The sequence below is a fragment of the Staurois parvus genome, unplaced genomic scaffold, assembly GCF_062004578.1.
Source record: "Staurois parvus isolate SC_StPar_1 unplaced genomic scaffold, SC_StPar_1.0 ptg000012l, whole genome shotgun sequence".
NCBI classification, from domain to species: Eukaryota; Metazoa; Chordata; class Amphibia; order Anura; family Ranidae; genus Staurois; species Staurois parvus.
The window spans coordinates 7797508-7941686 of NW_028317808.1; the positions used below are offsets into that span (position 1 = coordinate 7797508).

At 41.3% G+C, this 144179-nt stretch overlaps 1 pseudogene; it reads left to right on the forward strand.

Annotated features, from left to right (window-relative positions):
• Nucleotides 1-904: 904 nt before the first annotated feature.
• Nucleotides 905-112593, forward strand: LOC149473675 (uncharacterized; annotated as a pseudogene).
• Nucleotides 112594-144179: the final 31586 nt, after the last annotated feature.

Sequence of the window (144179 nt, forward strand, 5' to 3'; positions counted from 1 at the left end):
AGTCAGAAAAAATGAGTAGGGAAAAAAGATTCTGTGGCTTCCACCTGTAAAACCATTCCTGTTTTGGGGGTTGTCTCATTGTTGCCCATCTAGTGCATCTGTTGTTAATTTCATTAACACCAAAGCAGCTGAAACTGATTAACAACCCGTTCTGCTACTTAACTTACCAGATCAATATCTCAGGAGTTTAATTAACTTGATGCTGTATTCTGATTAAAAAGTGTTCCTTTAATTTTTTTGAGCAGTGTATATACAGTATTCAATAAAATCACCAACCTTCAGAGTAGGAAACTGATTTTTAAAGGACCTGTACTATAAATCTCAGGTCTGCTGAGAGCCTTTTTATGGGTTTTTAGCTAAGCCATAACACTGATAGAAGTAACACCCACAACAGTAAAATCAGTCTGTATATGCAGTAGTGCATGCTTGTTATACTCACTGTGGAACCTAAGGGGTTAATCCTCGGCATTGTGTAAAAAAAGCCATTTGAACTTCCTCTTCATATGTCCACGTCTTATCAAGAGATAAGACACAGCCATTCTGCATATGCTCAGTTTAGTGTGTATTGCTAGAGAGGTTTTTTATTTTCTTGGGAGGGTGCATGTGATCAGCACAGGGCCAATCAGCACTGTCCAGACAGAGGTCAGGGGTTCTACATCCTCCTGGAGCAGAAATAAAACTCCTGATCCTGCTTTAACCAGTGCTCTGTTGAACACTGAGAGAAGTCACAAGACTGCTCTAACTGCTGATGAGAAATGGTATTTAGCAGTTTATATTTACTAAAATATTCGCACTTCCATGTTCTGTGTATGGTGGGAGACCATATAGAGTGAATGCGGGGTCCTGGGTTTAGTAACACTTTAAGGGATGCATACTCATCACCATGTGTTCTAATTTGCTAGTAATGTATACTGGCACACAGTCAACAATTCCAGTTGCCAAACTGCAGCTTTTACAAGCCTTAGAGCCAACTGTGGCTGAAAGTCTGGGGAAGCTGCAGAAAATGGCAATATCCTGGGCCAAGGTTAGAAAGTATGTACTACAAAAATGTCCAAAGTAATTAGGGAGTCGGTCCACCTAAAGGTAATATTTTATTAAAGGTGGACCTTGATGGGCTTAGTCTACCAATGGCGTCTTATATGTCTTGGATATAGAAACATTTTCCCTGCTATAATTCCAAACTGTGTTCTTATCTATCTTAGTATTTCAGTTGTAGTCACCCATCTTTTTTGTGTCCCAGGACTCCTATTACATTTTCCATAATATGAAATGGAGATATAGATAGAAAAGAGGGCCTCCTTCTAACATGCTGTATACAGTAGATGTGCAGACCCAGGAGCTCATGTACCCAAACTGTCAGGTTTAATACTTCAGCCTATGCTGAAACTGGAATATAAGTTAAAGAGAACCCGTTTGCTAATTCTATCAGTTAAAATAGGAACACTTTAAAGAGAAAACTACTTTATTTATGCTCCTAAAGCAGTAATATTAGTTTTATTTAACAAAAAAAAGATACACATCCAACATTTGATCTTTTGGCATGGCTAAATTTAACATATGGTTTAAAAATCAAGATCACTGATGGAAAACTCTATGAATCATGTATCATCTCTCAATACGTAGTAACTAGTGAACTTAAGTTAACCAAATACTCACTGTAACTGCTAATCAGACATACTTAGCAGTCAGGAGATATTTTGTCTCATTCCTGTATACAAAGTTATTCATAATATTCTAGCTAAATACTTATACGGCATCTGCTTCTTAACATAAAAAAAAATATTTCCCAAGATTTTATCAATGAGATATTTTTTCATTTTATAAAAGCATATTACATTTAGAATATATTTCATATTGGTAAATTTAAATATACCTTAAATGCAACTTATTTTTTATTATAAAAATAATGCAGAATAAAATCCCAGTTGATATCCACGGGAACATATTACTTTAATGCATCGTTAAGTATACATTCATATTTTTTATATATCCTTAGCTGCGTAGATGATCATATGTGGAGTAATTCATTCTCAAAATTTTAAGAAACCCTGAAGTCTTTGACTAAGCCAGCCCCACCATCCGAGAAGTGACTTGACAGCCTTCCAATTTTCTAAAATTTACTGTAAGCAAAGCAAAACCTCTGGGCTGTGGAGTAGAGTCCCGGGAGGCCCAGCTTGGAGAACCTTATTACTTCTCTTGTGGATCCTATCTTGATTCAGCTCTGTGCCCATCTACAGCAGCACTGGTCTGCATTTCTTTCCTCACAGGACACAGTGGCATCCATTGGCTGCACTATGTGTGTCTATGGAGCAGCTTACTATGATGATAACATCATGCAGTTGCTTCAGATTTGTCGGCTTCACAGCCACAATGCAAATCTCCTGTTCCCCCACATCCCAAAGGTGCTCTATTGGATTGAGATCAGGTGACTGTGGAGGAGATTAGAGTACAGTGAACTCATTGCCATGCTCATGAAAGCAGTTTGAGATTATTTGAGCTTTGTGTCATGATATCCTGCTGGAAGTGGCCATCACAAAATGGGTACACTGTAGTCATAAAGAAATGGACATGGTCAGCAACATAATTTAGATAGGCCATGACGTTTAAAAAATGCTCAATTGGTACTAAGGGGCCCAAAGTGTGCCAAACAAATTTCACTCACACCATTGAACCAACACCACCAACCTGAACCATTGATACAAGGCAGGATGGAACCATGCTTTCATGTTGTTTATGCCAAATTCTATCCCTAGCATCTGAATGTTGCAGCTGAAATCATCAGACCAGGCAATGTTTTTCCGATCTTATATTGTCCAATTTTGGCAAATTGTAGCCTCCGTTTCATGTTCTTAGGTGACAGGACCCGTTGGCACCCGTTGTGGTCTTCTGCTGCTGTAGCCCATCTGCTTCAAGGTTCGCTGTGTTGTGTATTCAGAGATGGTATTCTGCATACCTTGGTTGTAATGAGTGGTTATTTGAGTTACTGTTGCCTTTCTATCATCTCAAATCAGTCTGAGGCTGAAGCTGTCTGTTACTCTATCAGGTTGCAGAGGCTATACAAACACAGTAGCATGTCCTAATTTGATAAGTGTGCAGGTTTGAGTGTGTTGCCCCAAATACATACTGTCAGTGTGTGGAGGCCATACAGCTGTATCCACACGTTTGTCAAAATAGGACCTGCAGCAACCCCACAGCATAATATAGGCTGCCTACACAGCTATAGCCACATTTAGAAAAAAATCCACACTGATTTACACTCTACAGGCCACAGAGCCCATGTGAATGAGCCCCAAGACCTCATTTACACACAGAACTTTATTTATTTATTACAGGTACTTATATAGTGCCGTCAATTTACGCAGCGCTTCACTTATATATTGTACATTCACATCAGTCCCTAACCCTCAAGAAGCGTACAATCTAATGTCCCTAACTCACATTCATACATACACATACTAGGGCCAATTTAGACAGGATCCAATTAACCTACCAGCTTGTCTTTAGAGTGTGGGAGGAAACCGAAGTATCCGGAGGAAACCCACGCAGGCACAGGGAGAACATGCAAACTCCAGGCAGGTGGTGCCGTAGTTGGGATTCGAACAGCCTAGTACTGCCAGGCGGAAGTGCTAACCATTTAGCCACTGTGCTGCCCCAGTACAGTTTTATCTTTTAGATTTAGCATGAATTTTGTAACTTATGTCATGTTTGTGTTCACTAATCATGGTTTTAGTGTGTCTTTAGTGAAAATATTATTTTGATATTTTTGGGGGTAGGGTGGGCATGTCAGGTGGGCTGTATGGGGTCCCATGATTTCTAAGAGCAGTCCTGGTCACAGTTCATATTGTTTAAACCAGTTTTTCAAAATGTATTTAGGAAATGAAAAAGGATGTGAAACTGAGGAAGGGGATTGTATGGCTAGAATACATTCTGGTCAGGTGCATTCATTTATCTACCATGTTTTTCTGCGTGTGTTAATATTGTTGCTTTTACATATTTTAACAACTGTTTAGAGCTACATATTTTGTATGTGCCCATTTTCTCAGAGACATTGGTAAAAGTTCAAATACTGTATGTATAAGCTTCTCTCCTAAGCCTTGCCTTATAAAAGCACTTACACAGACTTTCAGGCATGTTGTTTCCAGATGTAGGCCCCAAGTGACCTGTCAATTGCTTCCTGTTCAGTTCCAAGGTTTGTGAGCAGATGGAATTACACATGATGTGAACTCTGAATGTGCTCTCTCCATACTTAATTACTGTTTTCAAGGTGTCTGCCCAGTTCCTAGCAAAGGTTTCATTGTGTTCCCTCCCCAGAAAGCAAAAGTCTTGTTAAACCACCCAGCGCTTAATGATTAAGTACTGGAATTAACTTTCCTTCACATAAAGGTGTTACTGGCTCTTAGAATATAATGGAGTTTTCCATGGTGTTTGCTCCATATCTTCTGGAATGATGTTTCATTTAAATTTGAAAAGCAAATGTTAATACCGCGGACCAGTAAGTCTTTATCCTTCAAATAATAGCATAGTGTGCTCAGCAACATAGCACATCAGACATTCAGAAAATCCATAGAAGAATGGTGAAAAACAAAATGTATTATTTTATGTAAAAAAGGGCAATGCAAAGTGCTTTAGCAAACTAAATATCAGCGTACATCTATTTCAAAGCCCAAATTTAGGCATTTTTATAAATGGTGTCCCAACTATAGTAAAAAAAAGAAAGCGGTTGTAAAGGCTGAAGGTTTTTTACCTTCATGCATTCTATGTCCTTGTCATCTGTAATGACCTCAGGGTGAATAACTCTACACCAAGTTCACTATTTGAACCACTGATACAAACTGTAAACTGATACATTCTGCTGGAGCTTGAATTTATGAAAAACAGCTGGCTTAATCACCAGATGAAAACAGAAGAAAGAAAACCTAAAAAGGAACTAATACAGCCATCACATCTAAGAATTGGTAAGCTGCAATATAGTCAATGTTTGCTTGGAGTTTAATCTGCTTTAATATGTAGTCCTCTATTTTGTAAAAGAATGTTTACTTTTCAAGCTGCTTATTCCATTGCCCTTACTTCTCATCCTTGCCTAGATGGCAGGATGTACTGGGCATAGGATGTGTTCTCTCAGGCAGCTTCAGCCTCATTTCCTATCCACACATGCGCAATCTTTCACTCACACAGAAGGCTGAGCTGCAAGAGAGAGCAGACTGTACATTCATGGGAAGGGAAGACGCTGAGTGCTCATTCATATGTTGTTGGTTCAGCGCATCCGGCACTTGGTGCATTCTACCATCTAAGCAAAATGGAGAGGGAAGGGCAATGGCATAAGCAGCTTAAAAAGTAGGCTTTCTTTTACTAAACAGAGGGCTGTATTTTAATGTACTAAGGAAGCTGTAATGCATAAGGATTGTTGACAAATGTCATTAACCTCCCTGGCGGTATTCCCGAGTGTAGCTCGGGATAAAGTTTCAGCACCACAAGCGGTAACCCCGAGCTACACTCGGGAATACCTTGCAGCATTACTCCAGGATCCCTCGATCACTTACCTTGTTCTTCGCTCCCGCGATGTCCCTCCTGCAGCGTCCCTGGCCATCTCCTCCGGCCGATGCCAGCATCCGTCTTCCGGGTTCCGTTCCCTGCGATGTCGGGATGTACGGGACGTAACCGGCGGGAAATTTAAAAATTTTAAAAAGTGACTTTCATTCCATACACTAAAATCACATAGTAAAACATTACTGTATAAAACCATTTCACATACATTTTGTCCCGAGTGCTTTGTCCTGTGCCCTGCCTGCATTTTTACTGTTCTTTCTGCCTGGAAACTGAGAAATGTCCATGACATCCAAAAAGCGTCCCTTTAGGTCAAAAGTGGTTTTAAACCAGATAAAGAACAGCAATAGTAAATTAGAACTACTTGCAGAATTGAGTGATAATGATTCGTGGGGAAATTCGTCATCAGACACTGAAAACGATTTTGCGACTAAGATCAGTGATGTGCGAACTTGGCGCTATATTTCAAATTTCAGTGTTTTTGGTTTGATTACATTATTGAATTAAATTTATTATTATATTATTATTTTTTATGATTATTTATTAAATTATAATTTATGATTACATGTTTCAAATTTTAACATACCCGGGATGTTTACTAGACTCTTGTTCGGACAGATTTCAGTGAGTTATTCCTAAGAATTACAGGCCTACAATACAAAAACAACATATTTCCATGCAAAAAAAGTACCGATTTGTGCACAGAAATACTGACATAATCAGACCGCTAGGGAGGTTACAGGTAAACCAAACTTTTAGGTTGCCATGTTTCTGTGAATCTACAAACTCAGCCAACCAAGTTTACCAGGCCCCACTATTTCCCAGTGGGGTGCTACATTATTATGTTCATCCTCCAGGAATGCAAGTGTGATTCCCATAAATGTGCACTTATTTAAGCTCTGCTATGATCAGCAAAGTTATGGTAAAAGCATCATCTGTTTGAAAACCCATGCCTCGTTTAATAGTAACCAAAAGTTAAATTCTAAAAATATTTACTTTGGATTTTTTATTTTTATCATACGTTTAATATATGTGTGTGTAAAAAGGATATTTCTTTTAACCAACAGTTTGCTTGTTAACTGTTTTTTTCATTTACAAGGCTCTCATTTGCCTGTTTTATATCTTAGGCTCCATAAGTGCTAAGAAAAAGTGTTTTTTCCATATTGCTACACCCCTTAGTCTCATGGGCCATGACAAATTGCTATCCATATTATTTTCCTCTTTTGTGTAATGCTTCAATCTGTTAATAAAAGCACAAATGCTGAATTGAAGATAAAACTCATATACTTGTTTTCGTGTTACTAGTGGCCGGTTCTAGGTCAGTGTTTTACATACAAGCTACTAATGAAATAATTATGCAGCATTAGACATTTTTTGTAAGTTGGCGAAGTTTATTGTAATATGCTGTTCTTAGTTGGGGAAAGATCTGCCAAAATACTGTGGAAAAGGATATTTCCACCAATTTTTTAACTCCTCAGATAATGGTAAATGTTGGCAGGACTGAAAGTGTACAGATTAAATAATCATAGGGAAACGAATATACATTGTACTATGGAATATTTCCAGTAGCTGGATAAAGTATGTAGCATGAAATGGAGCTAGTGCTGTGTTTTATGTTTAGTTTTTACATGTAGCGCTACCCCTAGAGGAGCCTCTTAATAGTTTGGGTTCTCTGTTCTTTATCTCGACTCTGTAGACAACCTCGGCCTCTCTGACACAAGATAAAATATGTAATGCTGTTGAGAGCACAAAGATAGATATTCTGCACACAACTTTAGCTCAATATCAGGAAATAGACACCAAACTGCTCAGTGAAAACAGAACGTAGTATATTGTAACATGTTAGAGTGATTGTAACCTTTCACCTTGTAAAGCAACCCATTCAGTTTAAAATAGAAATGAAAGACAACATATTTGTGTACAGATATAAAAAACATTGGGGTAGATTTACTAAAACGGGTGCACTCAGAATCTGAGGCAACTCTGCATGATAGCCAATCAGCTTCTAACTTCAGCTTGTTCAACTAAGCTTTGGCAATAATACCTGGAAGATGATCGGTTTCTATGCAAATTTGCACCAGATTTTGCACTCTCCAGTTTGAGTAAATAACCCTATTATGTACTCTTTTTTCCCCTTTTTTATTACATGATTACATTCCCTCTGTTCTCAGCTGCATAAGATATAGGGGAGGAGAAACAACAGGACACTGAACTTCCCAGCAAATGCCTGTGCTCATGCACAGGTGTCAGGACAAGTCTGATCATTAGAGAAGAGCAGAGTGAGTTCTCAGCACAGCTAGAGAACTGATCACGCTGTGCTCTCCTGCTTAGTGTGGTCAGCTTTTAATAGCAAAGCAGAAGGACTGACAGGAACACCAGGAATTTCACACAAAGGAAGCAATACAAAGAGAACAGGACACTTTTTCATACAAGTACATCATACAGCAGGCACATATCAGGAATGTGTAATGTTGGGTTTACATATTCTTTAAAGTAAATGGCAAAATATGCATAAAAGAGCAAATCAGATCAAAATCAGATATGAGATCAACCACAATTCAGTAGGCAGTAGGATCACAAGCTTGTAGCAGTTTGGTATGTAGCTCAATATAGTTGAATATTGAATATAGTTCAGAAGGCCACGTTGAAATTGGTGCATTGTCTCTGTAGGGTACTTTGATGATTCAATGGCTCATGGAAGACAAGTATGATACCTAGTCTTAGTTGTATAAAGTCATGTTGAAAATGCAAGTTTTTCAGCATTTTTAGCGTTTTTGCGTAATTTTGCAAAAAAAAAAAAAAAACCCAAAAATGCCAGTTTGCTGCATTAACCAGTGTTAGAGCATTTTTACACCTATAAAACTCCTCTAGAAACCCACTAGTTCTGAGGTTTTTGAATGGCAGAGATGAAATTTAAAACTCCCTAATGAGGTACCTCTTATTATGGACAACAGGCAAAGGTCTTGGGAAGCAGCTATCTGAGTGAGCAGTTTTTAAAGAGAAGTTCGAGAATTAAAAAAAACAATCATACTTACCTAGGTGGATGCTGCATCTGTCCCCCACAACCTCTAAGACCAAGAACTGAGTGATCAAAGACCATTGATCACTCAGTTCTTGGTCTTCAGTGAGCTGGGAGCTAGTGACTGTCAGTCTTCTCTGCACTGGAATGTTGGGTTGTAGATGGGGCAGGAGCAGCTGGCTCAGCAGCTGGCTCAGCAGCTGGCTCAGGCTCTCAGCAGTGCACTGAGAGACTGAGAAAGCTGCCGGTCCAGGCATCTAGGTGGTTTCTGACCTTAAAGTCAAGATCTCTCCAGAGCCTGGACCGGCTTAGCAACATCAACCGACAGCAAACTTTAGCCAGCTGTCGGCTGAACACAGGTCACAGGGGTGCAGAACTAAGTGCACTCCTGTGACCCATGGGAGAAGTAGGGCCAAAAGAGATTTGGACTTAGTTCTCTTTTTAGCCCTTGATCTTCAGCTGGATAGCATTGGGGCCCAGTCTGTCTGGTGGTGCACATGAGTATAGTTCCACTAAGGGTCTGCATGCAGCAAATAATGTTGCTAGTTAGCTGGTCAATCTCTATGTGCTCAGTTTCTGCTAACAGCAACAGGTTAATGGCAGCAGTGTCCACTCACTTTTGGATCTACTTGGAGCAGTTCTGGTCCTCACCAGAGCTGCAGGCTTGTGGCAGGTTGATGTACACACAGGAACAGCAATGTGCACACGTTGTATCTTCGAAGCAGAGAGAAAGTTCCTTGGTAGTGGCCTGAAGAAAAAAAATCTCCCCATTATGCCTGGTTTGCATTAGGAACTGTATTCCAATGGTCCATAGACTGCCAAGTAAAGTTTATTTCCTGAACTTCACCTCCCATGATTCAGTGCTGCCAACCATCAAGTCTCTTTAATCAAGCTCCTTTTGCTTTTCAACTCCCTCTGGTGGATGGAGGAGAGGTATTGTTAACCCATTCAGCTGAAGTCCATTGGGAGACACAGAAAGCATTTCAGCACAGTGTCCTAAATCACTTTGGTGTCCTTTTATGACACAGAGAATAGCTGCGATTCAACAGATCTCAGCTATTCTCTGGTCATTCACAGTTTATGACACTCAGGAGATCATGTCAGCTCTTCTCTGGAGATCTGTGTTCTCCCTCCAGATTCTCCAGCCCAGAGCTGGAGAATCGGAGGGACCGAAAACTAAGCAGAGATAATTTACCTCTGCTTAGTAAACTGATCTTTTACTATAATCTCGCGAGATTATAGTAAAATCAGCCGTTTTTCAGAGTTTGTAGACCGTTATCCAGCGTTTGGAGACCGTTCTCCCTTCGTTCGGAGAACTGCTTCATAAACTGCATTCACAGGGAAACTGTGTTCTCCGAGAATGCCGGAGAACTGAGCAGCGATCTATTACCGCTGGTTCATACACGGACACCTTTCTGTCTCTAGCCAAGCACTTGGCTACATTAGTAAGCTCCTCATATTGGCAGAGCTTCACCTCATTCACTAAGCTATGGGGGAATCTCCATTGATAAGTGAACAGCCTTTTTGCCTTAAGTAAATCAACCCTTGAATGTCATCAACACCTAAAAACAGTGAAAAGCATATGTCTCATTGTTCTTGTTGCAAAAATGCCCCTTATTTTATGCATATTATTTTTTATTATTATTAAATATCGCAGGTGGAACACTTGCTGAAATGATAGCATTGTGAATATTTAGTTATATACAAGTCTGTGAAAGGAACTGACTGATTATATGTGTGTTCCTTCTCATTTTAAATGTATATATATGTGTATTTTAAGGAAACCTATTTTGGAAAAACGTTTATGTTGTCATTGTAGATGTCTCCTTCTGAAAGTCTTAATTGCCTACCTGTCATGATGATCCTTTTGTTTCAGTACTATGGTTTTGTGACATTTATATGAGGACTTCAGTTACTCAGTTTTTCTTAATGCTACATTCACACCAACGCTTCACACTTTCAAATGTTTTTTCAAGTGTTTTTTGACTATTTTTTTTTCTTTTTAGCAGAATTGCACGTTTTTGCAGCTTTTTGTCAGACATTTTTTCAGGTATTTGTCAACTAGCCATTTAGAGTGCTACTGAAAAAGTGACAGAGAGCTGCTGTTGCATGACAAAACACTTGAAAAAAACACTTGAAAATGCTCATGTCGCGCTTTCCAGTCATTTCCATTAAAGTCTATGGGGACAAAAATGTTCAATTCTGCCTGCAAAGTAGCTCTTTGAGTGACAGGCATTTCACTACAAGAGTCAGGACACTCAGATGTGAACAAGGGCTATTGAAAATAACATCTTTTTGCTTGTCAAGCATTTTTGAGGTTTGAGCCACAAGCTACAAAATATATGTGTGAATGGGGCCTAAACATCATGCTGGCTCAGTCTCAGAAAGTATTGGAACCATGGGGTTGGTAATAATGCCCAGCCAGACAATTAGCATTTTCAGAAGTAGATTGGCAATGTCACCCATGTATTTGACAGGTTTACTTTGAGTGACCTCTTTCGACTGAGAAAACTGATAGCAGTGTATGGAGTTTTGTTGAACCATTTTAGTTCTACTTACAGTAATAAACCTAAATTAAAATAATGCTGATTTAAATTTGTATATGGAAAAGTGTAGGACAGAGAGACTGCTGCTACTACCTTGACACATAGAACAGTAGGGAGCCACAGCTTCGTTTTTTAGTTCTTGCTGGACTGCCAACTTAAAGTGTTACTAAACCCACAACAGTAAAATCAGTCTGTATATGCAGTAAAGCATGCTTGTTATACTCTCTGTGGAACCTAACGGGTTAATCTTCTGTAAAGACTGTTTGGTCCTGTCTTCTCTAATCCTCCCCTACTTCTGCTGTCCCCAATCCATCTGCTTATAGAATAGAGCCTTGGGGGCAAGCTGCACATGTTCAATTTGGTGTGTATTGCTAAAGAGTTTTTTTTTTCCTTGGGCGAGTGCATGTAATCACCACAGGGCCAATCAGCACTGTCTAGGCAGTGTCATAGGACAATCAGAGGAGAATGAAAACTCATCCTACAAGCTTTAACCAGTGCTCTGCTGGACACTGATAGAAGTCACAAGACTACTCTAACTGCTGATGAGAAAAGCTATTTAGCAGTTTATATTTACTAAAATAACTGCAAATCCATGGTGTGTGTACTATAGGAGACCAGATATAATACTTTAACCACCTTCTGCCCACCATATAGTACAATGACGGGCACAAGGTGGATCTCTCATTCTGATAGAGCATCATATGACGTCCTTCCATTTTCACCACGCATGCGCGGCTCAGGGAGCGCGGCTCAGGGAGCACGCAGCACGGCGATCGCCGGTGCACTGTGTCCCTTGGACACAGCGGATCACGGAAAGAGCCAAAGATGGCGGCTCGGTCATGTGATCAGCTGTGTCCAATCACAGCTGGTCACATGTAAACACGGATATGCTGGTTATCAGCATTTCTCTCCTCTCGAGCTGTCACGCTGACAGCTCGAGAGGAGAGGAGAGCCGGTAATCGGCTTTCCACGGAGGGGACATGTACACTGATCATCAGGGCACTGATGATCAGTGTGCCCTGATGATCATTGTGGCCCCAAAAGTGCCACCTGTCAGTGTCCATCAGTGCCAGCAGTCAGTGCCACCTGCCAGTGCCCATCATTGCCACATCAATGCCACCTATCAGTGCATACTAGAGCACATCAATGCCACATATCAGTGCCCATCTGAGCTGCCTTTCAATGTCACCTATCAGTGCCAGTCAGTGCCATCTATCAATGCCAATCAGTGCCACCTATCAGTGCTGCCAATCAGTGCCACCTATCAGTGCCAGTCAGTGTCGCCTATCAGTGTGCATCAGTGCTGCCTATCAGTGCCAGTCAGTGCTGCCTATCAGTGCCACCTATCAGTGCCATATATCAGTGTCATGTATCAGTGCTGCCTTTCAGTGCCCATCAGTGACACCTGTCAATGCCCATCAGTGCAACCTACCAGTGTCTCCTCATCAGTGCCCATCAGTGCCACCTATCAGTGTCCATCAGTGCAGCCTATCAGTGCCCATCACTGCAACCTCATTAGCGCACATCAGTGAAGGAGAAAAATCACTTATTTACAAAATTGTATAACAAAAACTAAGAAAAAACGTTTTTGTTTTTTAAAATTTTCAGTGGTTTTTGGTTTGTTTAAGAAAAAATAAAAATCCCAGAGGTGATTAAATACCACCAAAATAAAGCTCTATCTGTCTCAAAAAAATGATAAAAATTTCATATGGGTACAGTGTTGCATGACCGCGCAATTGTCATTCAAAGTGTAACAGCGCTGAAAGCTGGAAATTGGCCTAGGCAGGAAGGGGGTATAAGTGCCCTGTAGGCTAGTGGTTAAAGAGCAGTGAATTGTGTCACGGACGCAAGATCGCCACCACCAACATGCGACAATCTCACGATCGCTACCAACAATACGTCACGCCCGCGGCGTCAAACCCCAGACCTTCTCACCAAACTCGTGACCAAAGGACCGGCCGATCTAAAACCACTAGGTGACGTGCGTAACAATGCCACACTCAGCTGTGCACTGCACAACAATTGTCCAGCTAATGGAACGCCATCGACGAACCGGCAGCCTGAATGCGCTTGTTACTGGGTGGGGTTAGTTAAGCAGCTAACCCTTCACTGCCACCACCCCTATTTGTACAGAGAAAGGGGAAACTCTCTTTATCCAATATACACTGTAATTGTTGAAAGGTCGCCTGTCCAATATGGTCACCGCAGGCCGATTGGGCAGAGGATTAAACAAACACAGTAGTGTCTCTTCAAAAGGCAGGAATTCGTGAATTGCAAGTAAGCGCTTAGAAACAGTTTAACACTTTCAGAAAGAAAGATTTATTACTAAAAGAGTCAAACAGGTGCAATAAAATATTTACAAAGAAAATGTAACTAAGATTTATATATATACACATAGAAAACAGCACAGCGAAGAGATAACAGGGAGAAGTTAAAAGGTTAAGTTACTTGCCATGTTCAGCCTTAAGGTAAGCAGATGCAAGTTGCAGAGCGAGGGGTCTTTGATCTCCTGCTGTTACGATGTTAAAATTGGGAGATGTGTTTTGCTTAACTTTTTAGGCTTGCCAGCCTGTCTTTTTAAATTCCCCCTGCAGGGGGGGTGGCTCTGAGTAACTGGCCAATACCCGGTTTTGGGCGGGATTGTCGGATGGGCTCTGCATTAAAACTGACAGCTTCATAATCCATGATATGAAACATAGGTGACAGCCGACCTGAGGAATGTTTATTTAACTTCTGTCACCTGGCTGGTAGGGTTTATGAGTTTCCAACTTCTTTTAAGTCCTGGGAAAAGCTGCCTTATCTTGGTTAGGAGGTGCGAGTTTACACAGGCCTTGGGACAGAGAGTCTGCTGTCTCTATGGGGGGGCTTTGTAGCGCTGGGCCCCCTGCTGCTCCAGCCTGCCAGCAACTTTAACACTTACACATCTGTCCCTGTGCCTCTCAGGAAGGGAGGGGGTAGGGAATAAAGGATTGAGGAATACTTCTAATTAAAAAGGGGAACTCCGCGTCCATCTCTGAGTGCAAGATTGCTACAAATTGTATTTCAGCAAAGAGACAACTAGGCTATATTGGCTATTACTTGGAGCCATGTGCACTGTACATCCCCAGAGAAGCATAAAATAATTGGCCTGATGCTTAGTGCCAACAGGAGCATGGTTAAAAGCATATGTACACTTAAGAACACAAATGAATTATATTGCAGCTTACTAGCCCGTAAATGTGGTGGCTGCATTTGTTTTCATTTTCAGGATAACAACATTTTGTGCATGTGCAGAAGATACCTGTTGATTTTGCCCTTGTCACTTCCTGTGAGCTGAACTGAAAGCAAAAGCAAAATGAATATTATCTTCCTTCAGCAAACCACTCACCCCCCACCCACGTGTAATGAAAATGAAGAGAAGAAGACATACTTGAAGGTCAGCCTGGGTGAAAACCATGGCTCCCTCAATAGTTACAGCACAGTGAGTCAGTGTAGCCATCCTAGGACAGGAAGTGGTTAAAGAAAAAAAAAACACCATGACAGCGAATCACAGCGGTCACATGGCCCTAAAACTCCACCCCGCCTCCCAGCTTCTGAAACCTCTTAAAGGGCCGAGAGGCGCCGGCACAAAGGGGTTAAGTTTGATAGTAGTAGCATGTTTTTATATAAGCGATGCATGCATTGCATTCTATTGTAGAGGGTAATAGAATTCACGGCACCCACTGACATGACATGGCAATAGTGAACCCCAAGCAGGAACAGTAATTTGAAAGAATCAAAATTATAATAGAAACAATTCTGGTGAGTATTACTTGGCCTATTATAATTTTCCAATGCTTTGTTTCAACCTAGGTTTGAACATATGGTTTTGACATGTAAAGGAACAGTGAAAATAATTTCCCATCTTCCTTTCCAGGAAGGAACAAAGGCTTCACAGTATAAAATTCATCTGGATTTTGATTCAGCAGTCTCATAAAGAGCGTTGCCTGTAGCAATAGTTTATTAGGTTTTGTGCACATGATCAAACAGATTAAGCAACCATGGATGGGGTTAATTTAAGATGAATAACATAATATGAGATTTTATGGTGGTCTGGCGTCCATCTGTTCATGGAGGAAAACTTATTTGTTAACAGAATGAAAACCCAACAAAATCATACAAGCCTCTTTACAAGATAGAGTCTGTGGTAGTTACTAGGGTTGAAGGCATGCTGATTTCTTTGTTATAGTTACTTAGTGTAATCTGCTTATAACCACTACTAAAATCATTCAAGAATCAAATTTTATTTTTCGTGTCCAAAGTCAACTAGTGCCCCAAACCAACACACCCAAACAATGAAGCTGCTTTCACATTTGCTGCTAGGGGCAGTAAAAACAGATAGTTGATTCAGATTTTTTACTGCCCTCCAACTGCTCACCTACAAGGGGTCATATTGCTGCTATGATGGGTGTGGCAATTTCAATGCTACATGCCAAATTTGGCTCCTTTAACAGTTGTGGTGATGTGTACCGTTCATCTGAAAAGTGATCTGGGGTGGATGGTTACAAGAAGTTTGCAGGCATTCAGGAGGTCATGTTGCCACAGCCTCCTAATGCTTTTTTTTTTCTTTTGCTCTTTGTTTATTGCTGAGCGCCATTGGCTGTCAAACTTTCCCATATAAATGAATAGGGCCACGCTGCATTCGATTTGCAGTTGTGGATTGTTCCCTAAATGCAAATTTGCCATTCAGCAATATCAAAATAAAAAAGCAAAATAAAAAAGGCATCAGAAGGTGGCAGCATCATCTCTTGGACCTCTGCAAATGTCTTCTCGCTGTCCTCTGAAAAGCGATCCACAGCGTACTGGTTTTTGAGGGGAAGTAGACACCAACGCAAGTCTGCAAGGAATGTTATGATTATAGTCATTTCTACAAATCCACCTAAATAAGAGCCTTTACATGTTTTGAGAACTTTTACACTGTTTCTTAACTTTCACCATTTAGAAAACTGCTATATTACAGCTAAACTAACATTTATTTAAAGCAGAACACATTGAAGAACAAATATTGCTATTTAAACCTCCCTCATTTTTAAACTATATTACTTTAGTGGCTAGAAAACTATTTTTTTAATGACCTGTGATGGCACTAGATAATGTCTAAGTTGCTACCGATGTCTGGAAGGTGAGTCACTTGAGGCACTCACTAAAGACAACAGCAGTAACGTAAGGACATTGACACTCCCTGAACTAGAAGTAACAAAACTGATCACCCTGCTCAATAGAGAGGATCAGGGACCTATCATATCTGGCAAAAGCTGCCCTGAAACTCTCAGAGGCACAAGTTTAGAGTGATACTAAAGCTTCATTAAAAAAATTATAATAATAACAAACATTTTATACTTATGTGCTCTGTGTAATGGTTTTGCACAGAGCAGCCTCAATCCTCTTCTTCTCTCGTTGATGCTCCTGGCTCCTCCCCCTTGACCAGTGCCCCCAATAGTAAGCTGCTTACTATGGAGGCACTGGTGCATGCTCACTCCCGAGCCCAGATCTATGCATCCATAAGACACATAGAGCTGCGGCTTGGCTCTGCCCCTTCTCCTCATTGCCCCACTGGCTGTGATTAACAGCAGTGAGAGCCAATGGCTCCTGCTGCTGTCTATGCCAAAGTTGAGAGGAAAACACAGGAGAGCGAAGGCTCTCGTGCACATCGCTGGATCGAGAGGGGGCTAAGGTAAATATTAGGAGGGCTGTGGGGGGGAGCAGCACACAGAAGGTTTTTTTACCTTCATGTATTCTATGCAGCCTTTACAACCACTTTAAGGAAGCTGTGAGTGAGAAAGTGAGGAGAAATCTCTCTAGTAAGAAAAACAGACCACATTTAGGCTCCATGCACACTGGGTGTTTTGATAATACTAATAACATTAGCTGTGTAAAGTCATGTTAAATACATACATTTTTAGGCTCGAGATAATACGATTTGAGCCCTGAATGTCCTTCATTGGACCCGTTTTGGTCCACATTGTTCCCCTTTTTGGCTCTGTCAACGGACGCCAAGAAGGTGTTTGATAAAGTGGATTGGCACTTCATGGAGGACACCTTGTTGGCACTGGGGTTGGGAGAGAAGATGATGGGTTGCATTATGGCTGTATATGCTGAACCTACGGGTAGAGGTAAGGTCAATGGGAAGTTCTCCGAACTGCTGTGCAGTCCTAACGGTACTAGACAGGGCTGCCCTCTGTCCCCTCTCCTGTTCGCTTTGGTATTAGAACCACTCCTGCGGAAAATTTGGGGCAATGACGATATTAAAGGGGTGTCCATTGGCTGTGGGGTACATAAACTCTCGGCTTGCGTCGATGATATTTTGTTTTACATTACTCACCCCCTCACGACCCTACCAGTGCTGAATTTCACAGGTATGGCTCCCTGTCAAATTTCAGTATTAACTACGGGAAATCTGAGATTCTTCCAGTTACAATCCCACCGGACCTTGCAAATTTATTAAAGACCGATTTCCAATTTGTATGGCAGCCCCACATTTTGACTTACCTGGGTACCCAGATCTCTCCAGACCCTAAATTGTTATATTCAGAAAATTACGGGATGCTATTACAGGGGGTGGAGAGGGATCTGGGCGTCTGACATGATATAGCCAAATTAATACTCTTAAAATGACGATCCTACCTAAAATTTTGTATCTATTTTCGTTGATCCCGATCCATCTCCCACCGATATTCTTTAGTCTTTTACACCGGTTGATCGCGACTTTTATTTGGCAAGGGAGGAGACCTCGATTGGCGTTTTCACTCCTCCGCAGGCGTAAGGAGGATGGAAGTGGAAAAACCCAGATACTCCTGTGCTTAGGTATGGGCTCTATGTCATAAAGACCACACAGCGAAAATCTTGAAATATTCACTCCTTGCCGCCCTCAAAGAACCAGGGAGTCCAAAAGTACTAATAGAGAAAAACAAAACAGAGGGCGCACCGGCCTTGTGCATTACCTTTAAAAGTATGTTTATTGAATATAAAAAAGTATTCTACTCACAATAGTAAAAATAAGGCACATCATGAAGGGACCGCTCTGTCCAATTCACACGGTGTTTCTGTCTTATAATGAGAATGATGGACATCCAAAAGGCTAACGCATTTTGAGGACTAGCCTCTTCCTCAGAGGCTCTGAGGAAGAGGCTAGTCCTCGAAATGCGTCAGCCTTTTGGATGTCCATCATTCTCATTATAATACAGAAACGCAGTGCAAATTAGACAGAGCGGTCCATCGATGATGTGCCTTATATTTACTATTGTGAGTGGAATACTTTTTTATATTCAATAAACATACTTTTAAAGGTAATGCACAAGGCCGGAGTGCCCTCTGTTTTTTTTTTTCACTATTAGTAAGGAGGATGGGGGCTTGGGAGTTCCAGATGTATCCCTTTACTATAAAGCTATGGCCCTAGTTTGTATCTTAAATTGGACACATCATAACGTGGAAAAGTATGTGTCCCTTTGGAAAAGAGTATTGTCACAATCGCGGCGTCAGACCCCAGACCTTCTCACACAAACCCATGACCGAAGGGCTAGCCGATCTAAAACCGCTGTGTTACGTGCGTAACAATGCAACACCCAGCTGCACCCTGCACAACGATTTTCCAGCTAATGGATACAGATCGATGTACAGGTAGCCTAAGCGATTGTTACTGGGTCAGGTTAATTACGCAATTAACCCTTCACACTGCCGCCACCTCCTTTTTGTACAGAGAAAGAGGAAACTCGGTGTTATCAGCTATAACACTATAATGATTGAGATAATCGTCTATATAAAATGGTCCGCAGGCCAGTTATACAGAGGTTTAAACAACCACAGTAGGGTCTCTTTAGAGGCAGGAATTCGTGAGTTGCAATACAGAGCTATAGAAACAGTTCAACACTTTCAGAAAGAAAGATTTATTACTAAAAGGTCAAACAGGAGCAATACAAATATTTACAGAACAAATATGTAACTAAGATATATATATAAATATACAAAGAACCATAGCACAGCAAAGAGATATCAGAGAGAGGTGAAAGGGTTAAGGTACTTGCCAAAGTCCTGGGTTAGCAGATCCAAGTTTCAGAGCAAAAGGGCACGGGTCTCTCCAGGTGGTATTGATGTTAAAATGGGAGACTTCTTCAACTTATTTCCTCTTAGGTCTGACAGCCTGTTTTAAAGTCCCCAGCAGGGGAGTGGCTCTGCAGTCAAGGGCCAATCTCCACTTAGGGCATGGAAATATGGGTGGATGTCTCAACTAGAGCAAAAATCTCCCATAACTCATATTTGCCTATAACTTTTCATCAGCACAAGTGACAGTCCACCCGCGGGTAGATTATTATGCCGACAAGTCTGAGGATTAATTAGATATGAATTATAAAATTATATACTGCACGGTTCACAAGATCTATGTTTCTTCCCTGAGTGTCCGAGACAAGGCGAGTGACCCATCAAATTGTTCGTCTGCTCATTGGCCATCTGGCGAGGTGTACATCTCTCATATTCCAAGATATGAGACATAGGGGAAAAATGGATTTACCAGAAGTTATCTGATTCTGTCCCCTACACAGAGTTAGGTGTTATGAGGTTAGAATCTCTTTAAATGCCTGAGAAAGCTTGCCTTATCTCTTAGGAGGTGTTACAATTGGCAGGTTCAGAGAGACTCCAACTCTCTTGGGGCTTTTACAGCTCCTATGACCCTCCTGTGACATTCCTAACTCACACACATACTGGCTACATGTCGCTGGGCCTCTCAGGAAGGGAGGGGGAAGGAGAATAAGGGAGAAATTAATACTCTTAACAAAATTGAGTCTGCGTCCTCCACTGTGTGTTGCACACATTTGCGAAAAGTATAGCCGGTCGAAATTTGGCTATAGCCCCTACGGTCGCACATGCGCATCGAGAACTATCCAGCTGGATTAGCCCAGTTACGCTTAACACGCTGAGGGTTTGGGATCATGTTAATAGGTTGTGTGGCCTCTCCCCTCCGACTTTGCCCCTCACACCGCTGGGAGGTTTCCCTTGGTTTTTTCCTGGTGAAGATGCATCCTTCTTTAACATATGGGGTGGAGAAGAGGGGATTGTCAGATGTCAGACCCTGGCCCCGTCCTGGCATCTGCTGCCCCTGGATGGCCTATGCAGGTCTTTGGGTCGTTCCCTATGGATTTTTGGCATTACCGTCAGATTCATGATTTCTTTCAGAGGTTGCTATCCAAGGTGCGAGCCCAGGACTCATTGACTTTCTTTGAGACATTATCTGTGGAGTTGGGGGACACTAGACACTTGCTATCCCAGATGTACAGAGGTTTACTGTACACTTTTTCTCAGATGACACCCTATTACATACAGGAATGGGAGGCTGAATTAGGTTTCGATCTGGAACCCCCGCAATTGAGGAAAATTATTCAGATGACTCATGCCTTGTCCATCAGTTCCAAAATGCAAGATTCACGCTATAGGTTTTTATCTAGGTGGTACAAGACGCCTTCCCGGCTAGCTAAGATTTTCCCTGGGACTGATAATAGATGTTGGCGGGGGTGCCCTCAGGAAGGTGCCTTCCTGCATATTTGGTGGCATTGCCCCAAGTTTCAAAAGTTTTGGAGGAATATTTCTCCTTGGATTCAGAGAACAGCCCTTCAGCCTATTGATTTCACCCCTCTGGTTTCATGGTAAATCTATAAACGTAGTGTTACCCCGCATCTTTTGAATGCAGCTAAGAGCCTAATACCAAGCCTTTGGAAGCAGAGTCGGTGCCCTACCGGAGTGGAAGCAAGAGGCTGATAGGATCTATTAGGCAGAACACTAGATCCATAGTGTCAAAAACAATCTTGAGAAATGTCATGACATTTGGGCTGGGTAATTGTACTACTCTATGGAACTCCGGATACGGGCTCCCTATGATTCTGGATCCTCCCCTTGGGTCCCCCGCCTTGACTTCCAGACCCCCCTCCCAGCTGGTTCCACTCTGTTTACCTGGGACCCAGAAATTCTATCACTGGCATACCATGTGGTGGGTTTCTTTTGAGTTCTGTCTCCTGCTTTGTTCCGCTCCTGTATTGCCCCGAGCATTGAGCCCTCAATTCTGTGTTGCTATTCTTATTCTACTGGTGCTATGTAGCCTCGGCTATCTTATCTTCTTTTTGTATCTCTCCCTTCTCTCTCTCCTCCCTGTCTTGTTTTTCTGGGTTCGTGCTTTCTTGCATATGAGTACTGAGTTTTCTGCAAATGCCCTTTGTACTATATAATGTCACTTCTATTGTTTGAGTTTACAGCATGGAATGACACGGGGGCATGTCTGATCTTCTCCTTGAGATTGTCTGGCCTCGTGCAGAGACGTAGCTCCTGTGTGACGGACGGTTTTCTTGGCGATAAGTTTTGTGCTGCTTCACGCTGCTCTGACAGCCGGTGGGGGGGTATGTGGCATGGCATCTGTATTGTACTATATGTTTGATTGATATCTGTATTATATTATTGTATGCAGGGTCTGTTGTGGGCCCTGCTTCCTTAAATTGATACCTTTTCTCTATGTCTCTTTAAGTCTTTGCCTTTACTATTGCTTTACCTTTTTTTATGAAAAAATCTTTAATAAAGACAAATTATACAAAAAAAAACATGAGTTTTTCAGCTTTTTTTAGCGTTTTTGCATTAGCAATTGCAGTAGCGTTTATGTTTTGCGGTGTTTTCCCACGTTTGTGTTTTTTAGTGTTTTTTTGACCAAACTAAAAAACTCCTCTAGAAACCCACTAGTTCTGGGGTTTTTTCCAGCCAAAAAATGTACCTGCCACAAAACACTGATTACAAATAGGACACATTGGGGAAACATGCTGGGGGCTTACTAGCTGTAGAAAAAAACATCAAAAGCCAAAAACAGCAGCTGAAAAAATGTCCCGTGTGCATGAGGACTTAGCACCTGACAGGGCTCTATCCCTTCTTTTGTATTAGATTTTTTAACCACTTCCCGTCTGGCCGTTGTATATAAATGGCCGGGCTGGACAGTGGCAGTGCAGGGCGGGTGGCCATTTATAAATGGCATCCCCACCCCCTGCTTGTGCGCACTCCCTGGGAGCATGCAGCACCGCGATCCGGTGTCCGCTGTGTCCTCCAATCGTCGTACGGGACCTCTGTGCGAGGTCCCGATCAGTGATCACATGCAGAGTAGTAAGCAAGATGTCACTTCTGACATCATTGCTTACTACGTGAGAAATCTGTGAATGATCACAGAGGTCACATGGTACAAGGCTATTCACAACTGCCTTGTACCATGTGACAAGCTGTGACCAATCACAGCTCACACAGTATTCCTCAATGGCTGCAAGAATGCAGCCAGAGAGAAGGAAAATTGATTGCTTTTACAGCCTTTATGGGTATAAAAGCAATCAGTGTAAAAAAAAAAAAATCTTCATCACCCCCCACCATGGTGCAACTACTGCTAGGGTGATAGTATGTAAGAAAAAAAAAACAAAAACATGCATAAATAAAAATATAAAAAAGTAAAATAAAAATGTAAAAAAAAGTTTAAAAAATTATAATTTTTGGTTATAAACTAATTTGAGTTATTTTCTTTTACTAAAAAGATAACTGAATACATTTTGGCCAAGACTTATGATGAAATATTATTTATTTGCAAAATTTTATAAGAAAAACACTTTATTTCAAAATTTGTGGACTTTTTCATTTATATAGCAAAAAAATAAAAATCCTAGTGGTGAATAAATGCCACCAAAATAAAGCTTTCTCTGTCTCAAAAAAATGCTAAAATATTCATATGGGTACAGTGTTGCATGACCGCGCAATTGTCATTCAAAGTGTGATAGCGCTGAAAGCTGAAAATTGGCCTGGACAGGAAGGGGGTAAAAGTGTCTGGACTTGAAGTGGTTAATATCATTGTATTCAATACAACAATATTTTACATGGTAGGTCTTTGACAACAGCTATAAATACATGCTAATATTTGCCCTCATGTACATATACATCAACATACATACTGCACATACATCACATACCAATTAAACGTATGCAACAATAGCCTGTGGAAAAATTACAAATGTATTCAAACAATGCAAATGTTAATAAAGTAAGAAAAAAATACTATTACAGTATTTGCATATAAAAGATACAACACCAAGATGCATTAACATTCTAAGGAGTTTCCAACTGTTAAGTGAAAACGTATTGAAAGTGAAATAAGCCACCTAGTAAAATCTCAGGGTATACTCATTACCAAATTACATATCAATGTAACACAGTGCAGATAGATACTGTAAATGAATGTGCAAAAATATTATATAAATATTCAAAAATAAACTGTTGTAAAATAAATCCACAAAAAGTAAGAAATGCTCATAGAAATAATCAAATAGTGACCATCACATTAATAGTAGCAACATGAGTCCCAGTGACGACCAAATGAAAGGAAGAGTGATCTTCCAAAAAGTAGCAGGTATGGATCACAGAAAGCTTTCCAGTTCAAGATAGTGAACACAACACACCACCCTTATGAGGCAGACAAAGGCTTACCAAAGAGAAATGACCCCAAGTAAAGAGTGGTCAAACAACACTGGATTCAATCCTCCCAGGTCTGTCACATTCAGCATGAAATGGAGCTTAGTTATGTAGCATGAGGCTGTACATTCTGCAATATTTACATTTTTTGGTAATCTCATTCAATGAATCCAAGCTCTGCAAGCTGAGATAACATGCACTGCATTGATGCATTCACACAATTTCACAGTAACCATTAGAAAAAACATGAAATAAAAGAATTTTAGTAGTTCTCCAACTATGTGAGATTAGCCTATTAACCTTAAAACGGTTCTGATATAGTTGTTTTACTAACCATACAGCTTATTATTCTAAAATGGAAACCTTCACTTGGTTTGGAAATATTAAAGATTCTAACTACCAGCAAGAATGAGTCGGATTCATTACATTTAAAGAGCACCTGTCATTTTAGATTCATCATGGCAGTGCCTGTTAGTGGGCATCCACTCACCTGCTGCTGCCACATCCCTCACCTTGTTGTGTCACTGACACATCACCATTCTTCCCTTTAAAGTGAATGGGACTGTCAGTGAGTCAACAGCGGGTCAGAGGAGGAGCCGCTGCGGGACAGAGATGACAGTTGCTTTTTAACCTCCTCGGCGGTATGATTCTTTCCGTTTTTTTGTGCTGAAAGCGGTACCATTTTTTTGCATGGAAATATGTAGTTTTTTATTGTAGGCTGTAATTTTTAGGAATAACTCACTGAAATCTGTCCGAACAAGAGTCTAGTAAACATTCTGGATATGATAAAACTTGAAACCCAAAATCATAAATTATAATTTAATAAATAATCATAAAAAATAATAATATAATAATAATACATTTAATTCAATAATATAATCAAACCAAAAACACTGAAATTTGAAATACAGAGGCAAATTCGCACATCTCTGAGCAAAGTCGCAAAATCGTTTTCAGTGTCCGATGATGAATTTCCCCACAAATCATTATCACTCAATTCTGCAAGTGGTTCTGATTTACTATTGCTGTTCTAAAACCGCTTTTGACGTAAAGGGACGCTTTTTGGACGCCATGGACTTTTCTAAGTTTCCAGACAGAAAGAACAGTCAAAATGCAGGAAGGGCACAGGACAAAGCAGTAGGGACAAAATATATGTGAAATGCATTGAAACAGCAATGACAGCAAAAATGACATTTTTTAAAAATTTCAAATTTCCCGCCGGTTCCAGCGCCCGTACGTCCCGACGTCACAGGGACCGGAACACGGAAGCCGGATGCCGGCATCAGCCGGAGGTGATGGCCGGGGACGCTGCAGGGGACACATCGCAGGAGCGAAGGACAAGGTAAGCGCTGCAGGGACCCCCAGAGCAGCGCCGCATGGTAAGCCGGAGTGTAGCTCGGGGTTACCGCTCTTGGTATTGAAATTTTACCCCAAGCTACACTCGGGAAAACCGCTAAGAAGGTTAAAAATGAATCGTGATTTAAATCACTTTGATTTAAATCAAACCCACCCTGCTCTAATTAGCCCAAATTCATTCCTTCTTCCCCTTTTCCCAAGTGTAAGTTATGTGTCTTTTCTCCCTTTTACTTATTTGTGAATGTAGTATGTGCTGTTTTGTTTTTTAGTTTTGTGTCTTTTGGTGTTCCTTCCAATCCCTTTTAATTTTTTTGCAATCTGGCCATGTCAAACTTGCAAACAGTGCCTGTATCTCCCATAGTCAGTTTAGCTGCCCCCCATCCCACCCCCGTGCTGCAGCTGGAATAAGGCTGTGAAAGTGTCTGAGAACCTTTTAGCCAATCACAGCATGCATTTTGCAGCTGCAGCATGTAGCTGCATGAAAGGCAGAAGATACACCCATCTGGAATGCAGATGAGCATTTGACACTGACTGGACTGTACAGGGTGAATGAAAGTAAGAGTATTACATAACTGCTGCTGTTGTATAAGGGCTTGCATAAGTATTACATAAGGGCTGCTGTTAGAAACCACAGGGCCCCATACAGCCAACCTGACAGGGCCCTTCCAAAAAAGAAACACAGTTTACTAGGCTTTGGTTTATGAATAAGCACAGTGAGCGATCGGTACCGATCACTCATTGTGTTCATTCAGGAAAGGAAGGGTCTGGTAGATGTGACATATATATTGGATCCTTCCCTTGCTCTCCATCCTGAAGGATCCTATTGTGTGCTTGCAGTTGCCGGTGGGAAGGAGAGGAGGGAAGCTGGCAACACTGCAGGGGTGGGGGCACACTGGGGAGCCAGGGCAGCAGGAGGAAATATATAATGCACAGGGAGGGTGATGAGTACAGCCGGGGGGGGGCAATTACTGGAACTGATCCCCTGTATAGCTCTCTCTGCAGCAGCTGAAAGCCAGGGGGAGCAGAAGCTTTCAGCTGCTGCAAAGAGAGCCATTCATCAGTTCCAGTAATTGCCTCCTCCCCACCGCGCCGATCACTCTCTCTGCCCACATTTGATTCACCCAGCTGCCTGGGCCCCCCTGCTGGCCTGGGCCCCATAGAGGAGGACAGGTGGTACCCCCTTATCCACAGCCCTGAACACAGCAGCACATTGCACACACTTTGTTAGCGTTCATTTAAGACTACATTGCAAATTACAAAAAATGTTTTTGCCAGAGTTCAGCTTTCAGCTAAAATAAAATAGATTCTTTCCTGCATTACAGTACTAATTCATTTATAAAATTCAATTTACAAATTTAATACTCCTGTATTTGCTACGATGAACTTATATCAGCTGTGAACATGTACCTTTTCTAAGTTTAATCCCTAGGAACAGCCAGGCATCTGATTGTTAAAATTACTGAAGGGTACCTTCTTTTATTATAGAAATTGTGTTTGGCTCTTTTCCATACTAGAAGCAGTTCATTTTTAAAATGTGCTGAATTTGTAACATTCACCATTGCAATTAATATCTCTTTGTCATATACCCACAAAGTTCCTGTACAAGGCCAGGATATTTTAATGCAGCTGTGTGCATTGACCTCATTTCACCCTATAGAACATTGACGTATTAATGATATATAATGATAGGCACAAACAGGAAAAATCTGCTGGTGACCTCCTTCCTTCCACCAACTGGTGGTATGACACCCGTTTTACTATATAAAGGAAATAAGTTTATCTAACTTAAAAGAACATTTTTCTATCACCATACAAAGGCAAAACTGCAATGACGGGACATCATATAAAACACCACAGAGATCATTCTGGTGCTCTGATGTTTGCTCCAAAGATGATTCTACCAATGAGCTAGGTTCTAATGCTGCAACATGCTTAGTGCCTTCATAATCATTTGCCAAAGGCTTCTGAAACATATGCATTCACGTGTAGCACTACCCCCTTAAGGAATGCTTAGTCATTTTTGGGTTCCCTGACAATCTGAATCTTTTACTGAAAGCCCAACCTTTGCTGACACCACCGTACTCTTATGACCAAAATAAATTTGAGCTGTAAAATGGACTCACACACAAGTTAGTATGAACCAGTATGAATGTTATATTGGCATTAAAGGTAACTCGGTCAACAAGAACAAAATGACAATGATTAATGCAGCAAATATAATCACTCTTGGCAATTGTGAGCAAAAGTAACAACATTCACAGTAAAGCAGCAATAACTGTTAGCAGGCCTGCTTTCGGAAACAATTCACTGCCTCCAATCTGAGGGGGCTGCTGAATCCCCAGTGAGCAGGAACAACTATCAAGAAACAGGTAAGCTCAACGTGGGTCCTCAGAACTAGATAACAAAGATTAGATTTAAAGTAAAGAGAATTCTCATTTGAAATTGAGCAATGTCCCTTTAAGAGCACTACAGTGTCTTCTGCACACTTGTTGGGGCCCAGTTGGTATGAAGTCACCTTGAGGTGTGAAATATATAGTTCCTCAGGATGGTACCACAAAGATAGTGAGGGAAAAATGTAACACTTTCCCTCTTAAAAGTAATGAGTTAGGACATGCTTGAAGTAATAAATAGCAATAATTGAATAAGTGTCTATGGACAAAGAAAACTCCCTCTGAATATCAAAGACAAATTGAACAGTAGTAGGAATCCTGCTTTGTTGAAAAAAGGAAACTTGTCTCAGTTGGCACTGCTGTATCCTGGCCTGCGGTCAGCTTGCATGATAAACTGTAATGCAGATGTATCCCAACAATGGTGACTGGGAGAACTAGGCTGCAAACTGGGGCAACTATATGCTGAGGTGGCAAACCGTCAGTATTCACTTGGTTAGTTGGTGCATGGGTCTCTTTCACCCAATCAAAGTGGTCTGGCAGATCACAGCAATCCATCTTTCTCTGCAGATGGAGTCAGTCCATGGACTCTTCGGTTCAGACTCAGTGTCTGGTCTGGTCTCCTATTATCAGATTGGCCTGCTGGGCAACGTGGAAGACCGAGTGGTAAATAGGCTCTTTCTGCTCTTCTTCTCTCTCCAACCCTGGCTCTGTGGCCTAGTTCAGCACTTCAGCCGTCAGCACACCTCTTTCCCCTTCAGTCTCTCCCCGCACTCTCCTGGCCAATCTCCTGGGCTTTGATATTTATATGCCCCCGCCCCCATATGCTACCTTTCTTGGGAAATGTAGTCCCTGTCCGCCATGTTCACCAGCTGAGTCCTGCTGTTCAGCATACAAGTTCCAAAGGGCTGTTCTGTCCATGTGAGTTACCCTGAATGGCAAGCCACTGCCATATAATGTCCATATTAATGTATTGCAAGTAATACCATTACAATGGGTTACACATGTGATCTTAAAGTGTTACTAAACCCACAACAGTAAAGTCTGTATATGCAGTAAAGAATGCTTGTTATACTCAATGTGGAATCTTAGGGGTTAATCCTCTGCATTGTGTTAAAAGGATGTTGGATCCTGCCTTCTCTGATCCTCCTTCTTCTATTGTCTCCAATCCATCTGCTGATAGAACAGAGCCTTAGGGGCAAGCTGCATATGCTCAGTTTGGTGTTTATTGCTAGAGAGTTTATTTCTTTTTCTTGTGAGAGTGCAGATGATCAGCACTGTCCAGAGAGTGTCAGGGGTCCTGCAGCCTCATAGGCCAATCAAGAGAGAATGAAGACTCCTCCTATAAGCTGTAACTAATGCTCTGATGGACACTGATAGAAGTCACAAGACTGCTCTAACTGCTGATGAGAAAAGGTATTTATCAGTTTATAGTTACTAAAATAATTGCATTTCCATGTTATGTGTGCTGTGGGAGACCAGATATAGTGAATGCAAGGTCCTAGGTTCAGTAACACTTTAACTTGTCTGCCAAATGCTATTGGTGTCTGGGTGAATCATTAGCAAATTAAGCTAACATATTTAAACTTTATATCTAAAGCAAAAAAAAAAATATACACAGGTGAAACTTGAAAAATTAGAATATCGTCCAAAAGTTTATTTATTTCAGTAATGCAACTTAAAAGGTGAAACTAATATATGAGATAGGCTCATTACATGCAAAGCAAGATAGTTCAAGCTGTGATTTGTCATAATTGGGATGATTATGGCTTACAGCTCATGAAAACCCCAAATCCACAATCTCAGAAAATTAGAATATTACATGCAATCAATTAAACAAGGATTGTACATAGAACAATATCGGACCTCTGAAAAGTATAAGCATGCATATGTACTCAGTACTTGGTTTGGGACCCTTTTGCAGCAATTACTGCCTCAATGCAGTGCGGCATGGAAGCTATCAGCCTGTGGCACTGCTGAGGTGTTATGGAAGACCAGGATGCTTCAATAGCGGCCTTCAGCTCTTCTGCATTGTTCGGTCTCATGTCTATCATCTTTCTCTTGGCAATGCCCCATAGATTCTCTATGGGGTTCAGGTCAGGCGAGTTTGCTGGCCAATCAAGCACAGTAATCCCACGGTCATTGAACCATTGAACCAGGTTTTGGTGCTTTTGGCAGTGTGGGCAGGTGCCAAGTCCTGCTGGAAAATGAAGTCAGCATCCCCATAAAGCTTGTCTGCGGAAGGAAGCATGAAGTGTTCCAAAATCTCCTGGTAGACGGCTGCGTTGACCCTGGACTTAATGAAGCACAGTGGACCAACACCAGCAGATGACATGGCTCCCCAAATCAACACAGACTGTGGAAACTTCACACTGGACTTCAAGCATCTTGCAGTGTGTGCCTCTCCATTCTTCCTCCATACTCTGGGTCCTTGGTTTCCAAATGAGATGTAAAAGTTGCTCTCATCAGAAAAAAGGACTTTGGATCACTGAGCAACAGACCAGGTCTGTTTTTCTTTAGCCCAGGTAAGGTGCTTCTGACATTTGTTGTTCAGGAGTGGCTTGACAAGGAATACGACATTTGAAGCCCATGTCCAGGATCCATCTGTGTGTGGTGGCTCTTGATGCACTGACTACAGCCTCAGTCCATTCCTTGTGAAAGTCCCCAGCACTTTTGAATGGCCTTTTCCTGACAATCCTCTCCAGGCTGCGGTCATCCCTGCTGCTTGTGCACCTTTTTCTTCCACACTTTTCCCTTCCACATAACTTTCTATTAATGTGCTTTGATACAGCACTTTGGGAACATCCAACTTTGTTTGCAATTACCTTTTGAGGCTTTCCCTCCTTATGGAGGGTGTCAATGATGGTTTTCTGCACAACTATCAGGTCAGCAGTCTTTCCCATGATTGTGATTCCTACTGAACCAGACTGAGAGACCATTTAAAGGATCAGGAACCCTTTGCAGGTGTTATGGCTTAATTAGCTGATTAGAGTGGGACACTTTGAGCCGAGAATATTGCACCTTTTTACAATATTCTAATTTTCTGAGATTGTGGATTTGGGGTTTTCATGAGCTGAAAGCCATAATCATCACAATTATGACAAATCATGGGTTGAACTATCTTGCTTTGCATGTAATGAGTCTCTCTTGTATATTAGTTTCACCTTTTAAGTTGCATTACTAAAATAAATGAACTTTTGCACGATATTCAAATTTTTCGAGTTTCACTTGTATATATATTTTAATATATATATATTATCCTTTTAAAAATGCTGCAAGTTCTAAAGATATCTATTGATCTGCTTGAAAGTGCTACTACAATTAAAGTGTCACAAAATGTGTTTTTTAAATGAAAATAACCAACATGTTATACTTATATGCTCTGTGCAGTGGTTTTGAACCTCCTCTTCTGGGGTCCCCCCGCTGACGCCCATAGCTTCTCCTCTTCTCCATCTGCCCCCATAGCAAGCCACTTGCTATGAGAGCAGACATTGAATGCTCAATCTCAAGCCAGGCTGTGTGTGTCTATAATATTTCACAGGGCAAGCGAGCGCTTCAGATAAAATGCTAAATAGAATTCGAACTCAGAAGTAGCAGCTGGACACCAAAAAAGTACCATAAAACTTCCAAAATAATCAAAATAAATAGACAAGGTGCAGCGCTAAAAGTGTGTAAAACATATAAACATCTTAATACAGAAACCCATAGAGTTGCATAAAACAATAAGTTAGTGCAAAAATAAAATAAAAATGTCACCTATTGGTGACTATAGGTGATTGGACACTAAACAAAAATGCAGTCTATGGTGTGATCTGGAAAGATCCCAAATGATCTTCAAGAAATCCACAATCTGGATCCGTAGATGAGGTGATAAATATATATAAGGATTGCGCACTCACCAGATACGCAATCCCAGTGCGCATTAATCAGCAATTGTTTTCAGGACATCAAAGATCCTACGATGGGTCTGGTCAGATCTGGTCAAGTGCCCCTCGCCGTATGGTAATGTCGCCACGTGTGGGGATGGCCACTCTGCAGATATGAATGGCTCCCATCGGAGCTCAAAAAACAGAGGAGGCCAAATAGTGTGATATCCTTATGGTAAGGAATGTTTATTCCCCAATAAGCCGCTCCCTAATTTTTGCTTTTCTTAACGCCGACGTCGTTAGGCACACATGCTTGTACTGCATTAGCAACACTGAAGCAACACAGCTCCAAAGCAACAAGCAGCCAGTGATGCAGAGTTGCTGTAGATGACACTGAAGATGTCTCTCTTGACTTGGGAAATGAAGAAGAACTGGCGTTAAGAAAAGCAAAAATTAGGGAGCGGCTACAGAGGTGTGACGTCACGCCGACCGGCGCCACGAGAGCCCCGGCGGCCATTTTCAATTTATTTGGAGGGTCAGTATTTTTCTTGCTCTTGCCTGTATTGTCTTTGGGGAATAAACATTCCTTACCATAAGGATATCACACTATTTGGCCTCCTCTGTTTTTTGAGCTCCGATGGGAGCCATTCATATCTGCAGAGTGGCCATCCCCACACGTGGCGACATTACCATACGGCGAGGGGCACTTGACCAGATCTGACCAGACCCATCGTAGGATCTTTGATGTCCTGAAAACAATTGCTGATTAATGCGTATCTGGTGAGTGCGCAATCCTTATATATATTTATCACCTCATCTACGGATCCAGATTGTGGATTTCTTGAAGATCATTTGGGATCTTTCCAGATCACACCATAGACTGCATTTTTGTTTAGTGTCCAATCACCTATAGTCACCAATAGGTGACATTTTTATTTTATTTTTGCACTAACTTATTGTTTTATGCAACTCTATGGGTTTCTGTATTAAGATGTTTATATGTTTTACACACTTTTAGCGCTGCACCTTGTCTATTTATTTTGTGTGTGTCTATAGACACTAATAGCACAGCTTGACCCCACCCCCTGCTCCCTCTTCACTGGATTTGATTGGCAGCAGCAGGAATCAATAGCTCCCATTGCTGCCTTTGTGTCAGGGTAGGAGCTGTGGAACGGACAGGCAGGCCTAATGGCAGGGTCACGCACCGACTGACGACAACCACCACCCACAGACCGGAGTCCCTCAGGGCGCGGAGTCTAAGTCCCAGGCTGCCCTTCACCAGGGCCCCTGATGGTGGGGATGGACTTGACGCAGCCAGGGACCAGGTCGCGGCCCCCGAGACACCCTAGCTGTGGTAATGACTGCCGCCAATGGCGTGTAGCTGGTAGGAACCAGATAAGACAATAGCGTAGTCGTGCAGGCTGGGTCGATAACAACGGGACAGACAGTACAGAACGGTAGACAAGAATAACAGGTCACAAGCCGGGTTCAGCAGAGCCACGAGAGTAGAAACAGAGCTTGTTGCAACACGAACATACAAGACACAAATGCAAATAGCACGTGCGGACAACGGGCTTATATGTGATCAACCACACCCCTCTGGGGGATGGACCGCAGAGGCCTGAAGGCATAAAAGACTCCCACCATGCTCTGCAGAAACCCAAGATGGACGCCAGCACATGGAGCAGCATAACCTCTGGGAAAAGGTAGGACCTTGACACTTTGGGGTTTATTTACTAAAGCTGGAGAGTCCAAAATCAGACTCCCTTCTGCATAGAAACCAATCAGTTTCTAACCTCAGCTTGCTCAATGAAGCTTTGGCAATGAAACCTGGAAGCTGATTGGTTTCTATGCAGAAGGGAGTCTGATTTTGGACTCTCCAGCTTTAGTAAATAAACCCCTTTGAGTCCTAGGAGGAGAAAAAGAGAGAAAGAGCAGCGCTGCACAGCACTGGATTAAGATCTAGCTCAGGTAAGTATTTAGAGGGACTGGTGGGGAGCTAATCATGGAAGGTTTTTTTTTTACCTTAATGCAGAGAATTAATTAAAGTAAAACAATTAAGTAAAGTAAAAAAAAGACCTCTAGCCTTTAAAACCAGTTCAAATTTCAACCAACATTGTCAGCCCCTGCCTGCTGGACAACAGAACTCCACCTGTACTCCTCCTAGGCACTGCTATGTATTTTGTGGTACCTTTGAGGTGTCTGTGCTGTTTTTTTTGTAAATATTATTTTTCCTATAGTCCCCTTCCTGCCCAGGCCAATTTGCAGCTTTCAGCACTTTGAATGGCAATTGCACAGTCATGCAACATTGTACCCATATGAAAATTTTTTTCACACAAATAGAGCTTTCATTTGGTGGTATTTAATTGGCACTGGGTGTTTTATTTTTTGCGCTATAAGCAAAACAAAATAGCAAAAAGTTTAAAAAAAGGTTTTTCTTTGTTTCTATTATAAAATTTTGCAAACAGGTAATTTTTCTCCATCACTGATGTGCGTTGATGAGGCTGCACTGATAGGCAGCACTGATGTGCACTGATAGGCAGCATTGATGGGCACTGATGAGGTGGTACGGATAGGCTGCAGTGATCGGCACTGATAGGAGGCACTGAAAGGTGGCACTGATGGGCAGCACTGATGGGTGGCACTGATGGGCAGCACAGATGGGCACAGGTGGGAGGCACTGCAGGGCACAGATGGGTGGCACTGATGGGCACAGGTGGGTGGCACTGATGGGCAGCATTGCTGGGCACTGATCATCAGGGCACTGATCATCAGTGTCCTGAAGATCAGTGCCAATCCCTTCGCTGACAATTGCCGGTTCTCAGCTGTACTTAAGTGCAGCCGATAACCAGCAACGGTATTTACCTGGGGATCTGCTGTGTCATTGGACACAGCTGATCATGTGGTAAAAGACTGCCGTGATTGGCTGTTTACCGTATCACGTGATCAGCTGTGTCCGTAGGACACAGCAATCACCGGCAGTGACGGGTGCGTACCGCTGGGGGCACGCAGGGGGCGTGGTCTGGAATGATGTCCATGGACGTCATCCTAGAACTAGACAACCGCACTGTAGCCATCCTTCAGCTATAGCGCAGTTGGGAACTGTTTAAAAAAGGGTAGACAGAGTGGTTTATAAATAAAAACATGGCAACTGTTTATGATGCACAGTACTTTAGCTCAGTACCTTGTGATTGCTGTGATGCCTAGGGATAAGCTCAAAGTTTGGTCCGAACTCAAGTTCAGACTGACCGTTAGCTGCTTTGGAATTTGTAAGAACATCAGACTTTAGCTTGTTTGACCGAAGCTGAACATCATACAGTATATAGTAGCAGTATTTCTACTGTTACTATACAGTATAAACCAGCTTCCGTGGTGACAATAGTTGCTAAGGAAGTGGTGGGTGCTTGCACCCACTATATCCTTAGGAACCAAAACTACCACTCCTCCTCATTAATTTACTAACTGGGAATCCCAAGCCATGTAACCAAAGGGGCAGGGATAGCACTGACATCACTGACCAAACATGGACATTTTTAGGGGAAATCCTATGCTGTTTTGTTTTCTTTTGTGTGGGGTTCCCTCATAAAATCTATACCACAACTTCACCTGGGTTAAGGGTCTGGGACAGATGAAAGGAACCCCCAACTGCTTTGTTTAAAAACAGAAGTAACCAGCTGTCATTTACCAGCAATTTGAGCAACATATTTTTCTTTGTAAATCTCAATTTTCCTGTATACAATGTACAGATGTTATTTAACCACTTGCCAATTGCCTGCAGTAATTTTACTGCGGATGAGTGGCTTGTACAGGCACCGTAAAGTAACTGTAGATTGGCACCTTCTGGGTTTAGGACCCACCAACAAGCACAGCAGTATTTTGACTGCAGGTTTTAGCTAATGATTCATGGCTGAGACCTGTTGATCAGCTGTGTCCAATCATGGCCCAGAGCACTTTGTTGACAAACGCACAGGGCTCTGTACAGAGAGAATGATCTTTCTGCTTCTTCTATCTGCAAACCAAGGAGAAAGAACAAACATATTTTTAGTAAAAAGCAGCACATATTACACACATTACTACTTGTTAGGCATACACTTAACCCCTTGATTACCCTGAGAAGTTACCCCATTCCCAGCCAGTGTCATTAGTACAGCGACAGTGTACAGTATTATCCCTGAACACTGTATTAGTGTTACTGGTGATGTCATTGTCAGTAAGTCTACCTCCTACCCAATGTCAGTTATTGTCAGATTACCCGTCGCACTCAGTTACTGATCCCTACCATTACTAGTATAAAAAATATAAATAAAAGTTCCAGTATAGATATCATAGTTTGTAGACACTATAAATTTCACACAAACCAATCAATATACAGTTATTGGGACTTTTTTTTTTACCAAAGACATGTAGCAGAATACATTTTGGCCTAAATGTATAAAGAAAATGTTGATTTGTTGTTTTTTATTAGATATGGTTTCTAACAGAAAGTAAAAAAATATTGTGTTTTCATTTATTTAATAGAGAATTAAAAAAAAAACCATTGGTGATCACATACCACAAAAAAAAGCTCTATTTGTGTGAAAGAAATAATATAAATTTAATTTGCGTACAGTGTTGCATGACTGCGCAAACAAGTTTTTTTTTCACAATGTTTGGTCTTTTTATTTCCCTTATAGAATTTTTGATTAAAGAGTAACTCCACTTTTGCTGAGAAAAAACTCTTTCCCCTCTGGGTGATCCATGTACATCGCAAGAATTTTAACACATTTTCTTGCAGATTCCTACCTTATTCTGAAGAAATAGCTGTTTTTGTTTGTCTGTGGTCATCTGCAAAGTGAATGTGAATGGGAGTAACTTTTTCATTAGTGACCAGCTGCTGTACTTGCAGAGCTCTAATGAAGAAAGTTGCAGGATCAGAATGACTTTAGATGTGATTAACCTCTTGGGAATATATCACCAAAACTAAAATGATTGTTGCAGAGTATGCGAGGATGCTCAAAATCTAATTTGTATGTTAGTGCAGACTTTAGGGAAATTCAGTGAGCCAATTGCACAAGCAGAAATTATATTTCTGGGGGACATTCACACCGTCTGTGTACAGAATGTACAGAAGGACCCCTGGTTGCCATATTACATTGCATTTTGCAAAACATTACAGAGCTGCAGATTTAAAAGGAAAAGTCATTTTTAATAATGTTATATTACAGTATGCCTTGTGTTTATGCTATATGTTTTTATATGCTAATTGTTTATGCTATATGTTTTTATTAGCAATATTTTTTCCCACAGAAAGTGGAGTTATCCTTTAAATACCAAAAAAAAGAAAGCTTTGTCTATCTTGAAAAAAATATATAGAATTAATTTAGGTAGAATGTTATATAACAATATAATGAGTAATTGTCAGTCAGATAAAGTAATTGTCAGCAAAGAAGGTATTACAGATTGGTACTTATTTGGTTAAAATTAATGTCCAGCTGGGAAAATAAAAACAATTGCACTGTCTTAACCACCTTCTGCCTGCCCTATAGTAAAATGATGGGTGCAAGGTGGTTCTCTCGTTCTGATAGGACGTCATATGATGTCCTACCAGACTCACTGTGCATGCGCGGCTCAGGGAGCGCGCAGCGCGCCGATCGCCGGTGCGCTGTGTCCCTCGAACACAGCGGATCATGGAAAGAGCCGAAGATGTCGGCTCGCTCATGTGATCAGCTGTGTCCAATCACAGCTGATCACATGAACACATGGAAATGCCAGTTATCGGCATTTCTCTCCTCTCGAGCTGTCACGTTGACAGCTCGAGAGGAGAGGAGAGCCGGTAATCGGCTTTCCGCGGAGGGGACATGTACACTGATGATCAGGGCACTGATGATCAGTGTGCCCTGATGATCAGTGTGGCCCCAGAAGTGCCACCTGTCAGTGCTCATCAGTACCACATGCCAGTGCCCATCAGTACCACGTGCCAGTGCCCATCAGTGCCACATCAGTGCCACATATTAGTGCATAGCAGTGCACATCAATGCCACATATCAGTGCATACCAGTGCACATCAATGCTACATATCAGTGCCCATCTAAGCTGCCTTTCAATGTCACCCATCAGTGCCAGTCAGTGCCACCTATCAATGCCAATCAGTGCCACCTATCAGTGCCAGTCAGTGTCGCCTATCAGTGCGCATCAGTGCCAGTCAGTGCCACCTATCAGTGCCAGTCAGTGCCGCCTAACAGTGCCAGTCAGTGCCACCTAACAGTGCCAGTCAGTGCCGCCTATCAGTGCCAGTCAGTGCCGCCTATCAGTGCCAGTCAGTGCTGCCTATCAGTGCTGCATATCAGTGTCATATATCAGTGTCATGTATCAGTGCTGCCTTTCAGTGCCCATCAGTGATGCCTGTCAATGCCCATCAGTGCAACCTACCAGTGCCTCCTCATCAGTGCCCATCAGTGCCACCTATCAGTGTCCATCAGTGCAGCCTGTCAGTGCCCATCACTGCAGCCTCATTAGCGCACATCAATGAAGGAGAACAGCGCTGAAAGCTGGAAATTGGCCTGGGCAGGAAGGGGGTATAAGTGCCCTGTAGGCTAGTGGTTAAGAGGAGTGTGTGGTGGTGTTTACATGTTTTCTTTATATTTTTGTTAATGGTTAAGATTATTTTTTTTAAATCCTGCTAGGGAAGTTACCCCTTAAACAATTATCCCCCTCTAGCCAATCACTGTGGTCAATCACGCAAGATGCCAAATCCTGAGTCTTTTCCTTGTTGCAGAGCAGAGTGGTCTTTCTTTATGTGTCTATGTCGCTGTCTAGTGAGGTAGACACTTCCATTGGCTATTCATTGATTGGGTTCTTACTGAAGAAAGCGCACATGCCTGAAAGTACTTTTTCTGAACTCTTTATTTAGCCAAGTCATAGAGCTCTGAGAATTACTTGTCATCTATAAATGACCAAATTAAAAGTTATTGATACAAAATTATTTTATACATTAGTCCTGATACTTTTTACAATGTTAGCCACCGCATAACACCCACAACCACAGACTCTTACTGGTGCTGCAGCCTGTTTAGGACACCATATGACACACTTGTTTAACTTTTCAACTCGGATGTAACATTTTGGTTTCAGTCTGGCACCTTTGGGTCCATCAACTGATGGCTTATATATTCTTGACAGCTCCAAAGTCAAGTCAGCTATAACTTGCACTATAAATACATGGCAGAGGAGAGCCTACAGAAACACAACAAAAGATGGCTACCTGTCTGGAAGTGTTTGATGGGAAGATTTGGGATAAGGGGAGTGTCAAAACATTGAAAGGTAATTAACAGGCAGTGTTTCAGATTGCCCCTTGGAGAGATAAAACGTCGGTTCAGAAGCAGAACCAGTATATTCAAACACTTTATAGAGTCTATAAACAGAGAAATAAAGTGGTTCTAAAGTCAAGAGTTTTTTTTTACCTTAATGCATTCTCTGCATTAAAGTAAACAAAAACTTCCTCCCCCCCTTCCCCAAACACTTACCTGAGTCCCTTCTCAATCCAATTTTGTGCCCATCTGCAGCGCTGTTGCTCTGTCTTCCTGGTTTCCCAGGATACTCTGAGAGCTGAGTAGAGTGGGGACATGGCCAAAGCAGCCCTGTGTGTGTCTATGGACACACACAATCTGGCTTGTGAGTTCACCTACATGAATGCCCCCTCAGCACACGGCTTGCTGAAGGGGCACTCAGAGAAGAGGAGCGTACAGCACCAGCGGGGGACCCCAGAAGAGGTAAGGAGCCAGCCTGTGCAATAATATTGCACAGAGCAAGTAGGTATGGCATCTTTTTATTTCAGGGGGAAAAAAGAGCATTTAATATCACTTTAAGAAAAGTATAGATGTTAGAAAAGATACATTTTGCTTTCAAGATAAACTACAGATAAATTTGATTTGGTACTAATTAGAGTTATTAGGACCTTTACTTGTAGCGCTTTTTGATGTGATTCTCACATTATCTGTTTGCTGTGCTATAATATTTTGATGAAAAATTCATGCTCTGATTTGCAAGTCTCCCCCCTCCCTTTTTAGCAGCTATCAGTACGCCAGACAATGCTATCAGCATTTTTGCTGCTGATTGGTATAAGAAAATCTATTACTGTATCTGATAAGCTACCTAAACGTAATTACATAGTGTAATTATATAGTTAACAAGATTGGAAAAAGCTTTTTACAAACCCCAGTGGTTGTAATTCATTTTAAGGCACATTAACACCCCAGATCAATTTGTCTCAAGGGTACGAAAACTATATTCTTCCCTGACCCCACAAAACCCACTGGGACATGGATAAAAAGAAAAAAAAAAGAAAATATTTCTATATGATCATATATTATAGTTGTGGTTACCATCATTTACAAGAAAAGCATTTATTTATATATAATTCAATTATTCATTACTACCTAATGCTCTACATCTTGGCCTTCTACAGTTGTTCTTACTTTATGGTGTGGCAAATGACCAATTAGCATTATACATGAATGTTTTACACACATCTTGTCTTCTACTTTGTTTTTAATATTGAGTTTCAATCTAATAATTACTTTTTCAATTAAATACAATTTGAAGTAATGATTTGTTGTGTAAATCAAGGACAAAAAGCAAATGTTAATGAGTGTCTAAACACCCAGTGGTATACAATATACAGTCAAAACAGTAAAACATTAACGAGCGCTTGGAAATGAGTAATGAGCAGCTAGCATAAAGGTTCAAACCCAAACCTTCACAATATAAATAATAAAAATATATGCAGCGCTAAAAAAGGATAAGCAATGACTCATATATACATCATGCGTCTAATAAAATTAAAATTAAAAATAGGTGATAGCTAAAGTGCTTAAAGTGAAAATAACGTCCTCAGGTGATATATCAATCGTCCCAGTAATAGGTGCGAATGCTGTCGACTCCGTGCTCATAGGTGGGTATACTATATGCACTCACCAGAAGCCGCATAATATGCGCATTTGAGTTGTCAGACCACTCCTGGTACTAGAAGGCTGAGGCAATATGGGTCATCTAGCAGGCTGTCACTCTGATGGAGATGCTCCTTCCTGTAACCAGCAGGGGGTCACCAGGCATCCAGCAACGGTTGTCATACAGCTAGTCAGGACTCCTCAGAGCAGGGCGCTCAAAATAGATATCCACCTTGAAAGGGGGGGCTCAACCATACAGCCCACCCCAAAAAACTACATACTACACTGATAGTGTAGTATGTACAGACGTTTTTATTTGAACACAATGCAGTACACTCACATAGGGTAGCCCAGAAACAAAGATGGCTGGCAGCTTCCATGAGGTGTGGGGTGGCGTGACGTCACTGGCTAGGCTCCACCCTTACGCGTTTCGTGCGGACCCTTTGATAACGTGCTCGTCCGCACGAAACACGTCAGGGTGGAGCCTAGCCGGTACTGTATTTATACAGTATTTAGTCTTAAAAATGATAAAACAGAGCTGGTCAGTGACAGTGTGTCAGGAATTTCTTTTCAAAAGTACAATAAAATCAGTAAAATGCTGTGCATAGGAGTTACATAAAGCAAGAACAAACTAAGCTGGAGATATTATTTTAGACACAAGCTAATACAAACTATACTACAGCAATGGTTTTCACCAAAACTGGGGCGCCTGTTGTAGTACACGGCTCTGTTTGCCCTATTCATAGGATTTGGCTGTAAAAGAATCCTAGAAAAAAGCAACACAATCTGTTATTTTTATATCTATGTACTATGGTCACTGATAGGACTGATTTTCTAACCCATCTGAATCAAGCCTGAGTGTGGCTATCCAAAAGGCCAACTGAGCATTTGTGAAACCGCATCACATATATTTCTGTTACAGAACAAAGCAATAGTGATGTACTTTGAAGCAGAACAGCTTAAAAATTACATCAATATAGAAAGCTTGTTTCCCTTATAATAACTACACTTGGGAATACCATGCGGCGCTGCTCCGGGATCCCTCGGTCACTTACCTTGTCCTGTGCTCCTGCAATGTCCCTCCTGCAGTGTCCCCGGCAATGTAATCTGGCGGATGCCGGCATCTGTCATCTGGGTTCCGTCCTCTGCGAGCGTAGGGACATACGGGGGACGAAACGGCGGGAAATTTGAAAATGACAAAAAGTGACATTCACAAAAATCACATAGTAAAACATTACTGTATCAAACCATTTCACATACATTTTGTCCCTAGTGCTTTGTCCTGTGCCCTGCCTTCATTTTTACTGTTCTTTCTACCTGGAAACTGAGAAATGTCCATGGCGTCCAAAAAGCGTCCCTTTAGGTCAAAAGCGGTTTTAGACCAGCTAGAGAACAGCGATAGTAAATTAGAACCACTTGCAGAATTGAGTGATAATGATTCGTGGGGAAATTCGTCATCAGACACTGAAAACGATTGTGCGACTTTGCTCAGTGATGTGCGAACTTGGCGCTATATTTCAAATTTCAGTGTTTTTGGTTTGATTATATTATTGAATTAAATTTATTATTATTATATTATTATTTTTATGATTATTTATTAAATTATAATTTATGATTTTGTGTTTCAAGTTTTATCCTGCCCGGGATGTTTACTAGAATCTTGTTCGGACAGATTTCAGTGAGTTATTCCTAAGAATTACAGGCCTACAATATAAAACACCAAATTTCCATGTAAAATAATGGTTTTGCTTTTAGCACCAAAAATCTGAAATAATCATACCGCCAGGGAAGTTAAACCTAGGCTGCCTGCTGATACTGCCCTGGTGGGCAAGTCCAAGACAGCCTGGACTCAGAGGAAGTGGGTTGAAAAATGGGCAGGACTTATTGTGATGGAAAAGAATTAGCGTGAGGGACATCTTCGAACTGAAGGCAAGTATAGCAGGAAAAGCTGTTTTTATTTTATTTTTGTATTAGGCTTTTTTTACATTTTGGCTGGAGCTCTGACAAAAGAGATACTGTTCAGCAATGGTTCAACCACATGTAAACTTGGGTGGGGGGAGGGTTATAATGACTGATTAAAAGGTGTATCCAAAAGGACAAGGAACTTTTATATTTTGAGAGGAAAGCAGAGAGCCACTTTACCAAATCAGATATCTGTTTCATTTAAAAGAATTACAAGTGTATATAGGCTATATATCATGAGGGTGTACTTTAGATAAGTGAAGTTTCCATTGCTTAATATATCATACAGTACAAGTGAACTGAAGTACAATGGCATTTTTTAAATCTATTGCAGGTACTTATATAGCGTCAACAATTTATGCAGCGCTTTACATATACATATCAGGCCCTGTCCTCAAGGAGCTTACAATCTAAAGTCCCTAACTAACATTCATACATACACACACTAGAGCCAATTTAGACAGGAGGCAATTAACCTACCAGCGTGTCTTTGGAGAGTGGGAGGAAACCCACACAGGCATGGGGAAAACATGCAAACCACAGGCAGGTAGTGCCATGGTTGGGATTCAAATCGATGACTTTTACGCTTCCCTGCGGGAGTCCTAACCACTTTGCTGGTAAAGTTACCAGGTAAGAAAGGACAAACTGGGTATACAGCATAACGTGTTTAATGTATAGTTCAGGTTATTATTATTATACAGTATTTATATAGCACCAACAGTTTGCTCAGCACTGTACATTATAAAGGGAGACAGTACACGAGACAGTACAGTAACAATACGATTCAATACACGAGGGGTTCGAGGGCCCTGCTCCTTGAAGCTTACAATCTAGGAGGGAGGGGATAGTGGTACAGGAGGAAATAGCTGTGGGGGATGGAGTGGTAGGAAGGGTGGAGGAGTTCAGTAATTAGCTGAGGGTGGGGTAGGCTTCCCTGAAGAGAGAGGTTTTCAGAGTGCGCCTAAAGGTGAGGAGAGTAGGTGACAGTCTGATGGATTGGGGTAGGGAGTTCCAGAGAATGGTGGTAGCCCTGGAGAAGTCCTGGAGATGGGCATGGGAGGAGGAGACCAGGGAACTAGAGAGAAGGAGGTCTTGTGAGGAGCGGAGAGTACATTTTGGGTGGTATTTGGATACCAGACCGGTGATGTAGTTTGGGGCAGTATTATGAACAGCTTTATAAGTCAATGTTAGCATTTTGAATTTTATCCGTTGGGCAATTGGAAGCCAGTGGAGGGATTGGCAGAGGAGGGTGGCGGATACGGAGCGGTTAGTAAGATGGATGAGTCTGGCCACAGCATTCAAGATAGACTGAAGCGGGGATAGCCTGCGGTGGGGTAAGCCGGTGAGGAGGGAGTTACAGTAGTCGAAGCGTGATATTATGAGGGAGTGAATGAGTTGCTTAGTGGTTTCCGGGGTTAGGAATGGACGTATTTTGGAGATGTTATGGAGGTGAAGTCTGCATGAGTTTTTCAGCGAATGGACTTGGGGCTGGAAGGACAGATTGGAGTCTAGGATGACACCTAGTACTCTGGCTTGAGGGGAGGGACTGATGGTGGTGTTGTTGGTCTTGATGGAGAAGTCGGGGGGGGGTGCGGGCTGGGGGGAAAACTAGGGGCTCAGTTTTGGACAGATTTAGTTTGAGGAAGTGGAGTGACATCCAGTCCGATATGCCGCTCAGTAGGCTTTTGATACGAGTGGAGACTGAAGGGGTGTGGTGAGGGGTAGAGAGTTAGATTTGTGTGTCGTCGGCATAGAGATGGTAGTTGAAGCCGTAAGAGTGTATCAATTGGCCAAGGGAGGAGGTGTAGATGGAGAAGAGAAGGGGCCTGAGGATAGAACCTTGAGGGACCCCAACAGAGAGGGGGAGTGGAGAGGAGGTGGCAGCGTTATAGGTAACACTGAAGGAGCTCTGTGATAGATAGGAAGAGAGCCAGGAGAGAGCGGAGTCTCTGAGGCCAAGAGAGTGTAGTTGTTTGAGGAGGTGGGGGTGGTCAACCGTCTCGAAAGCCGCAGAGAGGTCGAGGAGTAGGAGCACTGAATAGTGGCCAGGTTATAACATTGTATGATGATCTTGTTGAATAAGGGCCTAGGAAACGTTGAATATACAGTCACCGTCCACTTACTTAGGTACACCTTGATAGTATCAGGTTGGACCCCTTTTGCCTTCAGAACTGCCTTAATTATTCATGGCATAGATTCAACAAGGTGTTCGAAACATTCCTCACAGATTGTTATCTGTATTGACATGATAGCATCAAGCAGTTGCTGCAGATTTGTTGGCTACACATCCATGATGCAAATCTCCTGTTCCACCACATCCCAAAGGTGTTCTATTGGACTGAGATCTGCTGACTGTGGAGGCCATTAGAGTACAGTGAACTCATTGTCATGTTCAAGAAACCAGTTTGAGATGATTTGAGCTTTGTGACATGGTGCATTATCCTGATAGAAGTAGCCATCAGAAGATGGGTACACTGTAGTCATAAAGGAATGGACATGGTCAGCAACAATACTCAGGTAGACCGTGGCATTTAAACAATGCTCAATAAGTATTAAGGGGCCCGAAGTGTGCAAAGAAAATAGCCCCCACACCATTACACCACCACTTGAACCATGATTTCTTGTTGTTTATGCCAAATTCTGACCTTACCATCTGAATACCACAGCTGAAAACAAGACTCATCCGACCAGTCAACGTGTCTTCAGTCTTCTATTGTCCAATTTTGGTAATCCTGTGCAAATTGTAGCCTCCATTTCCTGTTCTTAGCTTACAGAAGTGACACCTGGTGTGGTCTTCTGCTGCTGCAGCCAATCCTCTTCAAGGTTCGATGTGTTGTACATTCAGAGATGTTATTCTGCATACCTTGGCTGTAACGAGTGATCATTTAAGTTAATGTTGCCTTTTTATAATCTCAAACCAGTCTGTCCATTCTCCTCTGACCTCTGACATCAACAAGGCATTTTCGTCCACACAACTGCAGCTCACTGGCTAATTTCTCTTTTTCAGACCATTTTCTGTAAACCCTAGAGATGGTTGTGCATGAAAATCCCAGTAGATCAGCAGTTTTTGAAATACTCAGACCAGCCAATCTGGCAGCAACAACCATGCCACGTTCAAAATCACTTAATTCCCCTTTTTTTCCCATCCTGATGCTCGGTTTGAACTTCAGGAAGTCGTCTTCACCACCTCTAGATGCTTAAATGCATTGAGTTGCTGCCATGTGATTGGCTGATTAGCAATTTATGTTACCAAGCAATTGAACAGGTGTATCTAATAAAGAGGCCGGAGAGTGTATCAGTACGTGCTTAAGAAAGTCATATCTTTCTCTGTGAGATGCACACAAAATTCTGTATTTTTCTTGCATTGTTAAGCAAATATTTAAACTCATGAGGTATGAATATTTCAAATTTCAGTGTTTTATGTCTTTAATTCATTTTATGTGGTAATAATGTAACTGTAACCAAATGTCTACCAGATGTCTTACTGCTTTTAATTGTGCTGCAGCCATCTTCATTGTCAGCATGTCAAACACATGTTAGCTTGGAACTGGTCATGTGATCCTATTACTTGGCTAGATAAACTTTTGGGGTCTTAATGGGCTCTTGTATGTAGATATTAGCCAACTTAAAAAGAAATGACTTCAGCTGGAAGACCAGAGGCCTGGTGACCTAATCTGCACTTCCTAAGAACTTTGGAAACCCAAGGATGAGTTTTAAGAGGGCAAGGAATGTTTTCAATCGCTTTTTAAAGTTCACCTTTTGCACAAAAATAATCAATGCACATTTTTTTGCAGGCAAAAAAATGTGCACAAAAATAATCAATGCACATTTTTTTGCAGGCAAAAAAATGTGCATTTATTATTTTTATCTGCAGGAACCTGTAAAGGATTGCCATGCAGGTCTCCTGCAGACCTGTCAGTATGTCTGTTTGCCTGTACAGGATATATGGGCAAGCAGATATAGTGACAGGAAGATTCAATGAGCTACCGTAGCACTCCCCAGTGCCATGACAGTTCATTGAAAATTGCAAGCTGACAGCCGCTAAGGCTGGCGGGACTTGCAGTCTGTTCATTCACAGAACACTGTAAATGAATGAGGCGGCCGTGTGGGCAGAGCCCCACATTTCCAAGCTGTTTTTAAATCTGACAGATATTACAGGGAACTTATTATTGGGCAGCACAGTGGCTAAATGGTTAGCACTTTCGCCTGGCAGTACTAGGGTCATTGGTTCAAATCCCAGCCATGGCACCACCTGCCTGGAGTTTGCATGTTCTCCCTGTGCCTGCGTGAGTTTCCTCTGGGTACCCCGGTTTGCTCCCACACTCCAAAGACATGCTGGTAGGTTAATTGGCTCCTGTCTAAATTGGCCCTAGTATGTGTATGTATGAATGTGAGTTAGGGACCTTAGATTGTACGCCCCTTGAGGGTTAGGGACTGATGTGAATGTATAATATATATGTAAAGCGCTGTGTAAATTGACAGCGCTATATAAGTACCTAAAATAAATAATAAACTTCTGTTGGGGGGGCAGCGGGCGGTGGCTGCAGCATTGGGAACATGTTACATGTTCCACCCTAAAAACGGGTGTAACATGTTCCCAAGGGTGAACTTATCCTTTAAAGCCAGTTGTGTTTGGATGACAGGAGGCTGGCAAGAAAATAGATCCTCTATATTCATGGAAGGTTCACTTTAACAATGTGATAGGATATATTTAAATACCAAAATACAAATTTTTACCTTTATTTCTTTAAAGTGAAAAATGTTTCTGAAAATTGTATAAACATCTGAAACACTAATAAAGAACATGCATTTATGTGTTTTCTCTAGAAGAATGTTCTCATGCTTTCTTTGAAATAAAGAAGAGCAGTGACAAGCGATGAAAGCACAGAATAGCTTTTCTTTACTTTCTTCTCTACATTAATTGCTACCCCCGAAGCTGCAACAAAACTGTTAGCAACAAAATGTCACATTTGCATGGAGTGACCTTTTGTTGTTAGACATATTCCTTGTTCCTGCTGTTCAGGACAACCCAGACGGCAGGTCACAGTGAAAGCGGGGAAAGGGCAGCAAAAGAGGAGCCTTCTAACTTCTAAAGAGAAAAACAGCTCAGATCATTTAAGTAGCTGAAGACAAGCTGAAGAGAGGTCAATGTGACAGTAAGAGAAAGCAGGCTTATGTGAACAACGTAGGCTGAATTGTACAAAAAGCCTAGTATTTTTTTATGTGTGGGGCAATTTTACAATCGTTTTGTTGTAATCTTTACTTAAAGCAGTATTAAACCCAAAAGTGACCATTGATTATATTGCAGCTTATCAATTTTTAGATGCGATGGCTGCATTCGTTTGCTTTTTTAGGCTTTCTTGTCACTACTTTCACCTGGTGATCCAGGCAGTAAGTCTGTTTTTTTTCAACAGAACAAGCTCACTTGTAAATATATCAATTACAGGGATTACACAAACCATTTATCACTGACGGGTGCTTACAATAATCAGCTTTTTAATTTTTTTATTTACTTATGCAAAACCTTTTTGCTGTAACTGCTTATAAAGTGTTAGCTGGAGTTCAACTCCAATCTGTTAGTGTATTTAAATCTGCTAGTCCATCTAACACTACCTTCCCCCAAGACTGACAATGCTGCTGTCCAAAGGTGCACCTGTGCTCCTTCATCCAGAGTGGGAGCACACTAATACAGGATGTGTGTTACTGGCCAGATCACCAGGTGAAAACAGAAGAAAGACTAAGAAAAAAATGAATGCAGCCATCACATCTAATGATTGGTAGGCTGCAGTATATATGACATTTTTGGTTTAATACTGCTTTAATTATGATGACTTTGTCTTGCAATACATCATCTAATGACTAAAATAATAAAGAGGAGGATATGAAATGTAAATAAAGGCAAACACACTTATTTAATACAGAGTGAAGAACAAAGGGCAAAGCACAGTAACTTATAACAGCCAATCAGAACTCTATTTTTTGAGATCGGACAGAACATGATGGAATGTGATTAATTGCAGTATGTACTGTACACTCTGCTCTGGAGTGCTTTATGACCAGTATGAATAGGTAGTAATAACCATCTAGTCAATCATGCAGATTCTAATAAAAAAAAATTCCATCCAATTATTATTAATATACGGGACTTATATTGTACCAACAGTTTGTGTAGCGCTTTACAAAATGGAGAGAGACAATACTTTTACAATACAGTTTTAACCTCCCTGGCGGTCTGATTATGTCCATATTTCTGTGCTCAAAGCGGTACTTTGTTGCATAGAAATATGTTGTTTTTTTATTGTAGGCCTGTAATTTTTAGGAATAATTCACTGAAATCTGTCCGAACAAGAGTCTAGTAAACATCCCAGGTATGATAAAATTTGAAATACAAAACATAAATTATAATATAATGAATAATCTTAAAAAATAATAATTAATAATAATAAATGTAATTCAATAATATAATCAAACCAAAAACACTGAAATTTGAAATAGAGCGCCAAGTTCGCACATCACTGAGCTCAGTCACAAAATCGTTTTCAGTGTCTGATGACGAATTTCCCCACGAATCATTATCACTCAATTCTGCAAGTGGTTATAATTTACTATCACTGTTCTCTAGCTGGTCTAAAACCGCTTTTGACCTAAAGGGATGCTTTTTGGACGCCATGGACGTTTCTCAGTTTCCAGGTAGAAAGAACAGTAAAAATGCAGGCAGGGCACAGGACAAAGCACTAGGGACAAAATGTATGTGAAATGGTTTGATACAGTAATGTTATACTATGTGATTTTAGTGTATTTAGTGAATGTCACTGTTTAAAATTTTTTAATTTCCTGCTGGTTCCGGACCCCGTACGTCCCGACGCTCACAGGGAACGGAAGCCGGAAGCCGGATGCCGGCATCGGCCGGATGAGATGGCCAGGGACGCTGCAGGGGGGACATCGCAGAAGCGAAAGACAAGGAAAGTGCAAGAGGGATCCCTGAGCAACACTGCAGGGTAATCCCGAGTGTAGCTCAGGGTTACTGCTTGTGGTACTGAAACTTTACCCCAAGCTACACTCAGGAATACCGCCAAGGGGGTTAATACAAAAGGGATCAGAGGGTCCAGCTTGTTAGAGTTTACAGTCTAAAGAGTTTCAAGTGGGTGGAGCGTAGGAGAAATTAATAAACTCAACCTTTCTGTTGCCTTGCCTTGAGATCTTCTCTAAGATAGAAGCTTGTAATAGAATTTCCATAAAACCTACTCTGAACAAGAGGGACAAGAGTCAGCCTAATTTTTCTCCCAAGTTTTCTCTCTTTTTTTTTTAAATGATTACATCAATTTTGCCTTAGGGGGTTCTCTCTGAAGGAGAATTGATGCCAAGGTTGTTGAGAGTTCTAATGTAGCAGTGGACATCTGTGGGCATCCTTGAAAATTGGCTTGCAGGTAGTTTATTGTAGCTACTAAGACCCGTTTTCCTAACTCAATGGTGAACATGTTTCTTGTGTTAATAAAAATGTGTGTTATAATCAATGATGACCAGTGTCATTGTAAAAAAGAAAGGAAACATCATAAAAAAGAAATAGGGAATTGTGAATACTCCAATGAAGAAACAAAATGGACGGTATAAAAAATAACAAATTAAAATATGTAAGTCCTCTAAATAACATAATAGTCCCAAAAATAGTGATGTAATCAAATCAACAAAATGTAGTGACTTCTGCACTGCACCTCCACCATAACGCACTCACCAGAAGTAAGTAGTAAGCAAGCCCAGAGCAGAATGACACTAAGGGGTGTTCCTGCTTGTTCCTCCTGCCAGTCACCCAGTTGAAGGTGGGATCTCTAGAGAAGCCAGTGATACATCAAATGAACAATCAAAAGTAGAGTAGCCAAGTCTCCATCACCAGCCCGCGGTGAACCAAGGAAAGGGATTCCTCCTAGAAGGCAAGCTCATAGACCGAGCCAGGAGACAGTATCACATAGTGTAGTATGTTTTATTAAAAAGATAGCAACCATGTGGAGCATAAAATCATCAATGGATAAAAAACACTTACAAAGATGGCCAACGGACAGAGTGTTGCTTTTCCATGTCAGCACACCATTTTAGTTTTGAAATATCTTGAAATTGAAATATTTTTTTTTTGTTTAATTTGTTTATTGAAACAATTGAGTACTGTCCGTGATACTTTTTTTATTTGCACTAACATACAATTTTGAGGACAAGCTTTTGGGGTATGTCCCCTTCTTCAAAGTCCAAACAGTACTATTACAAATCACAAAGTTTAAGCAGAATATTAGAAGGGATTGAGAAAAAAAAAAGGCTACAGATAAGATACATCAAAAGGGAGGGGGGGGGATACTATACTCACACAGAGGGGGTCAAGCTTCAGCTAATAGATAGTCATGAAACTGTTGGATAATGGTAAAACATTTGAACTAAGATAGATAATTCTATTTGACACAAAAGATAACGGCCTTAACTTGGACATGGGATTCCTCAACCATTATCCGACAGTTTCATGACTATCTATTAGCTGAAGCATGACCCCCTCTGTGTGAGTGTAGTATCCCCCCCTTTTGATGTATCTTATCTGTAGCCTTTTTTTTTTTTTTTCTCAATCCCTTCTAACATTCTGCTTAAACTTTGTGATTTGTAATAGTACTGTTTGTACTTTGAAGAAGGGCATACCCCGAAAGCTTGTCCTCAAAATTGTATGTTAGTGCAAATAAAAAAAGTATCACGGACAGTACTCAATTGTTTCTGTCGCAAATGCACTAATACGGCTACAATCACCTCAAGCTAATTTGTTTATTGAAATTTTCATAGAAGAGATTAGAGTTAATGATGTATAATCAGGTATGAAAAAATACATAAGCCATTGTCCCTCCTCCATTATAGAACAGATACAATGATGTAAGTAAAAAAACAGGAGGCGTGCACCAACAAACCTAACAGAATGGCTAGTTGCACTTTCTATCGAGGTGACATAAGCCAACGGCGTGTAGCCTAAGGGCTCATGTACACTGCAGCTGATAAACTCACTGTTTTTTTCAGCAGCCCCTGAACTTTTGTGAATATAATCCTATAATGTTGCGCTCCCAAAACACTCCAGTATATATATATAATCACTTATCCATATCCTAAAATCATATGCAAAAAAGTGAAAAAATCATATAATAAATACTTTAACCAGATGACATACAAAATTATAATTAATGTCCGTGATTATACTAAAATAAAATCTGTGATTAAGAGTACCTAAATTAATATTACTTCACTTGTAATAAAAAGGAAATATATTACTCAAATGATTTAAATAAATATACATAAATAAATTAATTAATATATCTGTGAAGACAGTGTCCCATATAATAAAAAAAATATAAAAGTGACTTTGTGCTTTAATTAATCTTCAATCCATGATTGCATGTGAATCCGTGACTGATTGTGAATCCTCCCATTAGTGCAGATGTATGCTCACCTCCTTATCTGCCTATAATTAGGCTATATGCGCTTTTGGTTCTCCTCCTATGGAACCTGCTTGATTAAGACTCTTTCCTTTGGAATAGTGGATATCCGTTGTCACTGCTATGTGCTCTGGGATTGATCCCTTCTCAAGAGGATCCAACTCCTCTATACTCTCATCTCCATACGTCTCTCCACTTTATTCAATCCAAAAAATCAAGATAATCTATATATAAATAGCTTCAAGAAATTGGTGATGGAAGATATAGAAGCACTAAAGATTAAAACGTTCAAAGGAGAACTTGATATTAATAGAGGAATTAAGTCCCTGCAAGATAGAAACAACATAGTAGTGAGACCGGCCGACAAGGGGGGAGGAATAGTAATATTATCTAAAGACTCATATGAAATCTCTATGAGTAAAATGTTAGAGGATACCAATACTTATTGTAAATTGATTAATAATCCTACGAAGACATATAAAACAGAATTAAATAAATTAATACAATACGGAAAGCAAAAAGACATTTTAGATGAAAAAGAAGCAAAATATTTGGTGCCCTCGGTGAGTAAAATACCGATCATATACTCAATACCGAAAATACACAAAAATTTAAAAGATCCCCCTATGAGACCAATAGTCAATGGTATAGATGGGCTAACATCTAGGATTGGACAGTACATAGATCAGTTTCTTCAACCCTTGGTAGAGAAAACAAAAGCGTACATAAAAGATACCACACATGTTATTAAGATTATACAAACAGTAGAGACGAGTAGTGATCTAATTTTAAGTACAGCAGATGTCTCCTCACTGTACACTATAATTGATCATACTGGAGCAATAGATGCAGCAACATGGGCTTTGAATAAATACTCTTCTCTCTCCAAAAAGCAAATAAAATTTTTGATTAAATGCATTAGATTTTGTCTCAGCCATAATTATTTTTGGTATAAGGGTGAATACTACTTACAAGTGAGGGGGGTTGCCATGGGCGCCCGTTTCGCACCCAGTATTGCCAACTTATACATGGCAAAATGGGAGGAGGAAGTGATATTCACTAATATGAGCTATAATATAGTTGTATATGGTAGATTTATCGATGATATCATACTATTGTGGAGAGGAGACACATTATCATTGATTAATTATTACCAAAATTTGAATCAAAATACCAAAAATATTGTATTGAGTTGGAATATCAATGATAAAGAAACCAATTTTTTAGATCTTAAATTGGTGAATACAGGTGAAGGTATAATAACAAAAAATTATTTCAAGAAAACTGATCGCAATTCATATATCCCTGTCAATAGCTGTCATCATAGACCATGGATTAAAAATGTCCCGAGGGGACAATTTCTTAGGCTGAGATGCAATTGCACCAATGTTGAAGATTATAGAGAGCAAAGTCAAACATTGGTTCAGAGGTTTGTGGATAAGGGTTATAAGAGAGAAACAATACTGGACGAAAGAAGTAGAATAGAATTTATAGATAGAAAAACATTACTAGAAGAAAAAAAGATACAATATAAGGTCAAAGAACAAGAATTATCAATAATATTACCGTATAACAGACAACATAGAGATATTCAGAAAATTATAAATAAACATTGGAATATACTCCAACTAGATAAAACCCTCAGGACCATTGTTAAGGAACAACCAAGGTTTATCTATAAAAGGGCACCGAATATTCGGGATCGAGTAGTAAAAAATGTGCTAGAACCCCCCCACACATCGAAAAACACTCTGAGTTTCTTTAATGGAACTGGGTTTTATAAATGCGGTCAGTGCTACAGTTGTAGAAAAACGTACTCTAATCTAAGATGTAGACAGTCATTTATGAATCCGAGGAATGGAAAACAATATAAGATCGATCAATTTATTTCTTGTGATAGTAGAGGTGTAGTGTATGCCCTAAAATGTCCATGTAATTATTTATACATAGGCCGTACAAAGAGAAGTCTCAAAGAACGTATACAAGAACATGTACATAATATTAATATAGGGTTTAAATATCATCATTTATCAGTACATTTCAAAATATACCACAATCAAGATATAGAGAAAATAGAATTCTGGGGTATCACTAAACACAATTCGCATTGGAGGGGAGATAATTTAGTACGTGAAATAAGTAAAAAGGAATCATTTTGGATCTATGAGTTAGGTAGTTTAGCACCAGGAGGTTTGAATAAAGAATTTGATTTATCTTGTTTCATTAGTGACGTTTAGATAACAGAATCACATATCAGGCCTGCACAAGTCCATACAGTTTTTTCTTGTCCTTGGGATGTTGCAAAGTTTTGGCGGGAAGTCTGATAGGGGAATATTGGAATTATGGGTAGGCCGGTACCCTATTCCGGTTAGCCCCTGCCACATATCTCTAATATATTGTGCTGAAATAGCTAATATGCCATTTAGTAAATAATTAGATTAGAATAGGGCAAATATAGCAACAGTGCAAGGTTTGGTTAAGGAGTTATATCAATACATTATTGGCACACTTACATATACAGTATTACTAGACAAGTGTATATATTTAATATACATTTTTTTAAACATTTTTTATATATACATTTTTATTTTTTCTTATTTTATTTTATTGTATTTTATTATATACATATTTTATTTTTCTTTTTTCGAAATATATTTATTAAATTTTGTATCATTTAATTAAAATTTATTTAATGTTATAATTATGCTTAGTATAATTAGTTTTACGTATGATAATATAAAACATTTGTATATCCCATATATGGGAAGGCTAGTACTACTGCATGCTAACTTTTAAGTAAAAAACTTGCTGATGTATTTAGAAAGATTGATTGCATCTACGCTGACTGCGGAATCATGTTACTATGTATCCCTCCGAGATGATTAATGTAGTATAAACAACACATGTAGCAAAGGAAGATAACGTTAATAGAACAGAATTGCCTCCAGCAATATGGCTGCCCCCTGTAGATAGTCAATAAAATGGCGGAGCCGTGCTATATATGCTGGCAATGGGAGAGTGACGGACCAATCAAATCCCCCTGATGAAGCCACGTGACCAGTGGCGTAACGCGTAGGGGTGGGACTGCAACGTCACTCGGAGGGAGTCAGTTCGTGTGCCAGACCACGGGTGCATGCTTCTTACAGTCAGCGGAGGACTCGGTCTACATTGTGATACGCTTATATTTGAATACAACACATGTGAGTGTAATACTTGGAGTCAATAAAGCCTATTTTTAAAAAGGATAAAACACCATGTTTAGATTTTTTTCCCATATGTGGAGAGACGTATGGAGATGAGAGTATAGAGGGGTTGGATCCTCTTGAGAAGGAATCAATCCCAGAGCACATAGCAGTGACAACGGATATCCACTATTCCAAAGGAAAGAGTCTTAATCAAGCAGGTTCCATAGGAGGAGAACCAAAAGCGCATATAGCCTAATTATAGGCAGATAAGGAGGTGAGCGTACATCTGCACTAATGGGAGGATTCACAATCAGTCACGGATTCACATGCAATCATGGATTGAAGATTAATTAAAGCACAAAGTCACTTTTATATTTTTTTATTATATGGGACACTGTCTTCACAGATATATTAATTAATTTATTTATGTATATTTATTTAAATCATTTGAGTAATATATTTCCTTTTTATTACAAGTGAAGTAATATTAATTTAGGTACTCTTAATCACAGATTTTATTTTAGTATAATCACGGACATTAATTATAATTTTGTATGTCATCTGGTTAAAGTATTTATTATATGATTTTTTCACTTTTTTGCATATGATTTTAGGATATGGATAAGTGATTATATATATATACTGGAGTGTTTTGGGAGCGCAACATTATAGGATTATATTCACAAAAATTTTGTTACACATTGGTAGTTATGTGTTAGATGTCTGCGATCCTACTATAGAGAGGATATACATTATATGTTGTATATTAGGGTGACCTTTTGTTTTTGGCTCGCAAGATACTCTAAATATTTTATAGCCCCTGAACTTTCCCTAATGTTTTCCTATCGTTCCTTGTCGTTTACAGGCAGTTGAGTTTACAGTCGTTTTTTTTAACACAGAAAACTTGCGTTCAGGAGTAGATTTTATCAACGTTTCAAACGCCAAACGCTTGTAAGCGAGTGTAAACACGGTGTTTGAAAATTTTTTTTAACTCTTCCATTTCCAGATGCTGTCCAGAGCCTTTTTTCATCATGATAAGTGCATTCAAAGCGTTTTCTTGGTACTCAAATGGACCTGGTACACCATACTTTGAGGTTTCGCATGAAAGAAAATATGTTAGACACTGCTGCAATAATTTCTGCACGGACATTACCTGGAACACATCTAAACACCACAAAAAAAAAAGACAGATAATCTCAACAAATACTGCTCTCTCTGCTTCTGCTCTCTATTTCTCTCAAAATGTCTGAAATAGTTAATTTTTTACTGTTTTTCAGTGCATTCTGGGCATTTTGGAAGGTCTCCTGAGGTTATCTTTAAAAAACGCTTCTAAATGCAAACGCTAATAAACGTGCATAAACGCGGTATGCAAACGTGACTAAACAGATGTTTTTTAACCTGCGTTTTCCAGCAGTCAGTTTCCAGCGATCAGAAGTGTCCCATGTACATGGGACCTTACACTCAATAGTGGTTTTCTGGCATTCTCCAAACTGAAAGTGTTCGATTATCAGAACACTAAATGGTGATGTAAAGTGAATATTCAGTGTTATAGCAATATCAAAGGAATTAGCAGTCTAGACTCTAAAATATGCCCTTCATTTGATGACTGTACAATTACAGAAGTAAATCTTCTTACGTCATAACAAAAAGAATAGAAAAAGGGCAAGAAAACCAGAAAGAAATGTAGAAAAGAAGGTAAGAAAAGAAAAAACAAAAGGGGGGTGAGGGTCCCTGCACTTCGGCCTCCACCATCCTGAAAGTCACCTAAGCAGGCAGGGTCCAAGGATCACCAGTCAAATACATAATCCACGGGTCCCAAGTTTTTTCAAATAATTTCATTTTGTCATTTAAAATAAGCACTCATTTGTCATGATCCATGAAAGTCTACCCATAAATTGCTCAAAAGGTATGGCAGCCGATTTCCAGGACCTTAAAATATCTTTTTATATCTTTTCCAAGTAGATTACAAGCCATTAACAGATGACTTTCCTAGTATATTCAGTCTGATTTTTTGTACTATACTTATGTTCTGCTATTTCCTGAAGACAGAGAGTGCCCACAAGGGTTCACTGATAATACTATCTACACATTACATACGGAAATGTTAGTGTATTTATGTATAACATACAATGTACACATTTCCTATCCTGCTCAAATTTCAGGCATGGGGAAATAAAGACTGACAGCTAGGCATTTTTAATGGCACATAACATAGTGGCATTTTTTGGGCGTGTCATTTATTATAATTGATATAAAGCTCTCGCCACACATCATGTAATATGCTTTTTGAATAACATACAAATGTTATATCTCAGGTCATATTTTCCAACAGTTTTGTCACACAGTGACTTTCTTTTAATTTGTTTAATTTATAGATTAGAATTAGATATTTAGTGACAACAGAATATACCAATGGGCATTTTCATAAGTTACTAGGCCATTCATATTAGTCCTTACCCCAAAGCTTTCAATTTCAATTAAAAATTCACAAGAACCCAGAGGAAGCATATGCATATAAATAGAAGAGTATACTGTAGTTCATTGAACTGATGCATTAGCTCAGGGCTGTAAGACAGCAGTGTTTCCTTCTAATCTGTTCTGTTTCTCGATAGTCATTCTTATAGTACAGTATATTATATTCATTTAATTGTCTTAGACTAAGAAGGAAAATTAAAAGACACCAGCATTATGAATTTAAACAACAAAAGACATGGAAGTAAATTTTATTTTAACTATCTAATACCTTGGTTCCTCATTAAAAAAAAATAAAAAATCTGCCATCTGGCCTTTCTCTTTAATGTTAATAAGGTGGGATATTCCGCCCACAGACAAGTAGCTTGATGCCTAAGATAGTGCTTATTGCTGGTTTTATTCTTTATTCCTATTGGGGAGATTTACCTTAACTTTCTTGACTATTTGATCGGTGTCAGAAGAGTATACTGAAAAGTCAGGAAATAATAATTTATATAAGTTCATTTACATTGTTTGTCTAAATAAAACATCCTTTAACACAGCCATCCCTGAGTTTCATATTTGCCTGCTCATGAACTTGTGGCATCAATGCTTCTTATAGTAAATGGTGGTTTTTAACCACCTCAATACAGGGCACTTTTACCCCATTCCTGCCCAGACCAATTTTCAGCTTTCAGTGCTCTCACACTTTGAATGATAATTACTTAGTCATGCAACACTGTACCCAAATGAAATTTTTGTCTTTTTTTTTCTTCACACAAATAGAACTTTATTTTGGTGGTACACTTGTTTTTTTTATTTTTTGATCTATAAAGACACTAACAAGCCAGGACAGTACAAATACCCCCAAATGACCCCTTTTTTGAAAGAAGACATTCCAAGTTATTTAGTAAGATGCATGGTGGGTTGTTTGAACCTGTAACTTTTTCCCACAATTCTTTGGAAAATGAAGAAAGTTGATAAAATGTGTTTTTTTGCACACAACTATTATATTAACATATGCATACTCACAGCTTCACCCAAAACACATTCTGCTGCACCTCCTGAGTATGGGGATACCACACGTGTAAGACTTTTCCACAGCCTGGCCACGTACAGAGGCCCAACATCCAAGTAGTACCTACAGGTGTTCTGGAGGCATAAATTACACATCTCATTTCCTGACTACCTATCACATTTTATAAGACCCTGGAGCACCAGAACAATGAAATTACCCACAAAATGACCCCATTTTGGAAATAAAATTGTACATTGTGACATGTGGATCACTGGTACATATGTGAATTTTACACTGATACACCATGACAGATGTGGATCACTGGTACAGATGTGGATTTTACACTGGTATGTCGTGACAGATGTGGATTACTGGTACATATGTGGATTTTACACTGGTATGCCGTGACAGATGTGGATTACTGGTACAGATGTGGAATTTACACTGGTACAGCCTGACAGATGTGGATCACTGGTACAGATGTGAAATTTACACTGGTACACCGTGACAGATGTGGATGACTGGTACAGATGTGGATTTTACACTGGTACACTGTGACAGATGTGGATCACTGGTACAGATGTGAAATTTACACTGGTACACCGTGACAGATGTGGATGACTGGTACAGATGTGGATTTTACACTGGTACGCATGACAGATGTGGATGACTGGTACAGATGTGGAATTTACACTGGTACACCGCGACAGATGTGGATTGCTGGTACAGATGTGGAATTTACACTGGTATGCCGTGACAGATGTGGCTCACTGGTACAGCTGTGGAATTTACACTGGTACACTGTGACAAATGTGACTCACTGGTACAGATGTGGAATTTACACTGGTACACCGTGACAAATGTGGATCACTGGTACAGATGTGGAATTTACACTGGTACACTATGACAGATGTGGATCACTGGTACAGATGTGGAATTTACACTGGTACACCGCAACAGATGTGGATTGCTGGTACAGATGTGGATTTCACACTGGTACACTGTGACAGATGTGGATCACTGGTACAGATGTGGAATTTACACTGGTACACTGTGACAGATGTGGATCACTGGTACAGATGTGGATTTTACACTGGTACACCGTGACAGATGATGACTGGTACAGATGTGGATTTTACACTGGTACACTGTGACAGATGATGACTGGTACAGATGTAGAATTTACACTGGTACACCACGACAGATGTGGATTTCACACTGGTACACTGTGACAGATGTGGATCACTGGTACAGATGTGGAATTTACACTGGTACACCGCGACAGATGAGGATTGCTGGTGCAGATGTGGAATTTACACTGGTACGCTGTGACAGATGTGGATGACTGGTACAGATGTGGATTTTACACTGGTATGCCGTGACAGATGTGGCTCACTGGTACAAATGTGGAATTTATACTGGTACACCATGACAGATGTGGATCACTGGTACGGATGTGGAATTTACACTGGTTCACCATGACAGATGTGGATCACTGGTACAGATGTGGAATTTACACTGGTACGCTGTGACAGATGTGGATCATTGGTACAGATGTGGAATTTACACTGGTATACCATGACAGATGTGGATCACTGGTACAGATGTGGAATTTACACTGGCACGCTGTGACAGATGTGGATCATTGGTACAGATGTGGAATTTACACTGGTACACCATGACAGATGTGGATCACTGGTACAGATGTGGAATTTACACTGGTACACCATGACAGATGTGGATCACTGGTACAGATGTGGAATTTACACTGGTATGCTGTGACAGATGTGGATCATTGGTACAGATGTGGAATTTACACTGGTACACCATGACAGATGTGGATCACTGGTACAGATGTGGAATTTACACTGGTACGCTGTGACAGATGTGGATCATTGGTACAGATGTGGAATTTACACTGGTATACCATGACAGATGTGGATCACTGGTACAGATGTGGAATTTACACTGGCACGCTGTGACAGATGTGGATCATTGGTACAGATGTGGAATTTACACTGGTACACCATGACAGATGTGGATCACTGGTACAGATGTGGAATTTACACTGGTACACCATGACAGATGTGGATCACTGGTACAGATGTGGAATTTACACTGGTATGCTGTGACAGATGTGGATCATTGGTACAGATGTGGAATTTACACTGGTACACCATGACAGATGTGGATCACTGGTACAGATGTGGAATTTACACTGGTACGCTGTGACAGATGTAGATCACTGGTACAGATATGGATGAGCAGTGGTATGCCGTGACAGCTGTGGATCACTGGTACTGTGTGACAGATGTTGATCACTGGTACTGTGTGACAGCTTTGGATCACTGGTACTGTGTGACAGATGTTGATCACTGGTACTGTGTGACAGATGTGGATCATTGGTACAGATGTGGAATTTACACTGGTACTCTGTGACAGATGTAGATCACTGGTACAGATATGGATGAACAGTGGTATGTCGTGACAGCTGTGGATCACTGGTACTGTGTGACAGATGTGGATCACTGGTACTGTGTGACAGATGTTGATCACTGGTACTGTGTGACAGATGTGGATCATTGGTACAGATGTGGAATTTACACTGGTACTCTGTGACAGATGTAGATCACTGGTACAGATATGGATGAGCACTGGTATGTCGTGACAGCTGTGGATCACTGGTACTGTGTGACAGATGTGGATCACTGGTACTGTGTGACAGATGTGGATCACTGGTGCACTGACAGCTATGTGGGGGACACTATGGGGTGATGTGTGAGTGTAACTCACAGTTTTACACAGCGGGCTCTGTGTGAGGAGAGGCAGAGCCTATCAACAGACTGGTGGCTTTGTTGACATTACATGATAGCTGTGATTGAACACAGCCATAATGTGATCAGAAGGACCAATCAGTGAGCCCTTCTGCCGTGTGGCGTTGCGCTGTGTCCAGGGGACACAGGCACATCGAGTGCATGCAGGTGCGAGCCTACAAGGTCGTGCACGCAACTGCGTGGCCACGAGGTCATGCACGCCCATGTTCTGAGGGACATATAGGAACGTCCACTCAGAACTGCGAAGATCACACCTGGCCATTTATGTGCAGTGACCAGGTGGGAAGCGGTTAAAGTGTGTATGGCGTAGTATAAATGTATAGTATAGGCAGGGTTTTTTTTACTTTTTAATAAAATAGGTGCCGGTTAACACCCTTGCCAGGATATTTTTTTGCTGTCCTACACAGTTGTCACCAGATCTAGTTTCCCCAATGTAAGATTTCCACATGCCCTTTGTTCTGGTGACAACTCTAAAGTTTTAGATTTTCATCACTTTGGATTCAGTAATAATGGTCACTAGGACAAAAAGAGGGAGAACCTTTGCAGCAGGGATGCAGAGAGCAATATAATTGTGACAGGACTTCGAATCCTTCTGTTCTCTATCCAAATCTACAAAGAAGATTGTGGCTATACATACACTTTAAAATCCGCAAAGATTGGAATTGATAGCTTTGTGCTGCCACAGCAGCCCATTTTATCATTTGTCATTTATTGTAGTTAGTATGATTCACTGTACCCCTCCAGTTTTGCATCAGTTAGACACTCCGAGAAACTTTAAGTGTAAAGCTGACCATAGATGGTTTGAATTTTGGCCAGTTCAGCAGGGACCGACTGAGATTCGAACCATCTATGGGTAGGCTGATTGTACCCAAATTGATTGTTGTATGACTTGAGTAGAAGCAGCCTGTCATATTTTGATGTGATTATCGCCAGAGGCAATAGCCTGTGGGAAATAAGACCATCACCTATAGCCAGCTTTAATTTTACTTCCATTCTTGCAGAGTAAGGCTCCATGTACACGGGACACTTCTGAACGATGGAACTGACTGCTGGAAACCGTAAGTTAAAAAACGTCTGTGTGGCCGCGTTTGTATACTGCATTTATGCGCGTTTATGAGCGTTTGCGTTTAGAAGCGTTTTTTAAAGATAACCTCAGGAGACCTTCCAAAATGCCCAGAATGCACTGAAAAACAGTAAAAAATTAACTATTTCAGACATTTTGAGAGAAATAGAGAGAGCAGAAGCAGAGAGAGCAGTATTTATTGAGATTAGCTGTCTTTTTTTTGTGGTATTTGGATGTGTTCCAGCTCATTTCTGTGCAGAAATTATTGCAGCAGTGTCTAACATATTTCTTTCATGTGAAACCTGTCAAAGTATGGTGTACCAGGTCCATTTGAGTACCGGGAAAACGCTTTGCATGCATTTTTCATGATGATAAAAGGCTCTGGACAGCAACTGGAAATGGAAGAGTTAAAAACATTTTCCAAACGCAATTGCTTATAAATGCATTAGCCGCGTTGACACATGTTTGGTGTTTGAAACGCTGATAAAATCTACTCCTGAACGCAAGTGTGGTGCGTTCAAAAAAAACAACTGTAAACTCCACTGCCTGTAAACAACATAGTGTACATGGACACATAGGAAAACATTAGGGAGAGTTCAGGAGCTGCTGAAAAAAATGAAGAAAAGCTCCTAAACGTGCGTTTATCAGCTGCAGTGTACATGGAGCCTAAGGGGCATTTAGACGTTTGTAGGACTTATTCATGTTTTTCACTGACAAATAAACAAGAAAAGGCATTCTCTGTAAGGTTTTAGACTGAAATAAACTAATTATATGCTACTTCGGATTCTTCTTGAGTTGACACTGCCTGTGGCTACTATTAAGTCAGCAGGTTGCTATACTATCTGCACAGAAACAGATACTTTAAAGGTAAACAATTTGATAACGATATGGAAACAATGTTTGATCTGCCAGACTATTTTAGCAGGGGGTAATCAATAAGTGGCTAATGTTTCATTTAAATTATATTAACTTTATAACTCCTAAGCTTTAAAGCGTTTGATATACCTTTACAAATTACTTTTAACATATTTGCAACCTAAGAAGCAATATATTCTTGCTTTAGCAAAAGTAAACAGTCTGCTTTCCAATGCTAAAATCAGCATAACGAATATCAGAAAAATATTGACTGTCTTACTGTGTTAATTATTTGTGATCTGGAGAGGAAAGTGAGACACTGGGTGTTAGGGGAAAAGGTCTGAGAACCGCTGCTTAATGAATACTAGTTCAGTGTTCTGAAAGGAAAAGTCCATGTAGTGAGGGAGGACAATGAGTCGCTTGTGTTGCCTCCCTGCCACACAGGAAGGGCATTTGAAGGTCATGGCAATGGCTGTGCACCAGCAACTACATTTACACAAAAATAAATGGACTTATGGATTGTAAAGTGGTCCCAGCTTAGAATTCCAATTATACACCACTTGACAATATTGCAGTGTACTGGCCTTTCTCACAACATATTTTAACATACCTTCCCAGATTTCTTGATAATGGTTTAATGTCCTTCAATATGGATTGTGTTAGCAGAAAGCCCCACCAAGTGGTGATGGAAAAGCATTGTTTCATTTTTTCCTGAGCTATAAAACTTTGGTATACATAAATCTTTTTAACTGGTGATTTTTATATGATTAGTCCAACTTTGTTCTATATTCCTCTGCTAAAATGAAACCAAGAGTTTAGCTTTCAAACATAGTCCATACTAGTCTTCTATGCTTTAGGGAAAGTAGATAGAATTCCTGATGGAATTGTATGAAAATATTTGAAAGCGCTGTATAGTATCATAAATCATTTCTATTTAGTTTAAATAAGATACTTGTTTTGCCCTTCTTTTCATCCTGTGTTACATTTCAGTGATCTGGATTTCTTTGCAGCCTCTCTGCTGTCATTTCTATATAAAGTAGAAATGGGTAAATGGGACTTTAAGGGCACCAATACAAATATACATACATATATAAAAACTTAATTAAAACCAGACATAGATGATTTGAATCTTGGCTGGTTTGGCCGAGATTCGAACCATCTATTGGCAGGCTGATTGTATCCAAGTCGATCTATTGATCAACTCAGATAAAACCAGCCTGTCGGATTTTTACATGCGATTATTGCCAGCAGCTATAGCCGCTGGCCATAATCACTGTTTTCTCCTAGATAGGAAAGCTGGGCACTGGACAGCTTGTAGGAGGAGTTTTCATTCTCCTGTAGGAGGATGCAGGACCACTGACCTCTGTCTGGACAGTACTGATTGGCCCTGTGTTGATCACATGCACTTTCCCACAAAAAAAAAAACTCTCTAGAAATACACATTAAACTGAGCATGTGCAGTGACTCCACAAGATATGTCTTATCAGCAGATAAGAGGGGGGCACTGGAAGAAGGGGAGGATCAGAGAAGAGAGGATCAAACAAATAATAAATATAAACTGCTAAATACCTTTTCTCATCAGCAGTTAGAGCAGCTGACTTCCAGCAGTGTCTAGCAGAGCCCTGGTTAAAGCTTGTAGGAGGAGTTTTCATTCGCCCATGATTGTACTATGACACTGCACAACCCCTAACCCTCTGTCTAGACCGCGCTGATTGGCCCTGTGCTGATCACATGAACTCGCGCAAGAAAAAAAACCTCTTTAGCAATACACACCAAATTGAGCACGTGCAGCTTGCCCCCAAGGCTCTGTTCTGTCAGCAGATGGATTGGGAACAGTAGAAGAAGGGGAGGATCAGAGAAGACAGGATCAAACAGTCTTTTTACACAATGTGGAGGATTAACCCCTTAGGTTCCATAGTGAGTATAACAGGCATGTGTTACTGCATATACAGACTGATTTTACTGTTGTGGGTTTAGTAACACTTTAATATAAAAAATAGGATAGCACTCCTAAAATATCTAACCACCCTTATTAAGTTCTGAAATACCTTTACACACAATTCAAATACATAAAAAGTGCAATCAACTCCATGCAATCACAAAAGTGTAATCACACAGATACAGGTGTCCATGTATAGTCAATACAAAATCCTTTCTGCTCTCGTACAAAACTTGCTGCTAGTGAATCAATTCATCTCCACTGTGAAACCACCTCTGTGCCCATTTTGCATGGAGCTCATCTCCTTTGTTGGATCTTTTTTTTTTTAGGTTTGGTCAGTCAAAGGTCTGTTTGATTTCCACCCATGAAGATTTCAGTCAAAATTCCCAAGGAAACAAGGAGACCCACATACTGTGTGCCATCACTTTATTTAAAAACCATGTAATACAATGTGCTCACTGTTTGCCCATTAAAAAGCATTTGTCACCAAATGGAGTATTGCCCGATAATCCTTAAACAGCTAGTCAAAACCCTTAGTCTTTCCGGTATGATCATATAACACAGCCCTGTCTGACTGACGCATTTTGTTACATGGACTTTCTCAAAGGGGGAAATTTCTATGGGTCACTCACTGCCATACCTTCTTCCCACCGATAGCTGGCATAACTCCTGCCCATGAGCATTAGAACTTTGGATTAAGTACAGCAGTAGTTGTCAGGTCCAAGCAGGGGCGGACTGACAACTCATGGGGCCCCCGGGCAATAGGGGATCATGGTTCCCATGTGTCCTTGCCCAAACTCAAAAGAGCCTATGAAAAAGGTACCAGGGGCATCTCATGAGGCCCCCTACTGACCCTGGGCCCTGCCCGAGTTTCCAAATGGTCCGTCTGCCCCTGGGTCAAAGCAAGCCCTTTTTCTCCCCTCCATCTGCATGTACATGCACATTCCTCAGCGTGTCTGCAATTGCCCCTTCACTCTGTACAAACTAAAATGGAGACCACAAGCCACACATCAATAACATTGGCTGCAAATCAACAAAAACAATTCATTGATTGTCCACAACCCATGTGGACAGGCACATTTCACTCTAAGAAGAGTTTACTCTTAGAATAGAGGCATCTACAATGAAGTTCTTCTCAGAACAAAATCAGAATGCAATGCGTCAGCTGGAGGATCTCAGGCAAGTTGTAAACAGATCAGCAAATAATGTTTTAAAGCTATTGATGTGTGAACTCAATTTTGTTTGTACGGAGTGAAGAGGCAGGTATGGACAAGTGTATGTACCCACCGCTGGAGGCAAAAAATAGAGGTTGTTTTGTTCTTAGCTAAACCTTCTTTTTAGATTGTAAGCTCTAACGAGCAGGGTCCTTTGATTCCTCCTGTATTCAATTGGATTGTAACTGTACTGTCTGCCCTCATGTTGTAAAGCACTGCGCAAACTGTTGGCGTTATATAAATTTTGTATAATAATAATAACCTGATAACAAAAGTGTAATATATTGTAGCTTACTAGTCTTTAACCCCTTCACGCCTAAAGGTAAAACAAATTTTAATGCCTAAGCACAATTTTGCAACATTGGCATGTGTTAGTAAAACCGTACATATCATCACAGCTAACTTGTACATCCAGATGAATTATACCCCGGGGCAGACTGACCATTCCAGCACTCGGCCACTTCCCGAGGGCCCGGGGCCAGTAGGGGGCCCCATGAGATGCCTCTGGTACCTTTCATTGGCTTTTTCATAGGCTTTTCTGGGTGTGGGCGATGACACAGGGGTCCCATGATCCCCTATTGCCCGGGGGCCCCATGAGTTGTCAGTCCGCCCCTGATTATACCTTGTTTTTTTCAGGACAAATTGGGCTTTCATTTGGTGGTAAATGGTAATGGATATATCCTGATTTTTTTTTTGTTATTATCAAAGGAAAACCGGCCCAAAATCTTTTTTTTAAATTTAGCTGTGTGTTTCTTGTTACTACCATAACCTACCACCAAAGAACAGCCCACAATAAATTTTCCAGCTCTTGACGATCGCAGCGATACCATATATGTGTATGTTATTTGTTGTTTTACCCATAGTACAGCCCAGAAACAATAGTGCGCATTTTGTTTTTTTGTTTACCTAAAACACACTGACACTCACTGACACTAATACCAATTTAAAAAAAATAAAAAAATCCTGACCTTTTGATCTTGACCCAAACACTTACCCTGGCACTGAACTAGATCAAACCTTGTTCTAGGTATTTTTTCTTTTTTTTTTAATATTTATTAATTTTATCTTTTTTTTTTAACAAATATTTTTTTCCCCATATGCCAGGAGTTAGGCCCCATGTACATGGGACACTTCTGAACGATGGAAACTGACTGCTGGAAAACGTAGGTTAAAAAACGTTTGTTTAGCCGTGTTTGCATAACGTGTTTATGCGCATTTGCTTTTAGAAGCATTTTTTAAAGATAAGCACAGAAGAACTTCCCAAATGCCCAGAATGCACTGAAAAGTGGTAAATTATTAACTATTTCAGACTGTTTCAGAGAAATACAGAGAGTAGAAGCAGACACAGCAGTATGTGTTGAAATTAGCTTAGGTGTGAGTTGCTCAGTAACATTTCTTTTGTTTCCAAGGGTGGAAAGGTGTCTGGTGGCTTGAGTCATTAAGGCCACCTGGCAGGGGGTCTTTATGAGGAATTTGAGGTGTGAATGGTTATTAACATATCTTTTGTTTCCAAGAGTGGGAGAGGTCTGAGGTGTGAATTGGTCATTACAATGTGTGACAAGCTTGGTAGGAACATCCTGTGTTCAGTAAAGCGAAAACAAAGACGAGAAGCGCACCAACCTTGCGCATTACCTCAGTAACCAAAATTTTATTAATGCAAAATGATACTCACAAACAGCGAATAAAATCAGGCATGTAAGTTCTCAGAAGGCCTTGAAAGATAAGGAGCCAGCGCGAGTCCCATCATGGGGGTAGACACTCAGTACAGCTGATGCGTTTCGAAGGGCACCCCTTCTTCATCAGAACTCTGATAACTGTATTAGTGTCAAGGTCCTACCTTTTCCCAGAGGTTATGTTACTCCATGTGCTGGCATCCATCTTGGATTTATGCTGAGCATGGTGGGAGGCTTTTATGCCTTCAGGTCTCTGAGGTCCATCCCCCAGAGGGGTGTGGCTGAGTACATATAAGCCTGTGATCCGCACATGCTCTTTGCACTTGTGTCTTGTGTTTTGGTCTTGCTACAGCTCTGTGTATATGCTCGTGACTCTTCTGGTATTTGACTCGGTTTGTGACTAGACCATTCTCTGTGTTTTCCTTCGATCTGACCTTCCGTTGCTGAACCCGGCCCGTGACCTGTGATTCTCTGTCTACTGTTCTGTACTGTTTTGTCCCGTTGTTGTTGACCCAGCTTGCCTGACTACGCTATTGTCATTCTCACCAGCTACACGCCATTGGCGGCGGCCATTACCGCAGCCGGGGTGTCTCGGGGGCCGCGACCTGGTTCCTGGCTGCGTCAAGTCCATCCCCACCATCAGGGGCCCTGGTGAAGGGCAGCCTGGGACTTAGACTCCGCGCCCTGAGGGACTTCGGTCTGTTGGTGGTGGTTGTCGTCAGCCAGTGCGTTACCCTGCCACTAGGCCTACCTGTCCGTTCCACAGCCCTGCCCTGACAATTAGTGTCACTGGTGATGTCAGTGTCAGTTAGTCATTGCCACATTAAGTCGCTGATCACCACCATTCCTAGTATAAAAAAATATGTAAATAATAGTTCCATTATATATCCCATAGTTTTTAGACGCTATAACTATCAAACAATATACACTTATTGAGATTTTTTTTACCAAGAGACATGTAGCAGAATACATGTTGGCCAAATTTACGAAGAAACTTTTTTTAAAAAAATTTTTTATTGGATATGTTTTGAAGTTGACAGTAATTTGTTTTCAAAATGTTTTCGTTTATATATATATATATATATATATATATATATATATATATAAAAATAAAAAATACCACCAAAAGAAAGCTTTATTAATGTGAAAAAATACATACATTTCATTTTTGTACAGTGTTGCATGACAGTGCAATTGTCTTTTAACCACTTTCCCTCCTGAGGATTTACCTCCCTAATGACCAGGCCTCTTTTTGCTACTCGGCGCTGCACTAATTCAACTGATAATTGCGCGGTCATGCAATGCTGCTTCCAAACCAAATTTGCGTCCTTTTTTTCACACAAATAGAGCTTTCTTTTGGTGGTATTTGATCACCTGTGCGCTTTTTATTTTTCACGCTATAAACAAAAAAGACCAAAAATTTTGAAGAAAAACTATATTTTTTACTTTCAGCTATAAAAAATATATAGTAAACTCAAAGTTAGTTATACATTTAGGCCAAAATGTATTCTGCTTCATGTTTTTGGTAAAAAAATCCCAATAAGTGTATATTGATTGCTTTGTGTGAAAGTTATAGCGTCTACAAACTATGGTATAGATACTGCAATTTACGCCATTTTTTTGCTATACAGCGCTGCGCTAGTTTAATGGACAATTGCGCGATCATGCAATACGGTACATAAATTAAATTTACATCCTTTTTTTCCCCACAAATTGTGCTTTCTTTTGGTGGTATTTGATTGCCTGTGCGTTTTTTATTTTTTGCACTATAAATAAAAAAGGCTGACAATTTTGAGGAAAAAAACAATATTTTGAACTTTTTGCTATAAAACATGTCCAGTAAAAAAAAATTTAAAAATCTAATTTAGTCATAAATTTCTGCCAAAATGTATTCTGCGACATGTCTTTGCTACAAAAAAAACCCAATACATGTAAATTAATTGGTTTACGTGAAAGTTATAGTGTTTACAAATGGCGGGAAAGATACTGGGATTTTTAATTTTTTTTATACTAATAATGGCGGCGATCAGCAACTTATGGCGGCGATCAGTGACTTATGGCGGCGATCAGCGACTTATGGCGGGACTGCAGCGGACATTCTGACACTGGGGGGGAACTGACTTGGGGTCACTGACATCCCCAGTGACACCAATACAGTGATCAGTGCAAAAAAAAACCACTGACACTGTATTAATGGCACTGGGGAGGAAGGGGTTAACTTTATTATTCAGTGAAAGGGTTAACTGTGTGAGGGGAGTATTTTACTAGGGGGCGGGGGTGTGTACTGCAGGGAACACCGCTGATCGGGACAGATAAACTCTCCTGTTCCGATCAGCGTGTCAGGAGCTGTCAGGGAACTGACAGAAAGCACAGCTACTGCAGCTGTGCTCTCTGTCACTGATTGCCGCTAATCGTCGGGACATAGCCAGTAACGACCGGCTGTGACCTGGCGACTGACATCCGCGGCCGTGATCGGCGGGACAGGTAGGGCGGCGGCGCCCCCTACCTGTTTTAAAAACACGCGTTTTAAAACGTGGTTTTGCCCAGCTGTGCCGCCCTGCCGCCGTATTTCTACAGTGGCTGGGCGGTATGTGGTTAAAGTTGCTCAGTGCTAATGGAGTATAGCAAAAAATGGCCTGGTCATGAAGGGGATAAAACCTCCTGGAACTGAACCTTCTTCAACAAATATTTATTAACTAGTTGCCGACCACAGATAGCCGAATGACGGCTTCACTGCGGCTGGCCAGTTCTGGGTGGACGTCATATGACGTCCCCCCAGAACGCGCTCTCCTGCGCGCCCCAGGGGGTGCGCACCCGGCGATCTCCGTGAGATGTGGTAAAAGGCCGATCATACTGGCCTTTTACCACGTGATTAGCGGTGTCCAATGACACGCTGATCACAGGGAAATGCAAGTGCCGGTTCTCGGCTGCACTTTCCTCACGCAGTCAGATCGTGAGGAAAGTACTGCCGAGAACCGGCAGTTGTCAGAGCGAGGATCGGCACCGATCATCAGGGCCCTGATGATCGGTGCCCAGCAGTGCCACCCACAAGTTCCGCCTACCTTTGTCCAGCAGTGCGCCCACTAGCTCCGCCCACCTGTGCCCAGCAGTGCACCCACCTGTGCCACTCTGCAGTGTCACACACCTGTGCCCAGAAGTGCCACCTACCTGTGCCCAGCAGTGCCACCCACCTGTGCCCACCCACCTGTGCCCACCAGTGCCACCCACCTGTGCCCACCAGTGCCACCCACCTGTGCCCACCCACCAGTGCTACCCACCAGTGCCACCCACCAGTGCAGCCCAGCAGTGCTGCCAGTCAGTGCCACCAGTCAGTGCCCAGCGGTTGTGCCAGTCAGTGCCGCCAGTCAGTGCCCAGCAGTGATGCCAGTCAGTGCCATCTATCAGTACCCATCATCAGTGTCACCTATCAGTGCCGCCTATCAGTGCTGCATATTAGTGCTGCCTATCCATGACACCTCATTAGTGCTGCCTATCAGTGCCGCCTATCCGTGCCACCTCATTAGTACTGCCTATCAGTGCCCTTTAGTGCTGCCTATCAGTGCCCATCAGTGCCGCCTATCAGTGCCCATCAGTGCTGCCTCATCAACGCACATCAGTGAAGGAGAAAAAATACCTGTTTGAAAAATTTTATAATAGAAACAAAGAAACTTATATTTTTTTTTTTCAAATTTTTTGCAATTTTTTAATTTATAGCGCAAAAAGTAAAGCACCCAGTGGCAATTAAATACCACCAAAAGAAAGCTCTATTTGTGAGAAAAAAATGATCAAAATTTCATATGGGTACAATGTTGCATGACCGCGCAATTGTCAATCAAAGTGCGGCAGCGCTGAAAGCTGAAAATTGGCCTGGTAAGGAAGGGGGTATAAGTGCCTGGTAGGCAAGTGGTTAAAGAAAAAGAAACTAAACATATAACATATACAGTATAACAAGGTTTGTGGAGGAAAAATAACTATACACAATACCAGTATTAAAAATTGCAGTCACTATCTTCCAATGCAATTTTTTTTCTGTTTGAATGCAAAGTAGTTTAATACATTGTATTGATGTATAGTTTAAAAAAAAACCAAAGCTTTAAATTTTAGTTTTTATAATATGATATAGTAACATTTAATCATTAGGTATTTTCCAAAATCTGACGTATCAAAACTGCAAAGTATCAGTAAATAAAAAGTTATGCCAAACCTAAACAGTTAACACAAATGTAAACTTTATTATTTTATATTTACTATGTGAAAGTTGAGGGGTCTGGTTTGTGTAAGTGAAAAAACAAACAAAAAAGTGCAAGATCACTTTAAATCAGCACCACCTGGAATTCATTTTGAAACAGCATAGAATGAGGCCTTCCTGTGACATCACCAAATTCAAACCAGATGCTTTGCACTCAGAAATTTCATTCAAGCAGCAGCTCTGAAGTCATGGAAGGGTTTTCATTTAAAGTTCCCTCTGAAGAGAGATGGGACAACTCCCAGTAGTTAGCTTCACAAAATTATTAAACATTTTAGGTCAAACATTTTATTTTCAAGAAAACATGAGCTTGAGACATGGAAAGAGTCAATTCAAGATCTTACAGTACTGGTATTATTTTTTACACTCTACATTGCCATAAGCACTCATCATATGCACAGACAATTTGGCATGGATGTATGTTCCTTTCAACAGGAAAAAGTGAGGCAAGTTTCCACACTTGCTGCATATGTATATTATAGCAGATCAGTATGAAGTAGAGCTCAAGTTTACATTTTCTTTAACCACTTGCCCTCCTGAGGATTTGCCTCCTTTCCTGACCAGACCATTTTTTGCGTTATGACTCTGTGTTACTTTAACTGACAATTGCGCAGTCATGCAACGCTGCACCCAAGTGAAATTGACATCCTTTTTTCCCACAAATAGAGCTTTCTTTCGGTGGTATTTGACCACCTTATTTTTTGCGCTATAAAAAAAAAGACCGACAATTTTAAGAAAAAACAATATTTTTGACTTTTTGCTATTAAACATGTCCGGTAAAAAATATTAAAAATCAAATTTCGTCATAAATTTAGGCCAAAATGTATTTTGCTACATGTCTTTGCTGAAAAAAACCCTCAATAGGTGTAAATTAATTGGTTTACGTGAAAGTTATAGCGTTTACAAATGGCAGCATATATACTGGGATTTTTTTTATTTTTACTAGTAATGGCAGCAATCAGCGACTTATAGCGAGACTACGGGACTGTGGCAGGTATTCGGATTCTGAAGGGGGAACTGAATTGGTGTCACTAAACCAGATGGCTAAAAAAAGGCACTGACACTGTACTAATGGCACTGAGCAGGAAGGGGTTAACATGAGGGGTGATCAAAGGATTAGATGTGTCCGTGTGCTTCACTGTAAGCACACTGCTTTGGATGGCTGTGCTGTGCACAGCCATCCAAAGCAGTGTGCACAGCCATCCAAAGCAGTGTGCACAAGCTGACAGGGAGGAGAACTGTTTTGTTTACAAAAAGTTCTCCTCCCCTTTGGATATGCTCTGCAATCACCTGTCACCGGCGAGTAATTACCGGCATGGATTCATTCATTGACAGCCGCAAATGGCTTCCCTTCCCAGAAATGCGAAATCACGTATATACTGTATATGTGATTTTGCGCTCCCATGCCGTATATCTGCTATAGGGTGTTCGGGAAGCGGTTAATTAACTGGCCACCCTTCTTGAGAATAAAAAAGTGCAGCTCTTCCTGCAAATACTCACCTAGTCTCCAGTGCTGTCCCTTGCAGAAATTCTACTCCATCATTGTCTGCCAGTTTTTTCCAGGTGATGGTCAGCTTTATTTATCCCACTTAATCCAAGTCCAGACTGTCATGGACATACTCCCCAGAGCAGTGACATTTTGTCAGCCTGGACTCACAACACAATACCGCACAGAGTTATGCTGAGGTCACAACATCAGTGCCACTTTCTGCAGTATTGAAATCTGCCCACTAACGGCCCAGAGAAGTCCGGTAAAAAAGAAATATTGTTCATGAAAATTTTTAAATTTCATATGCAGCCAGCAAGTGAATCTTTTGGCCACTTTTTACACGGTTTTCTGTGTTTTATTAATCTGTAAACTGCCAGGCCCAATGGTCACCAGGACAAATAAAGAAAGTGTATCTCCCCGAAGGGACACAGACAGTAATAATAACCTGCAAGCAAATCCAACCAGCACCAGATTGTTATCATCACAACTGCAGAGCAAATGGTGAACGGCAATACTGTTTAGAAATTTGCATGAAGAGAAGATTGGAAGTAAACATAGTGCTCCTATGTTCCAAGGGCCATGGTAGACCCCTTTGTCAAGGTGGCACTACATCCTCTCCTGTTATTTCCTACCTGTCCTCAGCCACTATTTCCTGTACCCTTACTCATGGTTCATTTGCTGTGCACGCAGGGGCACCTTTACAGCGGTACCCTCCTCGTAGTAGTAAGCTGGAAAGAGTTCCTCTCTGAAATATGTTGTCCCATGTAACTTTACACCTTGCCTGTGAGTTGTTGCATTTAGGAAGGACATATGCTGAGCTTATGTCCTCTCCACTCATCCAGCTTCCCTCTGCTACCTCACTCCCAGTGACAGAAAGGGGTTCTACCATGCCATACCGGACCTCATGCGTGCACTTGATTAACTTTTGTTGCTCTCTTGTACCATTCGGTCAGGTTATGGGTTTCCATAATATTGGTTTGGTCCCAAAACTTTCAGGAAACTGACCGTTGAGGAGGAAGCCAGATCACTGACCTCCTCACTATTGGAAGACCCTCTGCCATGGCAGGTACTACACTTCATGACAGGCTGCTGTACATGCTCCACCAGTCTTTGGTTAGCAACTGCTCTTTCCTTCACACCTTCTGCTGAGTTAACCCTTTGTAGTGGCTTTGCTTCATACCCCAAATATGCTTTCCTGAACCTGTTCTTTTATATGCCAGAAACCATTATGCACCACTGTAGAACAACTTTAGACCAGGCTTTGGGACAGTTTAACATACTTTACTTTAACTCCTCGTGGCAGAATAAACAAGAAGCATAACATAGTCCAGGCCCTAAACCAACAGAGGTGACTACCCAGGCATGCCTTTAGAGGTGTTTGTCCATACCTCTCCATCTCCAAAGATTGGTGATGTCCTCCTGAACCCCTGGTATCTTGTTGGGCAACATGCTGGCTCTGTAACTCCTCGACTCCAAGTTCTTGGAGTGCTCCCTCTCCAACGTTTCACAGGACTCTCTCAAACTGAACCTTCCTATTTATGTACGACATAAAAGGTTGGCACTAGAAAAAGCCCAGGAAGCAAGGTCCTAGAAGTTAACCCCTTCCCCAGCCTGGGCAGACCAACTAGCTATACTAAGCATGCAACTCCCTGTAGACACCTGCAATCTTTTTTCAGTCAAGGTACCCTTTAAAATACTGCACAATCTTGAGGCACCCCATTCTAAAATGTAAAAAATTAAAGTGGTTGTAAAGGCTCAAGGTTTTTCACCTTCATGCATTCTATGCAAGAAGGTAAAAAACCTTCTCTGTGCAGCAGCTCCCCCAGCCCCCTTAATACTCACCTAAGCCCCCTCTCAATCCAGCAATGTGCACAGGAGTCCCGGCAATCCCGGGACTCCCTCTCCTCATTGACTGAGACAGCAGTGGAGCCATTGGGAGCCAATGAGAAGAGAGAGGGGGCAGGGCCAAGCCACGGTTCTGTGTGTGATTGGACATACAGAGCAGCAGGTGCCCCCATAGCAAGCTGGTTGCTGTGGGGGCAGCTGACAGGAGGGAGGGGCCAGGAGCACTCGCAGGGGACCCAAGAACAGGAGGATCTGGGCTGCTCTGTGCAAAAGCACTGCAGAGAGCAGGTAAGTATGATGTGTTTGTTTGTTTTTGTTTTTTTTTAATGTGAGCCTTTAATATCACTTTAGACTAATAGTTTTACATATTGTAGCTGTATCCACACACATAGGACACTCAACATTGGAGGTTATTTATTTGTGCAAAGCAATGTGCCTTTGCTGGTACTGAATAGTATTACAGTTTCTCTTCTGCCTCAGTTTCTCTCCTTCATTCAGTTAGAGTGGCCCCAGTGATGACTGAAAGGGACAGGGGAGGGGCAAACAAGGATGTCCTCAGGTGTTCAATGTCCCCCTTATCAGCCTATGACATCATTGATTGTTAGGATGCCGGCATGGTGCCCAAGGTTGTAATATTGCATAATAAACGCTTGTGGCTTTGCATAACAAAAAAGGTAGGCTTGATCCACCTGACAGCTTGTTAACAGTTTTAGGGCAATTTGAGACAATTTTTAGGCATTTTACAAAGGCACACCTGAAGAACTCAGAAGGCACCCTGGCACTATCCTTGTGATCTGCAGCAGTTGTCAGTGCAATGTTAATGACACCTCAAAGGCAGGTCACAAACACAGTGCTTTTGCCTGCACTGGATTGCATGATACACTAATGCACTACTTTAGTGTGATGTGGTGCATTTTGACCAAAATTAATGGGCTCAAATTGCACTGCATCATATCGCATGCGAAGTGCACAGGAATGCGGTGTGACATCATCGGTGCATGTGGGCTTTCAATGGATGGCATGCAGTCCATTGAGAGAGCCATGCCGCTGTCGAGGCTCCGGCGCATTTGCTTGGGAGTGACGTAATCATGGCTAGGTCAGTCAAATGGCTGCAGCCCACAAACCCGGAGAGAAGACCGGGTGAAGATAGAAGCCCCTGGGAGCCATGACAGCGCTCCACTGGAGGGAGTAATTTTCACGTAATTCTGTCATAATGTGTTAGTAGCACATGATACTCCTAACTTACAGGGGGACGATTTTTTTGTGTTCTTTTTTGCAGTTTACTACTGAGATTGCTTTTTTGACCAGCCCAAACCTAGACACATAATCCCCATGGTTATAACAATAGCATTTTAGACTCCATACTACTTCCAATGCTTTCTGAGGAAGATAACACCATACTAAACTCACCCATCTCTTTGGAAGAGTTGACTGCTGTCTTTAAGTGATGCCCCCAACAGCAAAGTCTTGAAGCAGATAGCCTAGGGGCAGAGATATAGAAAAGATATGGCTCAATTGTCCTTCCAGAGCTTCTTGTGGCTATAACTGAGGCATCCAGTCAGGGAAAATTGCCACCACCTATGAATGAAGTTGTGATCATTGGTTTCCATAGACCAGACAGGAAATCCCTTGTACCCTGAATCATATTGATCATTATCTCTTCTTTCATCAGGTATAAAATCCTTATCCAGGGTCCAGGCTAACCGCATATTCAAGATGATAAGCAAATGGATTCACCCAGTTCAAGCTAGTTTTATACCATCTAAATTTACTGAAATAAATATCAGAGGGCTCTAAATAAAGCTGTTGTAATGATTAATTTTTTTGATTTGTTATTAAAATAATAAACTTATTAAACTTACCTCCTCTGTGTAATGGTGTTCTGGTGTCCCCAACCAGTTCTGTCCTCCCCTCCTCTTCTGTGTCTGCCCCCATAGCAAACCACTTGTTAAAGGGACAGACATGCAGGCTTGCTCCTGAGGCGGGCTGTGTAAATCCATAGATACACACAGTGTGTCTCTGCCCTGCCCCCTCATAGGATTTGATTGACAGCAGCAAAAGCCAATGGCTCCTTTTTCAATATCTACAACTGTGCCATGCACTAGGTGCCCAACTTCGTATAGCTCTTTTGTCGTATGTCCCTCTCCTATTTGATTTCCTTGATGATACAATCCACTAACAGCAAAATAAGTGTTCTTGCCAAAATGTATAATTTCCTTATCTCATTTAACCATTTTGGAAGTACAAAAGTTATGCAGAGGATTGGAGAAAAGATATTGGTCCCAGCACCCAAGGTGCAAGGCCTTGTTGTCCCAGCTGTAAGACAATTAAGGAACAGAGGGCACCACCATTTAAGTGTAGTGTTTTATTAAAAACAGTACCATTTATTTACTGGGAAAACCTAATATCTATTTTGTACCCAATTTAGAATTCACTATTTTTCTACTTTTAGCATCTTAATTAATTGGAGGGTCCATTTCACTGCTGGCACGGGTACTGGGGCATGTGTGCAGGGGTAGGACACTGGGGAGAGACCAATGCACATGTTAGGGTAGAGCATGTTCTATGGAGATAAATTCAAGACTAGATGCAGAATCTGCCAAAAGTGAAACAGCAATTGCATTCTCCACTTAATAATTTAAAAGGCATTTGTACACTGCAAATACAAATGATCAATTTTATATACATATACTTGATAGATGAATAATATGGTTAACAGCTTCCCGACCACCCTATAGCAGATATACTGGTACAGGGCGGCAGGGGTGTGTAAAATCACATATATATACAGTTGTGTTCAAAATAATAGCAGTCAGTCATCACTAACCTGATCAATCACTGTTTTTGGTAGAAATTATATTTCTACATGGCAAATAATTTACTAGCAGGTGTAGTAGAGCAATAGAAATCCAACAGACCCAACAGTCATGACATGCATGCTGCAGATTCTGTGTAATTGAATCACTAATTGAAAGGGGCATGTTCAAAATAATAGCAGTGTGGAGTTCTATTAGTGGGGTCATTCATTCTTTGAAAAACAGGTGGCAATTATTGCCCTTATTTAAGGAAGGAAGGCAGCAAATTTTGTACATGCTGGTTACAGTGCATTTCTCTCTGAAATTCTGAGGAATATGGGTCGTTCCAGACATTGTTCAGAAGAACAGCATACCTTGATTAAAAAGTTGATTGGAGAGGGGAAAACATATAAATAATTGCAGAAAATGATAGGCTGCTCAGCTAAAATGATTGCAAATGCTTTAAAATGGCAACCAAAACCTGAAAGACGTGGAAGAAAGCGAAAAACTACCATTCGAATGGATAGAAGAATAGCCAAAATGGCAAGGACTCAGCCAACAATCAGCTCCAGGAAGATCAAAGAAGGTCTAAAGTTACCTGTGAGTACTGTTACAATTAGAAGACGCCTATGTGAAGCCAAGCTATCTGCAAGAAGCCCCCGCAAAGTCCCACTGTTGAAAATAAGACATGTGCTGAAGAGGTTACAATTTGCCAAAGAGCACATTGACTGGCCTAAAGAGAAATGGTGAAACATTTTGTGGACTGATGAAAGAAAGATTGTTCTTTTTGGGTCTAGTGGCTGGAGACAGTTTGTCAGACGACCCCCAAACACTGAATTCAAGCCAGAGTACACTGTGAAGACAGTGAAGCATGGTTGCGCAAGCATCATGATATGGGGATGTTTCTCATACTACGGTGTTGGGCCTATTTATCACATACCAGGAATCATGGATCAGTTTGAATACATCAGAATATTTGAAGAGGTCATGCTGCCTTATGCTGAAGAGGAAATGCCATTGAAATGGGTGTTCCAACAAGACAACGACCCCAAACACACCAGTAAACGTGCAACATCTTGGTTCCAGACCAACAAGATTGACATTATGGAGTGGTCAGCCCAATCCCCAGATCTTAATCCAATAGAAAACTTGTGGGGTGACATCAAAAATGCAGTTTCTGAGGCAAAACCAAGAAATAGAGAAGAACTGTGCAATGTAGCCCAATCATCTTGGGCTGGAATACCTGTTCACAGGTGCCAGAAGTTGGTTGACTCCATGCAACACAGATGTACAGCAGTTCTCAGAAACAGTGCTTATACAACTAAATATTAAGTAATTCAAAGGAAAGCAAAATCTTCAAACATTTTTCAGTTTATATAGTGAATGTTTGAGTTTGTAAAGAAGAATACAAACACTGCTATTTTTTTTTTTGAACAGTCTAATATTCACTTTTCTTCAATTTTTTTAGAGGAACAACACAAATTTGATATATTTTTCTTCATGTTTTGATTTGGAATAGAATGTGTAGTGTTCCCAATACATTTGTGTGTATGGAAATAAAAGTTATTAGAAGGATTTTGAGCTTTATTTACTTTTTTCAACATACAGCTATTATTTTGAACACAACTGTACGTGATTTTGCATTTCCAGGTAGGGAGCGTGGGCCCTACCTGTGCCGCCATTCGGGCCACGGCTGTCAATCACTGGGTCCCGGCCGGTAATTACCTGCCGGCGCCAGATGACTCAGGAACATCTCCGATGGAGAGGAGAATGGTTTGTAAACAAAACAGTTCTCCTCCCTGTCAGCTCGTGCACACTGTTTTGGATGGCTGTGCTGTGCACAGCCATCCAAAGCAGAGTGCTTACAGTGAAGCACACAGACACAGCCCACAGTAAAACAGTACAGAGTTTCCCTTTGATTACCCCTCATGTTAACCCCATCCTGCCCAGTACCATTAGTATAGTGTCAGTGCTCTTTTTAGCACCGATCACTGTATTGGTGTCACTGGGGATGTCAGTGACAACAAGTCAGTTCCCCCCAGTGTCAGAATTCGCTGATCGCTGCCATTACTAGTAAAAATATTTTTTTTTTAAATCCCAGTACACACAGTATTCTGCCATTTGTAAACTCTATGACTTTCACATAAACCAGTTAATTTACATGTATTGGGATTTTTTTTTAGCAAAGACATGTAGCAGAATACATTTTAGACTAAATTTATAATGAAATTACATTTTTTAAAATTTTTTACTGGACATGTTTAATAGCAAAAAGTCAAAAATATAGTTTTTTCTCAAAATTGTCGGTCTTTTTTTTATAGCGCAAAAAATAAAAACTGCACAGCCGATCAAATACCACTGAAAGAAAGCTCAATTTGTGCAGAAAAAAGGGCGTAAATTTCATTTGGGTGCAGCATTGCATGACCGTCCAATTGACAGTTAAAGTAACGCAGCGCTGTAACGCAAAAAATGGCCTGGTCAGGAAGGGGGGATACATCCTCGGGAGGACAAGTAGTTAATAAGGAGAATGTATACAACATAGTAAAATAAGATATAGTTATTTTATCTTGTTCAGAAAATCCAAAATACTCAAAGGAGCATATGGAACATAATGAGTAATGTAGCAAATGATCTTGTTTTGTTGGCAGTCTATGAATGACATTCCTAGATGTACTGCTCTCAGGATGGGCCTGCAAGCAATTGCTTTGATTATCCATAGGAATGTCTTCCATTATGGCTAAATCAAGGCACACACTGGTCAAGCAGGCTACGGGTGTATTATTACATAATAATTGCTGACAAGCTTTTTTCACTTTGAGATCTGATCAAATGGACTGTATACGGCATTCTCTTACAGCAATTGCAGATGTCTAAGCAACAGTGACACTATTCTATAATGTGAAACCTTATAACTACATACAACTCACATAAGACACCACATGGTCTTTCTTCTACATTCCAAAATGTGTTCACAAGTTATGTCATGGTTCCATGTGTCCATTTAGTATGAAGAAATATCAAGCTACAGATTTAAATTGACACTGCATTTGACATCTTGGGGATGGTCCAAGTCTTTTCATCTTAATCCAGTTGTTTTAATGTTTATGAACAATTTTTTTAGATCTATTCATTAGACATTCCAAGGAACATTATATTAACTGGCTGTGTTAGTATTTTACCTAGGTAAATTAAAGAAAAAATAACCCTGGCCTATTAAAAACAAGATATTGTTCAAAAGGAGTTGAAGCAACTACACTTCACCTATTAGCATTTATTGTTCTTCCAACATTGCCTAATCTGTAGTGTTTTAATAATTCACAAGCTATTTGGTTGATTGTTAATAAAACCATTATTAGATAATAAGAGCTAAATTTTGTTACAGTTCTTATTGGCATTTAGTGTTCACTTGAAAAATATGGAAATTGTGTGCTTTTATACTGTAGCCTTTAAATTGAAGTGGGTCAGAGCAACACACAGTATACCTATATAGGCTATAGGCATTTATTGGTCAGACCATGCAAGCCGCTTACCACAATGAAATGCCCTTGCTAACATTAAAATTTAGATAGAACCCTCTTTCCTATTTACTCCTGCTTCCTGAAGTCTAACTCCACCATCTCACCCCTGAGTTTGGAGTGGAGGCAGAGTTCCCTGATTTGTTGCTAGAAATCATCCCTATACTTTTACCTGACATCTAGTAGGTAAGTGAGGTGTATGCTTGTGTAGTGCTTACCCCCGAAGAAGCAGCGGTATTCTTGTGTCTCAAGTTCTCAGTGCCCACAACTCTGCAAGCGAAACCATGCTCTCTGTTACACCTGAACTGAAGGGGAATTATTTATTTCAAATATACACAGTACTCCAATAGTTTAAAACACTAGAAACAGCAGTAACTGCACAACACAAAACAGTGGAATGCATTTACAAACATATGTAAAAATATATGTTAAAATGACTTTTTTATATGTTGAAAAAAAGAATATATTTAAAAAAAAGATATTTTTAAAAATAAAATTTTTTAACATATAAAAAAGTCATTTCAACATATATTTTTACATATGTTAAAAAAAAGAATATATTTTAAAAAAAGATATTTTTAAAAATAACATTTTTTAACATATAAAAAAGTCATTTCAACATATATTTTTACATATGTTTGTAAATGCATTCCAAAAATGTAGATTTGTATTTTTAAAGACATACAGTATATTTTTCATATATTTTGGAATACAAACGCATTTCAACATGCAGTATATTTATATATATTTATTTAAATATATTTTGAAATATATTGAATATGGCCCAAATTGTAGCATTTCAAATATATGGCAATATATTTGGGAATAATATTTTTAAAATATATTTCAAATATATTTTTCTTCCATATGGGCAATAACTGGGCAGGGGACTGGCTCAGTCCAGTTCTCATTAACATACAATGGAGAAGCTCAGCTACTAAACCTTGTTCAAATCAAGTACAACTGATGAGATATCTACCTCAAGACAGGGTTAATTATGGTAAACTTCCCAGGGTCCCTCATAACAAAGAAGGCTAAATAGAATTTTTCCTTGCTTGAAGTTTCAGAAAGGAGCATCTAAAATGATAAGCTGCAATTTTTAAATCATTTTTAAAGTCTTGCTATGTGAATGGGGACATGTAACATATAAAGTATTATCCTAATTTGGCTGAAAAAGTGGAAATGCCCTTTAAGGTGGTCTCTTTACCTTAATGTCCATATCCCATCTGTCTTTCTGGTGACATGCTCCTCAGGCTCTCCTCTGTGGAAGTTAAAAGTTAGTGCTATCTGAAAAGAATAGAGTCCTGAAAAGGAAAATTCATTCAGAATTAGCATATTATATCATGCTATCATATCATGTCATAGACATCTGCACATCAGAAATTTCCATTCCGTTTCTTTTCAGATGCATTTGTTCATTGAAGAATTTCATTTCATCATATTTATTATGTTAACCAGATTCATTTTTGGCATTCATTACGTATAGTTGTTGGTATTCATAAACTACTGTGCAAATGTTTTAGGCAGGTGTGAATAAATGCTGTAAATTATGAATGCTTTCAGAACTAAAAATGTTTATAGTTTATTTTTATCATTTAGCAAAATGGAAAGTAAATGAGTAGAGGAGAAATCCAAATCAAATCAATGTTTGTTGTGACCACCTTTTGCCTTCAAAACAGTTTCAATTCTCCTAGATAAACTTGCACACAGTTTTTGAAGGAACTCGGCAGGTAGGTTGTTCCAAACATCTTGGATAACTAACCACAAATCTTCTGTGGATATAGGCTGCCTCATATCCTTCTGTTTTTTCATGTAATCCCAGGCAGACTCCATGATGTTGAGTTCAGGGCTCTAAAGGGGCCAAACCATCAGATCCAGGACTCCTTGAGCTTTCTTTTTTTGTCATGTTACAACCAAAAACGTAAATGTATTTTTTTGGGGGATTTTATGTGATAGACCAACACAAAGTGGCACATAGTTGTGAAGTGGAAGGAAAATGATAAATGGTTTTCAAAAGCTTTTACAAATAAATATGTGAAAAGTGTTTTGTGCATTTGTATTCAGTCTCCTTTACTCTGAAACCCCTAACTAAAATCTAGTGAATCATTTGCCTTCAGAAGTCATCCACTTAGTAAATAGAGTTCACCTGTATGTAATTTAATCTCAGTATAAATACAGCTTTTCTGTGAAGCCCTCAGAGGTTTGTTAGAGAACATTAGTGAACAAGCCGCATCATGAAGGCCAAGGAATACACCAGACAGATCAGGGATAAAGTTGTGAATAAGTTTAATGCAGGGTTAGAATATCAAAAAATATCCCAAACTTTAAACATCTCTCAGAACACTGTTCAGTCCATCATCCAAAAATGTAAAGAGTATGTCACAACTGCAAATCTACCAAGATATGGCCATCCACCTAAACTGACAGGCCGGGCAAGGAAAGCATTAATCAGAGAAGCAGCCAAGAGGCTCATGGTAACTCTGTAGGTACTGTAGAGATCCACAGCTCAGGTGGGAGAATCTGTCCACAAGACAACTATTAGTGGTGCACTCCACAAATCTGGCCTTTATGGAAGAGTGGCAAGAAGAAAGCCATTGTTGAAACAAAGCCATAAGAAGTCTGTTGCAGTTTGCGAGAAGCCATGTGGGGGACACAGCAAACATGTGGAAGAAGGTGCTCTGGTCAAACGAGACCAAAATTTAACTTTTTGGCCTAAAAGCAAAATGCTGTGTGTGGTGGAAAACTAACACTGCACATAACCCTGAACCCACCATCTCCACTGTGAAACATGGTGGTGGCAACATCATGTTGTAGGGATGCTTTTCTTCAGCAGGGACAGGGAAGCTGGTCAGAGTTGATGGGAAGATGAATGGAGCTAAATACAGGTCAATCTTAGAAGAAAACCTGCTAGAGTCTGCAAAAGACTTGAGACTGGGGCGGAGGTTCACCTTCCAGCAGGACAACAACCTTAAACATTCAGCCGTAGCTACAATGGAATGGTTTAGATCAAAGCATATTCATGTGTTAGAATGGCCCAGTCAAAGTCCAGACCTAAATCTAATTGAGAATCTGTGGCAAGACTGGAAAATTCCAGTTCACAGATGTTCTCCATCCAATCTGACAGAGCTTGAGCTATTTTGCAAAGAAGAATGGGCAACAATGTCAATCTCTAGATGTGCAAAGCTGGTAGAGACATACCCAAAAAGACTTGCAGCTGTAATTGCAGCGAAAGGTAGTTCTACAAAGTATTGACTAAGGGGGGCTGAATGCACAAAACACTTTTCAAAGATTTATTTCCTTCCACTTCACAATTATGTGCCACTTTGTGTTGGTCTATCACATAAAATCCCCATAAAATACATTTACATTTTTGGTTGTAGCATGACCAAATGTGGAACATTTCAAGGCGGATGAATACTTTTTCAAGGCACTGTAGTTCGAGAACCAGTCCTTTTTATTTTCACGCTGAAGATAGTTCTTTTTTTTATATTAACAATTTTTATTGGTTTTCAAAGAAATCATATGTTACAGAAAACAAGGAGAGAAAAACAAAAAAGACAAGCAAAACAGAGAAGTACATCGATGGCAAGGATTACATTTAGTCAAGACCAATAGAGTCATATATTAACAGTGCGTTAATAATCAGGGTCTTACATTTCAGGCCAGCATAGAGGAAGAGAAATTATCCCACGGGAGCCAGATCATCTCAAATACAGCAAACAAACCACTATGTGAAGCAGTCAAACACTCCATCTGTCTTACATCGGCAATAAGTTTATACAAAGTTGACAATGAAGGTGGGTTAGAGGATAACCAACACATAGAAATACTTCTCCTGGCCGCTGTTAGCACATGTGCAGCAAGTCTTCTGGCTAGTTTAGGTAGACCCGGGAATGGCAAGCCCAGCAAAAAATGCAATGGGTCAAATGGGAGAGAAACATGCAACAACGATTGCAACAAGGAGCGAACCTCTTCCCAAAAAGGAGCAATGGAGCTGCAGGTCCAAAAAATATGATAAAGAGAGCCAGAAGCTCTACTACAGCGCCAGCAAGCAGGAGAAGCACTCGGATTATAAACATGAAGAACTTCTGGTGTTTTGTACCACAACATCATAATCTTGTATATATTTTCCTTAAAAACCACACAAATAGAGGATTTAGATGCATTGTCCCATATTTTCTTCCATGACAATAAGTCAATATCACGTTGTATAAATTGAGACCATCTACGCATATAGAGGTGAGCGTCATTGGACAAAGGGGGGGCCTCCATAAGAACTTTATAGGTGCTAGAGACAATACCCCTTTGGTGGGGACCTTCCATACATAGACGTTCAAAGGGGGTAGGTTTCCCTAAGCTCAATGAGGGAGATAGAGTAGAGAAAAAGTGGCGTATTTGAAGGTATATATACAGATGGCGAGAGGGTAGAGAGGCTTTCCTCTGGAGATCCGAGAATGAATGCAACTTACGAGTCACCGGGTGTACCAAGTGACGTAGTTGAAAAAGGTTAGATCCTACCCAGAGAGACATCCAGGACTTGGCCATATTGTCTGGAAGATTAGGGTTATAAAGGATATTTGTCAGTGGGGAGCAATCAGAGGCCAATGTGAATTTAGCCTTACATTTCTGCCAAACATTCAATGAGAAAAGCATGGGACCTAGGAATAAGTGTCGAAAAGAAAGGACTTCCACTGCTGAGGTCGACCAGAGAAGGGAACACGGATGAACAGGGGACAATTGCAAAGACTCAATCTCAGTCCATGTATTGGGAGGGTAGTGGGTGGACCATGACATGAGAAAGCGAAGGTGGGTTGCAAAGTAGTATGTTATTATATCCGGCGCTCCCAAGCCTCCCCTAGAACGTGGGGAAAGCAGAACTGAACGAGCAATCCTGTGCCGCCTGTTGTGCCAAATAAAGTGTAAGAAAGATTTCTGAAGGGAGTGGAGCTTGGACATAGGAACGGGTACGGGCAGAGTTGCAAACAGATATAAAAGTTTGGGTAGCACGGTCATTTTTAGGACATTAATACGACCGAGGAAGGAAATGGGCAAGGCATCCCAGTGTTTCAGAGAGCGAGAAATTGCTACAAACAGTGGGGGAAAATTGGCCTCATATATGGATTGGTAAGAGGAGGTGAGGTTGGTACCTAAATACTTTAAAGAGTGGGTGCACCATCGGTAGGAAAAGGCTGCCTGAAGGGAGGAAAGAACGTCAGGAGAAACATGTATTGGAAGTGCCTCAGTTTTGGACGTGTTGACCTTATAGCCTGATAAAGCCCCAAATTGTTTCAAAGTTTTGTGCAAAATCGGTAAAGAGGTGTGGGGACTCGTAAGTGTAAGGAGAATGTCATCTGCAAATAACGATAATTTGTACTCACGAGAATGGGATTGTATTCCCCGGATATCCGGATCCGACCTGATGGCGATAGCCAATGGCTCCAGGCAGAGAATGAACAGCAGGGGAGAGAGTGGACAGCCCTGACGAGTGCCATTTGACATCTGAAAGGGTGGTGAGAGAAAGGAGGCTAATCTGACCTGTGAAAAAGGGGATGAATAAAGGGCCTTCAAAGCTGCTACAAATGAACCCCTAAAACCAAATCTCTCCAAAACCATGAACATATAGGGCCAGCTTAAACGGTCAAAAGCTTTTTGAGCATCCAGACTCAATAACACAGCAGGGGTAGAGGAACGATTGACCAAATCAACCAGATCAATAGATCTCCTGGTGTTATCTGCAGCCTGTCTGGCAGGTACAAAGCCCACCTGATCCCTGTGTATGAGCTTGGAGATAATACCGGAGAGTCGATTGGCCAAGATTTTAGTAAAAATCTTATAATCGGAATTAAGTAGGGCAATAGGGCGATAGTTATCTACGATAGAGTGATCCTTATCAGGCTTAGGGATAACCGAGATATATGCACGGGAGAAGTCAGTCTGGGGTATGATTCCCTTAAAAAGATCTCGGTAAAGGGAGAGAAGATGCGGGGCCAAAATACCAATAAAAGATTTATAGTAGGAGTAAGGCAATCCGTCCAGTCCCGGGGCTTTACGAGAAGGGAGGTGTTTGATTGTGTCCAATAATTCCTCTAGTGTAATGTCTGCATTAAGGGCGTCCATGTCTGAGGATGTTACTCTCGGAAGTGACAAGGGGTCAAAAAAATTGTCAAATGATGACTGTGTGAGAGACGGGTGAAGGTCCGGGGTTAGACAATTATATAATTTCCCATAAAATGAGCCAAAAAGTGTTGCCATGGCCCGAGGGTCATAAGTAGGGCTTCCATCTGGCTGTATTAGAAGATCGGGCATCGTAGAAGGGGACTGAGTTTTGAGACGGTTGACTAACATACGGTGTGGCTTGTTAGAAAATTCGTAAAATTTCTGTTTAACCCAAAGGAGAGACTGTGCAGTCTTACTGGAGTCAAAAGCTTTAATTTGGGCACGTAGAGATGCCACCCTCTGAAGCCCCGAAATAGATGGCCTATTCAGTAACTGACGTTCCGGCACCAAGAGCTGTTGTATGAGAGAGGCCCTAGCACTCGCCGAGGACTTTTTTAAACGAGAACCCATGGAAATACAAAGTCGACGAAAAACCGCCTTGTGGGCCTCCCACAGAGATGAAGAAGAAGCTACGGAACCGACATTAAGAATGAAATATGAATCGAGTCCCCGTGACAATTCATCCCTAAGATGATCTGTGGAAAGAAATGTCTCATTAAGGCGCCAGTGACACGGTTTGGACACAGCAGGGGGAAAAAAAAGATTTAAGGTCAAAGAGGCATGGTCAGACCAAGTGATGGGATTGATTTCAGAGGAAACTAGAAGTGGGAGCAAAGAGGCAGAGATGAAAAAATGATCTAGGCGCGAATAGCTACGGTGAGGGTTGGAGTAAAATGTAAATTGTTTATGAAGAGGGTGTTTAATCCGCCAAGCGTCAAAGAGACGATGCTCCCTAATGAATTTACGAAACGATTTTGAAGAGGAGCATTGCCGCTTCGAGGGGGTGGATTCAAAAAGCACCTTCCTATCTTTATGAGGGGAAACAATCAGATTGAAATCACCCCCTACAATCACCTGTGAGGTAGTAATGGAATCCAGATTAGCGAGCGTTTGGGACAGGAATTGCAGTTGACCTGTATTGGGAGCATATAAATTCAACAGAACAAGGGGAGTCTCGCCAAGCATACACTCTAAAATAATATAACGACCCTGACGGTCAACTTTGGAGGAAACAACCCGAAGGGAGCAGTGTGACCCAATAAGGATTGCCACCCCGGCCTTCCCAGAGGGATCAAAGGCCGAGTACGCTTCGGAAAAAAATCTCGAGGCAAAACGGAAAGAGCCAGTCGATTTGAAATGGGTCTCTTGGACAAAAATAATGTCTGCTCCTGAAGATCGGAATTCCTTCAAAGCCATCCACCGTTTTTGAATGGAGTTGAGGCCCTTGACGTTATATGACAGAAACCGCAAAGCCATTATAAAATAACGACAACGGTTTTACATGTAATAGCATGAAAAATGAATGGAATACCATCGATGTAATACAGTAAAAAACAAAAAACATCAAACAGTTGAACACAATACTTTGCAAGGCAATAGTGTAAAGAACAAAAAACAGAGAAATAAGTATCCGCAAGGATATAAACTCGGGAGCAACAATGTGACCCAAGTCGTCTAGGCCTATGGCTAGACAAAATCGGGAGCAGCACGACAACCAGAACATCGGAGAGGACGTCAAACCCGGCCAGCAAAGAAAAAGTAATCAAAAATGAAAAAAGCACCCAACACAATTTGGCCGGACAGATAAGGGAAACCCGTGGGAAAATTATGTAGAGAAGAAAAAAAAAAAAAAAAAAAAAAAAAAAAGTGCAAGAGAGAACCAAAAACCCAGGAGGAAAAGGTTCATCACCAGATCCAGAAGGTAGCCCCAGAGATTCGTCAAGCAGGTGGATCAGTTGACCGAGGATGGCGCGGACGTTGTGGGGTACGTGAAGGTCTCCTCCGACCTCTGCGAACCGGGGTCCAAATCCCGCTGGGGGTGGCGGACGGACGAGACGGAGTTGGTGGCAGAGAGGACCCATCCTCTGACAGAGGCGGAAGTCCCAGGCGTTTTAGGAAGGAGTCCGCCTCATGAAGATCACAGAGCACAACTTGGGTATTGTCCCTATTTACGACCAACCGAAAGGGAAACCCCCAACGGTAAGGGACATGGTGTTGTTGAAGGTGCATGGTAATCGGCTTCAGGTCTCATCGCTTAGCCAGCGTAATCGGGGACAGGTCGCAGAAGAGTTGGAGTCTGTCACCCTCAAAATCCAGCGATGATTTATGATGAACAGCAGAAAGTAGAGCTTCTTTGCTTTGAAAAAAATGAAAGCGAACAATAACGTCGCGTGGTCTGGTGCCTTCAGCAGGTTTTGGGCCCAAGGAGCGGTGAGCCCTATCCATACGCCAATCTGCTACTGGAACTAAGGGGGCAGTGGCAATAAAGAAGGACAGAAGATGACGGTGCAGCTGTGCATCTGCAATAGACTCGGACATACCGCGAATACAGATATTTTGGCGCCATTCCCTGTTTTCCAGGTCCTCTTGCTGGAGCTGCATTTGGGACATGGAGTGCTTCAAGTAAGCGTTATCTTCTTCCAGTACGTGGACGTATTGTACCAAATTATCAAACTCGTTTTCCAATCTGTCCATGCGGTCTCCAATCTGGGCAATTTCCCCTCTAAGCTCCAAGGCCAGCTTTCCCACCTCCGTGGATATGGACGCAGTAATGTTGCGCAAAAAATTTTGTAACTTATCATCCAACGCCGACAATGTGAGGGAAGCTGATGAGGTGGCCTGCTGAGGTGCCTGGATGGAGGGAGGATGCTTCCCTGATGCAGACTGCTCCGCAACCCCCCCAGTAGCATGCTGGGGCTCATAGTCCTCCAGCAGTGATTGTGTCAGGGCAGAGGCTGGAACATCCTTGGGTGCAGTACCCTCTGCGACCACCGGGGGGCCGCGATCCCTTCCTGGGCTCCCAGCCATACTAGAGGCCGGGGATTGCGGCCTGGAGAGGAACCGCCGGAGCGGCGACGGCCGCAGGTCACGTGACTGCGGGGAGGGGGGCCTCCAGCGCCCTATCTTCCCCATCGAGTCTCCTCAAGTGCCGGGCCGGGTGCGGGGTACGTAGGACTCACCCACAGCTGAAGAGGAGTGGAAGCGGCTGTCGGGTGAGTCTTTACTGGCCGGGGATGAGCGGAGCTCACTTAAAGTGCGGCCGCCATCGATCCTGGCCGCGCATGCGCCCCTGAAGATAGTTCTTACTGACATTGGCTGTATGTTTGGGGTTGTTGTACTGCTGCAGAATAAATTTGGGGCCAATCACACACCTCCTTGATGGCACGGCATGATGGATACATATCTGCCTGTATTTCTCAGCATCGAGGACACCATTGACCCTGACCGAATCTCTAACTCCATTTGCAGAAATGCAGCCCCAAACTTGCAATTACCCTCTATCATGTTTCACTGTTTCGTGCAGACACTCATTTTTGTACCAATCTCCAGGCCTTTGGCACACAAACTGCTTCCTACTACAGCCAAATATTTTATATTTTGACTCATCAGTCAAGAGCACCTGCTGCCATTTTTCTGCACCCCAGTTCCTATGTTTTCCTGCATAGTTGAGTAGCTTAGCCTTGTTTCCTTGTTGGATGCATGGCTTTTTGGCCACAATTCTTCCATAAAGATCACTTCTGGCCAGACTTCTCTGGACAGTAGAAGAGAGTACTGGGTCCCACTGGTTTCTGCCAGTTCTGTGCTGATAGCAGTGCTGGACATCTTTCAATGTCAAAGTAAGCATGATGTATCTTTTATCTGCTGCGTTAAGTTTTCTTGGCTGACAACTGTGGCTATAGTCTCGCCTACGGTCCTCAACATTGCCAGTTTCTTCATGCTTCTACAAATGAGCTTAAACAGTAGATCTTGAAACCCCAGTGTGCTTTAAATCTTTGCCTGGGAGAGACCTTGCTGATGCACTATAACTTCCTTGTGTCTTGTTGCTGTGCTCAGTCTTGCTATGGTGTATTACCTTTGACAAGAAATGCTCTTCCACAACCTCGCCTTAGCAGCAGAGTTGTTCCTCACCCCAATTTTAAGCCTCCTACAGAGTTTTTTTCTATTTCAGTTAATGACTGTGTTTCAACCTACATATGAAATTGTTATAATTGGTTAATCCTATAAAATCCCTGATGCTCTTTTGAAGGGTAGTCACACCAAATATTGATTTGATTTAGATTTTTCTTCTGTTCGCTCACTTTGCATTTTGTAAATTGATAAAAATAAACAAAAGATATATTTTTGAAAGAATTCTTACTTTACAGAATTTCTTCACATCCGCCTAAAACTTTTGCACAGTACTGTATATTGAAACAATTTGGAAAGATTTGATATTTTCAGACGCAACTGGATAAATAATGCAAAATTCAACAGTGCTGACTATTTTAAACCTAAAAATTGCATTAGACTCTAGAGCTGACCTAACTGACTGTGACAATTACAAATTCAATTTAAATCACATATTTACTGGAGCTGAGTTAGCGAACAAATGCAAAAATTGAATTCATATGACATTATCGGAATGAAAAGAATTAAACAAAGGCATTCGTTTATTTTGTTATAACTTTTTTCAGGTTTGTTGACATTCATTATTATGTCCATTTGGAGATTTGTATACATCCGAATCTCCTCAAATCAAATTTGTGACCAAAAATCAATTTGTTACAAAACTAGTGGAAAATAATCTCTTAGTACAATATGTGGGGGTTGGCCTCAACTGTCTGAAGAGTTTCTCGAAAGACATAAATTGCTATTGTTTCAGGCTATAAGTCATGCTGCCACAGTCTGGAGTAAGACTCAAGAGTCTATAGCAGTAAAGAGGCTCCCACTGACCAGCAGGACAGGTGTACAAGCAGTTCACCTTGGTGGATTAATTAGGCTCACCCAAGGTGCTGGGTCTAAGTGCTAAGCAGGTAGTCAACAGAGTTCCTGATATTGGAGATGAGTTTTGCTGTGTGTTAGTACCAGATCGTGGCCCTTGGGATCACCCCCCTTGGAGGTGGCAAACCGGGGTCCAGTAGCAGATATAGCAGGTAGGAAATAAGGAAAAGAATAGTCAGTAAACAAGCTAAAGTTCAGTAACAAGTGGCTGCAGGTTGGGATTAAGCAGCAGTGGTCAGGCAACAAGCCAAAGGCCGGTAACGAGTGGTAGCAAAGACAAGGAGGGCAGCAGTAGTGACAAGAGTGAGCTATTGGCTGGAGAGCACAATAATCCGGCAAACAGGTAGTGCAAAGGCATGGATTTAGTAGGAAGTTCATGGGAGGAGCAAAAAGTACAAGACAAACAAGGTTCAAAGTGAGATCATTCCAGGAATTGTTTAGGGAGCAGTCCAGCATTCCAGGTGGCTCAGCAAGAAGAGATGCTGCCAGACACAACAGAGTTTTCTGGTTCAGATCCAGGTCCTAACACATGCAGGACTACAAGGATGATTGGCATACCATTGTTTGCACACATGAATAACTGTGTGCACAAAACAAATATGTTCTCTTGCAAGTTATGAAAAAGCTCTCATTGAATTGCTAGTATAAAATTCCTGTTTTTTGCCTAGTTTTAAAAAGCATTTTTATTTACCTTATCTCTTGCAGGTTTCCTTCTCTCTGTACAACCAACCTCCTCGAGCCACTTCTCTTTGCCGCTCCATCCATCACACTTTCGCTTAATAACATACAATACTGAACCAGGCAAAGCATGAAATGTAGGAAAGAAAAGGAGAGTGCCTGCTGCCAGGGGAGGGAGAAATAAGGTAAGTAAAACTGCTTATTAATAGCACCCTAAGTAGAACTAGCATTTAATGTGATTGTAAACCTTTTTTTTTTCTTTTTAAAATAACAATCATGTCATAGCCTCAAATGTCCCTTTCTCAGGTCCCCTGCCAGCGCTCCAGGTGCCTCTTCTTCTTGATGTGCCACTATAGGAAGCAGCCTCTTATTGAGCATACCTGCGGGTTTGATCCCAAGCCCCGTTACCTGCATCCATGGACACAGACAGTGTGGCTCGGCCCCACCCCCTGCTCCTCATCACCGAATTTTATTGAGAGCAGTGGAAGCCAATGGCTCCTGTTGCTATCAATCTGACCTGTGAGGGGGGAGAGAGCAGACAGAGCTGCAGCAGTTCTTGGGCACAGCACACAGCTCTCAGGTAAATATAACGAACAGCAAACCCAAATACTCCTGCAATTGGGGATGGACTCAGCTAGGGCTATGGCTACATTTCGGATGTCCTGGAATGTGCACTCCTTGCTGCTCTCAATGGACCGGGATAGTCCAAATGCACTGGATATAAAGAAAACAGAGGGAAAACAAAGCTAGTGCATTACACTAAAAAACATTTATTGAAGTAATAAAAATAGGTATAGTACTCACAAATGACATAAATATCAAAGGCACATCATAAAGAATAGCACTGTCCAATCCACACTACATGTCTATCTGCAATGGGAACCCTGGACTTCCAACAGGCTATCGAGTTTCGAGGACTTGCCTCTTCCTCAGAGTCAACAAACAAAATGCCTGTACCTCTCTTATATACAGTATGTTCTCTAAATGCTGTTTCTAAAAACTGCATGTGGGCCGTCTCTGACTCCCACATGCAGTTGTGATGCTTATCTCTGCCCCTGTAGGAGTCAGAGACGGCCCACATGCAGTTTTAGAAACAGCATTTAGAGAACATATATAAGAGAGGTACAGGCATTGTGTTTGTTGGCTCTGAGGAAGAGGCAAGTCCTCGAAACGTGTTAGCCTGTTGGAAGTCCAGGGTTCCCATTGCAGATGGACATGTAGTTTGGATTTGACAGTGCTGTTCTTTATGATGTGCCTTTGATATTTATGTCATTTGTGAGTACTATACCTATTTTTATTACCTCAATAAATGTTTTTTACGGTAATGCACTAGGCCGGTACGTCCTCTGTTTGATTTCTTTATATTCAGGTAAGTATAAGCAGGGACTGGGGGAAATCCTGCAGCAAGTGGGCAGCACAATGGCTAAATGGTTAGCACTTCTGCCTGGCAGTACTAGGGTCATTGGTTTGAATCCCAACCATGGCACAACCGCCCTGTAGTTTGCATGTTCTCCCTGTGCCTGCGTGAGTCTCCTCCGGGTACTCCGTTTTCCTCCCACACTCCAAAGACATGCTGGTAGGTTAATTGGCTCCTGTCTAAATTGTCCCTAGTATGTGTATGTATGAATGTGAGTTAGGGACCTTAGATTGTACGCCCCTTGAGGGTTAGGGACTGATGTGAATGTAAAACATATATGTAAAGCACTGTGTAAATTGATGGCACTATATAAATACCTGTAATAAATAAATAAAATAATTGTGGGTTTTTACCTTAATACAGAGAAAGCATTAAAGTAAAATCCTTAAGCCTTTAGAACCGCTTTAACCTTTGCAGTGTAGGGGAAGTTTTGACATTTTCTCAGAGTTCATCTTTAAAATTTCAAGAAAGCTAATTTAATTGCTAGACAATGTTTTCCTCAAAGTGTTTTTATTTAGTAACTGTAGAGAGTTCATGTACACACATTTGTCAACAGAGATAGCTGATTATTTGTCATGATTATTGACAAATGCAGCACAAACTAAGATGTAGGATAGCTATACATTGCTTTGTGCATTGCTGCCCTCTGGAGTTTGCAATCTAGTACTTCAGCCCTTGTCATTGAAGTTTAACGAAAGGCAAAACATTTTTAGTTTTGGACAAAGTGGAGATGGTTTAGAACAGCTATTATGTACTTAATGCTGTCTGTGCTCCCATTAGGAAGATTCACTCTCTCTCTCTGTTTGTCTTGTTTAGCATTATCATTGAAAGTGAAAGTAAAAGAAAATCCCAAAGTTTGGGTTGTCCCCAGAAAGGTAATAGAGGGGGTAATCTTCCAGCGGGGATTTCTTCTATTTGACAGGATCTCCCAAAGAGACACAGAAAGCAAGACAAATAAAACAACAGGGGTAATAACCCTCCATTACTCTATTAAACAAAAAAAAAGGTTTTGTCTTTAGTTCTACTTTAAAGAATTAAACATGCTTCCAGTCTTGTAGATTAGATTGATCAGAAAAAAGGAAAACATTTCTCACCAAATATTATATTTGCCTTGAAAGGTGACCACACAGTGATGAAGTTTTATTTTGACGCTTCCATGAGGCACAAGCTCGTCTTCCTCAGGACAACAATAAAGTGAAGCAATACAACATGTATACCCCAAAAGCCCCTCACATTATTACCACCTACATGTATCAATATCATCAAATGCAAATGTCAAACTTCCAGCTAGAAAATGGTGGGGAATTATCCAAACTGAAACCACAGAAAAAGAACGACAATAATGTAGTCAGGGCCGTGGATAAGGAGGTACCACCAGTCCTCCTGTACGGGGCACAGGCCGGCAGGGGGGCCCAAGCAGCTGGGTTAATCAGATATGGGCAGGGAGGGTAATCAGCATAGTGGAGGGAATTACTGGAACCGATCCCCCGCATGACTCTGCAGCAGCTGAAAGCTGACTTCTTCTCCTCTCACTCCCACCAGCTTTCAGCTGCTGCAGAGAGAGCAATACAGGGGATCGGTTCCAGTAATTCCTCCCACCAACACCCTCCCTGTGCACCATACGTTTCCCTCTGCTGCCCATGTCCTCATGTGTGCTCCCACCACTGCAGTGCTGCTGGGTTCCCTCCTCTCCTTCCCACGCAATAGGATCCTTCAAGATGGAGAGTAGGGGAAGGGTCCGGTAAATATGTCACATTTTCCAGTCCCTTCCTTTCCTGAATAAACACAATGAGTGATTGGTACTGATCACTCACTGTGTCCATTTATAACTGAAGCATAGTAAACTGTTTTTCTTTTGGGGGGGGGGTCTGTCAGGTTGACTGTATGGGGTCCCATGGTTTCTAACAGCAGCCCTGAATGTAGTACATACAAAATGGGCATAGATGAAGGAAGGAGCTAAATCCAGGCAATAATGACAAGTGCCAGAGACAAGAAAACTGCATGACAGAGCATTAGTTGCCTTCAAGATGATCACCCAAGCTGGATCAGGGCTGTTGTCCTGAGGAATATGAGCTTGTACCTCAGCAAAACAATGAAATAAAACTTTTTCAGTGTGTGTTCACCTATCAAGCACCATGAGTGCCATTTGGATTATATATCAAAATATCTCACAGAAAGCCTGAAGAAATCCTTTCTAGGGTTTATATAAATAAACCAGATTACCTAGGCTTTGAGCCACCCCAGGAATGAGTCTGTGCTGCTGCAATCAAGCAGCCAGATTAATTGCTTTAAAAGACCTTGGCATGCTCACAGACAGTGCCCTGTAGCCTGGGGAGCAGACAGGATGAGTCTGCTAAAGCTAACGTTTGTGAAAATTGGAAATGTGTTCATTTTTGTAGCTGACAATAACTAGGCTTGTTCAGTCTGCTAGTCAGGACTGTATTTATATAGAGCTAGTGTCAAGAAATGGATAAGATTTGTTTTGAAGATTTTTCTTTATTTAGAGCCCTGCACAGTTCCATTAAAAAAAAAATTGTGAATTGTAATTGTCACATAGCACTTTGCACCAATTAACTCTCCACAATTTGAAAAAATCATCTGGACTGGCCTCCCTGCTTTAAAAAGGCTGCTTACCCTATGGAGCCTAGCCCCCGCTATCTATTATCCACTCAAAATAAAGTTACACTTCCAAGGATGCAGTCTAAAGATCAAGTTTTCACTTTAGGGCTTGCCCACTTTTATTTCTTACTTTACAACAGTAAACTGATATATATATATTAATATACTAAAAGGGTGCAGCGCTGGTAAAAATCACAAATATAATGTATATATGGTAAATTCATATATAGATAATTAATCATCAATAAGGTGACATTGTGCAAATTCATATGCAACTAGAATCTGTGACTAATATTGCAAAACTAAAAAAAAAAAAAAAAAAAAAAATTTGAGCATACCAAAAGGTGACAGTGTAGTTGAAATCACACACAGACGCATAGACGTCCACAAATTAATGAGCCTTGTATATAAATAGGGATTAAGCTGAATCCCTATGACTACAAGCCATAGCCCGAAACGTGTCAGAGTATAGCTACAGCTGATTGACGCTACACCGCCGGCACCACGAGGAGTCCCGGCGGCCATCCTGATTTGGTCAGTATTACTCTTTTATACCCATCTGCCTGAACTTTGGAATAAATATCCTTGACATACTACACTATTGGCTTCCTCTGTTTTTTGAGCCCCTGTGGGAGCTCATCATGATTGCAGAGCGTATGCTATTGGAGTATGGATTATGAAGCAGTGGAGGCTACATGACCAGATCTGACCAGACCTATGTGAGGGCGTCTGATGCGTTTTTATGATATACAAATGCGCATAAAGATTGCTTATCTGGTGAGTGCACAGTCTTTACCTTATTTTCTCACCTTTTTCACGTTTCCGGTTGTTGGACGCCTGAAGATCATCAGCGATCTTGTTCACATTTTTTGGACTCATTTAGATTGGTTATAGATCTTTCACGATATTAGCCACATAATATAGTGGCATATTTGCTTGCACAATGTCACCTTACTTATCTATTTATATACAAGGCTCATTAATTTGTGGACGTCTATGCGTCCTTCTGTGATTTCAACCACACTGTCACCTTCTGGTATACTCAAAATTTTTTTTATTTTTTTTTTGCACTATTAGTCACAGATTCTAGTTGCATATGAATTTGCACAATGTCACCTTATTGATGATTAATTACACTGTTCAACAAATGTTTATTTTTTGCCAGTTTTGGAAACAAAAGGATCCATTTCTTAATGAATTTCACATTCTGAGTTCAAATATAACAATGAAATTTGTCAATTAGCTCTAGTTTTTCTGTAAACGGAAAGTTTTCTACTATAGGCGTAATGACTACATAATGCACAATAATTATATAGATAGATGTCTTTCCACAAATATAAAGCAAGTGATATTGACTACATAACAAAGCCTAAATGGCATAATATATTGCATAGGATTACCAAGAAAAATTATAGCCATAAGCTAAGTTGAATCATTTTAATACTTAGGATTCTCACTAGTTTTGTCTTCAGTTTGTGTCGGTTTTGCTTCTCTTGGCTTTTCTCTTGTATTCGAGGAAAGGGCTATCTCTTACAACTGCACGTGACTACACGCTTCAGGTTCTTCCTCACTTGACTCAACCACGAAGGATTCTGGTGCTTTAGGAATTGGTAGCCCCTCTCCATGAGGAACTGGACGTATTGCCGATGGAATATTTGGATAGTGCACAGATAACTTTTTCTTCTTATTTAGCCCTTTTACAATTGGAGGCACCATACAAAAGTAACAATTACTAACATGATCTGTTGGCTCTCTCCAAATCATTGGCACAGCGAAAAGCATAGATGCCTTTTTTCCATTCAACCATTGCTCCAGTGCCGTCCCACAAGAATTGCAGCATATATGTGGTGCCCAGCTCTTGTCCTGGTCTCCTATCTTGCAGCCAAAATACAAGTTGTAGGCTTTCTTAATCATTCCTGTTATCCTCCTTTTTTGTGAGATAAAAGTTATTTCACCGCAGATATAGCAGAAATTATCTGCTTTATTCACACAAGTTCGAGGCATTACTGAGTAGCCTATATAAGCATAAAACTAAATGTAAAGACGCTGTCGAACTACAATCAGCTACAGATACTGCAGCTTTTATGCAGTGAAGTGATGCAATTAAAGGATAATATTGCATCATCTCAGTATACATGCAATTTTCTATTGGTCACCAGTATCAATTGCGCAATATGCAGCTGAAGTTGCATCATAATTTTGAATGGCTTACGTCATTAGATGGGTGAATATATCATGGCAACTAGAGCCAATCAACATTTTTTAGGGTCATTTTCGTTTTCAGCACCCCAAAATTATGTAAGATTAGCTAATTTTATGCCCAAAACTTTTTACCTGTTGAACAGTGTTATCTATATATGAATTTAGCATATATACATTATATTTGTGATTCTTACCAGTGCTGCACCCTTTTAGTATATTACTGTTTACCTGAAGGTCTTATATGGTGCCTTTGGTGCATGGTCGCTATTCCCTGTGTTGATTGAGCGCTCACTTATTTTCAACTTCCTGATATATATATATATATATATATATATATACTGTATATATAAAAGGATATACAGCTTCAGTACAAACTTTTATTTAGTTTCCAAAAAAGTCTTTTTTAGATGAAAGATTTTTTTGACATATTACATAACCAAAACTCTAGAAGTTACGAATCTGTCTACATGGGGAGTCAAACATGAAATATTGTATTTAAACTGAAATTACAAATAACCTATTGGAATCAGTAGGAGAGATTTTCTATTGAATATATAATGTATCTCCAATCTAACCCTTTATAGGATACTTATAGATTGATAACCATAGTAGTTTTAACATAACTATCTTCTAGCTTTAAAATAATAAAGAGTGTGGAATCGGGTCTGAAGTGTGCTGAACACATCTAATTAACAGCTTAGTGACAGAAATTCAAGTGAGTTTATCCTGGGTGTAGTTTGCTTTGAAAGCATTTCCATGGTTCCCACTGTTTGTAAAATTTGACAGATTCACCTTCCTTGTGGGCCATTAATTGTTCTAAAGTGTAAGTTTCCTCCACCTGTTTAATAACTTTGCTAACCTCCAGAGTCAAATTAGATTTCCATTTCTGTAGAATCAATAAGTGAGCTGTGAATAAGATCTGCATGCTAATTGGCCGAACTATGGAGGGAAAGTGATCAGTGTTAATACTGAGTATTGCCTGTTCTATGTTATCTTTCCAATTTTGGACAGCTGCCGTATCGTGGGGTGGGAATATTGTTTTGGTGCATTTGGATATATGGTAGTCAGCAAGAAAGGATATAACCTGGTCCTGGAAAGCCAATTCTCCTCCAATTGGCTTGAGGGTTAAGAATCCAAGATTTTAACAGTTCTAGTATATTCGCCATATAGTAGTCCCTTAATATCAGTAGTCCCATTCCTCCTGTAATTTTCTGCTTTAACAGAATATGTCTGCCCATAGAAATTTGGTTATTTGTTGTTGCATAGTTCTAAAGAATTTATTTGGAATGCTGACAGGCAGGGCTCTAAAATAGAAGAGTATATCCGGTAATAATAACATCTTGTAAGCTACTACTCTGCCCAGGGGCGGACTGACCATTTGGAAACTCGGGCACTGCCCGAGGGCCCGGGGTCAGTAGGGGGCCCCATGAGATGCCCCTGGTACCTTTTTTCATAGGCTTTTTTGAGTTTGGGCAAGGACACAGGGGCCCCATGATCCCCTATTGCCCGGGGGCCCCATGAGTTTTCAGTCCGCCCCTGACTCTGCCTGACCATGAGAGATAAAAGTTTCTCAACCTGTTTAATTCTAGCTGCACAGATGTGATCAGAGGTAAGAAGTTTGCTTTAACCAAACCAGATGACAGTGTACACTCTCCAGCGCTCCAGGAATCAACTGACAGAATGAAGCCGGGAGAACCAGGGCAAAGGATGGCCTATGGATGGCGTTTCGGGAATGCCACCCTGCTCAGACAGGGTTATCAAAAACAGGAAAAAGAGCAAATAGCATGTTTGTAAAGCTTAAAATGAGAAAAAGCTTGATCAGCTCTGAGGAAAGGGACTTGTCACCGAAACGCGTCAGTAAGCGGACCACACTGACAGTCGGAACACCCTGCCCACTGCTGTGGCCATCTCGGTTCTCATTTTAAGCTTTACAAACATGCTATGTCTGTGAGTATGTTTTTGTCTTTTTGACCTTTAAATAAAACCTTGGATAATGCACTAGGTGTTTGCGCCACCTGTTTGCTCTTTTTTTTTTTTTAAAGAAGTTTGCTTTGTATAATTTATTATATGAGGATGTCAGTGTAATTCCCAAATGTTGAAGACTACCATTAGACCAAGGATAAGGAAATGTAAATTTTTGTTGATTTCTTGTTTTGTTATTTATGGCTATTCCTAGAATGTTAGATTTTGAGGCATTAACTTTGTAGTAGGAAATTTTGTTAAATTGGGACAATATTTCGTGGACTGCCGGGACAGAGGATGATGAGTTTGAGAGCAATAATATTAGATCATCTGCAAAAAGTGTGACTGTATGAGGTTGTCCTCGGGATAATATGCCAGTTACATCTGGATGGGTTCTTATTTTTTCTGCCAAGGGCTCCATTAAAAGGGCAAAAATTAAGGCGGACAATAGACTGCCCTGATGATATCCATTTGTGATTGTAACGTTTGCCCACATTTATTTAAATAAAGTTCAATAACTCATTGGTTACCCTCACAGATGTTATTCAGCATTCCACTTCTAAAGCCTCAAAACACCAATACTCATCAGCCTCCTGGCTTTCACTTGCATTGTCACTTTTCAGGAATTAATCCTCAAGCCCTTTCTCTGTATCTTCCAGTTCTCACACAAGCTCTGAGCTCACAAGCACACTCTGTATACCTCAAAGCTGCCGGCTGCAGTGGCCTGCACCATGTGCACAGCTTTGCCCCTCTTGGATCTCCAGAAAGCCTTTGAGCTCCAGGACCCAGAGCAGGATTTACTTATTTAAGAGGAGAATGAATAACCTTCCTGGAGACCCTCAACCTATATTGATAAGAATCCTGGGTGCCACCTAGCTCTCTTCAGCTGTTCTTCACAGGGAGCAGTTCTCTTGAGGTAAGTAGCATCTTGACAAGTGAGGTTTTAGTGGTCTTAGAATTCAAGGCAGAACAGCAATGGGAAGGTTCTTGTATTACTTTCCAACTAAACTAGTCACTCACCATCTCCATGTGGAAGAGCAATGAGGAAGCAGTCAGCTTCCTATAAGTCCAAAGTATCACGTATCTTCAAGGAGGCCTCCCAGGATGGGTGATCCTTACAGCACTCCAGTTTCCTAGGCTCTAATGCTTAAGATAAGACAGGGTATTATAGTAACATTCTCACAGGGCAAGAGCCAAGGACATAAGACCCCACAGGGCCACCATTAGAAATTATTGAAGCTACAGTTGTACAGCTGACAGCAACCCCCCCCCTTCCCTGACAAACTATCCTCTGAATACATCAAAAGAGCTTTTCAGCCACTCAGGGAGAGGACAGCAAATGACCCCAGTACATCAATACACCTGCTCAGCAATTAGGAGGACAAAGAAGGCAGCTATGGTTAGTCAATCAAAGGGAGGCCAGGAAGTGATACCACTACATATCCAGAAGGGCTGTGGCTAGACAGAGGATTACCGACTACAATATCTCAGCAGCATCCCCATAGTAAGGTGTAATGCAGTTGCTGCTGCTGTAACTGGCCCCCATATCAAATGAGGATACCCAGCCTGTTGGAGTTGGAGACCCTTAAGGACTCATAGACTTCACACCTCTGGAGGTCCCTCCTCAGTGGGTGATGAGTTGGAAAGGACACAGCTCTAATATATTCACAGGGAATGTACAATGATTGCAGTATCCAACCGGGGAGGTGTGGACAGGCAATAAACATAGGAGGACCATGGGCAATGTACAGTACCAGAGGGTAACAGGAGTATGACAGGGGTGGATGACAGAGCACAGGATACTGGGAGCACTCCCCCTTCACCCAGAAGGGCAACACTCACATCACAGACTGGGATGGCTCTGTTCTGCTAGTTCTGACCACTCATTGACACACTGCAAGCTATAGGTAGAGAGACCATGGGCAGGTTCAGCATGACAGTCTAGTCAGAGAGCAGCACCCTCCTCAGCATAGGTAGAGAAAGAGGTGCTGGAGCAGTCAGCAGGGAAGGTTGTCACTGGAGAGACAGGGACAGCCAGTAAGCTACTTGGATGTATTTTCCCTTGGGGGACTTGAGTAAAGATGTATCCTCCTCCCAAACCCCTCTGCTGACCCAATGGGACCTTGGCATGTTCTGGAAGAAGCCCCCCCCCAACCCAACTGGTGGCCCCCACAAGGCTTGCTGTTTGGCCAAGGATTAAAAATCCTTTACACTGACTTTCCTGTCATTCCTATCACACCCTGCTGGAGAACACTCACCCAGCAGGTGGCTAAGATAATCCATTCCATGCTTAGAGAACACAAAGAAGAAGGAAGACACAAAGCTATGCTGACCAAAGCTCACAAAAATACAAACTCATTGAAGCGTGCATGAAAACTGATGTAAACTGATGTCTCTGCAAGTGAAATCTGCGCGTCAGTTTCCCTCAGTTTTCCTGCATGTTTGGTGTAAACGAGGCCTAAAAGCTTGAGGAGTTTAACCCCTGCAAAGAATATCTTTACATTCCTGAGAACCAGTGAATGCTAACTAGTAAAGTCGTATTTGAATTTTTCATTCCTGGTGTTTGAGAGGCTGTCAGATCTTCATGTCTGATATCCTTTATTTTAGAAAGCCATAGACTGAGTGAAAAGGGGAGATTCTTTCTTCCAGAGGACAGCTATAGATATCCTAGCTGCATTTGTTAAGTCCCACTGTAAGTTTTTTTTTACATGTGTTTTTTATTACATATGCAATTTATAAATCCATTATCCTTTATTAACCACTTGCCGCCCAGCTGCTGTAGATATACGGCGGCAGGGCGGCACTCGCAGGCAAAACCACGTTTTAACACGTGTGTTTTGTAAACAAATAGGGGGCGCGCGCAAGGCGCGCCGCCGCCCTATCTGTCCCGCTGATCACCGCCGCAGATGTGAGTCGCCGGGTCATAGCCGGTCCTTAGCGGCTATTTCCCGGCGTTTGACGGCGAACAGTGACAGACAGCACAGCTGCAGTAGCTGTGCTGTCTGTCACTTCCCTGTCAGCTCGAGGATGAGCTGATCGAGAAAGAACAGTTTCTCTTTCTCGATCAGCCTTGTCCCGTCCAGTACACACCCCCGACCCCTAGTAAAACACTCCCCTCACTCCTATAACCCTTCCCTCAAAATAAAGTTAACCCCTTCCTTCCCATTGCCATTAGTACAGTGTCAGTGTTTTTTTTTTTTGCACTGATCACTCTATTAGTGTTTTTGGGGATGTCAGTAACCCCAAGTCAGTACCCCCCAATGTCGGAATGTCCGCCGCAGTCCCGCAGTCCCGCCATAAGTCGCTGGCATAAGTCCCTGATCGACGCCATAATTCGCTGATCGCCGCCATTATTAGTATAAAAAAAAAACCTAAAAATCCCAGTATCTTTCCCGCCATTTGTAAACGCTATAACTTTCACGTAAACCAATTAATTTACACGTGTTGGGTTTTTTTTTTAGCAAAGATGTCGCAGAATGCATTTTGGCAGAAATTTATGACTAAATTTGATTTTTGCATTTTTTTTTACTGGACATGTTTTATAGCAAAAAGTCCAAAATATTGTTTTTTTTTCCTCAAAATTTTCAACCTTTTTTTTTATAGCGCAAAAAATAAAAACCGTACAGGCGATCAAATACCACAGAAAGAAAGCTCAATTTGTGGGGAAAAAAAGGATGTAAATTTCATTTATGTACCATATTGCATGACCGCGCAATTGTCCATTAAACTAGCGCAGCGCTGTATAGCAGAAAAATTTATTTATACCATAGTTTGTAGACGCTATAACTTCCACACAAAGCAATCAATATACACTCATTGGGATTTTTTTTACCAAAAACATGTAGCAGAATACATTTTGGCCTAAATTTATAACCAACTTTGAGTTTACTATATATTTTTTATAGCTGAAAGTAAAAAATATTGTTTTTCTTCAAAATTTTTGGCCTTTTTTTGTTTATAGCGTGAAAAATAAAAAGCGCACAGGTGATCAAATTACACCAAAAGAAAGCTCTATTTGTGTGAAAAAAGGACGTAAATTTCCTTTGGGTACAGCATTGCATGACAGCGCAATTATCAGTTGAATTAGTGCAGCGCCGAGTAGCAAAAAGAGGCCTGGTCTTTAAGGGGGGTAAATCCTCTGGAGCTCAAGTGGTTAAAGGTTTTATACATGGTTATAGAATAGCAAAGTATCCATTCTATGATCTTTGTATTAGGCTGGAGCTTAAAGCAGTGCCCCATCCAAAAGGGTAAGTTCCGCTTTAAGCCTTTGTTCCCCGCTCCCCCATTAAGGATTGGCACCTTTGGGAGCGGGGGGGAGAGGGTACCTGGATTTGACAGGTTCCCGCTCCCACTTCCACTGTGATCGCCTAGACGAGCGGAAGTTGTCCTCCCTCCCCGTAGTCTTCTGGGACACGTGACAGGTCCCAGAAGATTACGGGGCCATTCTCAAAGCGCAGCACTTCTCACTCATGCGCAGTGGGCACCTGGCTGTGAAGCCGCAAGCTGTCACAGCCAGGTGCCCACACTGAAGATGCCGGCACCAGGGAGAGAAGACGACCAGTGAAACCAGCGGTGATGAGGACACCGCGGGACTGAGGGACAGGTAAGTGGCTGTATTTTAAAAGTCAGCAGCTACAGTTTTTGTAGCAGCTGACTTTTATTTTTTTTTTCCAGGTGGAACTAAGCTTTAATATACAATGTTGTCTATCTAGATAGTATACAGCAGGGGCGGACTGACCATTTGGAAACTTGGGCACTGGGTCAGTAGGGGGCCCCATGAGATGCCCCTGCTACCTTTTTCATAGGCTTTTTTGAGTTTGGGCAAGGACACAGGGGCCCCATGATCCCCTATTGCCCGTTGCTTGCATTAATGTGAAAAACAGCTTCAGTTTCCCTCTGCTCCCCTTTCCCTGTGTGAAGGGGAAGAGAGGGGAGAAGAGATCAGTGCTGTGCACAGCTGCATCTCTTCTCCCCTTTCTCCCTCTTCACATAGGGACTCGAAGAGCAGCAGGAGCCATTGGCTCTTGCTGTTGTTAATCAAACGCAGTGAAGAGAAATTGAGGGTGGGGCCAGGGGCAGTGCCCGAGTTTCCAAATGGTCAGTCCGCCCCTGGGTGGGGCTAAGTCCTGTGTGTTTGTCTATGAAGCGGTGCTCCGTAGACACACAGGTCTGTAGCGAGCACACACTGTGTGCCCCAAGCAAACGGCTTGCTATAAGGACACACAAAGAAGAGGAGGAGCCAAATTGCTGACAGGAGACCCCAGAAGAAGACCCCATTGCACAGAGTAGGTGAGTATACAATGTTTTCTATTTTATTAAAAATAAAAAATTCAGACTTTAGTAACACTTTAATAAAAATGTATAAAGATGGGTAGCTCACGGCTTATACAGTATATGAAACTTTTTGGTACTGTAAATATTTAAGTACTCCATAGCAGCTTTGTTAGGTAGCATTTATGATATTAACGACTTGCCTTCTGGACAATTTATCCCTTTCATGACCAGGCCATTTCTTGCTATTTGGCACTGCGCTACTTTTACTGACAATTTCCTCCTCTTTTCAGGTCCCCTACTGGAGCTTCTGGCCCCCTGCCCCCACTGCTTGCTCTGGGGGGCACTTGTTTGTACTCACTCCCAAGCCATCTATGTGGCGTGGTTCAGCTCCACCCCTGCTCCCTCCTCAATGACTGTGATTGACAGCAGCGAGAGCCAATGGCTCCCACTGCTGTCTCAACCGGTGAGGAGAGAGAGAGACTCAAGAGACTAGGCTCTCATACACATCACTGGATTGGGCTCAGGTAAGTATTGGGAGGGTTGCGAGAAGATCTGCAAACTGAAGCTTCAGGTTTTACAAACACCTGTAAATATAGCTGTATTTGATTGGATTAAAAATAATAAATGTATTATCTGTGTGGCACGATCCTAACTATGGGCAGCTTTTGCAGCATGGAACTCCATATTTAAAGTGATAAAAGACTCAAACCCTCTATGCCTTATGTGTAGCAATCTCACTAATGTTTATATACAGAAGATTATGTGACAGTTCTTACACTTGTCTTATATGTACACCATGACATTACAATGTTCTGCAACAATTTCAAGAGGGCAGATCTTGTCTAGACCTGGAGGACTTGTAGTCAAAGCATAGGACCATTAGGCTAATGGTTCTACCCCTATATGACCCGAGACCTAATAAGTACAGTGGAAGCCTAGTGCCTGAAAACGTTAGCTCTGGCTTGCACAAAAGTAGACAAAAAAAACAAACAAACAAAAAAAACAAAGTGGGTGAACTAAGTATTGAACACGTCACCATTTCCATACATACAAAGAAAATTAAGTTATGTGTAATAAAATGGAATAACAGGGAAAAAGTATTGAACACATGAAGAAAGGTCTTATATAACCTTAAATATGGCGTTCCATGCTGAAAAAGCTGCCTATTTTTAGGATCTTACCACACAGATAATACATTTAATATTTTTAATCCAATCAAGTCCAGCTATATTTAAAGTGTGTGTAAAGTGTGCAGCTCCCACCGCAGCCCCCCATAATACTTACCTGACCCCAATCCACCCAATCACCCAATTTGTATGAGAGCCAAGGCTCTCCTGGTTCTCTCTCTCCCCACTGGCTGAGACACAGCAGTGGGAGCCATTGGCTCTTGCTGCTGTCACTCACAGTCATGGAACAGGGAGCAGGGGAGGGGCTGCACCACGCTCTGTGAATACCATAGACACACAGTGGTGGCTTGGAAATGTACACACAGGAGTGCCCCCAGAGCAAGCAGCTTGCTCTGGGGGCATCAGCAGGGTTGGGGGGCCAGAAGCACTGGCAGGGGACCTGAAAAGAGGAGGATAGGGGCTGCTCTGTGCAAAACCATTACACAGAGCAGGTAAGTAACATGTTGTTGTGTATTTTTTTTTTTTTAAACAAAGCTGAAACTTTCTAACCACTTTAGGATAATAGGAGATTCCTGCCCTCCTGAAGTGGCACTTTTGCTACTGTGTGTATGTATGTTTGCCTATGTATATTGAGGTATATGTAATTTGTGCTTTGCTCTAATGTGTAATAGAATACAGAACTTGGGAGATCTAACACTGTGGTTTTTCAGCCCTTACAGTAACCAGCGTTTGTTTTTTGGGGGGGTTTTTTAAGAATTGTAAGGGACATGTGAACATTTGTTTCTATGTCTTTTGTTCAGGACTTTCAAAAGGAGCTGAGCCAATGGAGGAAATAAGCCCAAGTATGCCTACAAGACTGTGGAGGAACTGAAAGCCAAAGGGAAAGGGGGGGGGGGGGAGAAGTCAGTGCACCTCAGAAATATCTCAAGTCGAGGTTAGTTCTGGTATATTGATGTGCTTAGTAAATACAAGGGGATAGCTCATGCAGTTTGGCCCACTTCTAGATTGGTTGACATTCTCAGGGTACCATGCAACATTGGGTACCCAGTCCCCTCACCTCTGCAGGCCATAACCATGTACTCTTTTAACCACTTACCTACCGGGCACTTATACCCCCTTCGTGTCCAGACCAATATTCAGCTTTCAGCGCTGACGCACTTTAAATGATAATTGCATGTTCATGCAACACTGTACCCATATGAAATTTGTATCATTTTTTTCACACAAATAGAGCTTTCTTTTGGTGGTATTTAATCGCCGCTGGGTGTTTTTTTTTGCGCTATAAACAAAAAAAGAGCAAAAAACAAAAAGGTTTTCATTGTTTCTATTATAAAATTTTTCAAACAGGTAATTTTCTCCTTCACTGATGTGCATTGATGAGGCTGCACTGATGGGCACTGATAGGCGGCACTGATGAGGCAGCACTGATGAGGCAGCACTGATATGCAACAATGATGGGCACTGATGGGCATCACTGATGGGCACTGATGGGTGGCACTGACTGACGGCACTTACTGGCGGCACTGCTGGGCACTGACTGGCAGCACTTCTGGGCACTGATGAGCAGCACTGCTGGGCACTGATAGGCAGCACTGATGAGTGGCATTGATGGGGGGCACTGCTGGGCACTAGTGGGTGGCACTGCTGGGCACAGGTGGGTGGCACTGATGGGCATAGGTGGGTGGCACTGATGGGCAATGATCATCAGGGTCTTTCCTATCCCCCCTTTTAAAAATTTCCATATATCTCTGTTAGGTATCATTCCCAAGAAAGAGCCTAATACATATCGTTTACTTCATCATTTGTCATTTCCTAATGGGTCATCTCTAAATGATGAAATAAGCGAAGTGTTGTCATCTGTTTCTTATAGCTCTTTTGAAGAAGCCATTCATAAGATCAGACAATTCGGAAGGGGAACCTTGCTGGCAAAAGCGGATATAAAGTCTGCATTTCATTTGCTATCAATTTTCCTAATTCTTTCAGGTTTTCAGGAATTCAGTTTAATGGTCAGTTTTATTTCAAGTGCCTGCCAATGGGTTGTTCAGTATTGTGTGCTTATTTTGAGTCATTTTCTCGTTTTTTACATTGGGTAGTTGCATTTGAATCAGGTGGCGATAGAATTGTACATTATCTTGATGATTTCTTATTCATAGGCCTGCCTGGTTCACCTGACTGTGGTAATATATTGCAACTATATCACCCAGCACTTTGGCATTCCGTTAGCAAACGAGAAAACAGTTTTTCCTACAACATCTATTGATTTTTTAGGCATAAATATCAACACAGATGTTATGGAATTTAAATTGCCACAAGCAAAACATAATAAATTATCATCCCTTATAATGTCCTTCTTACTTCATAAGTAGGTTTTGTTAAAAAAAATTCAGTCCCTTCTGGGTTTATTGGCATTTGCATCTAGAGTCATGCCTATTGGCAGATTTTTTTCTCGTTGTATGTATTTGGCTATCTCGGAATTCAAATCCCCCTTTTCACATATTCGTTTAATCGCTGATGTGAAAGAAGATCTGTTGGTTTGGTCTCAGTTTCTGGAAACCTTTAATGGTAAGTCGTTCTTTCAACATGATTTTGTTTTTACTCCAGATTTCGATTTACAGATGCAGCTGGTTCCAAAGGGTTTGCTGCAATATGGAGAATGCATTGGTTTTGCGAGGAATGGCATTCGGAGTGGGTGGCAAATAAAGCAACTAAGAATATAGTTTTATTAGAATTCTTTCTGCTAGTGGTTGCCTTGGAAATTTGGGAAGAACAATTTAAAAATAAAATATTTTAATACAGTCAGATAATAAAGGAGTGCTTTATGCAATAAACTGCCTTTCATCAAAATCTATTTATGTTATAAAGTTCCTTAGACACTTAGGTTTGTTATGGTTACAACTTGATATATGGGTAAAAGCAAAATACATTCAAGGAAGATAAAATAAAATTTCAGATTCACTATCTCGATTTCAGATGTCAAGATTTTGTCAGCTGTTGCCCAAAGCAGACAGAGAAGGAATTGCATGCCCAGAACACCTATGGAAATTGATTTGACAGTCATGTTTGATTCTGTTAAGAATTCATTAGCAAACAATACATAGACCAATTACACAGACGCATGGAAAAAATGGAGAGATTGCAGCTCGGTATTTGGATTTGCTTTTGATGCTCCTTTTAACTATTTTTGTGTTATCTTATGCAGTTAGAGTATTCTTATAGTCATATCACAAAAATGTTGGCGGGTGTTTCTTTTTTTCTTGAGGATTAACAATCAGACCCCTTGTACCAGTTACTTTTTGGTTCAGCAGGCTCTCAAGGGTTATAGAAAATCTCATATGTGCTCAGATAATAGAAGACCTATCTCTATTCAAAACTTACAAAATATCTGCCTTGCTACTTCTTCTGTTTGTTTTTCTGAGTTCGAATCGATTTTATTTAAGGTCGCCTTTGTCCTAGCCTTCGTTGGTGCTCTACGAATATTGGAGCTTTTGCCTCGTAATAAATGTATTAATGGAGGCCTTCATTTTGAACAAGTTTTATTATCAGATAATGAAGTCTGTATATTTATTTCCAAATCAAAAACAGACCAAACTGGTATAGGATGTTGGATTAGCTTGCGTAATTGTGGCGATCCAATTATTTTCCTTTATTTGCTGTTTGGTAGTATCTATCTTTTAGGCCAGTTGGTTCTGGTCCTTTTTTCATTTATGCTGATTCTTCTCCCCTTACAAGATATCAATTTGTTTCCGTCTTTTTCACGCGGGGTTAAGTCACTATAAATTTACCCCCCATTCATTTAGGATAGGTGCAGCTACTGAGCCTGCAAGAATGGGCCTGGATAATACCATTATTAAGAAACTTGGTAGATGGGACTCTCACCGTTTTCAGTTATATATTCGACCTGATCTTTCTGTTTGAATTCTAGGTACTAAAAGATCATTGGACACTCTTTTGTTTTTGGGCAAAGAAAAGAGCTGCTCAATGTTGCTATTCCAGAAATCTGTCCATGGATCCTTCATGTTTTCAAGTTTATTGGAAGGGTGTGAGAGGCCTACAGTGGGCTAACTTATTCTTTCATCTTTCTAGGTTGTTTGATATTTGGCCTAATCCAGATATCTTAATATTTCACCTGGGGGGAAATGATATAGGTAAGGTAAAAACATCGGAGTTGTTGTTTATGATGAAGCAAGATATGCACCATTTGAAATTATCATTCCCAAATACAACTAATTTTTTTCTGAGGTTATTCCACGACTGCTGTGGCTGGTATGTGCTCAATTTAAACCTTTAGAAAAAGGTAGGAAAAGGATAAACAGGGCTATGGAAAAATTAATGCCACTAATTAATGGTGGTTCTTACCCCATGTCAGGGGCGGACTGACAACTCATGGGGCCCCCGGGCAATAGGGGATCATGGGGCCCCTGTGTCCTTGCCCAAATTCAAAAAAGCCTATGAAAAAGGTACCAGGGGCATCTCATGGGGCCCCCTACTGACCCCGGGCCCTCGGGCAGTGCCCGAGTTTCCAAATGGTCAATCCGCCCCTGCCCCATGTAGATCTGGAAGGGGGTATTAGTGGCATTTACAGATCTGATCAGATTAATTTATCAGACATTGGCCTAGATATATTTAACTTAGGTTTGCAAAATTGCATTGAATTGGCTGCGCTTTTCGGGTAGGCCGGTCTTTTAGGCCCGGTTTGTGGGGCTTGTTGTTTTATGCTATTTAATTGATGCTTGAGTCCTTAATTACTTAGCTATTCTTGATTATTTAAGTTTATTTTATTACATTTGAATAAATGATATGAGTTATTTATTATAATTTATTTAATTTTCCATTTATACCAATAAAAGTGCCACGGCCAATTTTATGCCAATTATAGTGTGTGTGTCTTTCTTCATTAAGTGGTATTCGGGGAGGGAATTTGTACGGCCTTCATTCCCATGTTAAAAGTGGGCAAACGATCAATGTTCACTGCCATGGGCATGCAGCCTTCACTCCCTCTTGATATTTAATCATTTTAAATGGTATTTTTATTTTAACTCAGGTAACGCTTTAAGAAGTGCATGGCCCTTTAAGAAAGCTATAGGTAGTTTGGGCGGGAAAGCAGCGCCCCACATGACCTTTTAGAAAGTTCTGGAACCTTGGGGCTTATTATATAAACAGTGGTCTCCCGAGGCAATTTTCCAGTTGGTCGGCATCATCCAACATGCTCCCCATCCTCCCTTTCCCTTAGTCGCTGGCACTTTACGTGGTTTGTCGCCCTTTTATGCTATTTAATTGATGCTTGAGTTCTTAATGACTGAGCTATTCTTGATTATTTAAGTTTATTTTATTACATTTGAATAAATGATATGAGCTTTTTGTTATTATTTCATTTTCAATTTCTACCAATAAAAATGCCGTGACCAATTTTATGCCAATTATAGTGTGTGTGTCTTTCTTTATTAAGTTACATAGTGGTATTCGGGGAGGGAATTCGTACGGCCTGCATTCCCATGAAGATGATGGGGAGAGAAGGCAGCCAGTGAAACCAGACATGGTGAGGATACTGCTGGACCGAGGGACAGGTAATGCTGGTCATACATCGGTCAAATTCCGAAGGAACTTTCTTTTGAAAATCTTTTCTAAGAACTTTCGTTCTAATTTTGCACCATTAGTGGGTCGCAGAAACGACCGATTTTCGTGTGACCATCGAATTTGAGTGATTGGGCATGTTGGAAATATTTTGAAAAACAAACGTATTTCAAATCAATGATGGGAGAATCGTGTGGGAAATATAAACGAAAAAGAAATGAGCATGAGCTGTGACCTGAAAAGAAAAGAAAATTCTTGCCCACGAAAATTCTTTTTCTATAGCAACATGAGGTGAAATTGAAGACTTGGTTGGTCAAATTTCTAAATCAATGGTGGCATTGGATTACAAAATGCAGGAAAATTCCGATTTTCTAAAAAAAATGCGTTCAGAATTCAACCCATGTATGGCCTGCATAAGTGTCTGTATTTTAAAAGTCAGCAGCTACAGTTTTTGTAGCTGCTGACTTTTGTTTTTTTCTTTTCAGCTGGAACTCCACTTTAAAGCCGGCCATACACGGGTCGAATTTGGAAAGAATTTTCTTTAGAAAACCTTTACTAAGAATTTGCGTTCGAATTTCATATCATTAGTGGGCCACAATAACGGTCGATATCTGTACGATCATCTAATTTGAGTAATTGAGCATGTTGAAAATTTTTTGAAAAACGAATGAGATTCTATTCAAGGACGGCAGAATCGTGCAAGAAATATAATCGAAAAAGAAATAAGCATGAGCTGTGCCCTGGAAGGAAAGAAAATTCTTGGTCACGAAAATACTTTTCTGTAGCAACATATGAATTTGAAGGCTTTGTTGGTTTAATTTCAAAACCGATGGTAGCACCATTGGATTCCAAAATGCACAAAATTTCGGGTTTTCTAAAGGAAATTAGTTCAGAATTCAACCCATGTATGGCCTGCATAGGTCTGCTAGGAATGCTAAGATTACATCCAAAATGCCAGTCTCAGGGCTTTTAATGTCTGCACAAAGAGCCCTTTCTGACAGAACGGCATCTGTTTTGTGGAGAACACTAGATGATCTCTCCACCATAATAACTCAGTTAAATACTATGGCTGATGCTAGTACCTGAATATAGTCCAAATTGTGCTCATTAAGCTTCATGTATTACACCCAATCTCTAAACTGCTTCTTTCATAGAACAAAAAAAACACCTGAATGATAAATAGTTTTAGGGCACAAAACAAAGTCACTTTTGATCATAGACTGCAAAGCCTGAACGATACTGACCTGCAGAAAAGATGTAATATGGACCTGTTCGACACGCTTTGGGTTTGTGTCAATGACATCAGTTTGAGATTTGTTCTTGACACTTCTGAAATCATTTAAAATTTGACAGGTGCTTTTGACCTGCAGTTGACTGACCACCTTCTAACTTGCATTTGACTTGCTTCACGTTGGTTTTGCATTCCCATAGACTTATATGGCAATGCAAAACTTGTATGACCAAGAAAAGCCTGCCAAAACAGGCTTTAATTGCTTCCCTACCTCCCTATAGCAGAACTACTGCTACAGGGCGGCAGGGCTACGCAAAATCATGTATATACTGTATATGGGATTTTGCATTTCGCCCTACCCACGTTGCCATTGGTGGAGATTGACAGAAATTCCCCTCTGGCACCTGGCGATTGCCGAGGCACACTGACAGAGGAGAGGTCTGTATGTAAACAATACAGATCTCTCCCGTCAGCACCAGAATGCTGCTTTGTATTGCTCTGCATAGCAGAGCAATACAAAACAGAATGCATACACAGTAAAACACACACAGCACAGTTAGTAAAACAGGACACAGTTAACCCTTTGATCGCCCCAAAGGTTAACCCCTTCCTACCCAGTGTCATTAGTATAGTGTCAGTGCTTTTTATTAGCACTGATCACAGTATTAGTGTCACTGGGAATGTCAGTGACAGTTAGTCAGTTCCCTCCCAGTGTCAGAATGCCCGCCACAGTTCTGCTATAAATCACCGATCGCCGTCATTACTAGTAAAAGAGAAAAAAATTCCAGTATATATACTGCCATTTGGTTTTCACGTAAACCAATTAATTTACATGTACTGGGATTTTTTTTTAGCAAAGACATGTAGCAGAATACATTTTGGCCTAAATTTATGATGAAATTAGATTTTTTAAAATGTTTTACTGGACATGTTTTACAGCAAAAAGTCAAAAATATATATTTTTTTTTCAAAATCGTCAGTCTTTTTTTGTTTATAGCACAAAAAATAAAAAACTCAGAGGTGATCAAATACCACTGAAAGAAAGCTCTATTTATGGGAAAAAAGGACATAAATTTCATTTGGCTGCAGCGTTGCATGACCATGCAATTGTCAGTTAAAGTAAAGCAGTGCCGTATCGCAAAAAATAGCTTGGTCAGGAAGGGGGGTAAATTCTCGGGAGGGCAAATGGTTAAACACCCATGTGCAGCTAAAGCTGAAAACATTTTTTAAAGCCAGACTTAGTGTAATTAAACCCAGAACCAAAATGTAATATATTGCAGCTTACCAATCATTAGATGTCATGGCTGCAATAGTTTTTTATTTAGGCTTTTTTCCCCTCTGTTTTCACAAGGTGATCTGGCCAGTAACACATCTCCTGTATTAGAGTGCACCCACTTTGGATGAAGGAGCATCGGGGACACCTTTGGACAGCAACATTGTTAGTCTGGGGGGAAGGGAGTGTTAGGTGTACTAGCAGATTTAGATACACTAACAAATTGAAGACAAACGCCTGCTAATACTTTATAAGATGTTATAGCAAACAGTTATTTTCCTTGTAGGATAAAGTTTTTATATGAATAAATAAAAGCTGACCATTATAAATACCCCTATCAGTGGTAAAAGGTTTGTATCATCCCTGTAACTGATACATCTGTGCAGGACAGCTTGTTCTTTTGAAGAACAACAGACTTACTGGCTGGATCACCAGATGAAATGGAAAATAGAAAGCCTTAAAAAGAAAACTAATGCAGCCATCACATTTAAGAATTGGTAAACTGTAATACATATAATGCTTGCTTTAGGGTTTAACACTGTATTAATAGGGCGGGAATTTGGCAGAATACTGCCTCTCACAATGTATACACATACATGTATATCCACACACGTACAGCACATATTGCACTTTTGTACTAGGGAATGGCATTTGTCATTCCTAAACAAATGCTGAAGCAAAAAATGAACAGCAGCTGTGTTCATTAATATCAAATGCACCAGAACATCTATGATCAACTGCATCGTGCTCGGTGTCTAGGATGGATATATGAACAGAAGGGCCATATGTGTCCCTGACATATGTTAAGGTTTTCTTTGGCTCTGTACTTCAGTACTATGATCATATCAGAGAGGAACAGGCAGATCACTTTCATGCTTTAAAGAAACAATTCACACAAGCCAAAGATAAGCTTTGCTAACCAAGACAGCTGACAACAGAGCTCACAAATGTAGAGGTCATAACACCTATCAAGCTTGTGATTGAAACGATGAAATATAATTTATCTACACTAGGGATGAAATTTAGGTTCACCCTAACTCTTGCTGTTTGTGGTTCACAGACCAAGTGAACTAAATGACCAGATTTAGCCAATTTTGGCTGCCACAACCTGCAGTGGCAGCAGGAAGTTATTAATTTATTGAGTACAATAAACATGTGGTACCACCATATCAAATATCAAGTAGACCATGCATAGGTATGTCACACACTTACTGCTACCATTCTTCCAGGGTCCCAAGGATTCAGTTTCTCTGGTGCTCTTCCTTAGGCATCACCAAATTAAGTCATAGATTCAATGGCACACAGTGTTGAGTAGTCTGATATTCCTGCACTTTTGTTACCTCTGCCACAGATGAGATGACCCGATCTTCCAAGAATAGAATAATTGAGCTGGCACAGCTTAACAGTCCTCAGTATGCAAGTATGTGGACACCACTAAGCACTAGTTCTGGACAAGGTGATGTCAGGACGTTGATGTGTTTCATCCTCCAATCATCGCGGACTTCTTCAGAACAAGGAGGGGTCAAACACTTGCTGTTCATATACCTTCGATCCCTTCATAGGTCTATAACAGCACCCTCTACTGTCCAGGTGTCATCATTACAAAATATGTTATTAGCAACATCAAGATTAAATTATGTAGATTCTTTGTATCTATTGCTTACTGGCAAGACAAAGCAGATTGGGGAAGATATTAAAACAAGTTACCTACAGATAATTAAATCTACGAATGTACTTAAAGTCAAGAAGAAATCAATAATGAAATTTTTTTAGGGATTCAAGATCCTAGAATTAGTCAAGAAAGATTTGAAAACTTACTTCAGTAGTTAACCCTTTAGGAATTAGAGTTCCTAGTGTGTAAATCCAGATTTTTCTTTCTGGAGCAGTAATCTGTCAAAATCACCTCTTCTAGGACATAGATTTAAGGCAATTTTACCTTTGCCCTCAGTGTGTCCCTGGTGCATATCCCTAAAATGTTGGGCCAAGGGATATTCCTTTTCCTTGTCTTCTATTTTAGGTTTGTTCTTTATATCCTTCCGGTGTTCTCCGATGTGAATAAGCAGCTGTCTCTTAGTTATTCCTATGTAAAACTCGATCATATAAAATATTATACATGTAGAGCAATTTATTAATCTTTTAATTTCATGACTATTAGTTTGGTCCACATCTGTGAACATCCGTGTTTTTTCCACTAGTGGACAGATCTGGCAATGACCATAGGGGTACATACCAGTCATTCTGGTTACGTTAGTCTGCCAGTTCTCTGTTGCTTTTTAAATTTAGATTTGACTAAAATTTGAAAAAACTCTGGCTCTACGTGCCACCATGTGGGGTTTATCACCCACTATTGCCGCTAAAGTTGGATTAGAAGTCAAGACATGCCAATGTCTTTGTGTAAGGTATCTTGTACCTCCTTCCATTGTTGACCATATTTGGTAATGAATCTTGTAGGGCCTGAATAAACTGCTTTTTGTTCCTTATGTCGTGTGTCTAATAGGGTTTCTCTATATGCCAATTGTGCTCTTTTCTTTGCTTTTCTCAGTGTTCTGTGTGGGTAATCCCTCTCCCTAAACCTTTTATACATAGATGTTGCCTCTTGTTGGAATTGGAAAATATCAGAACAATTCCTCCATATTCGAAGGAATTGGCCAATAGGTATACCCTGTTGTAAGGTCTTGGGATGATGGCCCTCTGCATGTAGCAGCGTATTTGCTGCTGCCTCTTTTCTAAAAGTTCTAGTTATGAGATGGCCTTTTTCAATTGAGACAAATAGGTTCAAAAATGAAATCTCATAGTAGTCATAATTAAACGTCAGGCAGATATTCCTATCGTTTAGGTTCAGTTCCAGCATAAATTTCTTGAATTCTTCCTCTGAACCCCTCCAAAGTATCAGGATATAGTCGATGTACTTCAGCCAACCTAAAACATGGCCGACATACTTCGGCGTCTGATACACAATCTGCTGTTCCCATAATCCCAGGTGTAAGCACGTATATAGGACCCCATTGGTGTCCTGCAAATTTGTTGCTAGCTCACACCTAGGAATTGGAAACAGTTATGGTTCAGCATAAATTCCATTAAGTCTAGGATACATTTGTTCTGGGCTCCCATGCCTGGGTAATAAAAAAAATCAAGGAAGAGAGCCACTGCTATAGCTCCTTATTTGTGGGGATAGATGTATAGAGTGATTCTACATCTACCCCAGTCAAGAGTGTTCCCTCTGCAACCTCAATGCCTTGAATTTTTGAGAGTACATCTCTTGTATCCTGGACAAAGGAAGGTAGAGCTGTAACCATATCCTTGATCATAAACCAACTTTTTCCAGTGATGCATTGACCGCAGATACTATGGGTCTACCTGGTGGTTTTGACAGATTTTGATGAATTTGTGGTATCACATAAAACGTGAGTGTATTGAAAGTGTCTACCTTCAAAAAATCATACTTTGGTTTTGTTAGAAGATTAGCTTCGTAGGCCCATATTAATTTCCGATTCAAAGAATCAATGGTTTTCAGAAACTGATTTTCAGAAGGCTTAGTATAGGTACTGGTATCACTTAATTGTCTTTTAACCTCCTTTTCATAATCATCATTATTCATTAGGACTACATTCCCTCCCTTGTCACTCCTTTTTATGATTATATTAGGAGCATTCTTAATTCATTGAGGGCCAATCTTTCCTCTTTAGTTAAATTGTCAGGGCCATTTTTATTCCATCCTATCTTTTTAAGATCAGAATGTACCAAATCCAAAAAGAGGCTCACCCATTTATTTTCACTTAAACTTGGCATCTTCTTAGATCTTATTATTAACCTAGTTCTCCATTTAAATTTGTCAGTTGTTTCCCCCTCTAGGTTGTTATCATATACCTCATTTTCATCGAGTAAAGCCTGAACGCTTGTTCTTCCTGAGCTTGGTTTTTATTATAAGTTGGGGGCACATTTTGTATAGCTCTAAGTAACACCTTATACAAGAACAGATTTAGATCCTTAAATTCTTTCATTTTATTCATTGGGGAGAAGGAAAGTCTGACAAGTTTAGCACTTTTAGATCTATCCTCTCTTGTAGAACTAGATCCTTATTGCTTTTCTCTTTAATCAAGTCCTCTGACTTTTGGTGCAACCTAGAGTGTTTGCTGTGACAGTATCCTGTTTTCCTCTGGCATCTTTAACTTGTGTATTCCCTAGATTGGTTTTTGATTTAAAGTGTTCTCCCTGCTCCAAGTCTGGTGTTCCTGCTCCTAAAAAAACTAACCGTTTTTTTATTGCTATTTATGGAGTCTTCCTCACTGTCAGATGATTGAAGGCTCCTCTGGATTGAAGTAAATCTCCTGTGTCTGGACCTACTTCTCCCTCTGGTGGTTGTGAGATCAAAGATCTCACCCATGCTCCAATCGTTTAAATCCCTTTTACATTTATGTTGTTTAGTTGAATGTAAGTTTTTCTGAACCTTCTCAATTTCCTCTTTTAGCTGTTCATTACATTTGTTGAACTCAAGGTCATCTTTAAAGGGTTCCAAGCATTTAATGCTATCTTCAATTTATTCCATTAATTCCGATAGTTGTAATTTTTCCTCATCAATTATTAAATCCATAACATCAAACCCATGTTTTATACATTGTGTTTTTCATTTCTCTAAAAATCTATCTGTGTGGAAATGTTCTGCTGGTATGATCTTTTCTTGTAGACCCCATGGAATAATTACATTTTCAATATAAGATTCAAAAGACATGATGTCCCAATTTTCCATTTAAATATTTTATGGTTAATTTACAATGATTTTTAATTTTTTTTTTTTAACTCTTCCTTAAAATTATTTGGGGTTTGATTTATATCACTCATTAAAGCTGATTTGATTTTGTCATCGCAATCTTCCCCAATCATATATGCCTCAACCGTGTATAGCTGTCAGTTCACTTTTGGAAAATGTCAGTGTATTGTTGTATAATACAACTTGCTCCTTAGAGGTGGTTAGAAAGGTATTAGAAAACCCAGGATTATTTTAGTACAAAAAACATGCGGTACCACCATAGCAAGGCGGGGAAACCTATCAACTCTCTAGCTCACCAATATGGTGTGGGTGCCAACCTCAAAAAGCTAAATCAAAAAGAAAGCAGCTGTGACAGACACAGACTGCTAAAGCAGGTAATTAATCACCAAAGCAGAGTAGCTTATATGCAACAACGTGACAATTCTTTATTGATAATGGAATAAATATGATAGTGACATCTTCCAGTTGTGAACAATACTACGTATCTACCTGATAAAATACAGTAAAAATAAAACAATCTGGATTGCCGCACTTATGCAGTTGTCAATAATAAAGGAGGCATAAGCAGTCACCAATGCTAATGAATTCAACTGGATGCTAATAACAAGCAATAAATAAATAAGTGCACCTCATCTGAAGGATACATGCAGTGGATCATTAGCAACTAGTAAGTATGATGTATATATGGATATAAATGTCTTGAAAAGCAAGCTGAGCGCCCTTAGAGCTATTAAGCAGAATAAAAAGTCCATAATGTGATAGCATAGCTTCGCGTAAAGCAGCGGACAGTTGGAAGCAGCTACAATAAGCCTTGATCGCCAAAAAGCATAGACGCATGTAAGAGTCCCTAGAAGCAGTATGGGCAGAGCTTAGTAGATTGGAGCGGATCCTTATCCAATAATTTTTAGTATATGCCTTTAAAGTAGTTTAGGCTGAATTGTAATGGATAAATCCATCCACAGGTGCAGGCTTATAGCATGTATTGTAAGAAGAAAAGAAAATGTGGCTAGCATTATATTAATGGGAGAGAAATTAGGTTAACAAAGTTTGGATAGAAATATCAATATGTCACACACTTACCGCTACCATTCTTTGAAGGTCCCAAGGATTCAGTTTCTCTGGGGCTCTTCCTTAGGCATTGCCAAATTAAGTCATAGATAGATTCAATGGCACACTGTGTTGAGTAGTCCGATATTCCTGCCTATTCTATTGTTACCTCTGCCACAGATGAGGTGATCCAGTCCTCCGGGAATAGAATAATTGCGTTGGCACAGCCTAACAGTCCTTGGTATGCACGTATGGGGACACCGCTAGGCGCTAGTTCTGGACATGATGACATCATGACGTTGATGCGTTTCGTCTGCCAATCATCATAGACTTTTTCAGAACAAGGAAGGGTCATTAGTTTACTGGCAGTATTACTACTGCCACTAAATGACAACTTCTTCAAGCATCATTGACAGGCTGCAAGGGGGCATAAAACATCATTGGTTGCTAGTACACAGGCAGCCATCAGTATCCTGATCTACCAGCAAAAAAATTATAAAAAGGTTCTTCACAAGACAAGGGGCATCAACAAGTTGATTGGAGACACTTTTGCACCCCCCATGCACAGACTTAGCAATACCTCTAAAAAAAGTACTGCTGAATTTAGGATTCATAACTTGCGTAAAATACATACAATGGTAAAAAATAGATCCAAGGTTTGCCCCTCCCTCACCCCACAGCCCCGCAGGGGATTCCCAAATACAGGTAAATGCAACTCTTCCATGCAAGAAAATCATCTATGACCACCCTGCCATATATAAATATGAGGCTGGAACACTTAGTTGGAACACTTTTCTACCTGCAACTCTATGGAGGATACACTCATACTCGAACTTTTATTTTACTAATTATAGGGGGAACAATTTACCATGCTTCTAGTTATTCCTACAAAACTAATTTCTATTACGTACAATATCCACAAAGACCTGCAAAGGCCTTTGCTGAATTATTATCTAATATTTTATCTGCTGTAATAGAAGACACAAGGAAACCATAACATAGGCACACACAGCCTTTTTTGAAAACTTTTTTTACTCACCTTGTATATTGTTATGCATCTGTTTCTTTTACATTTCTCAAAATATAGAAAATTCACATAAACTAGCCCAGGGCTCGATACATCTCAGGTGCCAGGTCATCATGGCGACTAGAAATTGCGTCCTGGAGCCTGGGCTTTTGTCAGCCCCATAAATCCCAACCACCTCGGGATTTGATGTAAATCTTGGAGTGGAGCCCAGTGCCTTGTCTGGTGGTGGTGGTGGTGGGGGGTGCGTAGCATGGGCATTGGTTGCCTCTGCTCTGCTGCTTGTGCATTGTGCAGAGGCAACCACTGCTCATGAAACCCACTGCATAGGGTTGGACTGAACCCACCGCCTCCTTCCTTTCTCTGAGGTTTTCCTGTACACAGACAGGAGGAGCCAGGGAGAAGGAACAACATTCTACTTGTGCCATGGGGGGCATGAGTGGGACACAGTGACTGGGAAGTGGGGTGGAGGGGGGCAGGTAACAAGGGTGTATGAGGATATGTTCTAGTGTGAGGATATGTCCTCTCACCTCCCAAAGTATGGCCCAGTACTTATCTGACCCCCCCTCCCCCCAGCAAAAGTCTGCTCCTCTCCAAAAGCACCCTGCAATATGTATCTGAGCCCTCCAGCACAAGTCTGCTCCCCTCCCAAAGCACCCCCCCATTACGTATCTCATCCCCCCACCTCCACAGCACAAGTCTGCTCCTCTCCCAAAGCACCCCCCAGTACTTATCTGAGTCCCCCCCACCCCCCAGCACAAGTCCCAAAGCACCCCCCCCTGTATGTATATGACTCCTCCAGCACAAGTTTGCTCCCCTCCCAAAGCACCCCTCCAGTACATATCTGACCCCCCCAGCACAAGTCTGCTCCCTTCCCAAAGCAACCCTCAGTATGTATTTGACCTCTCCCAGAACAAGTTCACTCCCCTCCCAAAGTACCCCCCCAAGCACATGCCCACTCCTGCCCTACCTTCTAGCACAAGTCCTCTCCCCTCCCAAAGCACCCTCCAAGTATGTATCTGATCCCACCACCCCCCAGCACAAGTCTGCTCCCCTCCCAAAGAACTCCTCCCCAATACACATCTGCCACTCCAGCACAAGTCTTCTCCCCTCCCAAAGTACCCACCAGTACATATCTTACCCCCTAAGCAGAATTCCACACCCCTGCCAAAGCACACTCCACCCCAGTATGTATTTGACCTACCAAGCACAAGTTCACTCCCCTCCCAAAGTGCCTCCCCAAGTACATATTTGACCCCCACCTTCTAAAACAAGACCTCTCCCCTCCCAAAGCACCCCCTAGTATATATCTGACCCCTCACTAAGTCCACTCCCCTCTCAAAGCGCCAGCCCACAGCACTTATCTGATCCCCTCCTCTGCCCCACCTTCTTGCACAAAAGGTTTCCCCTCCCAAAGCCCCCCCAAGTATGTATCTGACCCCACTGCCCCCCAGCACAAGTCTGCTCCTCTCCCAAAGCACTCCTCCCCAGTACACATCTGCCACCCCAGCACAAGTCTACTCCCCTCCCAAAGTACCCCCCAGTAAGTATCTTACCCCCCTAAGCACAATTCCACACCCCTCCCAAAGCACACTTCCTCCCAGTATGTATTTGATCTCCCCAGCACAAGTTCACCCCTTCCAAAGTGCCCCCCCAAGCACATATCTGACCCCCCACATTCTAGCACAATTCCACACCCCTCCCAAAGCACACTTCCCCCCAGTATGTATTTGAGCTCCCCAGCAAAAGTTCACTCCCCTTCCAAAGTACCCCCCCAAGCACATATCTGACCCCCCACCTTCTAGCACAAGTCCACTCCCCTCTCAAAGCACCCACCCACAGCACTTATCTGATGCCCTCCTCTGCCCCACCTTCTAGCACAAAAGGTTTCCCCTCCCAAAGCCCAATTAGTACATATCAGATCCCCCACCCTGCCTTCTGGCACAAGTCTTCTCCTATCCCATAGTACCCCCCCCCAGTATATATCTGTCCCCCACATTCTAGCACAAGTCATCTACCTGCCAAAGTGACCCCCCCCCCCCCATACCTGAAGCCGGGGTTTTGTTTAACCATGCCCTATAAGCCCCTCTATAAGGACTGTAATGTTTGGCCACGCTCATATCATAAAATAACAGTTCCTAACTTTGTAGCTGGCTCCTAGAGTCAAAGTAAATTTGTCAAGCCCTGAACTAGCCTCTATTGTATGCCTTGCAAAAAACTAGTCATCTATATTACTTGTATCAATATATAATGTTTGCATTTGGCTTCTGTCAACATTTTTTTTCCAATGTATGTGACATCTAAACCTTAACGTCCATTTGTTTGACTAAAATACATAAACTGATGCTGCTGGGAAACCCAGCCACCATTAACCTTGCAAAGTGCTTGTAGGACCCCAGCCTTGCCTGACTGTCAACACACAACGAAATAAAAGTAAAATGGTTTACAAAGTTGCATGCTAAGAATATAAGGCTTATTGTAAAACAAGCAGCAAGTACTTGCATGTTCACAAAAAAGAAGTTCCTCATATGGCCCTTGCATACCTTGCATAGGTACTTTTTTCTTGTTGCTTGATATAAAAAAGACCTCCTGTTTTTGGAAAGCAACTTAGCAAGCCATTTTCTTTATTAAAGTGTTACTAAACTCAGGACAGTGCATTCACAATATCCGGTCTCCCACAGTACACAGAAAATGGAAGTGCAATTACTTTAGTAAATATAAACTGCTAAATACATTTTCTCATCAGCAGTTAGAGCAGTCTTGTGACTTCTATCAGTGTCCAGCAGAGCACTGCTTAAAGCTTGCAGGAGGAGTTTTCTTTCTGCTCTAGGAGGATGCAAAATCCCTGACCTCTGTCTGGACAGTGCTGATTGGCCCTGTGCTGATCACATGCACTCTCCCAAGAAAACAAAAAAGCTCTCTAGCAATACACACCAAACTGAGCATGGGCAGAGTGTCTCCATACATATCAGGAGACAAAAGGGGGACAGTGGAAGAAGGGGAGGATCAGAGAAGTCAGGATCAAACAGCCATTTTACACAATGCAGGTTCCACAGTAAGTATATCAAGCATGCTTTACTGCATATACAGACTGATTTCACTGTTGTGGGTTAAGAAACACTTTAAACCTTCAAGATAAAATGAAGATTTCCTATTGCTTACAGTGGTTTACTGCAATTTGAAATGTAATAGGGAGATAAAAGATGTAAAAGCTGTCTGATGGCCCACTGTAGCGAGTAGGCCACTATAGAAAAAAAAAAGTTTACAAATATAAATGTTATTACAATCCCATGTTGGCTTTTTGTTGTGGGACTACATGGTCATAAAAGACACAAGAAAATTGGAATTGGTCCAATTGGAGGTGTGAAAGATGTAGAATGCAGTTTCCTAAGCAGTGGGCAGTATGTGTACCCAGGACTCAGTATTTAGTAATAAATGTGCACGTCACACAACAGGGGTCTGCTTTAATGGAGTTTTGAAAAGTTATTACAGAAGATCAGATTGAAAGAAATTAAAATACATTTTATCATAAATACAATGCTATGAGCCTCTGATATATGTGTAGTACCCTCCTAGATAGTTGCTAGGTTAGGTAAATTTAGTTCTGTAGCTTTCCTGTAAACCACAGGTGTCAAGCACAAGGCCCGCGGGCTGAAACTGGCCCTCCAAGTTGTTTTATGTGGCCCTTGCACCTCTCCTGCAGGAACCCCATTGTCTCTGCCCCCATCTTGTCTCAGCAGTAGGCATCAGAGAGGAGGACAGAACTTCTCTGCCAAATCCTTCACCTCTCAGTGCAGCTGCTGCACCCCCTCATCTCTGCCTCCCTGATCTGAGCATTCAGCAGACTCTGGTAACTGACTGGTGTGGGATTCTTGTTATCTGATATAATGCGGGGGGGGGGGGGGGGGGTGAAGTGCTCTGGATATTTATCCTTATAGAAACAACCGGCCCTTTGAAGGCAATTATACTGCTGATACGGCCTGCAATTAAATGGAGTTTGACACCCCTGCTGTAAACTGTGCTGCTGGAGGGCTATCTTCACAGATACACAGTAGTGCTCCAAGACCTGATTGTGTTATTTCTGCATGTACATTAACTCTGCTTAACTCTGGTGGTGAAGAAGGTAATGCTTTGGCTGAAGTATTGACATTTGACTTAATTAATGTATTTATTCTTCTAATTTGATAGCCATAGGCGTTTATCTACATAGGCTGTAAATATTTGTGTAAATTATTGAAAAACAAATTTGACTCCTGGGCTAGCCTTGAAGTGATCTGGTACCAGATGATTGCTTGATTGAATGTATATTTGTATTGAAGTTTCCATACTGAAAATTGTGCTATGCTTAAACGGGTTCAAATTCATGATGTAGAATGTTGCGTCTGTTGTTTGTTACCTCCATTTACCCCATCCTTGTTTGTGGGATACTCCTTTTTTTGTGTTTGACAGGAGCTGTCTTGCCATTAGGACAGGGCCTATTATTTGGTGCAGAGGTGGATGTAGCATCCTCCTAGATAGGTGCTAGGTTAGGTAAATTTAGTTCTTTAGCTCTCTCGTAATCAGTGGAGGTGTTTGTGATTGCTCTTGTTTGCTCTGAGTTTCACTGGCTGTGGGTTTGACTGCCTCCCTGATTTCTGGATAAGTCTGGAAAGTAGCTGAATATTTATGTTGTTTCAGCCAATCCCTGGAGGAGGGATCCCAGATGGTGGCAGGGAGTGAGTATAAATAGTCTGAAGCCTGGAGCTGCCTTGTTCTTTTCCTAGGAGGAGAGGCTCCCAGCCAGAAGGGCTTCTGCCCTTTCTGACAGTTTAGCTGATGATTCTGCTTGTGATCATTGAGGTCCCAATTGCTGCAAATTCTTTGGGGTTTCCTCAAGGAACCGGTCTGTGGGTTTCACTGAAGTGACTGTCTGCCTGAGCCTGGAAGGAGACATCCAACTCCCAACGACACTGTGAGTACAGACCTGAGAAGAAGGATCCTAGTGACTGTTGCTGCTGGCCCTGGTGCACTAATACTAAGGCTGGCCTGGATCATTACTTATGATGTCTCAGTGCTGTCCACTTTATATCCCACTGCTGAAGGGACTGTGCTAAGAAGTAGCTGCAAAGGGAAGAGTGTCCTCCTTTTGTTTAGTGTTCTGTAGTATCACACAGCTTCCCTGAGCCCCATCCAAGTTATTCGGCAATAAACTATATATAGGCAACCCCTAGACCAGTGGTTCTCAACCTTCCTTGTGCCGTGACCCTTTAATACAGTTCCTCATGTTGTGGGGACCCCCAACCATAAAATTATTTACCCAGTAATTATAATTCATGAGTGTCGTTTTACCTCCAATACTGCTGCTTTCAACACAGTAGCTGCTTTTAACAGAGTAGCTGCTTTCAACACAGCAGCTGCTTTCTACACAGTAGCTGCTCTTTACACATCGGAAATATGTGTTTTCTGATGGTCTTAGGGGACCCCTGTGAAAGGGTCGTTCGACCCCCAAAGGGGTCGCGACCCACAGGTTGAGAACCACTGCCCTAGACTGTTTGCTGAGCCAGAGGTGTGAATGTTGTTGTCTGCCCGACTGTCGCTGCACTAGTGGGAAAAGAACCTGAGACAAAATCAGCAGCTCTTGCGCTGAAGTGAAAGAGATTTGGTAAAAAAACACTCCAATATACAGAAGCTGCTGAAATGTATTTCTGCTGAGTCCAGGTAATTCTTACAATATCAAACAATATTTGCATTCTGTTTAAATAAACTGCTATGTCCAATCATATGATTGGTTGTCATTGAAAGTGCTGGCTCTATGTTGCTTTTAGTTTTCCACAAGAGCTGTTACATGACAATATGATTTAACAAAAATAAACAACTTCTGTAGCACCTACGTGTGTTCTTCAGCATTGTCACCTTGCAACACATTTGCTTTAAAGCTGGAGTTTAGGTATAGCAATTTTTACATACAGTACTTACCTTAGTCCAGCTTAGACCAATGTAAGTATTTATGTGCCATACCTGTGAGATCCCCGTGGAAGCTGTAAATCACTACTACCACAGGGACCACCGCTAGCTTCTGGGTCCCATGCCGAGGGGCCGCCCTGCTACATTTTGAACACTAGGTCAGGGTGGGCACCAGGTGGGTGCTTGGGGATGCTATAGCACCCCAAATATTGTTAGCACCCCTATCTTTGCAACCAGGACTGCCCATAGACTATAGGCAGTTTTCTACTGCCAGATCGGGCTCTATTGGGTCGCTGGGAGAACTGACAGCTTTCTTTGTCCAGTGATCAGCCCCCCTATGACTGGCAACTCATAGAGACTCTCTGTCTGCAGTTTCTCTAGGGGCTGATCCTGATGGTGGATGGGGAGGAGGTGTGGCCAACTTCCCCTACATACACAGGTGGCCGTTCTGCTGAAAATAGGAGAGGACATGGAGGAGGAGCAGAGATGGCAGTCTAGGAGTCTACAGCCACGTAATGAGTGACTGAGGAGGAGAGGCTTTTCTTCTGGACAAATTCTCTCCATCTGTAATGCTTTAGCACCCTTCCCTGCTTAATAAACTACACACAAACAGCTTGGAAGGGAACTGCTCCCAGCAGTGCCACTCCATGCTGCCCCCACTCCATGCTGCCCCCACTGCAAACTGTCTCCACTCAATGCTGCCCCCACTCCATACTTCCCCCACTGCATTTTGCCCCTACTGCATACTGCCTCCACTGCATTCTGCCCCCACTGCACACTGTCCCCACTCCATACTGCCCCCACTCCATGCTGCCCCCACTGCAAACTGTCTCCACTCCATGCTGCTCCCACTCCATACTTCCCCCACTGCATACTGCCCCCACTCCATGCTGCCCCCACTGCATTCTGCCCCTACTGCATACTGCCTCCACTGCATTCTGCCCCCACTGCACACTGTCCCTACTCCATACTGCCCCCACTCCATGCTGCCCCCACTGCAAACTGTCTCCACTCCATGCTGCTCCCACTCCATACTTCCCCCACTGCATTCTGCCCCCACTCCATGCTGCCCCCACTGCAAACTGTCTCCACTCCATGCTGCCCCCACTCCATACTTCCCCCACTGCATTCTGCCCCCACTGCATACTGCCTCCACTGTATTCTGCCCCCACTGCACAATGCCCCCCTCCATACTGCCCCCACTCCATGCTGCCCCCACTTCATACTTCCCCCACTAAATTCTGCCCCTACTGCATACTGCCTCCACCGCATTCTGCCCCCACTGCATACTGTCCCCACTCCATACTGCCTCCACTGCATAGTGCCCACACCCCATACTTCCCCCACTGCATTCTGCCCCTACTGCATACTATTTCCACTGCATTGTGCCCCCACTGCATACTGTCCCCACTCCATACTGCTTCCACAGCATACTGCCCCCACTCCATACTTCCCCCACTGAATTCTGACATAATTATCAATCCAGCAATTTTGCTCCAAGGCCCTATTTTGTCTATGCAAGGGGATAGACCATGAAAAAAACACCCACTTTTTGGTCACACCCACCTTTTGCCACACCCACTTTTTAGCCACGGCCACAAGAGTGCGGCAGCATTAGCCACCCCACTTATACTTTTCAGCACCCTGACAGCACACCCCCCCCCCCCCCCCATCCAAAATAACTGTATCTTTGCATTTTATGCAAAGTATGCTCTGATCAGACTAGATGGAGATTGTGATGTCACCTTGTCCAATCAGAGAATGCTTTGTTTCTGATAGCTTGTTTCTGATCAACTACAAACTTGCAAGTCCCTAACATTTCCACTAGAGGTCAGCCAATCCAAGTTTCATTCAAAGCAGGGAATTTGTCTATGTTTACTGTATATTTTTTACAGTATAAGTGTGTATTTGATGATAAAGGTTCATTTAAAAAAAAAATCTTAGTTTAAAGAAGAAAACAGTTCTGTTCATTTTAGTTGTCTTCAATTTCATGTTAAATATCAAACATTTATACCAACATCAAATTCTTATAATTAACATACATCTTTTTATTTATAATTTGAACTTTGATTTTTTTTGTCACACTTAAGCGTTTCAAATTACGAGTGCAATCCCCGCAATTCTGATTGTGCTGTGAGAATGTGAAAATACGCATTCGCGTGTTCAGGTGCCATTCATTTCAATGGCACCTGAAAGCGCGGGGCGTTTTTGCCACAAACGTGGCACGTTTGATATTTCAGTGCAGTTATAATTATGATCTACTTTACATTAAACTAAAACTATGCTCCTAAATTTATTGTAAAGACTTTTAGACTGGAAAAACACCTTTCCATTTTGAGATCCATGAAAATGCTAGCAAACATCATGCATCAGATGTCAGCACATGCCAACATGCGTTAAGGTTCATTGATATTCATTAACGTATTGATGTGCACTGCCATGCATTTTAAAGCTGTTTTCCAGGAATTCATCCACTTTAGAAAATGTTCTGGATTATTGGGGGTTTTGTCCAATGAGATGCATGCCACCTTATGAACTACATTTTTACAGAGTGCCAGGAGCACACTTCTTGCTATACTCCTGGTCTCAGCTCAAGCAGTTGCAGCGTCGAATGCAGCCACTGTGCCTGTAGCACCCCTCCTTCTGCCCAATCACAGAGCGCTTTCTGTTATGTGAACTCATTCAAAAAATACAAAGGCTCCTGTGAATGGCAGCATAGGGGAAGGGGTGGACAGAGCTGGGGTATGTGTGTGTGTGTTTGTGTGTATAGACAGCGTGTTTTCTGTCAGAGTTCTGGGAATGTAGCAATAACCAAACTCCCTGAGTTCCATAAAACTGTCAGATGTAAAATAAAAAGATAAGTTTACGAGATCGCATGCACCTTGTTGGACTTACAGTAAGCCTACACATTTTACAGTTTGGCTGAATTCCTGGACTTTAGCTTTAACATGTATTCCAACACATATTCATAATGCATTTTGATGTGTTGCTATGCCTTTACAATGAAATCCATCAGATCAAATGAGGAAAATGTACTTTATTTCAAAGCATGTTAACACAGCATCATCCTTCATTTTGAGAGAAGCAAAAGCACTGTGAATACATTTCAGCAAATCACATGGTACAGAGGTTACCCATCCAATTATTAGAACAACACTAATTATTATCACTGGTAGCCACAGGTAGTATTGGGTGCTCTACTCTTCCCCTTTGCCCTTGGTAGAACTTCACTCCTGCTGATATCACCAGAATACACTCTAGTTTGCCAATAAAATCAGTTTACTTTACCAGCAGTCACACAAAAAGGACAGATACCGACTGTGGTAAAGTAAACTGATTTTATTGGCAAAATAGAGTGGTAGGGCAATACAGCAGCTCGTAGATTCAAAGTTAACACACAAGGAGACAATGTAATAACAATACAGTGACTAGTTATGGACTCAACCAGAATAAGGGATTTGTATATATATATATATATATATATATATATATTGGTAATGCAAAAGCAATGATTCAAGAGGAGCTAGTGGTCAATGGCGCAAAAACACTTCTTTATTGACATGAACAATTCTAAAAACAAAAACACAAGAAATCATACCACACTCCACAAGTCCCAAGTAACAGTCCTCTAAGGGGATTACCCACTAATAAATAAATTATTTGTTTGTAAGAATGGCTCTCTACATAAGCAGCAACATATGTTCCATATGACAAAATTGCAAAAATATATTGGTTCAAAACGATCCTGAAAGGGAAGCATGCTCTTGGTAGCCTAATACATTTCACCCAGGCCAATATCACCAGGAATAAACTGGATATTGAACATTTCATGTTATGATTAGTGTAATCCACGGGAGGATATTATATTCAGTGTAAACCTCCCTCTTACACTAATTTGGCATTTCAACATGAGGTTAGTGTAATCCAGAGGAGGGTATAATAAGCCAGGCGGTTCTCCCTCTTAAACTAAATGGGCATTAAATCGTATGAGATTGTAACAAAATCTTTTGTGTGGATCTTGTGATGTCTGCCCCTCTATGATTGAGGGTGACAGTTTAACGTTACCAACTGGGAGGGTCCTTAGGTGCAGACAGAAAGCCAATTGTGGCATGTCTGGAGTGGTATATATTATTCTCTGTGCCTGCGGATCCTTCTATGTTGGTAAAAGAATACACACTATTCGTAAGAGATTTCAAGACCACCTTAATGAGATTTCCACCTATCACCTTAAATTTCCATTAGCAAGACATCTATGTCCTGAACACAATATTGACCCCCAACACCTCCGATGTTGGGTACTGAAGGTTGTCCCCCATGATACCGGGGGGGGGCTTTGATAAAGTGGTACTCCAACATGAGATGAAGTGGATATAGGAACTGGAGGCTACAAAAACCTCCAGGTTTGAATGAAAGCCCTAGCTTTGCCCCCTTTTTGCTGGCCTAGGCCCCCCTTCAACTCCGATCTCCCCTTCCCCTTTTTTTTCTTCAATTTAATTTATATTTACATTTGGGTTTTGTTTTATTTGTTATTGATCTACAGTTTTTTTTTATATAATACAGAGCTTAATGGTCATTGATTCACCATTCCAATAGGAATTTTAATAATTTGGTTTTATTTTTAGTATGTTGGCATAGTTGTATTTTTTGGAAACTGAGGGGAGATGTCTGGATTGATAATTATGGGACAACGTTTCTTGTATTTCTTTATGTTGTTCTATAAGAAATGCATATTTTCTAGTTGAATCACTGCATTATTGGAAATATCCATTAGATGTGCACTGGATACTAATCACATTGCCTTCCTTTATGTCTATATGAGCTTCGTTGTACTGCACATGAGCAGTCGAGACAAGGTGGCCATTTTAAGCGCCCAGCTCTGCAACAATTTGTCAAGAAATTTTGAGCCTACCTCTAAAGCACCCGGTTGTACCGGCAAAACCGGTCAGGAATGGGCTGATACCACACTCCCAGGTCCCCCAGTGAACTCTCCATGGATTTCCATCATTTGATAAGTACCACCGTTTATTTTTGGATGTTCCTTCCTGTGGCTTCAATCCCTCTATCTCCTGCTGACTTGTTGATATACACCTGGAAGGACTGCCTATATTGCACTTTTTGCCTACATTTCATCTACTCTGCTCTGCTTATCTTAGAAGATACTTCCTTTAATTAATGTTCAGTGTCTAAAGGGACTGAATTGCTTATCCTCATGCATTTGAAGGGATTGTCCTATGGCTACCCTACTCTAATTTGATGAGTTGCTGCACATACTGAGTGCCTTGTTTATCCCTATGCATTGAAGGGACTGGGTCTCCTCTCACTCTGCGCATGATGAGTTATTTTGTATGCCACGTTGCTATTTAATCATTTTTGACAAGAAGTCTCCTTTCTGGCATGTTCATCCACATTTAAGGGACTGCATATATTTTTATTGCTCTACTTTGTCAACCTTGCAAGAGATAACTTGGCTGCTGAAAATTGTGCCTTACAAAGGGAGTGCACTTACCATTTACTGTCTTCAACTCGATTCAACTAAAATTGGAGCACATCTATTTCCAGGATTACTATATGTACATCAGGAATCTTCTAGATGGGTCCCGAACCAAGTATGCTTTAACCAAGTCATGTATGAGGGAAGTTTTCTCGGCCTACAAATCTCCCCTAGATGGTGCCTTACTGTCAGGTACCTAAGGGAGTTATTATTATTATACAGGATTTAAATAGTGCCAACAGTTTGCTCAGTGCTTTACAATATAATGGGAGACAATTCCGTGCTCCTTGGAGCTTACAATCTAAGAGGAAGGGGCTAGTGGTACAAAAGGTAATAACTGTGGGGGATGGACTGATAGGATGAATTGAAGACTCCATTATTAGCTGAAGGCAGGATAGGCTTCCCTGAAAAGATAGGTTTTCAGAGATCACCTAAAAGTGAGAAGAGTAGGCGATAGTCAGATAGATTGGGATAGAGCGTTCCAGAGGATGGGGGAGACTCTGGAGAAGTCCTGGAGATGAGCATGGGAGGAGGAGACAAGGGAGCTAGAGAGTAGGAGATTGTGCGAGGAGTGGAGAGTACGGTTTGGGTGATATTTAGAGACAAGATTGGTGATGTAATTTGGGGCAGAGTTATAAATGGCTTTATATGTTATTGTTAATGTTTTGAATTTTATTCGTTGGGCAATGGGAAGCCAGTGGAGTGCTTGGCAGAGAGGGAGGGCAGATATGGAATGGTTAGTAAGGTGGATGAGTCTGGCAGCAGCATTCATGATAGACTGAAGAGGGGATAGCCTGCAGTTAGGTAGGCCAATGAGGAGGGAGATAACCAGGGAGTGAATAAGTTGCTTAGCAGTTGCAGAGGTTAAGAATGGGCATATCTTGGAGATGTTACGGAGGTGAAGTCTACAAGGTTTGGACAGCGATTGGATTTGGGGCTGAAAGGACACATGTCTAGGATTACATCTAGTACCCTGGCATGAGGGGAGGGACTGATGGTTGTATTACTGATCTTGATGGAGAAGTCAGGGGAGGGGGCACGGGTTGGAGGGAATAGTATGAGCTCTGTTTTGGAAAGATTGAGTTTGAGGAAGTGGAGTGACATCCATGCCGTTATGTCACTTAGTAGGTTAGTAATGTGAGAGGAGACTGAAGGGGTGAGGTGAGGAGTAGAAAGATAGATTTGTGTGTCATCAGCATAGAGATGGTACTTAAAGCCATGGGAGTTTATCAAGTGACCAAGGGAGGAGGTGTAGATGGAGAAGAGAAGGGGTCCAAGGACAGAACCTTGAGGGACCACTAAAGAAAGAGGAAGTGGAGGGGAGGAGACAGAGTTATAGGTAATGCTGAAGGAGCACTGCAATAGGTAGGAGGAGAACCAGGAGAGAGCAGAGTCTTGGAGGCCAAGAGAGTGGAGTTTTTTGAGGAGGAGGAGATGGTCAACAGTATCAAAAGCCACAGAGAGGTCAAGTAGTATGGGTACGGAGTAGTGGCCATTGGTTTTAGCAGTTAGTAAATCATTAGTGAGTTTTAGTAGGGCAGTTTCAGTGGAGTGGAGTGAGCGAAAGCCAGACTGTAAAGGGTCAAGAAGGTTGTTGTCAGTGAGGTAGGAGCTCAGGCAATTGTAGACTAAGCGTTCAAAGAGTTTAAAGGTAAATGGGAGCAGGGAGATGGGTCTTAAGTTGTCCAGGTTGGTGGGGTCCATCAAGGGCTTTTTAAGTATGGGAGTGATGTGTGCATGCTTTAGAGGGGTGGGGAAGGCACCATTAGAGAGGGAGAGATTGAAGATTTGAGTGAGGGAGCATAGGATAGAAGAAGATGGTAACCATAGTAGTTGTGAGGGGACAGGATCCAGGGGGCAGGTAGTGAGATGGGCTTCTGAGAAAACCTTAGTAACCTCTTCGGTAGTAGCAAAGTCAAACGGGGAAAGTGTTGAAGGAGGTTTAGTATAAGGTATGCTAAGTGGGATAGATGTCTGTGCAGTGGAAATTCCCCTACGAATTGCATCAATCTTGTGTTTAAAGTGATTTGCAATCTCGTAAGCAGTGAGTGAGCTACTGGGTGGAGGTGGAGAAAGTAGAGAGTTAAAAGTACAGAAGAGACGACAAGGACTGGATAAGCTATTGATGAGAGTGACAAAGTAGGCTTGTTCAGCAGCATGGAGGAAGGAATTGTATGTTAGGAAAGCAGATTTATATAGGGTGAAAGCTTGCAGAGATTTGGATCTACGCCACAATAGCTCCAGCGCACAACTATGTCGCTTAAGATTTTTGTTGTTAGCCTGCCACGGTTGTAATGGTCGGGGCCTGATATTTCATGTAGTTAGAGGACCAAGTGAGTCTAGTGGATGAAAGTGAACTGTTGCAGACAGCAGTGGCCAGGTCAGGGCAGGATAGGGGAGAGATTCTGTTACAGGCGGTCAGTTGCAGAGTGGAAAAGAGAAGGGTTTAGGTTCTGGCGGTTTCTGCGGGTAAGTATTTGCTGCTTGGAGCGATAGATGTTTGAAGATGAGGACACAGTGAAGGTGATGAGATTGTGATCAGAGAGAGGAAAGGGGTTGTTTGTAAGGTTGTAGGGAGTGCAAAGATGGGAGAAAACAAGGTCTAATGTATTCCCATCAGAGTGAGTGGAGGACTGTGTCCATTGTATTAAGGCAAAAGATGAGGTTACGTTGAAGAGTTGGGATGTAGTTGGGTTGTTCATATTCATGAGGATGTTAAAATCTCCAAGAATAATAGTGGGTATTTCAGAGAAGAGGATGTAGGGTAGCCAGGCAGAGAAGTCATCAAGAAAGCGAGATACCAGTCCGGGAGGCTGGTAGATCACTGCAATCCTCAGAGAAATAGGAGAAAACAGTCAAATGCAGTGAGTCTCAAAAGAAGAGAAGGACAGAGAGGGAGGGTTAAGGAGGGCTTGAAAGGTGCTCAGTGGGGATAGAAACAAACGGACTCTACCACTTTTCCAACCACTGGGTCTGGGTGAGTGAGTCCAGTGGAGGCCTCCATAGGAAAGTGTTGCGGGAGAAGCAGAATCTGCTGCTTGAAGCCAGGTTTCTGTAATTGCTAGTAGGTTAAGGGATCGGGAGACAAAAAGGTCATGGACAGAAGTGAGCTTATTGCAGACAGAGCAAGCATTCCAGAGTGCACATGAAAAAGGGAGGATGGTTTTTAGAAGCACGGGGATAGAGATTAAATTGAGTGGATTGCGGCTATTCCTGGAGGAAGGAGGGTGCCTGGTGTGGGGGTGAGATCCTGGAGGACCAGGGTTTGGGGATATACCCCCAGAAGTTATGAGAAGGAAGGTAAGGAAAGTAAGGTGGAAGTGGAATGTATATGAGTGCACATGCCTTCCTGTCCTGGTGTTTGGGTCAGCAGGTGAGTATCAGCAGGAGGTGATGAGAGCAGTAGTAGGGAGATGGCAGCAGTGAGGGTGAGATGTATAAGCTTTGAGGTGGAGCAGAGGGGTAAAGAAATGAGATTGTGAGAACACAGCATAGTAATATGAAAATGAGGAGTAGAGGCAGCATGTTAAAAGGTACATGGAGTGGGACTCAGACATGTAGGTGATGTTTGCTTGCAGTCCATCCAGCGTGCTTTAGAGTTCTTTGTAGTATCTTCCTGCTGCTTGAGTTATCCTGCTTTAGTTCAACTGCTGCTTCACACTCCAGTAGAACATACACTCATGCACAAAAGTGCACCCCTGTCTGCGACTGTGCCCCCCGTCTGTGACCTCCCCTATGAGCTGGTCTAAATTTATAGGGAGATGATCAAATGAGCAACTCTGCTCCGCCCCAATTAGAAACTGATAAGGATCACATGGATTTGGGGGCTGTTAGTCAAAAACCCGATCAGTCGCACACACAGGCCGGGGTCATAAAAGATGATTGGAGTTGAAAGCCTTCACAGATATACAATATCCTCCTCTGGACTACATGTCGTTGCATTGCCTGGGACTAGATTTTGTTACAATCTCATATGATTGAATGCCCATTTAGTGTAAGAGGGAGATCCGCCTGGTTTATTATACCCTCCCCTGGATTACACTAACCTCATGTTGAAATGCCAATTTAGTGTAAGAGGGAGGGTTACACTGAATATAATATCCTCCCCTGGATTACACTAATCATAACATGAGATGTTTAATATCCAGTGTATTCCTGGTGATCTTGGCCTGGCTGAAATGTATTAGGCTATTTTTTAAATATATTCTTCAGATTTTTTTTAACACATAAAGTCATTTTAACATATTTTTTACATATATTTGTAAATGCATTCCAAAAACATAGATTTGTATTTTTAAAGTCATACTATATATTTGAAATTTATTTTTAAAAATATTTTTCATATACTTTGTAATAAAAACACATTTCAACATGCAGTATATATATATTTATTGAAATATATTTTGAAATATATTGAATATGGCCAAAATTGTATTATTTCAAAAATATATGCAAAAAAATTTGGCAAGAATATTTTTAAAATATATTCCAAATATATTTTGCTTCCATGTGGGTACAACAGCTCCAGATGCTAAAGGATCTGCCCAGAGCAGTCTCCTTGGCTCAGCGCTCAGCTCAAAAGTCTGCTCCTTGGTTCACTAGCAGCTCTGTTGATTGCAGCTTGACCCGGCCTGGTCCAGACAGCACAGCTTGGAACAAACACACACAAACTCCTTCCAGTTGGCACATCTCTCCCAAACTGCCCAACTCCTTCCCAGGCTTTTCTTTTATAATGTCCCTTCCCTTGACTGGTGCTTGTGGGCTTTGTAGTTTTGACTTCAGCTTTACTGTACAGTATATATGCAGTCCTGCTTCCAAACTACATCTCCCAGAATGCTCTGAGTATTTGTAATAAGGTGGGGCAAAGTGCTGAATGCTGCCATCTTGTGGGCAAATAGAGTTCTGCATCCTCAGTAACAATGCACTGTGTTACAATATAGACATCTAAAATGCAGAATTCATGAAAATTTAGTATTTGCAACTGTGAAGGCTTGCATTAAACTAAACTTGTTTTTTTTTTGTCATATGCACATTATTAACACGCAGCTCATAGTTATCTGCTCTTATGGGGAAATACATTTCTTCATATACATTGGCACTTTATCAACTTACCAGCTTCAATGGGGCATGATTCCATGTAATGTTACACTGTACAATGCACTAGCACCATATGAACTGAAAAATAGTTTACTAATAAAAGGGCCACTCCACTCAAAAGGAAAATCGACAGGCTAACATCTGTCAACTTTCGAACTTTCAGTAGGAGGGCCAGATTGTAAATTTTACAAATATCTGCAAGCCAAAAATCAGTATTATAAATAAATGTATACCATTTGAATGAATAAATGTGTCCCCCCTTACATCCAAGAGTGCCCATTAGTGTCCCCTTACATACATACAGGAGTCCCCATGAGAGTCCCTCCCTTACACCGAGTGCCCAGGAGCATCCCCCTTACATCCAAGAGCACCCAGCAGAGTCCCCCTTAGATCCATCTAGGAGTGCCCTTTAGAGTCTCCCCTTACATCCAGAAGTGCCAAGTAGAGTAAGGTGAATTGTGAGTGTGGTCAAATTGTGCTAACATTAGGATAGACCTAAAGGAGCATGGTTAAATAAAATCTGAGCCTACTCTGCCCTGCCTCTGAGTTCCCCAGGTCATAATGTCATGACTGGTGACATTTTTCTTGTGTATGTCACGTATGATACAACTGTTGGAATAAATGAGTAATAACTGGGTAATCCTGACAATATATAAGCAACAAACAAGCAGTTGGGACAATACACAGTCATAAGAGGTATATTATGATGATGGGCTGTGTCCTAATGGGGGTTCACTGTGGACAGGTCAGATATAAGGAATAGGTATAAGTGCAGGGGTCAGTAGTAATTAATTCAGTTTTGAGATTAGTAGTATGTAATGCAGAGGTTATTAGTAAATAATACAGAATTTAGAGATCAGTAGTAAAAGCCATGAGTCCAGTAGTAAGTAACACAAAGTTCAGATATCTAAAATAAGTAATGCATAGTGCAGAGGTCACTAGTAGGTGTCACAGAGGGCATAGGTCACTAGTAAGTGACACAGGTCAGTTCTAAGTAGTAAGGTATTCAGGATGCAGAGGTCAGTAGTAATTAACACAGAGGATCCATGTCAGTAGTAAGTGACACAGGAGGCAGAGAGCAGTAGTAAATGACATAGAGGGCAGTAATAAGTGACCCAGAGGGAAGAGGTAGGTAGTAAGTGACCCAGGGAGCAGAGGTCAGTAGTAATTGATACAGGGGTCAGAGGGCAGTAATAAATGATACAGAGGATAAAGGTCAGTAGCACATGATAAGGAGGGATGAGGTCAGTAGTAAGTAACAGAAAGGACATAGGTCAGTAGTATGTTATGCAGAATTCAGGGTTTTAGCAATAACTAAAGCAAAGTGCATCAGCCACTAGTAACACAAAATTGTGAGTATGAGGCACTACAAGTGGCAACATGTCCTCTCCTTTGCCCACCTCTGTTGCTGACAACTTGCAAGATAAAGTTCCCTTTTCCCCTAAACACTCTATCCAAAATGGATGCTGCATGGGGTGGGGTCTGGATCTGGACTCCACTGACCAAAATAAAATGTTTTGGCTTCAGGTATACTTTAAATTATTTTACAACCAGCATTTCTGTTGCCAGTTAGTTTCTCTAGAGTATAAGTTAATTTGGCCATAAGTATCTTAACTGCCATGACTATGGCTTTCGTGTATATTTTTTGACAAAAATAACTCTGTCCAGCAGTAAACATTTTCTTGTGGACAATGGTAAATTGTAAATTATCACAGTGAACCTGTCAAAGCTTTCTCAGTTTAATAACAATACTGTATATGAGCAGGAACCAGGAAACAATCTGTAAACTCGTTTTATTAACTGAGTGTGAATGAGCCCCTAAGAGTAGCATTTGTACTTTGGTATTGCTTTCACTTTTACTTTTTTTTTGGGGGGGGGGGGTAATTCCAAATACAACACTGCCACAAATAATTTCATCAATGTTTGTGAACCCACAATCTGCCTGATAGTTCTAATCCTGTTACAAACATCTCAATTGCTTCTTTTAGGGCCCTTTCACACCTTGCTGGTGCTCCTGTTGCATTGTGTTAATGCACACACTGCTATTCAACCTATCAGCCACCTCCTACGCAGATGCCCCTCTGGTAATGAAAGCTATACCAAAGTGACAACCTTTATGCTGGGATTCTGCCAATGTACTGCCAGTATGCACCATGATTGGAAATGTTATGTTGCCGCAGTTATCGTAGCCACAGTACCAAAGGCGGACTGAAAAACTCATGGGGCCCCTGGTCAATAGGGGATCATGGGTCCCCTGTGTCCTTGTCCAAACTCAAAAAAACCTATGAAAAAGGTACCAGGGGCATCTCAGGGGGCCCCCTACTGACCCAGGGCCCTCGGGCAGTGCCCGAGTTTCTAAATGGTCAGTCCGCCCCTGCACAGTACTAGTGCTGATGATTGCCAGTTGTTACTCCAACAGTGTTATCTGCTTACCTGCAACTTAACAACATAATAATTGTGCAACCATTTACTTGGCTCTGTGTGCCATTCTTCCAACTTGGGTACCAGCCAACTGGCCCCACACACACACTTTTAACACGTGTTGTTTCATGCATTAACATGCATTGCGTTGAGGCAGCCCATTCAAATTATAGGGCTATCAATGCATCAAATCACCCAAAAAAATCGTACATGCTGCACAATGCATACACGTGCTCTTGCGCTATTGAACATGAATGGTATCATTATTATTATACAGGATTTGTATAGCACCAACAGCTTGCTCAGCGCTTTACAATATAAAGGGAGACAATACAGCAACAATACAGTTCAATACAAGAGGGTTAGGAGGACCCTGCTTCTTGGAGCTTACAATCTAAGAGGGAGGGGCTGGTGGTACAAAACGTAATAACTGTGGGGGGTGAACTGATAGGAGGAATAGAAGATTCCGTTATTAGCTGAAGGCAGGAAAAGTTTCCCTGAAGAGATAGGTTTTCAGAGATCGCGTAAAAGTGGGCAGAGTAGGCGATAGTCAGATAGATTGGGGTACAGAGTTCCAGAGGATGGGGGAGGCTCTGGAGAAGTCCGTGAGACAAACATGGGAGGAGGAGACAAGGGAGCTAGAGAGCAGGAGGTCAAGGGAGGAGTAATGTGCTTCTGAGTGCAAACTTGTATTAACCTACATGTAAAATGTGTAAATGGGCCCATATATTCCTTTTAAAGAATGTTATAACTGTTAAAAATGAATTTACTTTTGGGTCACATCTCTTACTTCTCCTACTGTTTTAGAAGAACTGTTATAACAAGATCAGTGTGTTTAACCCCTTTTCTACCAGAACTGTTTATAAATGGTAGCCAGTGGCTCCTGCAGGCTCCCCTCAGCACTAACACTGAAACCACCAGCTATCAATGACAGTTTGGGGTCCAGCAACTCGCGTGTTGTGTTTACATTGGAAGGGATGTGGCACAATTGATGTCAGTACAGGGGCTATTACAACTCTGTTCTCCTCTTCATACAACAGTGGATCACTATTGCACTATTGGAAGTGACCTGCAGCTGCATAGCTGCATGGGGATGGGGGGGGGGGGGGGGATTCTGGATCTGGACTCCACTATCCAAACCCAGACCCCCATGAAGAAAAAAAGGAAAATAAAGAAATTATATGTAAAAAAGAAAGCGATATATATATATATATATATACATATAATATTTACTGTGTGTGTATATACAGGGGTTAGACAAAACAATGGGACTCAGATTGAGCTCTGCAGTCACTTTTGCAGCATTTGTTTTCTTATGGAGCATTATGGAGATAGGTGAAGTGGTATGGAGGGTAGGTGAGGTGGTATGGGGGGGGTAGCTGTGGCAGTATGGTGGGTGAGCGAGGCGGTATGAGGGGTAAGTGAGGTGGTATGGGGGGTAGGTGAGGCAGTATGAGGGGTGGGTGAGGCAACATAGGAGGTTGGTGAGGTGGTATGAGGGATTGGTGAGGCAGTATAAGGGGTAGGTGGGGGGCGAGGTGGGAAGACATGCTTACAGGTACTAGCAGTAGGATATTCAGTTCACCTCAGTGCTGCTGGTCAGCCTAGAACAGCTGTACAGAGCCCACCCAGTGTCGCAGTTTCCTGCCTACAGTGTTGTCGCAACCTGGCTGGGTAGGTCTGGTTGAGGAAGTTCCATCCCTGCCCTCCACGTACTCTGAATGTTAGGGCCTGGGGACAGTTCAAGCACATGATTGGTTGCTAGGACTGTTGATGTCCTAGCATCAAATCACAGCTTTGCTCCTGCTCCAGACCCCAACATTCAGAGAAGGAGGAGGGCAAGAAGGGAGAGGGGGAAGTATGGGGACCACACTGCCACTGACGCTCAGCCTATATCCTCTGACAGATCTGACTGCTGAGGCCCCCCCCCATCTATGTCCCTGACTCTATAGGGAGGACATTTCAACTCAAGGTGGAGAGTACATGTGCTCCGCATTTTTGCTTCTCTCTGCTTCTGCATCCAGTGCCTGTGCAGGCCTAGATTAAGGGCTCATTCATACCAGTGTGAGAAACCTAGAGATGAAGCAAAAAGAAGCATTTTAGTCATGTTTTTTAACATTACCATATAACCTGTAAACACTACATTGTGTTGGTATTTTGTGTTTTCTAAACTTTGTCACAAGCTGCTGCCTTCATTGACATCAGTTCAAATGTGCCAGAAACACATCTTTGTGTATGCATTTTTGAAGCATTCACAACATTCACCTGCTTCTGTGAAAAAAAAGTGAAAATCAGATATGGCATTTGGGCAGCATTTATTTACGCACTCTAAAAGTGTGAAACACAGGCCCAAGTTTGTCATCTTGCTGGATCTGTAGGCTTATGTGAAAGAA